General features: G+C 32.3%; 4 protein-coding genes and 1 long non-coding RNA gene across 7 annotated transcripts; 4 read left to right on the top strand and 1 right to left on the bottom strand.

Annotated features, from left to right (window-relative positions):
* The first annotated feature begins 17,416 nt into the window (after positions 1 to 17,416).
* LOC128163584 (zinc finger CCHC domain-containing protein 12-like) lies at positions 17,417 to 19,784 on the top strand. 2 transcript variants are annotated; one of them, XM_052827212.1, is made up of 3 exons: positions 17,417 to 17,820; positions 18,141 to 18,214; positions 18,501 to 19,784. In XM_052827212.1, exon 3 carries the CDS (start codon positions 18,729 to 18,731, stop codon positions 19,728 to 19,730), a length of 1,002 nt encoding a protein of 333 aa, XP_052683172.1. In that variant the 5' UTR covers positions 17,417 to 17,820; positions 18,141 to 18,214; positions 18,501 to 18,728; the 3' UTR covers positions 19,731 to 19,784. The 2 variants fall into 2 exon arrangements, with proteins under 2 accessions (XP_052683172.1, XP_052683171.1); XM_052827211.1 differs by having other exon boundaries at positions 17,417 to 18,214.
* A 3,518-nt stretch (positions 19,785 to 23,302) lies between these two features.
* On the top strand, positions 23,303 to 25,131 carry LOC128162404 (uncharacterized). Its single transcript, XR_008240653.1, has 3 exons — positions 23,303 to 24,386; positions 24,707 to 24,780; positions 25,067 to 25,131. It is a non-coding gene; the product is annotated as an uncharacterized LOC128162404 (long non-coding RNA).
* Positions 25,132 to 45,300: 20,169 nt separating this feature from the next.
* LOC128162090 (uncharacterized) lies at positions 45,301 to 47,640 on the bottom strand. Its single transcript, XM_052825284.1, has 3 exons — positions 47,304 to 47,640; positions 45,694 to 45,876; positions 45,301 to 45,467 (listed from the first exon to the last, which is right to left on the bottom strand). Exons 1-3 carry the CDS (start codon positions 47,629 to 47,631, stop codon positions 45,385 to 45,387), a joined length of 594 nt encoding a protein of 197 aa, XP_052681244.1. The 5' UTR covers positions 47,632 to 47,640; the 3' UTR covers positions 45,301 to 45,384.
* An 18,186-nt stretch (positions 47,641 to 65,826) lies between these two features.
* On the top strand, positions 65,827 to 92,984 carry LOC128164307 (integrin beta-1-B-like). The gene is made up of 23 exons (XM_052828097.1): positions 65,827 to 65,980; positions 66,267 to 66,367; positions 67,593 to 67,702; positions 69,145 to 69,264; positions 70,340 to 70,421; positions 70,808 to 70,939; positions 72,491 to 72,587; positions 75,329 to 75,413; positions 75,731 to 75,817; positions 76,953 to 77,036; positions 77,289 to 77,366; positions 78,277 to 78,462; positions 79,089 to 79,165; positions 79,283 to 79,334; positions 80,262 to 80,414; positions 83,715 to 83,860; positions 84,079 to 84,239; positions 84,857 to 84,963; positions 85,585 to 85,674; positions 85,969 to 86,098; positions 89,849 to 89,956; positions 90,291 to 90,457; positions 91,781 to 92,984. The coding sequence occupies exons 2-23, from the start codon at positions 66,283 to 66,285 to the stop codon at positions 91,859 to 91,861; spliced, it is 2,418 nt and encodes an 805-aa protein (XP_052684057.1). The 5' UTR covers positions 65,827 to 65,980; positions 66,267 to 66,282; the 3' UTR covers positions 91,862 to 92,984.
* A 5,434-nt stretch (positions 92,985 to 98,418) lies between these two features.
* Positions 98,419 to 123,126, top strand: LOC128164306 (integrin beta-1-B-like). Of its 2 annotated transcripts, none has more exons than XM_052828096.1 (23): positions 98,419 to 98,534; positions 98,997 to 99,095; positions 103,283 to 103,392; positions 103,943 to 104,062; positions 104,681 to 104,762; positions 105,360 to 105,491; positions 106,666 to 106,762; positions 110,290 to 110,374; positions 110,691 to 110,777; positions 111,414 to 111,497; positions 111,978 to 112,055; positions 112,202 to 112,387; positions 113,241 to 113,317; positions 114,822 to 114,873; positions 115,145 to 115,297; positions 116,864 to 117,009; positions 117,464 to 117,624; positions 117,956 to 118,062; positions 118,504 to 118,593; positions 119,429 to 119,558; positions 121,030 to 121,137; positions 121,465 to 121,631; positions 122,627 to 123,126. In XM_052828096.1, the coding sequence occupies exons 2-23, from the start codon at positions 99,011 to 99,013 to the stop codon at positions 122,687 to 122,689; spliced, it is 2,400 nt and encodes a 799-aa protein (XP_052684056.1). In that variant the 5' UTR covers positions 98,419 to 98,534; positions 98,997 to 99,010; the 3' UTR covers positions 122,690 to 123,126. The 2 variants fall into 2 exon arrangements, with proteins under 2 accessions (XP_052684056.1, XP_052684054.1); XM_052828094.1 differs by having other exon boundaries at positions 122,435 to 123,126.
* Positions 123,127 to 129,464: the final 6,338 nt, after the last annotated feature.

Genomic DNA, 129,464 nt, shown 5'->3' with positions numbered 1-129,464 from the left:
CAAATCTAATCCAATGGCATCAATACCACACCACTGGAATGCTATATATATCGACAATTGCTAATGTTGTGACAATAAAAGGCATGTTACACGCTACTGACCTAATTCCGTCAAAAACTGCAATGGATGACAATATAGGAAACAACATGCGATATTTTTTTCATTGAGGGACTTACACCGCAAAAGACTCCATGAATATATTACCTGAAGGGAATACACACGTGAAGTTAAGTAGATTTTTCATATTCAGTATTTTTTATTCCTCAACTATTTATTTTCTCATTAATTTCATGTGAAACTGTTTTATGCATAAAAGTGTAATTAGACTAATTATTTATTTCTGTGGTTCATGTGTGATATTTTATGCCAAAAAAAAAAAAAAAAATAATAATCATAAGTGAAAGAATCAAAATTATTTTTTATGTGAGTTTTTTGTACGCGTGGCACATTTTTAATTAGAGTTGAACAATGCCCAGTGAACGATTAGTTTGTATCATCACCGATTCATACGAAATAATAAACTAAATAAATGTAACAAATAGAAGTCTTCTGATAAACACCAGCTTATACATGTATAACATATGTATGTAATACATGTATAAGCTGGTGTTTATACATGTATTACATATGTATGTGGAGTTGAATTAACGATCTGTTTGTCATAATATTCACGTCTCCTATAGTTAACGTTTTGCAAGTTTTATATATATTTTATTTAAATTAGAGTTGTTAGTTTTATGTAGAGTTAGATTGGCCTTAAACTAATGTCAAATCGCTTTGTCTAGTTTTTTGTTTGTTTGATATGTTTCCGGCAAGTTTACTGTACGCAGTAAGGCTATCATGTGATTACTTACCATTACGTTTTTTCTTAGATTACTTTGCCGTACGTTTTTTTTTAGATTAAGTTGCAGTACGTTTTTTTGTAAGACTACGTACGCTCCAGTACTTTTTTTTTGTAAGATTACGTTGCAGTTAGTTTTTCTAAGATTACTTTGCAGTTAGCTTTTTGTAAGATTACGTTGCAGTAATTTTAATGTTGATAAAGCTCAAGGCCAGTTTTTTCTAAAAGTGGTTAACCCTAACACACCGTGTTAACTTTGTATTAAACTCAGTGTTACATTTAACCACATGGTTAAATGTTTTTAAAAAGTGGATGAGAGTTTAACCACTGTGTTAGTTAATCAGTGGTTTTAACACGTCGTTATCCTTAACACGGTGTAAATTGTAACCACCTTTCGAAAAACCAGACCCATAAGTTTATGATTGATGACGCTCAATAAAGTCATTACGTTGCAGTTGCAATGTCTTATTTATGATTACGTTGCAATAAGTGTTATTCATGATTACGTTGCAATAAGTGTTTTTTTATGATTACGTTGCAAGAAGTGTTATTCATGATTACTTTGCAATAAGTGTTATTTATGATTACGTTGCAATAAGTGTTATTTATGATTACGTTGCAGTTGCAATAAGTGTTATTCATGATTACGTTGCAGTAAGTGGTATTCATGATTGTGTTGCAGTTGCAATAAGTGTTATTTATGATAACGTTGCAGAAAGTTTTATTTACAACCAATGTGTCGTAAAACCAATTAGTTTATTCTTAGTGTAGGTACAGGAAGTTTGTAACAAGTTGTCTATGCAATTAGTTCCTCGTAAGCTTAGTGTAAAGTTAGTCAGTAGCAGTTCGTCGCATGTTAATATGAAATAATACTTTGTTTTATGATTAATGTACAAAGAGTTGTGAAAATGAAGGAATTGATTTAATATGTTATTGTAATTTATAACTCTAAGTGCGGTTAAAGTTTTACATGTGATTATATAGTTTATCTTTACATTTCAATCATTTATGATAAGATACTCCCAATAACTCTTTTTCCTTATTTAAGCATTTTTTATTTATGTTAAATCAATCAAACGCAAAAGTATCAAAAAATAAACGAAGCAGCCAGCTGGATGAAGCTCTGCCATTAAGTCAAATAAAAAGAGACTGAAATGTTATTTAAAGGAGACTCAAAATGTAATCTATGCCATTCAGTCAACTGAAATAGGACTGGATGGCATAGTTAATATGTAATTCAGTCACCATTCCCGACTTTTTCAGTCATCAGTCAGTTGACTGATAGCAGAACTTCATCCTGTGTACTATTCCTACTCCTATATACGCTCAACCATTGGGATTTTTTTTCCAGATAAGTCCTATGTTACGGTAGGCGTTGGCACGATAAAGAATGAACCCCTCACTGATCAGTATCCATAGACACGTATATTTCTGATTTTCAATGGATTGTTTTACATAATAAGGAAAAATATATATAAATACAAATGTCCTTATAATGTTTTTAATTCTTTGGAGCAGAATTAAGTTGTTTTTTTTTTTCAAATAAGTCAAGAAAATTAATCTTTATTCATTACTTCAACTGTATGGTTGTTGGATGCAGGGATAACATTACTTGATCCTTGGTGACGGCATTTTCATGATTTACAGAGTTTCACTCTCAAAAAAATTAAATTAGCAATGGTACGTATTTGACACTTGTATTATTTTCGAGTTCATTCGAACAACAGAAAACAAATAATCCAAAATTAAAGCCGGTTCACTCGGCCATCTCGGCAAACAAAACGACAAATAAAGACTAATAGACACGTTGTCACACACTACACGGTCTTTGAGACAGATATAAAGTACAATTGAAATTCAATTTGGAAATCAGAAAAAAATATTAATTGGTTTACAAGGGTGAGTTTTCTATGTTGTTATATTTATGCTTATTAAACCATGTAGTATTTATCTACTACTTATCTATTCATTTATAAAATGTACCTCTGACTTTTGAACTGTATATATTGATTGACCTCATGTACCATTTCATGGTTTGAGCGAGTTAACTGAATTGAATTGTTATCTTACATATCCTCAATTTAATTTTCTTTGTTATTTTATGCAATTAGATGAGAAAGTGACGAAATTGCTTTCTTGTTTCTTTTGTGTGGTAAACTAATTAGCCATTAGATCTACCTTGAATGAAATCTTTAGATATGATTTTTGAAGCAATAAACGACCAGCATTATTAAACAAAGAAGAATTCCATGTGTTTTAGCTTTAAATTTTGAGCGTTTTAGCTTTTTTCTTAAGAAATCTATTTAGTATAAAAACTCCACTTCTTTTAACCATCAACAATACTAGACATGGTTTAAATTATGTTTTATATAAAAAAAAAATAATTTTCCAAAATAATCTATAATTAAGTCATGACTGAGAAAGTAGATTTTTTATGATCATTCACTGCATTGCCCAATTCATATAGCTGAAGCAAAATACAATCGATAAAATACTTAACATTCGATATCCTAATTTTCCTTGTTTGGATATTGATATGAAAATTAAATAATAGAAATATCTGTACAACCTATCACACTGTGGGTATTATTTGATTGTGATAACATTATAATCAATCACAAGATTTTTTTAAAGTACAACAAGAATCTTCTTTTTTTTTCGTCAGGTGACACGCAAATTTTTTTTTTAACTCGGCTCAAGGATCTGTCATTGCAAACATGTGTTTGCTAAATACAGGTAACACAGATTGCCCGATATTTTCTAAGCCTTAAATCAAGTTTTTACTCCAACGGGCATTCATTGAAAGTTTTTCAACACGATCGAGCAATAAATGGCAAGAGTTTGGTCATTCTTTATACAAGTGCTAGCTGTGTGACGTGTGTAAACACAGCCCCATTGTCATGCATTGAAATTCCAATGTTTCCTTTTAAAGGGTCTTTATCAACCACTATATCGGGGTTTTTTTAATTATGTTTTATTTCAGGGCTGTGTTTAACCGCACAAGTAAGATTGTCAGAGTGTGGAAGATTTCTTTTAAATAAAGATAAACTAGATTTTTGAATTCTTTTTAAAACCATGTATTTAATGCAAAAACTTGATGTTTGCTTAAACCTGTGTAACTCTTTCATAAACTAGATAGAAATATGCGCATATTTTATACACTTAGGTAAACACCTTATGCTTGCCATTAAATACAAGAATTTATTGACTCATAAACGGGTTTTAGCAAAAAAAAAAAAAATTTAAAAAAAAAAAAAAATAGAATAAAATATACAGAATATATATATATTCAATTCATAATTCATATGGAGTGAAAGGTGATGTCCAAAAAAAAAAGGGAATTAAGAAAATTCCACATTTTCAAAATTCGCTTATTCACAAGCACTTTCTGGATTTAAACCTTCGTCTTCAAATGAACGTACATAACTTATCTGTGTGTACGGATAAATATAATTACTCGTATTAATTTGGTTTAGTTATAAACATATTAAGAAACCAAACGAAATGGTTTGGCGCTGCATGTATTGTGCTCTACGTGTCAGCAGAAAAGACTCAATTTCATGCCACCTGGTTTTTTTTTATGCATTTGAAGATCGTTGAATGACACCATATTGATTTATCATAATTAGCATTATACGATGAATAATAAATTGATGCTGTTTAAAAATAAATCAACATATTTTTAATGAACTATTCATTGTCTATTGTCCCTAAGGTTTAGGTCATTTATGGTGTATAGCCTTTTTGTACTTAAGCTACGCTATATAATAGAACATTAAAAGCACAATGTTTTTATAGCTAATATCTTAACGTTTATCTTGAAAGCTGTATTACATTTAATTACTTTTTTATGTGATATCTTTTGCTCATCTTTTCATCTTCCCTGTCATTCCCAATGAAATCTCGATACATATCTGCTTGGTAATAAATGGCATATAACTTTGAACAACATGTGCATGTACTCTAAACCGAATAATTTTTAAAATAATTTTTTTGTTTATTTTTTTTTCATTTTAGGGAGGGGAGGGTGACTGAAGTGAAGCCCAGGTCAGGCAAGTAGTATAGGACATGTATACTTTGAATTCGATGATTTGATCGATTTCAGTTATATGGGGGGGGGGGGGTGACGTATACAGTTGATTTGACTCTCACAGTACGTCAAACGGGGAAGTCAGATTTTATTTGTTTTAATGTGTTAAGAAGTCGGTCAACAAATTAGAACCATTTTAACAAGGCCTTGGACTTTCAGTAGGATGTAACTATCTATTTTTGCGTCAAACCAAGTTAAAATGACGCTGATTTCAAAAGAAATATACACCGATTGCTTAGTTTTCGCTCAAAAGCCAGACAAATCTTGTTGATTTCAAAGAGCTGTGACCGAGTGGCCTACAATGAAATAGACAGGCCTACGTCACAACGCCGATTGACATAACTTTCCAAAGTCCAAGCTCTTGTTAAAACGGTTCTACCTTTACAAATTTTAAAGCTATACTAGTAAACTATGATTTAGCAAAGAAAAACCTAAGAATTTTAATAGTTTCTTATGTCTTACTACAGACTGAGATCTTCTGAAGGAGATTGATATATTAGTCTAAAAATGGTCTCGACCATCCAGTCCTCTTAATGACTTAAGTCATACAGAAACTGTGAAAGAGGCTTTCCTCAGTATGAATTCCATATGCAGCTAGTACGATCGAATGACTAAGTTTATCGTCAACTCAGAGCATGGCAATGACCTAAATCGCATCTATGTTTACCATAAGAGGCTATTTCAAAAAAAAGAAAAGAAAGGATGAATGTATTGCGACGTGAATCATTCAGAAAACAAGTCTTATTCATAAAACATGTGACATGTATTCATAATATTCATAATACGTGTGATTATAATACTACAAAACGTCTATGTATCTACTTTGATAAATGTTTTATGCAGAGAAAACAGTGCCAGGGACTATGAAGTATTGTATAAAACTGTCTTGCATGCTGTAGCCTTTATTTTACAATTTTCTTTTGTCTGTCATATGATTTCATTTTGACTGAATGCCAACATGCTGATGTCAATAAACCATTGAATTGAACTGAATACACAGCTACACTTTTAACATACATGTACTAGACTCTCGCCCTGTTAATATTCAATTTATTACAGCTAATATATTATAATTCATATAATAAATTTCTTAGATACACATTTTTGTGTATTCATTATGATAATTGTATATGGGGAATATGATTATGGCACTTTGGCTCGAATTAAGATCAGAAAGTTGAATATAATAATTATGTTATAACTTTTGTTCCATTTTTAATCAGACTGAAAATATATAATTATAAAGAGAATCTAACGGAATCTCGAATAGAACTTTGAACAGTTAAAACTGCAACACATTGCGGAATTTGACATTTAGCGACAAATAATAGCTGTTAACAATACGTGATATTAATAAACGTAAACTTTCAATTAATAAGCTAATGCATTGACGCATAATTATGAATACATATACGCATGAACAGATGAGCAAACAAAATAGGATATGCAATCTCCTCACTCATTCACAATGAAATCTATTTAATAGTTTTGTTTTATTCTGTTTTACTATAAAACACAAAAAGCGGATTGTTTGACGTCATGGCTATAGAGAACTTCTAGTATATTAATTTCCTTAATGTGCCGATAAAAATCGCGCCATACGTCACGGGGATATTGAGGAAGAACGGAAAGTTCAACGATTGACGAAATCATTCGATTTGAATACGTACGGTAAGCTCAGCACAAAAATAGATGAAGAGTTGGAGAATAATACACCACTGATTACTGGAATTATTTTCGAATATAAACTTCTTTATGAAACGGTTCAGCTGATCGTTTTTCGATTATTTGGTTTGATTAAGCGGCATTTAGAAATAACATCGCAAGATATTTCGTTTTGAATAACAAAACAAAAATACATAGGAAAGTAATTTAACATTTAGTTTAGTTTAAACAATATTTATTGGTATTTTTTACAATTGCAGATATATATATATATTTGACATAATGTACAATAAGATTGGGGAAACAAGCAAAAAGGCCTATACAAATCCTTCTCTTAGATATTAAGAGAAAATATGAGAGGTGCTAATTTCATGCATGTAAAGAATCAGAAAGCTTATATAAAGAGGGAAAAAGCCCAATCAATTTTAACATTATTTATGAAATTGTATTTTTGAAAAAAGATAATGGCAGATTTATTATTGAATTCTCTTGAACCGGGGGGAGGGGGGGGGGGGGTCATGACATGCTTATATGGGTGATATAAAAGGAATAAAATTAATTAATCTTTAAAGTATATAATTATATTTTAAAAAAAAAATAATCCTAACAATTCTCTCTCTCTCTCTCTCTCTCTCTCTCTCTCTCTCTCTCTCTCTCTCTCATATATTCGCTTTAAATTATGATATCTCATTTCCCTTAGACCAAGTCACTGCTTGTTTTTGCTCTACGGATTTCCGTTTGTGTACATGTATATTAAAAAGAAAAATAACTCTTTTCATAAAAAAAATGCCTCTCTGTGCACGCATCAAGATTATTGCGTTCAACACTTAGATCAATACTTCCCTATTTATCCTGATAATCACACTGCAAAAATAATACAACATAAAATTTTATCACTCATGGCTAAACAAAAATAGGAAGGAAAAAATACGAGAATATTTATGTTTTCACCTAAAAGCAAATCTTAGTTTTGGGGTTAAACCACTTGCCTTAAATTTCATTTTCTCCATAATATTTCGTTCGGGTCAATTATTTTGACCGCAGTTTTGTAGAAAGCTGTACAATTTACATTTTCTCGACACTTGGTTTCAACGCAAATCTTAATTGACGATTTCATTTTCTATTCTTTCCAATCTTGTTTGATTTTTTCTTAAGGAGAATGGGTGGTCAAAGGATGAACCATCCGATCTACATGTATCTTAGGTTTTCATATATAATTTGTTAAGGTACACAATACTGTAGATTTCTTACTAAACACGAGGAATTGATATCCGCGTAAAATCGCATGAAGCACCCTTCACGGATTTTAAAATATTGCCATTTTCTGAGAGTTATATAGATATTATATAAAGATATTAGGAGAAAAGTTCGCGGTTTTATATTCTCGCGATTTGATACAAAACAGCGGGGTCGCGGAATTAAGTACTCGCGTAATACTGTGGATTTATCAATATTTGCTGAATACCAATTTTCGTGGAATTCGTTGTTAAGTTTATCCATGAAATTGAATGTTCATTGAAGTGCAATTTCTACTATCAATTGGTATTCATGCGGCCATTGGCCACGAATTTACGTATCCTTGAAACTTTGATTTTCACTTTTTTCACGAAAATTGATACCCTTGAATATTAATGTAACCACAGTATAAGGAATTTACAGTATCATTTTGTAAAGAAATATCAAATATATTTCAGCTTCTAAATTTGATTATTTTCCTACATTTTTATACAAAGCTCTTCTTTTCAAGGAGATCAATAAAGTCTAAAAATTACCATAACCATCGAGCCGTCTTAAGCATTCTAATATTTGAAACTATCAGTTTTTCCTTAAACAAGGTACATATGAGGACTCATGTTAACTTCTCTCTACCAGATTATTGTTCAGATGTCTTGACCCCAATCCATAATATAGAATTACTAATAAGGTTATGAGACATGAACGTTTGATTCCATGTCAATATTACTTTTGTAATAAGGTATGTATAATAAGGTTATAAGACATGAACGTTTAATTCCATACCATGTCAATATTACTTTGTCAAACCTTTGCCTTACGCTAAAGTTCAATGAACAATGTACTTTTTTTAATAGTTTTTTTTAATTTCTTTGAATAACAAATAGCAAATAACAATCATTATAATCTTAGTAAGTATATGTTTTAAAGATATTATTTTCAAGGGAAAATATCGTAGTTGGTTTCTATATTAAAAAAGAAAAGAGAGTAGAAGAGAAAATATAAAAAAAATGGCGGCAACTCATTGTATAAATGAATGATAAACAGGCATTGCAATACAACATACGCATACAGTGAGGCTATTGCTGTTGTTTTTTGATATGCAAATATAGATATTGAAAATATTGATAGACAAATGTGATTGTGCAATGTACGTATATGGCATATTTAACATTGCTTGTTTTCATAAATTGCTAGTAGAGTACACCTGTTAAGTTTTATTATTTCAAAATACATAAATTATCTATATATAACTAAGTGTTAACCTTGAAAAGTGGGTTTTTTTTCTGTATATCTGTTCTTTGTAGTTTCCGGCAAATCTCATTCGGGTTTTTTGAACCAATAGTTTAAATGTAAATCAAAATTGAAAAAAAATATTCTTCCTCTTTTTGATTTTAAAATATTTAGTAACTATGTTAAAATCACAACAAATGTCAAGTGTAAATTGCTTCCTTGTTTCAAAACTCTTTAATCATTCCGGTTTCTTTGGTTTTTTTAAATTTTGAATTCAAAGGATATGTCCTTCTGAAATATTTTAACTTTACAGAAACATATTCATAATGCATATTTCTATTTCTTTAAATTCAAATATGTCAGAAAGGGAAATCGATACAAAATAAGATAAGTATAATATACTAGAACAAAATTATAGTTTGTATGCGAACACAGACTTCCTGAAAAAATCCATCAACCCATGGTTGATAATATACGTGCATTTCCTGAACAAGGTATTTAATGATGAGCGCACACTAATGAGAGAACGTATTTGATAATGTACGTAAGCTGGAGGACGAGCGTATTGATAATGTACGTAAGTTGGAGGACGAGTGTATTGATAATGTACGTGTGTTGGGGGAAGAGCGAATTGATAATGTACGTGTGTTGAAGGAAGAGCGTATTGATTATGAACGTGTGTTGAAGGAAGAGCGTATTGATCATGTACGTGTGTCGAAGGAAGAGCGTATTGATCATGTACGTGTGTTGAAGGAAGAGCGTATTTGATAATGTACATGTATTGGAGGAAGAGTGTATTGATAATGTACGTGTGTTGGAGGAAGAGCGTATTGATAATGTACCTGCATCAATGGTCAAGCGTATTTGATTACATACTTTTTTGGAAGTGAAAACACCGTATTTGTGACGTTATTTTCCGGAATGGTATTATTATGTAAACGTGAAAGAATGTATTGTATATTTTACGTGTAGTTAAGGATAGACGTACATGTATATACATGTTTATGTCACATTTATGAAGACACACATATAAAACGATTCAAAATGCAAGCCTAGCGTCATGACGAATCCAGTGCTACTAAATGGCATACATATCTGTTATAGATTTGATCAGCTTTCAAAGCGGAGGTAATGACTTTATCCGACGCTAGGATCAATCAAGTCATTTCAGTTTGTCGCATGGAACAGAAAACGCTCCAAGAATTCAATTACACTCGGGAACCTTTCCAATCTCTCTGCCATAACTATTTTTCCCCTTGAGCGAGCCGTCTCTGTGTGTAACGCTCTTCCGTCAGTTAGGAGCTTCGTGGCCTTCCAAACGCATTTGCTGTAAAAGCTGATCCCATTTTATCGATCCCTTGTATTTTTGTTCCTGAACTGCTGGCAATGCATATTCCAATTGGCAATCCTATTGGAAATGTCAAATTGACAGTTCAAATAGATTGAGTCCCTTGGGTTATGCGATATTTTAATACTTGAGCGATTTCAATTACCATGAAATATTTACACTGTGTTCTTTGCAGCAGACACAGGGCTATCGTCGTTTCAATGAGTAAGATGTTATATAGTCAGAAAATTGAAGTCTTTCCTTTTTAAACTTTGGAATGGTTTACTTTTTCGAGTGAAAGATTTTCGCTGGAAGTGATATCTATCTATCTATCCATCTATCTATCTATCTCATGGCTTTTTTTGTAACCGTAACTATATATTCATATTTTATGACTTATATAAATGATTCAATAAAATATTTTTAAAATTTATATGCAAAAATTATTATTTAGTGACGAAAAACTTGGCAAAACGTGTACAGTACATATCTTATTCAGATGATGACAAATAAAAGAAGCGCGTGTTTTTAATATTCTTTACCCATAATTCAACGTCCCAAAAGCGGAAGTGACATAATTTTGAGATTTGTTCTAAACCGGGGCAGTATATCCTCAAAATAACTTATGAACTAAACTTAAGGGCGCTTTTTTTAAAATGATTTTAATTAGCAAAGAATACGGGTCGGAAGCGTTGAACCGTATTTTTGTCCGCTAACATGTAAGAGGAAATTAAACAGCATCAAAATGTGAAGTAAATTATCAAGAACACGATTAAAAATGGTCTTTACATTTGTATTTCATGTAAAATGTACATGCATTGCTACAATAATCTTAACTGACACCAATAACACCAAAGAAGGCAAAGGGAAATAACCCATGTAAGATACGTACACCATAGCGTTGAAGAGTTATCCTTCCTTATATATGTACAGTGTATACCAGCGCTCATAAGCTATTCTGCATAAGTTAAGAATGCCACAGAAATAACTGTTCAATAATACCTTTACTATATAATATGTAATAGTTTTAAATCTGAAAGTTTATTTTTATTGAAGCGTTAACCATAAAATTCCTAACATGGGCGTTTCTGCTCATATGCCCCTATTAGCATTTTTTCTTTAGAAAAGTTAACACCAAAGGCTTCATTTGAAATACTTCTCTAAATAAAGCTAACAATGTCTCAGTTTCTTACATGTATATATGAATTACCGATTGGAATTAACGCTCAAGTTCTTTTATGAAATAAAAAGATCATATCGCTTTTTAAATGATCCTATACTAAGTCTGTAAACGTATGAAATTTAAATTGAATATCGCATACTTTTGTTTTCAGAAATCTACCAATATAGTGTTCTATAAGTAATGAAAGGAGTAGCATTACAACAGCAATAAGAAACAAAGACAGCAGGATCTAGGCAGCCATGGTGAAAGAAAGGAAAGGTTCATAGAAAGAACATTGTCAAGAATGTTTAAGGTATCGGATCCATAATAGCCTCAGATTCAATGAATCTGGGTGCATAACAGATATGTATGGGTTTAATACTCAGCATACTTGGACATAATTTTCCTATTTAAGTATCAATATGTAAGAGTGGAATGTGTCCTAATTAATTACCTTTTCCTTTTTTTGAAGAGTTGTTCCCCTTTGCTTTTATTCTATAAAAATTAATTCTAAAAAAATCTAAAAAGTCTAAAATTTATTTTCAAAGGTTTTTGTATTCCTGAGGATAAAATACATCTTTCCACCAGAGCATTTTTTGATATTTCTTGTAATTACTTTTTTATTTTAAAAAACGTGCTTGTCTCCATAGACCGTAATGCAATCTTCATTAATTAATTACTGCTTAGTTAATAATATTTATGAAAATTTCTCTCGGTAAATCTTTTTCTAATCTTACATGCTTTAAAAAAATATCAAAGTATTAAATACATGATGAATATTCATGGATGGAAAAATTTGGTCCTAATATGGATCGGATACCTTAAGTCGCTCACAACCTGAACATCCACTAGAAGCTGAAAATGAAAAACAGACTGTAGATGAATTAGATACATGTACTGTTCCTATACGGAAAAAAGAAATGATCAAGGATATGAAGAAATTAAAAAATGGCAAAGCTGGTGGAATTGATGGGATGGTCGAGATATTAAAAATAGACATAGACAAAGCAGCACATTGTTTGGAAAAAAATATTCTGAAGTAATTTGAATCAAGACAATATGCCATCTATATTTGAAACAAAGTTTTTGATGGAAAATCCAAAAGAAAGGTGATATATCTAACTGTAATAATTACAAAGGTATCACATTGCTGTTTGTGCCAAGCGAAGTGTTTCAAAATTCAAAAGGGAGTGGAGAAGCGGCTTCGCAAAGAACAAACTGTGTTGTGGCCTCTAATGATAAAATATCCACAATTGATATGAAGATGCGTTCGTGGTCAGAATCCTGATTAATTTAATATGATTTGATTTCAAAAATAATGAACTATCTAACCGTCAATCAATGATAAAATGTTTAAAGTATATTAATTAATTGGTCAAAATCCACATTCATTATATAATGATTATAAGAGAAAGATGCAAATAAGTACATCGTTGACTTTTAATGATAAAAGTTTTAAATCATTAATGGATGAATTTTAACTTTTATAGATACACCTATGTATAGGACTGTTGTAAATTTTGCCAGTTCCTCTTTATACAAAAAATAATAATACCATTCATGGTGGAAGACCTTTCACCAGGAAAATCCATCTACCAGTCATAATCCAGTAAAAAAATACTAGACTACGTATACTTATTATTATTATTGATCAACTAATAGATGTACATGTTTTGAATTGTCTGCTTTGTTAATAATCCATCAAATGCATTCTTCTTAGCCAACAGAAAAAGAGACAGAGGGTCGTGTAAAAGAGCACGACTTGTCTAAAATTTGATCACAACAGTTATATTTCATAATAAATGTATCATAAATGGATGATGTCTATCTTATAATGCAACAAAATTACATAAATAATATTGAAGAATATCAATATAATTATATTTGTTTTAAATTTCAAATCATTATTAAATGTGATTCTAGACCAATAGTGATAATTTTTTGTACATTGTATCAATAATGGACGAGTATGTCGTACATTAGTGATAAAATTATAACATTTGTAGTCAGGATTCTTCTTACTAATGAAACTGTATGACATTAGAGGATTTTTATCATAATAGGTTGTTAGATGGACATCAACCAATAAGAAAACATTTATGTATGTTAACACTGTTTTGATAGCAAGCCTTTTTGCATGCATATGCCCCTCTGTTTCCTTGCTACATTACTGAGATTTCAAATTTGGTTTTAAAATTCTATTACTTCTATACATTTTAATCGAATAGTCACCTGTTTGTTGGAAACAAGTCTAAATAATAAGATCACATTCTGGATAATTTAAGTTCAGTTGTCAAGAGAAAGAAGTGAACTTAAAAAGAACTGTTTGCGTTTATTTATTTTTTATAATTTTGTCATTACCGTACCTAATGCTTACTTTGAATGCGACAAAACGAGCCAAATCTCGAAAAAAAGATAAATAAACTGCAGCAAAATATTTTGAACAGTCTTTAAAGAGGTTTCTTTCTCTGCTTTCAAACATTTTTTTAACCTTTAATTTGAAAATAAATCTGTACCATATTCTTTTTTATCATATACAAATTATGATGTACAATGCCAAAAAAACATCATTAATTTATAACCCTGTAATAGCTAGGTTTGCAGACAGGCTTGTAAGAAGTCATAGTTATAATAAACGTGTGCCTAAGTACCGATTAAATGATCTATTGATTCTTCTTTTAGCTAACAGAGAAAAAAACAAGGGTACAAGTAGAATTTATAAAGAAAAAAGTACTATTTCATCCATAATTGTATCACTTATGATCAAAGTCCACTCACTATGGCAATGATTTTATATCATAAATGGTCAGCGATGTACTTATCTTGTGGCTTACTCTTATGTTGTTAGTTGAGGTGAATTTTGACAGTGATATATACACTAGTAATTTTCCACTTGCATCATAAATGGAAAGTTAGTTAATTCGTAATTGATAGATATTATATCATTAACGGTCAGGGCTCTGACCACTGATTCAACTTTATATCATTGAGAGAGAGAGAGAGAGAGAGAGAGAGAGAGAGAGAGAGAGAGAGAGAGAGAGAGAGAGAGAGAGAGATTCGGTCAATTAATTCCAATGTATAGTTCTGGGTGATGGTAAACAATCTGGCTGGATCCAGATAACAAATGGGGTGAAACAGGGTTGCACTATGTCTGATATCCTTTTTTGCGTCATATACATGTATACTCCAGTACTTTATAATGACATCATAATGACAACCACCGATGAAGCTTCACAACAAAGTCCGTAGACTCACGGGTTAATCAGTGCGTTGTAACTAAAAATTGAAATGAAATATTAAATAAATAAAATACTTTTTTTTTTTTATCAAATATCATTATATAAAAATTAAATATTAATATGAATAATATTATCATATCATTTAATAAAAAATGTATTAATGTGAAAATGTATAAATCTTTGGTTCTGTACACCCGTATGTGATAAATGCGTGGTAGATATTAACTTTTATATAAATGAATGTATTTCATCAGTGAGACTAACAACAATACAGTTCGTGCATGTATATCACACCTTTTGTGTTAAATTACCACTTGAGCGACATAAAAATATTAAACTCATATTATCAGAATATGAATTACACATGTATGCAAGCCATAAAAATTTTACTCGCATGCGGGGATCAAGTATTTTTTTGGGGGGTGGGGGTGGGGGTGTGGAGGTCCAAGGAATAATTTATTATTTTGTTTTCCAGGAAGGGGAAGGGCAAGGCCTTGGCGTAAATTGGTAAAATTATGATATAAATTTTATACGTTTCAATTTTTTCAGAGGTTGTCAAGATCCATATTCCCTGCGCACCCCTTCTAGATCTGCGAATGAGTCTGAGGTAGTTAATCATAAATTGTTTTTCTTGCTTTGCGTTTTTTGTATTCAACAAATTACTAGTAATCGTCAGATCTATCTTAAAACTTAAGGATTGATTTCTTTAGCCATAAATCATCATTTAAGAAAGAAGCATTCCTAATATTAGAGCTTCAATATATAATATTTTTCCCATATCTTCTTCATAAGAAAATAGATGTAGTCAAAGATGGGCAAGACAAATAAATTTTATCGGTATTTCATCTTAGTATAAAAAATAGTTACAACTGTAGCAATGTAGAAAAAAAGTATATCCTGAGTTAGCTGGCAACACAATATTTTCTGCACTGGTATCTATATGTACCGTCATACCTGCATGGCGCACCAAAGAAAGCCTTTTGTGTTCTGTCGATGCACATTTCTAAGTGAGTAAGACTAGGTAGATTAAACGTAAAGCAAACATCATATAATCCACATATCGATTTCTCTCTCATTCGGTTAAGTTTTTAATAGATTATCTCACATTGGATCAAAGAGTAGAGAAATACATATATAGCCAAATGCATTGTGGGACGAACTTTGATCTTCCAATCCAAAGATAGGTAAAACACTGTCTTTGTTTGTAATGCACATTAAATTAATTGCATTATTGAATTCAATTTTACATAAGGCAAAGCATCCTACTTACATCCACAGCAGGCTTTCCAAGCAGGAAATACGTCAAAATATTGAATCGGTATTTGATATCTTTAATGTCCCAAATAAATGAAATGAATTTGATTTTCGTATTTATACTAGATCCCGAAAAATACAAACGATATACCCCCCAAAAAACTCAAAGATATACAGCAGATTCCAGTAAATGTTCTACTACTCCTTACCAGAATTCTTACAACTGAGTATAGTGAAGGAGAAACTTTAAAAGTACTATACAACAATATACTCTAGGTAGTAGCGATGTTAATCAGATATATTTACTTAAAAACTCGTAAGAATTATCCAAAACTTTGAGATCACAAAATCTTACCTAAATCAATAACATCAAAACGTACAATGTTTCAACGCTTTAGACAACCATTCCCCCATTACTAATTAAATTCTAGGCTTTTTTAAAATCCTCGATAGTTGTTTCTTGAATACAAATGGGACTGGTAAAATTTCTTACCTTGTCATTGGAAATCTACAAAATAATAATTTTAAAAGCCATTCTGACTGTACACACAAGTACTCTAGATCTAATGTTTACATTAAAGAGGTGTGTGAATTTTCTGTTAGACAACATCTGTGTAGAGTTTGAAGACCAAATATTCCAACAATTAGTCGGAATTCCAACGGACACAAATTGTGCTCCTCTTTTGGCTGAATTATTTTTATATTTTTTACTAATTTTAATGTATACATTTTCAAAACTTTACAGTTACCTAAAAATATATATCAGTGTCTAATCCCAACTTAGTAAAAAAAAAGAAGAAAAACAAAGAAGAAGAAAAAAAAGGAAAGAAAATGCGTCCCCAACGGAATCCAAATAATTGCTTAAAAAAATATGTAACAGGACATAATTAGTTTTTACGAAAATAATTATTTATTAAACACGTGCACATTCTTTGAGTGTTAATTAACATTTGCAAATTTTGTCATTTAAGTACCTGAATGTCAAAACAAGTTAGTTATGACACTGGTTTCAAGTGAAACATGCACAGTTTGCGTTGTCTTGGCTCAAAAGCCAGACAAATCTTGTTAATTTCAAAGAGCGATGCCTGATTGGCCAGAGGTGAAATACACAAGCCTACCTCAAATTCTGTCTGACACAACTACCCACAGTCCAAACACCTGTTAATTATAAAATGGTTCGAATGGTGACAGAATTGCATAACTGTATCCTCTTCAGTCACCATTCCAAACCTGTCAGTTAACATTCAGGTAACTTAATGGCAAAGTATCATCTTGTATATTATCTTTTATTTCTGTCGATGGAAATATTGATGCATTTTCCCTGTAACTAATTTAAAATTGATACAATTTAACTTTACATGTGTAACAGATGTGTTTAAAAAATATTTATTTTTTTGTATCATTTTCAATGTAGAAAGTATTAGATTAAGATAAAAAGTTACAGCCGTGACGGGGTGTCGAACCGCGTACCTATCGTGTGTTAATCGGGTGACTTACCCACTAGTCTATGTGTCGCACTGCTTATATAAGTTTTTTAAAGATAGTCCTTTAGTCAATGGATGTTTTCATATAAATATTATTTCGATATTTTTCACGCTAAACAAATTAAGATAGTTGTTTTATTGGATAAACCTCAGATTACTTATATTTTTCTTTAATATATATAAATCATTTTTAGATTTTTTGGTAATATAAGATTTTCTTTGTTCTAAAACTTCCGGTCGCTAACTTACAGCCATTTGAAAATTGCTCTCGACCGGGACACATCATTTGAATGTAAGTAAGAATACAATTGAAATTTTATGTCTGTATGTATGTATAACATGATAAGTTGTTAGAATAGCTTATACCTTTATATATGAATTATTTAGGAATGAATTTAGAAGATAAAGTTATTTTTAAATTGTATCACAGAACGTAAACCGGTTTGATCAATTTGTCAGATTTATAGAATAACATAAAAAGGATTATTTAGGATTATTTATTTATTATTAATATGATACTTAAGAGTATATATGCACGTGGATATTGCATTTTATTTTTGAATTTTAGAAATATTTATGGTATTAGTACAAAACGATATTATTTATTAACAGGTGTGTGTAGCCGACATACATAGTATAACTACCTATAAGGAGTTACTATACGCTCTGTCCCACCCTTACTTAGGGTATGTATATATTATCATTTGTACTAGCATATTATAATTGATAACTACTGTAAACTATGTCCATATTTATTTGATAATTTCAGTAGTATGGTACATAATACTTACATGAATAAGTAGAGAGAAAGAATTATATTTAAATGTTTGCATCTATTTAATTCTTGTTTAATACGAATATATTTTAACAGATAATTTTATACTTACCTAAATTTACGTGCTTATAAATGAAATGTTATATTACGACATGTATAATTACAGTTGAGTAATTATTTATATCATGTATTTGTAGGAACGACACATATATATATAACCTACTGGAATAAAGCGTAATCTCAAAAGTCTGGTTGTTTACAATGGTGTCAGAAGTGGGATCGCCAGATGCCTGATGATTTCCCCAATGGTGTCGTGGACAACAGAGCTTACAGATTTTTCAGTTGAATGATTGTACATATTTATTAACTTTTGAACATTTCTAAATATATTTTGTTTAATAAAGAAATAAACATACGCCATAAAAATGGAAGAAAAGCTGAAAGAAGAAATAGAACAATTGCGGATAAAACTTCTTCATGTTGAAGCGAGGCAAGCGGCTACATCCAAATCAACACCGCCTGTCTACATAAAATCCGAACGAAAACTCCCCAAGTTAGCTGGAAGACCCGTCAAAGACTCTGATCCAGATGTCGAAGATTGGGTAACAGACATGAGAGATCATATTGTAAATATTCCAACAAATGATGAGAAAATTGAGTTTGTATTGGACCACCTCACTGGAAATGCTAAAACGGAAATCCGAATGCGTCCATCCGATATAAAAAAAACAGCGGATGACATATTGAAAATTGTTGAAGAAACATTTAAAATTCAAGACAATTTGGCCCAACTCAGACACAAATTTTATGAGAGAGAGCAAACAGAGAATGAAAGTTTAGAAACATATTCCCTATCCTTAATGAAACTTATGCACAGTATTAACAAGAAAGAAGGGGGTGACAGTTCAAACAATGAGAAAATTCTGACTGAAAAGTTTATTGATGGTGTAAGAGATTATCAACTCAAGAGGGAACTACGAAGGTTTTCCATGGAAAATCCATCAATGCCCTTTATAGAATTTCGCGGACGTGTGCTATTATGGGTTGATGACCGACAGCCAAATTCGTCGAAAAGCGCTGCTTCAATCAATAAAGTTTCAATTGAAGAAACAACGCCAGAAACTCAAAGCAATGATATTCTGGAGGTGATTAAGAAACAACAAGAGCTTCTTGAAAAACAGCAGAAACAAATTGATTTCCTCACACAAATGGTACCCCGGCAACAGTTTCATTACAGAGGACGCGGCATTCATTCCGATAGAGGTAGAAGCAGAGGACGAGGATATAGACGTAGTTTAGGCAGATCCAATACCATCACATGTTATCACTGTCACGAAGAGGGTCACAAGAAACCTGATTGTCCAAAACTTTCAGCAACGGCAAGGAAGATTTCTCTGGACGACCCAAAAGCCCAACCCTCTCAGTGACGAGTCGAACTGGTGAGGGACACCAAGAAGACTCCAAACAATCGCTAAACAATCTTAAAGAAAATGTCCTTCAACAAATGTCAAGATAAATGGAAATAACTTTTTGTGTCAATTAGACACAGGATCTGAAGTGTCTACTATAACATCAAAATTTTACAATACTTACCTTTCCGACTTAAAACTTAGTGACACCCGTCCTTTTCTGAAACTTGTAGCTGCCAATAATTTGCAAATACCTTACCTTGGTTTTGTAGAAGTAGACGTTGATCTGGGTGGGTGTGTTTTACATGATGTTGGTTTTCTTGTTTCTAAAGTCAATGATGAAGAAACAACAGACGGAATCCTTGGTTGTAACATTTTAAAGCAAGTTCATAATCTCATTAAAGATGGTACATTCAAATTTGAAAATGAATCAGAAAAAGACTCTTGGAAAATAACGACCACTGCACTCGACCTATCTACGGGCGATGACAAAATAAGTTTTGTGAAAGTTGCAGGACGATCTGATATCTGTATACCAGCTAAATCTATGAAAGTTGTCATCGGATCGACAAAACAGAATAAGAAGAATAAACCGTATACGGCAGCAGTCCAAGCCATATCAGGAACGTTTGGATCACTTCCAAGAAACATAATGGTTATTGATACCTTAGGAACGATAGACTGTGGCAAAGTACCAGTAAGAGTGCTAAATATTGGAGATGAAGACACGTGGTTGAAACCCAAGAGCAGAATTGGGACGCTTCACAAAGTAGATGTCATTCAATCTACCAACGACGAATATGACATTGATATACATGAAACAGAAGTTGTAATACGTAAGATAAAGACAAGAACATCAGACGATATCCCAATCTCAGACGATTACAACGATCACTTGAAAGTAAAGATGGGAGACGTAATCCTCACTGAAGATCAAAAAGGAAAATTCGATAGTCTTTTACGAAAGCATCGCGAAACCTTTAGCAAAGATGACAATGATCTTGGTTACACCGAAGCAGTGAAACATGCCATCAAACTCAAAGATGATGTACCAATCAGACTTCCACACCGTCGAATACCTCCACATCAAATCGATGAAGTTAAACAACATATCAAGAAACTTTTAGACAGTGGAGTAATACGGAAAAGCAGTAGTCCCTTTGCGTCAGCTGTAGTAATAGTACGAAAGAAAGATAAAAGCCTTCGTCTTTGCGTGGACTACAGAGAACTGAATAAAAAGACCATTAAAGACGCTTATCCTCTCCCAAGGATCGACGAAACGTTGGATGTCTTACACGGAGCAAAATATTTTAGTTCGATTGACCTTGCACAGGGATACCACCAAGTGGCTATGGATGAAGAGTCGATAGAGAAAACAGCTTTTCGTGTCGGTACGGGTGGCCTTTATGAATACTTAAGAATGCCGTTTGGATTGTGCAATAGTCCTGCCACTTTTCAAAGACTCATGGAAGCTTGTTTCTCAGAGGAAAATTTTGAAATCTTACTTCTTTATTTAGATGACATTCTCGTCTTTTCAAACACAGTCGATGAACATTTACGCCGTTTAGATATTGTCTTTACAAAACTCAAATCCCATGGATTGAAAATGAAACCAACCAAATGCAGTTTTTTTAATACATCAGTTAAATACCTTGGACACGTAGTTTCCGAGAAAGGGATTTCCACAGATCCTGAGAAAACAGAAGCAATCAAATCATGGCCAACACCAACCACAGAAAAGGAACTCAGATCATTTCTTGGTCTAGCAGGGTATTATAGACGATTTGTGAAGGACTTCTCGAAAATCGCTAGACCATTACACAGTCTAACCCATAACAACAAAAGTGGACACAAGAAGATAACAAAACCATTCCAAGAGTCATGGACAACTGAATGCGATTCTTCTTTTAATGCACTAAAAGAAAAACTTATCTCGTCACCGATCCTAGGTTATCCAGATTTTAAGAAAAAATTTATATTAGAGACAGATGCTAGTTTTGACGGATTAGGCGCCGTCTTGTCACAAGAACAGCAACACGGTCACGTTGTCATTGCGTATGCATCAAGGACTTTGCGACCCACAGAACGAAACATGGAAAACTATAGTTCGATGAAATTGGAACTACTAGCTTTAAAGTGGGCCGTGACAGAGAAATTTAGAGACTATTTACTTGGTGCAAAATTTGTCGTTTACACGGATAATAATCCGCTCAGTTATCTTCAAACTGCGAAATTAGGAGCCACAGAAACACGATGGGCTAGCCAACTTGCTCAGTTCGATTTTGAGGTCAAGTTCCGTTCTGGAAAAGTTAACCGCAATGCTGATGCATTAAGCCGTAAACCAGTACCCAAAATAAGAACTGTTACATGCAATTCTGAGTCTGTACTTCAGACGATAACGAAAGGCTCTACTTTAATGGATATTCGCAGGAAAGATACTGAAATATCTCATGCACATGTTCGATTCATGCAAACAGAGACTGTAGACGCAACCAATACGTTACCTGAATACGAACACACAGAAATAGCATCGCTACAAACATCTGACCCTTTACTTAGTCGTGTTCGCTACTGGATAAAAAATGATGTAAAACCTACCATAGAAGACCTGAAGAGAGAAAACAAAAATGTTAGGAAGTTATTGAAACATATGGACAAACTACAGATTGAGGAGGATGTGATCTACAGATATACAGATGGAGAAACTGGGCCATGTAGACAAGTACTTCATCCAACATCATTGAAGCAACATGTTTTAGAATCCCTACACAGTCACGCTGGACATCAAGGTGTAGAGAGAACTTTGTCTCTTGTTCAGAAAAGATGCTACTGGGTGACCATGAAAAATGATGTTGAAGAGTTTTGTAAAAAATGTGAAAGATGTCTGATCTCTAAAGCACCACTTCCTTCTGTGAAACCTCCAATTGGAAATCTGCTTGCGTTCAAACCATTAGATATATTAGCCATTGACTTTACCCTACTTGAGCCAGCATCAGATGGTAGAGAGAACGTTCTCGTCATGACTGATATTTTTTCGAAGTTTACACAGGCTGTTCCAACAAGAGATCAAAAGGCAACAACAGTAGCGAAAGTTTTAACCAAAGAATGGTTTTTCCGTTATGGAATTCCCAGAAGAATCCATAGTGATCAGGGCAGAAATTTCGAAAGTGCCATAATTCAAGAACTCTGTAAAATTTATAACATTTCGAAAAGTCGAACAACACCGTACCACCCAGAGGGAAATGGTCAAGTTGAGCGGTACAACAGAACAATGCACAATTTACTCCGAACTTTAACAGCGGAACAGAAACGAAAATGGCCTGAATATTTACCTGAACTTGTTTATGTTTATAATTCTACAATCCATTCATCAACGGGTTACACCCCATATTTCTTAATGTTTTGTAGAGAGCCAACACTCCCAATTGATCATTTCCTTGGCCTTGGTGACGACAACTCTTCTGCAACGGTGGACGAATATATCGTAAAACATAAACAACGTATGAGTCACGTTATGGAACAAGCAAAGAAGAATTTAGAAGACAATGCAAAACGGAGAAATAAACATTACAATCGTTCCACAAAGCAGAGTGAAATTGCCATTGGATCACGTATTCTACTCAGAAAAAGAGTAATCGGTAGAAGCAAAATTCAAGATACGTGGGATTCAACGCCGTATCGAGTTGTTGGTGCTCCAGGTGATAACGTGTACACTATTCAAATTGTGGATGGTTCTGGACCAACAAGAAACGTCACACGAAGAGAAATCCTAGACACGGGTGAAATTGTGTATTCAGAAGATGACAGTGATTCAACTATTTCTGATTCCGATTCTGAAAGTGAAAACCGTGTGTTTATTCTTAAAAATGTGCAAAATTGTGATCCAGCAAGTGATAATGATGTTGAAGAGACCGAATTGTCTTTACCGGATACATCGGTAGCACCCTCAGTACAACCTAGACGTACAACGCGCAGCACTGCTGGAAAACATTCCAATCTTCACCACTTACCAACTTCCGCCATCAGATCTCAAACAGTAACAGAAGATGTACACGATTTTCAACAGTTAAGTCAGGCTGTTGCGAATCTCGGTGCTTCTTTGGCTTCTACACTCACCCAAGCGTGGGCTCAGTATAAATACTAGATTGATTTTATTTATGTAGAGTATGAATGGTAGAGTGACTGTTTATTATTTATTGATATATTTAATTCAGTAATTTATTCATTGCAGTGTAAAGCAATGTTAAACAGGGGGAATATGTAACAGATGTGTTTAAAAAATATTTATTTTTTTGTATCATTTTCAATGTAGAAAGTATTAGATTAAGATAAAAAGTTACAGCCGTGACGGGGTGTCGAACCGCGTACCTATCGTGTGTTAATCGGGTGACTTACCCACTAGTCTATGTGTCGCACTGCTTATATAAGTTTTTTAAAGATAGTCCTTTAGTCAATGGATGTTTTCATATAAATATTATTTCGATATTTTTCACGCTAAACAAATTAAGATAGTTGTTTTATTGGATAAACCTCAGATTACTTATATTTTTCTTTAATATATATAAATCATTTTTAGATTTTTTGGTAATATAAGATTTTCTTTGTTCTAAAACTTCCGGTCGCTAACTTACAGCCATTTGAAAATTGCTCTCGACCGGGACACATCATTTGAATGTAAGTAAGAATACAATTGAAATTTTATGTCTGTATGTATGTATAACATGATAAGTTGTTAGAATAGCTTATACCTTTATATATGAATTATTTAGGAATGAATTTAGAAGATAAAGTTATTTTTAAATTGTATCACAGAACGTAAACCGGTTTGATCAATTTGTCAGATTTATAGAATAACATAAAAAGGATTATTTAGGATTATTTATTTATTATTAATATGATACTTAAGAGTATATATGCACGTGGATATTGCATTTTATTTTTGAATTTTAGAAATATATATGGTATTAGTACAAAACGATATTATTTATTAACAGGTGTGTGTAGCCGACATACATAGTATAACTACCTATAAGGAGTTACTATACGCTCTGTCCCACCCTTACTTAGGGTATGTATATATTATCATTTGTACTAGCATATTATAATTGATAACTACTGTAGACTATGTCCATATTTATTTGATAATTTCAGTAGTATGGTACATAATACTTACATGAATAAGTAGAGAGAAAGAATTATATTTAAATGTTTGCATCTATTTAATTCTTGTTTAATACGAATATATTTTAACAGATAATTTTATACTTACCTAAATTTACGTGCTTATAAATGAAATGTTATATTACGACATGTATAATTACAGTTGAGTAATTATTTATATCATGTATTTGTAGGAACGACACATATATATATAACCTACTGGAATAAAGCGTAATCTCAAAAGTCTGGTTGTTTACACATGCATAATCAAATAAATTTTGTCGGATGTTACTCACGAGTAAGTGTTTGTTTTCTGTTCGGTGGGATGAACGGTCTATAGTTTAATCACACATTACCTAGACTGTTGGCTGCGATGCTTGTTTTTAACTTTAATTAGACTGTCTATCCCATACTTAGTCTAATGATGTCACCGTCTGATTGATACAGACTCTATGATTTTTTCTGTGTCATATAAAGGACTGCATGTAGTATAGTCAAGTATCTGCCCCAAATGTTAACCAATCTAATAGTATCGTATCGAAATTAAATCTTCATAAAACATTATACAGAGGATGTCAACTACATTTATCTTAATATTCATCATCATTGTCCAGTAGCTGTTCATCTATGACGTCACAAAAATGCGCATATTCCCGCCATTTGGCAAACAATTGAAAATATTTTCATTTTTCCTTCATATTTTGCCTTTAAAATCTTTGCATATGTTTTTGTTCTTATAATTATTCAAATCAAAGTAAAAAATTGTACAAAAGAGGAAACATGCGCTCGATGCTCCCCAGTCGAAAACGAAAAGCCGTCGAAAAACACCAATAGTTTGCTTCAAAACATTGATTTTTCAAAATAAGGCAATTTTTATGACGACATTTATACATTAAAACGTCACTTAATTTTTACATACTTATATTTAATTTGATTTTAACTACCCTTTGATGCGAATATCATTGTTTTGGTCATATAAAATAGAATAGAGAGGTTAAGATTTTAAAGGGGCATGGTCACGATTTTGGTCGAATTCTATTTTTCTATTTTAATTATTTACAATACTTTAGAAATGCATTTCTAATGATTCAATGAAATTTTAGAATCTTTCATGAAGTTATAAGCAAGATACAGAGCTCACAATTCTTTGTTATGTAAACTAGGCTCGTGCCCTGTTTTTGTTTACATAGGTTCAATATACCAATAAACAATCTTTTTTTAGCTGATTTGTTTATCTTCTTAATCATTTAAAGTATAAAAACAGTTCCTAATGTTTAATACATTCATTTGAGGTTTAAAATTGAGCTTTTCACGTCAATATTCAAATCGTAAACAAAAGCTTTGTTTACATAGTAAAGAATTGTAAGCTCTGTAATTTGCTTATAACTCAAAGAATGACACTCAAATTTAGGTTGCATATAAAAAATGCCTTACTAAAGCATTGAAAACATTAAAATCGGAAAAATAATTTTTGACCAAAATCATGACCATGCCCCTTTAAACGTGTACGGGTACGCGTACGTGTGTTAAAACTACACGTACACGTTTTTGTAATGTATCAGTTCAGATATCTGAACTTGTAGGATACAAACGTGTACGTAAATCGACGCCGTTTTGTGACATGAATTTATTTAGTTAATTCCAAATAAATGGTAAATTTCTGACCAATTTTCATGCAAACGAAGTTTAGAAACCTCTATAATGTATTACAAGAATACATTCACTCATCAATAAGATTTTATTTGTAGTAAAAAGCTTCAAGTTTGTACTTACGTGTAGACGATACTCTACAAGTTTAGAGAAAGTGTAGAAACCATGTCATCACAAAAACTGATGACGTAATATGCAAAGAATTTAGGTGATTCCACTAGTTCACGTACACGTACCCGTACACGTTTGAAATCTCAACCTCTCTATTGCGAAGCATGCGGGTTAAATAAACCCAATCGTTAGGGGGACGAAGCCAAACGGCTCCCTTTTCTCAACATTCAAATGATGCAGTTTGGTTTGTGTTTTTTTTATAAAGAAATTATTTTGTTTACTTATTCTAACTTTGAAAGGAGACCAATTCTGCTGGTGTTAATAAGCGAAAGTCTATCACTTTCTAAGATAATTGGTTGAAAATTATTTGATACCGTAAGAGCGAAAAAATTCGACCATGCAGTTTAAAGATGGTATGGCACACCCGTCGATAATAATGGACTTAATGTTCATTATATTCATTATACTTTCTCCGGTTATAAATTTTAAAATTTAACTGCATTTGACCAAAAATTACGTTTTAATAATGTTTGGAAATGTAAAATATATATAGACCCCAGACAGATTCGAACTAATTAAATCGAGATTAGTAGCTTATTTGTTTATTTCGAGACATCTTTACGAAGTCCATCACCATACAAAGGTGTCCAATGCCACTTTATAATGCACACACACCTCAGACTGTAAAGAAATTATTTTAGAACAAGAAATACCGTCTTTAAATCAATAAAAGGAGAAGTCAAATTGTTTAGTAATTTCAGTTTTATTTTATTTGAAATTACGATATTTATAAAAAAAAAAAAGGTTTAAGCCAAATACATGTTTGGTTTACCTTCATTAGTAAAAGCAATATCAGGCTGCATATTTCAAAACATTTATACGCTGCAATATAAGCTTTTACAGTAATTTTAAATGCATCCTACACTTGCATATAAGATAGAAATAATAAACAGTTGTTGACTTGGGTCGAGGGCAATAGTTGATCTGTCAGACAGCCTCGCAAGGCCGAAGGCAACAACTGGTTTGTTATATCCCTTCTAATGCAATAACTCGTTTTTGCGGAATGTGACGTCACCGGTAAACAGTTTTTTTAACAGTCGATTTTAACAGTTCCAATCGAACAGTTAAGCTTCTTGCTTAATAATTTAATTAAGAATTAAGGTTAAGGATCAATATTGTATATGTCTTAGCATAACTCACCTATGTCATAATAATGCGATATGTATTGATGCAGTGTGTATTATTACAGATATTAATGAATTCCGTGTTATAAAAAATGTATATTTGAAGAACATTAATTAAATTCATTTCTTAGATTTACATGTAAGGATATAAAGGAACTGAAAAAAATCTGAAGAAAAAAGCCCTGTAATATAGTAAAAGGGTTTCTTAGAACCTTAAAAGTAGAACTCAAACACATTTTCACATCTCCTTCCAATGAAATTAAGAGGGGCCAAAATCTCTCACGTGCAAGCGTGTGATTTAAATATTCAAAAAACTTGGAAACTAGAAGCACACAGTCGCCTGCAAGGAGGTGAAAAATAAATGACCAATGGTTTCAGCGCATTCAAAAAATAGTCTTTAATTTTCACATACATGTGATCCGTGAATATATTCTGTACAAAATGTATTAAGAAGACCTGTTGCAACAGATGATGCATGTTCGTAGTCAATTAATTAAAAAAAACCCGTAGAATACTTCATACAATGTCAATAAATGAAGTTTGATTAAGAACTTCCATCCACCCCCCAGTTTTCACAATAGCGCTAAAAGGGATCCGGTGTTAGTCGAACTGAGTGGTAATTGTATTACTTAATTAAAAGTTTTCACGTGTACAATTGATGTCAACATGTGATTTTAGAGACCGACATATCAAAATTCGGTCGAAAAGATGTCTTACAAAACAACCATGACTCTTCTATAATCCAAAATTAATTGAAATAACTATAACATCGTATATACAATGATTTAGCATTTGTAAACAATTGTCCAGGGTAATTTTGTATGACATTTACATATAGAGGACAATGCAATCTAAAGATAAATACCTCCATAGGAAGATATCGGAAACTTTAAGATATTAACATATCAGACTTTATACGAAATCAATAACAACATTTCTATAATAAAAAATTAATGAAATGATTATTACATCATATACAATGATTTAGTTTCTGAAAACAATTTGCTACGCTAATAATGTATGACATTTTAAAGGACTATGCAATCTACTAATAAGTTTTCCAAAACATCCTTTCATAAGTTTGTTTTATCGAAAACGCATACATGTGCAAGAGCAATATATATATAACACAGTTTTACAAATATAAATCAACATACTGGACACAATACCAAAAAACTATATCAAAAAATTTGAATCAATGAAAACAGCTGGTGAGGTTGAATGTACTCTAAATCATACTAAAAACCGACCTTATGTGGACACTGCTTAAAGTTGGGTATATAAGTTGAGCATGCGCAGTAATTTAGATGATTATATAAAAAATAAAATGCCCTACCTGTTTGACTAATGGACAAAAACAAGTCTACACATTGCTGACACAAAGATGACTGAAAGGTCAAATGAAAGGTCACTGAAAGGTCACACGAAAGGTCACACTAAAAGTCACTGAAAAAATTGAAAGAAAGGTGACAAAATGTGACCTTTCCATGCGGTTTAGCTAAGAATGATAGATAGTATTGACTATTTGCAGCCCTTATTAATCTCCTTGATTTAGAGAGCTCTGTTTAAATGGATTGTAAATATTCGACTTTTTTTTTTTAGGTAAATCCGATGGCTAATTGGTTGACCACCTACTTATTTCAAGAGGTTGGGTTATTCTTAGGTTATTTTGAACTCCATTAATCGGAGAGTTCTGCCGTGAATCTGGTGCATATTTTGTTGACCAACCAGCCATCAGTTCATCTTGTTTTTAATGACAAAACTGTGCATGATTAATGGTATGATATTGAATATCTGGCATTCTCTAAGATTTGTTTTTATGAGACAATGTCAATGAATTCGGCAATGTTTATCAAATAAAACTTATAGATAAGCTTACAATGTAGACAGAAAATCTGAACAATGACACAAAACTTTATTCTAATGGTTTGTTGCTTTTTCTTTGGAAATTATCTATTCGTCTTCCTTTATCCAGCACTGGAATACAGAAATAAACACATAAACACATATTAAACACTAAAATGAAATATATACACATAGTATACACACATATATCATCGGGGCATGGTCAATGTTATTAAAACCATTCTGTCCTCAAATGTTTATTCATACAACTACGCTTACACAGACTGAATATCTTGATAAAAAATAAAACAACCTTCGTTGCGTTTTTGCATTAGTAATGAAAATACAATTTTTTAAAACTAAAACCAAAATATTGTGACCAAAATTGCCAAATAAAATGAGTAAAGTGAAGATAAAGTGATTTAGGAATGGGAGTGATGATATAATAAATTTAATGAAACTAAAAGATTAAACGAGTAAAATTTAAAAAAAAAAATGAAATAAAAAGTGAGAATTTCATAATATATTTTTCCCACGTTTACATTGATTGCCTGATGAAACAATTCGAACACTTACTACTATCGAGGCTGCTTTGTTGCACACAAGATGCATCCGGGTCCTCGGTGTTCCTGACGCAGATCCAGAGAATTAAAATCAGGACTCCTATACCAAGAACAACACCAACTGACATACAGCTAAAAATCAGCGTTGGACTGATTGCCATTTTCTTATGAGAAAAACAACGGTCTTGTAGAGAATTTGTCTTCAACAACGACTCTCTTCAGAATCAGATTTACCATCTACGAAGGTCTTTGGAATAATTTAAAATTAACTTGTCTCGAATGCTTTAAGTGATATAAAGGGTATCTTTCAGAAACAACCCAGAAGGCGGTTGGAAAAAAATCTATTGTTAATTTCATTGGCCTAGTGCTGGAAACAATTCCCAGCAATCAATTTTGATCCCGCCCTTGTTAATTGTATTGTCACGTCTAGTCTGAGTTATTTGTTTTCTGTTCTCCGCTAATTGAATAATAATATACATTTACGAGGGTTGTTCGGAAATTATTGAGACATCTTCTCTTATTCTTTTAGTAAAAAAGATAAACTCTTGAAATTTCACCAAAAAGTAAATCAGGATAGAGATTATCAATGTGAAAAGTTTCTTGTCCATGGCATGAATACATGTAGATCATTCCTGGTAAGCTGGCCAACGTGCCTTCGTCCAGTGACCCGGCGCAACCGCAAACTTTTTGCAACGTCATTTTAACGCTTCTTATTGCTCATGTGTTTTAAACACCTTACAAACGAACGGAAATAAGAACTATTCTTTATTTCTCATCTTTTGTTTTCATTTCAAGATGTCATCATTCACATTTTCTCTCATTCTTGGTTTTTTGAAGGAAAAATCGAGTTATTTTTACCCGAAAGTCTAATTACTGTGAATGTCTCCTGCAGTCATTTTTTATATATTTTAGAACTGTTGACAACAGTTAGCGTGTCGAAAGTACTTGATAATTAATCCCTTTGGCCTAATTCTAGTTAAACAATCAGTGAAAAAAATATGATGAACTGAAGCTCTATACCTTGTCTTGTCATCGCATAGTTTTTAAAGCAATTGCGTGGCCTTAAACGGTCTTCTTCTGAGATTTCCACCAGTTTGACGGTTTTCAATGCGCCGCCTTGACGTCAAAATTCAATGTTAAGTCGTTGTCAGATTTCTATTGTTTGTTCGATGCCAATTTTCACCAAAATTCGTCAATTAGAAAAGAAAATATTCGAGTTGTTTCAATAATTTCCGAACAACCCTCGTATACGTAAAATGAAGTTACAAATGTAACGTAAGCAGTGAGATTTATGGAGATGAAACTTATTTTGGTTTATGAATAGACAATTTTTGTTTTCTTTTGAAATAACTTATGCCCATATATTCTTATAAAGCAACACGTGTATCGTAAAATACCAAATCTGCAAAATGTAATGTAGGAATATAGTTTTTCATGCAAGAAACTTTCTTCTTTCTCCTCTACTTTTTCTGTTAATGCTTCTGTGTCCAGTTTTGAGCATTCTCGCTCATGAACTCATTCCTCACGATATCAAATTTGCTATAAAGTAAGACCTGGAATTTAAATGTAGAGAAAAAACATATCATTGGGGCTAAATGGTCAATAAATATATTAAGCAATCTGATCTACATTTGATATTTATAAATATACAATTTTTATTTATAAACTATTATTTAATTCAAAAAAATGAAAAAAGGCATATTTTTTAGTTTTAAATTTTGAAAGTTTTCTTTACAGCATTATAATTGTAAATGATAGCATTTATGTAATTTGTGATATATTCTTTCTCAAGGATAATTAAGGTATGTTTAATTTTGAATATTTCATCCATATATTATTATTAAACTTGTGGTTTTACACCTGTTTTTGAGTTGAAAGAATGGAAAGAACTGCATGATTGAAGTTTCCGTCTTATAAATCGCATTTATGAATGATTTCAAATGCATACAAGCGTGAATAGGTTTTTGCATTACTTTTTAAAGCGCTAAGCATAGCTGCAGCGCTTTTTTGTCGCCAGATTTCTAATCCTACTTTCACTTTCGTTTCCGCATTTCCGAAATACCGCCACCTACTGGCATATGCTAGAGAAATCGTACCCTGGAGAAGTCGTACCAGGGAGAACTCATAACTATGCAGTAGGGAAAACTTAATATTTTCAAGTTATCCTGCATGCATATACATTTGTTCAATCACTATTATTATTAAATTTGCAATAAATTTCATTTAATGAATATTATTATTATATATCGGATATGGGTGCTTCAAAAGATATCACATTCATGATGATGATTTCTTTCCAATTAGAATTTTGAAAAAAATGGGTTTTATATGCATTGAGTTGTGTATTAGGTGTTAAGTAATAATTGGAATAACTTTGTGATATGAATAGGTTTTGAGTGTTTTTAAACGGTAAAGTCTCAAAGTTGAAACCGCCGGACCAAACGTTTCTTTATATAAACTATATTTATACCCGCACTTTCTAAAGAAAGTTCGGGTATATTGTTGTTACCCTGTTCCGTCCGTCCGTCCGTCCGTCCGTCTGTCCGTCCGTCCGTCCGTCCGTCCGTCTGTCACGTTTTACTTTCTCAAACTGCTCTTACATCTTATAAACCAGCAAACTGAACTCTTGGAGTTTGATTTGGGGTATCATGTTGTTTTGTAAAAAAGTTTCAAAAATTCTCTGTTAGTCCTGGGGGTCAAATAATTGGTAAAAAATGACGTTTTTTCACAAAAAACCTTCTTCCTCGAACTCCTCCTACATTTTCAAAAGTAGACAAATCATCTTTTGGAATATGTTTTAGGGTATCCTATAGATGCGCAATAAGGTTTCGGAATTTTCAATTTTGTCCTGGGGGTCATTTAATGGCTAAAAAATGACGTTTTTTTACAAAAAAAACTGGTTTAAAAAACGTCATTTTTTTTAAGCAGTAGCCAAATGATCTTCTAGAATATGATTGGGGGTGTCATATTGAGGCATGATCAGGTTCCAGAATTTTTTTTTTAATTAAGGGGATCAGTGGGCAACAAAAAATGACGTTTTTTGGCAAAAAAAATATGGTTCCCAGAACTCCTCTTACAACTTTTGGAGTAGCTACATCATCTCTTGGGATATAATTGGGGCTGTCCTATAGATGTGCAATAAGGTTTTAAAAATTTAAATTTCATCCTGGGAGTCAAATAGTAGCAGAAAATTGACGTTTATCACTAAAAAATCAAACATTGATCCAAGAGCTCCTCTTATGATTTAATGGATAGACAATCATATCTTGGGATATGATAGGGACTGTTCTATAGATGTGCAGTAAGGTTTTCAAAATTTAAATTTCATCCAGGGAGTCAAAATGTAGCAGAAAATTGACGTTTATCACTTTAAAAAAAACATAGATCCTAGAACTCCTTTTATGATTTAATGGATAGACACATCATATCTTGGGATATGAAAGGAACTGTTCCATAGATGTGCATTAATACGGTTTTGAAAAATTAAATTTAACCCTGAGGCCCATTACCTACCGGTACATACCTTTTGATGCCCTTTAAGGATCAAGAATATATATGGTTAAGGGGTGGGGATCTCAACCGTTTTCGAGATATTCGTGCACTTCCTGTTCAAGGGGGGTCATGACAACCCCCGGGGCCCATGACCTACATACCGTTTGATGCCCCTTGACACAAGGTACAAGAATATATATGGTTTAAGGGTGGGGATCTCAACTGTTTTGAAGATATTAAGGGACTTGCTGTTTGAGGGCGTCAGGACCACCCACAGGGCCTATGACCTACATAACATTTGATGCCCCTTGACATCAGAAACATGAATATATATGGTTTAGGGGTCATGATTATAACAGTTTCTGAGATATATGGTAATTTCAAATTCCTGGGGGGTGGGGATGACCCCAGGGGTCAGATCTAATAAACCCTATATATTGCCAGTAACAGCCAATATATGATTATGAAAACCCTATATTATTATCTTTGTCCGTTTTCAAGTTACCATTTACAATAGAGTCTATGATTCTTTCTACAAGGTTCAATGTTAGACCCCACACCCTTTTGACACCCCCCCTCCCCCCCCCCCTACCCCGAAAAGTGGTTGTCTAACCCAAAATGAGAAAAATCAAACCAGGGTGCACAACTAGATTTGCAGGCCTATCATATCCTAGAGTTTTGTACAATTATGTTCAGCCATCTCTGAGAAACAAGTTCAGAGCGGGAAAGAAGAAAAAGAAAATGAAGAATATATACATGTATTAAGAACCGTACAAAAACAATAAGTCTCCAAACTTCATTCAGGAGACTTAATAATTAATAAAGATTAAATAGAGATAGGATCATCAAACATCAATAATTTAAAGATAATTGACAATTTCTGATTCTAAGGGGGTCAGGATGACCCCTTAGGTTCATGACTTACATGCCATAATGATCTGATGCGCCTGCATGACCTAAGGAGGAATAATATCTTTGGATTAAGGTGGGGATCTCAATGGTTTTTATGATATTTGATAATTTCAGGAAGAGCACTTGGGATCATGACCTACATACCATCTTAAATGCCTTGAACAAAGAAACAATAATATTATATGTACATGATATATGATTCAATTTAAGAACCCAGATATAGATCAATCATCTGTTTTGTAATACTTCCTATGTATATATACATGTACATGTATTAGTTTGTGTTTTGTTCTATACTATTCATGTTCATGGCTGTAGTATGGCTTAGTCTTATTTTAAATTACATTAAAAAATTGTCAAATATATGACTTGGAACCCCCACTCCCAAACAAACTCAAATATAAACTGTTCTCTCTCCCCCCCCCCCCCCCCTTCCTTGTCGAATAATCTATTAAAATCAAAATATAATTTGGGTGTCTAAAAACTTTTATAAACTGGTAAAAAATGTTATTCTTAAAAAAAATTACATTACACCTTGCATAATTGACAAATGATCTATTGAGATACGATCAGAGGTCATATTTCTACCTTGGGATCAATAAGTAGTATTCATTGACAAGTTAAAATTAATTAATAACAATAAATGATTCAAATTATAAATGTTTATACTCCACATTCATCCCCCCCCAAATCTAACCTGCTTAATATAAAGATTCAGTCTTCTTAATACATTCTTACATGTGTACAGTAGCAAATTTTAAATCATTTCTTGATTGCTTTTTCTCTCGTGATTCACATTAACATTTTGGAAATTGCTTAATTCAATTTTTAAGATTTATAAACAAAATGTTATATGCATCACTGCCATGTGTATTCACCTATTTGGGGCAATTGTAAAGTCTCCTAAACAAAGCAGTGACATCATTAGGCTAGGAATTACCCACATGGATCAAACATGCACTACTGTATAACATATGAATAAGATAAAATACATTATTATTTCTAGTTCTGAAATGTCAGGGTGTCTCCAAGGGGGCATAATCTTACAATACAATTTTACGCGCAATGACACAAAGAGCAAAAATAAATTAAACGGTTTAGGGATGAGGATCTCAGATCTCAGAAGTTAACAAAATATACAGTACGTGTATCATATCATTTCCTATTTCATAAAGGCGGAGGGGGGGGGGGGTTGGGGGGGGGGGGGTTAAAGACAACACCTGGGGGTCATTAATGTACTTTACACCAGTTGATGCATCATAATGACTTTAGAAGATATTTTGTATTTTCCTGTTTCGTGGGGTCAGAACAGTCCCATAAGGTCATGACCTACATTGTATTTGATGCATTATAATACATTAAAGAAAGAAATACTCCTTCCTTCCTATTATTACTCATATAAAAAATATAAGTGTCTACACTTACTTACATATGAAATACACAAATTTAATAAGAAATTGTTTATACAGGGTCAATATGGGGTCAACTCAACAGTGCATGCAGTCTGACAAATGAAAAAAATAACTTTTGCAACTAAAAACTAGAAACTAAAAACTAAACTAGAAACTTTACAAATGCGATAGGATAGGTAACGATGATAAGCTTATTTAAATATTAAAAGATGATGATACAGTATGCTGTCAAAGGGAGATTACATTTAGAAAGTGAAAGTAGAACTTATATACATGTGTATGTATGCTGGCAGGAATCCCATGCTGGCATCTTATTATATTGTGCTGCTGCTACTACATGTATTTATGCTTACCTAAATTGGTCAACATCATAATGATAATCCAATTAAAACACAATAATGAATTCCTTTAGCTGATCTTAACTACCGTAATCCTTTTCTGCATACGGAAAACACAGACATGTATGTATGGGTGTTGCTAAAACGCGGAACGGAAAACGGAACGGAATGGAAAATATCATCACGTTTATCCCTTAAAAAGGGTATAGACTGGCCAGAAACGATTTACTTTGTATCTTTTATTTATATCTAATGAATGATTATCAACATGTTGCTATCTTATTAATATTCATATGAATGTCTATCAATTATAGCATTGTATTCATTCGGCTTTAGTTGAGTACGAAACGGAAAAGTCAAATGTATACGAATTGTGAAACATTAACATGATTAAACGAGCAAATTAGCTATAACTTTTTACTTATTTCTCTTATATGGTATTGCTGGCATATTAGCGTAACGTACGCAGTTAGTGAAAGCGTTTTATGCGTGTTTTGAGTATTTTTATATTATTTTCAAATATGATGTACATGTATATACTTACATCAAAATTGAATTTTGGTGTTCTAGACGATCTTTTATCATACAGACGATACTGTATCATTGAGATGGAAGAAAAAAACTGTAGGACTGACGACATTAAAAAATTAAAATACAGTAAACATTAAAATACCCGGTAATTTGTGAAACTAGTAATTTGTGAAACTAGTATTTTTAGCAATGCAATTTTGTTCACGTTTGCATTACAAAGCATGCAGTTGTTTATTCCAGCAGCTATATACATATGATCCGAATAGAGAGCTCTAGACGTTGCCTGGTTTGATTTTCCGATTATATATTGGGACTATAGTCTGTCGATCCCAAAATATTCATGCAGCACATTTGGACGATTTATAATGGAAAATGTTGACATCTTTTCTCCATTTGGAAGTCACTCAGAGAACCTTGCACAATTTTTCAACACCATCATCCGGGTCTGTTAAAATGCAAAACCCCGTAGACTTCTTTATTTTTAGCCGTGTATTTATACCAGCTGATAAGCTAGAGAGGACGTTTTAAAGAAAGAATAATGAGAATGTTTAATGCTTCTAAAAGAGAATCGCTTGAACCCTGAGGTATATATAAATACATGTATACAGCAAAAAGTGAATCGAGGATATTTTGGGACAGAATAAAGTGGTCAATGCATGTACTGTTAATTTTGAGGAAATAAATATTCTTGAATAAATAATCTAATATTGCTAATCTTTCAAAAAAAATTAAAAAGGTACATAAAGTATATCGTTTTAGCATACTTAACAAATCTATGAGGTAAATAACATTATACATGTGTATAAGATTTTCCGTTTTCCTTCCGTTCCGTTTTCCGTTCCGCGTTTTAGCAACACCCATGTATGTATACACGTGAACCCATCTAATCGAAGAGCTGGGTAAAACTAGTACCCGCTAATGAGACATGCAGACCTGTGTTGTGTACGTAACTTCAGACAAAGATCATTCATTTGTAACATGCATGTATTTTTATGACCTATTCTTCAAATCCACTTGCACTATTTTATTAGATAAATAACAGCTTTAAGGTGGTGCAGGACACCTGCATATTGTGATGTACATGTATACTTCCTATTGAGATAAACAATTAATAAAGTATGTTGACTATTGATTAAATATTTACCCCCCAAATAATGTTACCTAACATTGAAGCGCAATGGGTTAGAGCGTTTACATGTCTGTAAGAGCATTGGGGTCCAAGGTGTAATTTTTGGTAATTTACGAATTTTCATGGGGAGGGGGGTCTGGACCCCTCACTCCCACCCCTTCTCTAAATCTGTGCACACGATGATGTTCATGTAGGCACACAGAAGCAAATCTAAAACCGGCAACCGCCACGGGGAGGGGGCATAATTTAATTTTTAATTTTGTTTGTAATAATTATATAGACCATTATACTTCCTATGACATAAAATGTTAAGATTATTGATTAACTGAAAATTCACTGCAAACAGTTCTACCCCAAATTGCACATAAAGTGCTGCTCATGTCACGATGTGTATTATCATATGGGCAGGGATCTCATCCTTCAGTTATGAAAATTATAATTTTTAAATGTATTACCGGAGTTTGCATGTGGCCTTCATTTTTGAATTAAACTGGTATAAAACAGTGTTATTTAGGGGCAAACACATGGTGCGGGTATTACTGTCTAATGACAGCATCTAGTTTATTATTGCTACATGTACTTCTATCCGGACGGAACAATTTAAGTTTCAGAAGACACTAAATTGCTTTCAATATCTCATTAAAAGTGTTTATAATTGTAAAAACATCTAGCCTTATCCCTTTCAAACAATGCAATCACCTGAGTGTTATTTGCTACCTTCCTTTTTAAAGCGCTAAGCATAGCTGCAGCGCTTTTTTGTCGCCAGATTTCTAATCCTACTTTCACTTTCGTTTCCGCATTTCCGAAATACCGCCACCTACTGGCATATGCTAGAGAAATCGTACCCTGGAGAAGTCGTACCAGGGAGAACTCATAACTATGCAGTAGGGAAAACTTAATATTTTCAAGTTATCCTGCATGCATATACATTTGTTCAATCACTATTATTATTAAATTTGCAATAAATTTCATTTAATGAATATTATTATTATATATCGGATATGGGTGCTTCAAAAGATATCACATTCATGATGATGATTTCTTTCCAATTAGAATTTTGAAAAAAATGGGTTTTATATGCATTGAGTTGTGTATTAGGTGTTAAGTAATAATTGGAATAACTTTGTGATATGAATAGGTTTTGAGTGTTTTTAAACGGTAAAGTCTCAAAGTTGAAACCGCCGGACCAAACGTTTCTTTATATAAACTATATTTTATTATTGCTACATGTACTTCTATCCGGACGGAACAATTTAAGTTTCAGAAGACACTAAATTGCTTTCAATATCTCATTAAAAGTGTTTATAATTGTAAAAACATCTAGCCTTATCCCTTTCAAACAATGCAATCACCTGAGTGTTATTTGCTACCGGTGATTTGATTAAAATTCATTATCAACATGGAGCAATAGACCCTCGTTAACGCATAATATGTCGAGCTACATGTAACATGTTATAGTTATGAACACCATGTTTTATATAAAAATGCAGAAATCTTATACAAAATATTTCACACGATAATTTGTGCTTTTTTTTTTATCAATTTTATTTTAGGCTTCGTTTTCTGTATGCAATATTTCACAAATTGTTTTCTATCAGTTTGCATTGATATGCAATTTGATGATAATCCAACACAAATAATTTGAATAAAATTCATAAAAAGTGTAACTGTTGAGCTACTTGAAATACCACAGTAAATATATGTAATAATCGTTATAAAGTGATACCTCATTTAATTTGCGTATACGACGCTTCATCGTATGCAACTATGATTTTATTAATGAGTTAACAGTTTTCCATCCAATCGGCAGAGCTCGTATGTATTGCAGGTGTCACTACAGTATTTAAAAAGATCATGCGCGGATCCAGAAAAAAAAATCCAGGGCGGGGGGGGGGGGGGGTCAGATGGTTAATTGAGTTTGCCCAGGGGGAGGGGGGGGTTCCGAGGCATAGTTTTGGTAATTTTATAATGTAATTTAAAGAAATTTGAATTTTACAAGGGGGGGGCGGACCCCATAACCCCCCTCTAGATCCGCGCATGAAGTTTACTATTATAATATATCCCTACCATAAATGCGCATATCTAGGTAAAAGTTATAAATTCAAAACAAACTTCTTAGAAAATCCTCTTGATATCTTTGAAACAAAGTCTTTTTTATAATTTAGTAGCAAAAACACATGAGAATCCATCAAGGCGTGAAAGTTTGTTACATCGAAGTTACACGTGTGCTTGAAAAGCACAAGACCACTAGTCAAGAACTTTTTATCCATCTTCCTCTCAAAAACAACACGCATAAAAAATTCAAATGATCTTGCATCATTACAAAACTTGGATAGTCAGACACCTTACATACGTTTTTTCATTACATAAAAGGTCAGCCCTTGTTGCAGGCGGAAGCGACCCAAATTCGAGGGAAAATTCGGAAATTATTTTTCCTCAGCCCTGTTATGACATCTGAATCGGCGTTCATGACAACATCCTTTACAATAAACTTGTTAAAACACGCTACTTTTTACGCATGGTGAGATGTGAGCTAGAGACTTCATTAAATTCAATGATATACCCTAAAAATACCGCAGAAGAGACTGTCTAGTTAATACTTAAATCGAGTAGAAGCGACTCCATTTTGTATAATATAAAATATTCTAACATTTGGTAATCTAAATACATTAATGGTCTTTGCAATGCGATCAGTATTATCTTTAGTTACTTTTGTCAAAACTTTATTGCTCTTTATTTTTGCAATTGGTATCGTAATTTGCCACTGTATTTTTAAGTGTTTGTCATGTTTTTGGTTTGCAAGTTGTCAGATGTAAGAACGGAGATTATGAAAAAAAGCAAATAAACATAAATAAATATTATTCATCGTCTGATTTTTGTTACTTGCGACAATTTTATTTTATTTTATTTTCTTCACAAGAAGCATATGCTGTGTAGCTCTGCTGAACATTAGCAAAATCTGTTTAAAAGTAACTAGCAATATCATTATAGAATAACTACAAATTTGTAAATTGGAAACCTTGATTTACAGTCAATTTGATAAAATTTATGCTTCAAAAATAAAGAAACACTTACATTAATTGCATTACATTGAATGTTGTGGTTATGATTTTTTTTAGGTCATCAGCATTTTGTTTTCACTGTAACACGACAGCATGCATAAATCATTGAAAAAATTAATGCATTCTATAGCTAAAGTATTTCCAAATTCTATATTATTTCAGAATTCTGAGTACGTGAACTTTTACAATAACGAACAAATCCCGATTCAAATATGATTCTTTACATGTATTTACATAACATTCGGTAAATTTTAACACTTTCTTCCCGGCTTAGCGCTTTCCAGTACTTTCAGTACTTTGATTGTTACCTATATTCCTCGCATTATCACTGGTGTGAGATTGTTTTATACAGTGTGACACAGCAGTGTTAGATTTTTCTGTCTTTCACTGTGTATTACTACGCAACCGTAAAATAAAAAACAAACATCGTATTCTGTAAGTTAATGATAAATGATAAAATGAGCTGATCCATTAAGTCCTTATTTTGATTAATTGATTACAATTTATCATGATTTTAGTAAAAAAAAATGTCGTATGCTCTCTTCATGACTGCACCATTTGCAGTACGCGGAGGAATAAACCGGAAGAAAACTATTGATCGTCGTATCAGAAAGTTTTCAGACATTGTTTTTTTTAATGTAAAATAATGGGAGAAAAATAGTCATTATTTTATACTCGTGGGGGATAGTGAAATTCCACCTCTGGGCCAAGACTCACGGTCTTGGAATCGGCAGAGCCTTGTCCTAGACAGTAAATATTGTCCCGTCAGTGAAAGAACTACATGTATATACGATATTAGTCAAATTTGGCCCCCAGAATTCGCTATTTTTAAAATGATTCAGGTACATTAATTTGTTGTGTTATTTTATAAAAGAGTTGACATGAAATATGTTTTTCACTTATTTATTTGATTTATCTGCACTCACTGGCAGTATATGACGTCAGAAGTGACGCTATTTTTATAATTTAATCAAAATCAATCAAAAATTGACATTTTTTCTTGTTTGTTTTTTTGAATAGGAAATATAGAGCGACTCTTTGAACAAGAACGAACTTTTTGTCACTTATAAGTATTAAAGAGATGCATCTTTGGTGAAAATATTTGGTTTGTTCGAGCAGTCGCTTAATGTTTCCTTAAAGAAAAACTACCTCAAAACAAGCCTTTTTATGCTAAAAATGAGAAAATGGCGGGAAAAGGTAAACTAAATGATGTCAGATTTTGAAATTGTGGGCACTAAAATCAAAATGAAAATTATGGAAAAACTTCAAATGTATATTTGTACAAATAAAACAAAGAGTTACAGTAAAATGACAATGTACATTTTAGGGGGCCATTTTCGGTTTAAACCATATATAGTCCTTTCACTATCCCACTATCGTAATAATGAATGATTCTATCAGTATCAACCAAACAGAACGTGTTTAAATGTGTACGTGGTCTGGAAATTGTACAGGTGGTCCATTACCTCCTGCAAAGGACTGTATATAACGCAGAAAATATAGATCATAGACCTTATGTCTTTAGTTGATAATCACTGTCAATGTATTATAATATCGTATAAAAACAGTCCTATTACACCGAGACATATAAACAGAGATAAACATGATCAATGCATAGCCATTACGGATTTCTTTTACAGAGACACAATAATAACAATTATAACATTTTAATTTTTAATCATTAAACGCAGTACACCTTTACTAGCTATGAGTTTCTGATACACTTCGTTTCTCATACACTGACTAGCGATCGAAGATAAACAATTTTTAAAAAAAAAATACGTTAATTTTGTTCCACGTACTACATATGCGTCGATATTTTAAACATTTGTTGTAATATACTGTTTGCTGATCATGTATGGAACTATATTTTTGTCAAAGCAATTGTGTAAAGAGTACCTGACTACAGTGATATATCTTGAATAAAAATAAATAGATAGAAAGCACACGTAATGATGAGATGTAACGCGTTCTGATAAGAACTACTATACGTTGCAAATTGACCCCTGGTCATTATTCTACGGGGATCATCATTCGCTTTACATCGGATATATATCCGTCTGGTGATAACTTATATTTGACAATATGGCGGACGCTTTGCTTACTCATTTCGAAATTACATAATATTTTAAAAAATACGTTTCGTAAGTTCTTAAATATATAGATCAGTTGCTCTTTTAAAACACTTTAAATAAGAGTAGTTGCCCTTTAAATTGACGTCACATTGTTGTGGTTGGAGCTAAATAAAAGCTACAATATGCGCTACGGCGCTCAATGATATTAGCATATGTAATTAGACATTTGAATGATATCAAAAAGGTCCACCTCGGCAGTGAAAAGGGTGAAACGTTTCACATTAAACAGCATCAAAACATTATAAATGAACAAGGGTTCAGCGATGATTTTCAAAGACTTTTTTTAACCGTAAGAATAAGAGAGTTGAAGAGTTAGAAGAGATGTAAGTCTACTTTTACATGGAGTTTTTAAGATCACCGGTCGCTTTTTGTGAAAAAAATGTCTCGCTTGATAGTCCTCAAGAAACAAAAGACTCACTAGGTTCGTTACTGACTGACTTCGCTTCGCCGTCTATGAGACTGTTCAACCCGATATATCTTTGTTGTAAGCCAGTAACAAACCTAATAAGTAATAGTAGAAACGCGTGAGTGTTATTTTTTTCCCCCAGAAAAAAGAGAAGTATGATATAATTTGTACACATTCACAACTATGCTTCCCTCGCCGCTCAGAAAAAAAATAGAACTATGAGACTAATTATTCTCGAACAATTAGAGGTCTTTTCACCCTATTTGTTTAAGTGTAAAACATTTCTTCAGTGTAATTAATGAAATGCTTTCCTTGCATTACTTCATTAAAAAAATGTCAAAAGACTTAGCATGATTTATTACACTTTCTTTTAACCTTGACGTTTGACCTTTATATCATGTTTGATTGGTCAATATCAACTTTTCACTGGGTCTGATATCTCTACAATGTACGGTAAAAGGTTGTTAGTCTATTATAATTTCCTGACATTTTCAAAGCAGTCGTGGCTATGTGGATATATGGCGAGATTTGCTGTACTTGAATTACGTGGGCAATCATTCGACACTCAAACGGCACCATAAACATATTCGACGTAATTTTTTACGTTTGTAGGACACTCAAACATTTTCAAATACTGTAAACCTATTTTTTTCCTCGACGACTTTATTTCACAATTTAATTGAGAAAAAACTGGTTCGCGACGGCTAATTTTCGCGAGGACGCCTTATTCAACACCGTGTTGTTACTACATGTATGAGAGCTGGTTCGCGGCAAAAAATTTTCGCGACGACTTGGCTCTGGCAATATTTTCTCCCCCGCGAATAAACTTTGGTTAACAGTATCTTGAGAGTTCCCTCGAGTGTCTTAACGATTTACTACAAGTGGTCCTCGAATGAATTATTGCCGGTTAATGTCGTGTCCTAGAATGAATAATTGACCGTTGATGTCGTGTGCGATACCAGTGCTTTGTGACTTGAATACGAATTATTACAACAGTGCCAAATTTGGTTTCTTTATATTACAATATACACTGTACATGTGTATTGTAAAGCCGTTTTTTATGTAAGAGTTGAAACACTGTCAACCTATATTACACAGTCATACATGTAGTATATACTTTAATGAGGAATTGTGTTTTCTTTATTTGTAATTCAAAATAGAAAGATTATATAAACATTAATGCTTCTTGTTTTTTTGTTCATAAACGTATTTTCTTGACTACTTGTATGTGGACTATAAAAGTTATAGTAAATGTCTGTCAGTAAAATGTCAAGAACACTTTCAAGTCAAAAACATCAAACATTTTAGGCGAATCCTTCTTCGAGTCATTGGTTTTGCAGTTTTTTCAATCAGAATTGACGAATTTTCATGTTCTCTTATATATTAGCAAAATACCGCCACTTTTTAAAACTAATATTACACATAACAAATATAAGTACTACTTTTTTTCAGATCGTCATCACCTACAAAATTGTAAACATTATTTATCATATTTGTTTTATCAATTGTATCATTTAAAACACTAGCTCAGATTTTTTGAAAGGTAACATTCATATAAATTTGGATATATGTCTACAACAAAATATACATCAAAATGAAGGTAAGGAGTGTAATTGACATTTTTATAAAAAAAAAAAAATGTCAATTATGGACGACACTAAAACAGTTACTAGTTAAGATGATATTCTCCATTTGTCCATAGTTTTGTTCTTTGAATGTTTTAAGTAACCAAACGTTTAATTTCAGATTTCGAAAGCAGGATCCTTTTCACAAATAAATGGCTTGAGAGCATCATCTTCGACAACTTCGAAAGAAAAACCGGAACCTTTATAAAAAATAAACAGACATTCAGATAAACGAATTTGTATTCCAAGTCTTCTATATAAAATTAAAATATCTAAACGTTATTTGTTTCCTATCATAATAGTCATGCAATCTTCATGAAAATATCATACTGAAATCCATAAAAAGTTAGTATACCGAGTATTTGCCAAAAATTGTCAATTTCAAATTACATGACACAATTTTTGTATTTATAACCATATACAAACCAATGAAGTTGACCAACGCCTTCATCCAATTATAATCATGAGATGGGGATTTAACCAATATCCCTCCAAGATTTTCGCAAGTTGACATTGCCTCTGAATGTGGCATGTCAATTCGCTGGTTCATGTGATACAGACATCTTGGTGTTTCCTCGTGATACACGATAGAGAAGCTATCTAAACAACCTATATAAGAATGAATTTTACAGGTAATGCCATGTTACAAACACTGTATATTTCTTATTTTACAGGTAATGCCAAGTTACAAACACTGTATATTTCTTATTTTATTCTTACTTTTTTAACGCAGAAATTAATGAATTTGAATCAGAAATCCCAACTATTATACTGCAGTCTTAAAAATGTATCAACAAGTGATTGACATTAGTTAGTTTAAAGATGTATATGAAAATATCACAAGCAGTAAAGAATACAGTTCACTTCATGTCAATAACAAGCACATAATCCAACTAGTGAATTGTTTGAACTGCAGATAGAAATATCAAAACGTGTTTTTAATTCCAATATATTTTGAATATTTACTAGAAATAGAAAAAAAGAAAGGTATCTAGAAAGATGAGTAATATTTTGAACTATATCATATTATATTATCTTTGAACAATAAATGCTATCTTTTCATCTCCCTCTTTTATATAAAAAAGAACCTTTTACAATGAGAAATTATAAATGTCAATTAAAGTATTAAAAAAACCAAATTATTATGCATTTAAGATTATATCAACAGTTTGAGTTATTCAACAATTAAGATATTATCAAGGTCTTGAGACCATATCTTGGTCATTTATATAACTAGAGCTTTATAACTCTTATATGTTCCATCGAGGTGGTGATTAATGACAGTTCTTCAAACTGCAGAGACAATCATGAAAAAAGGTGCAACGAGGTTGAATTTTGTTGATAAGATCACATACCTACTTCTAATGCTTTGTTTTCTTGAAAGTCATTCAAACTTTGAAAATAATTTAGAGAGTGATATATTTATTTGTTTTTTTTACGTTGGAATTTTCAATAATGAGTAAAAAACATCCTTTTTACATTTCAATACTAGCTTATGAGAGAATATGATAATGAGTATTAAAATGATCTATCTTAATCGATTAAAATAGTACTTATGAAACGACTTCACGTCTGTTTTAGTTAATGTCCGTAACTAAAATCAAATGTTTTCTAAGCAACTAAAAAATTATTTTTTTTTGCAGGGTGTCGTGATTATGATGTTAAATACCGTATGCCATTTGAGGTCGAAAGCAACTGCAGTTCTTAGTTCCATTCTCGAAACTGAAGGTTATATAATTGAACCATTTAGATGTGAGAATTTTTTCGTAAAAAAAATGAAAGCTTGTATAATTATCTGATTTGTGGTACACATTATCACAACCGTACATCATTTTGAAATATTTATGGGTCACAGAGTTGTAGATATTATTAATATTAAGCCGGTTTTTTTTCTGTTGGGGGGGGGGGGAGTTGGGGGTTGGGTGGTTTTGGTATTGTATAAGTATTTGAGAACGTTTAATTTGTTTAAAACAAATTGAAACATAAATACCTTTTACTGATCCTTTCTAGAAAAAATGTTTTTAGAATAAATATACCTGCCAAATATGTTTCCCAGCCTTCGTCGTCAACTTTATTTGCACCGGTCAAAATGGGCTGCCTGCAGCAGCGACACTCCGATGAATTCTTATTCCATCCAAAGCCATACAAATGATTCGACTTAGTCAAACACGCAATAAGACACTCGCTGCTGCCATGAAACAGGTTTTTATCGAGTCCACAGGACGATCCTGGGTTTCCTGCAACTCTAAGAGCACGGTTTTCTTTGACATTATAAGATATCACAGGCGTACTAGCAGTTGCGGGGTTTCTGGCACCAAGTGGTTTTGACAGCAGACAAACCAGAGCTAGCACTTCTAAGAACATCTTATGTTTCTAAAGTGAAAGGACAAAAGTGAGAAGAGATTTCTTCAACAATCATATATAAAGTATATATTGAAAAAAAATCGCAGAACCAAAGTCAAGAACAAAGGCAAATCCATTTTCTAAGTATTTTTACCAGAATCGATCATAATAAAGCTTAATGGGTACTTAAGAAGAATTACTTTTCTTCTCAAAGCAAGGCATAGAAAAAATGTATCTACACATTTTCTGTTTATGGTCAACAATATCCACTTGCATGTAAAAGATGGTTGTCTCTCATTTCGTTAAGTAAACATTTCGATTTCAGTTCCATTAAAAATCTGTTTAAGGCACACAGCAAATATATGCGACAAAAACTATCTTCCTGTTGCAAGCAACAACACATTGTCTATTCACTTTAGGTATGTATGGACATTTTCAATTTTTTACTTGTGCACAAAAAATAGCTTGTTGGGAAATCAAGCATCCGTACCGGTCTTCAATTCATAAACACCAGACATTTAAAATGTTTGAAGAACAGATCGAAATATACATTGAAGTGTTTTTTCTTTGAAAGAACCGAAAATTTTTAAGTACAAGTGGGAACATTTTTATCAATACTCGCCAATCGTTGTCTGTAATAAAAAGATGGTAGTGCATTCAAACTTAATAGACGAAAATAGCTTCGAAATACTGCCTTGTTAAGAACACACGAATTTTTACCAGTGGCCAGAAATCCAAAGGATGCAGTCACTTGATGGTGTGTGCTGTAGGACAAAGCACTTTAATCAATCCATATTGTCGCAGTCTGCCCAGCCAGTTTTTATTTAAATGCTCTTACTAATTTCATTTTGATAAGTTTTAATAAATGATTTTTTTTTTCAACAAGGAATGAAAAAAAAATCAACCCCATATTTCTTTTTAAAACAATAGATTATCATCTAGTTTAAACTATTTTTAGGGGAAAATCAATCAGGTTGTTGATGACATATTTATCAAGTTGACGTGTTATTGTGTTCCAATGTATAATGAGGCCTTTGCTCTCTTAAATTACTGTATGTAATGCCACGGTCCGAATCTAACCCGATATGTAACTTATTAACAAGATACAAACATTTCATGAATAATAAAAACACAATTGAATAAATTTTTATGATATTAACAACCTAAACATTTTTTATGCTCCTGATTAATTATTTTAAATAAATATAATTTTCCTCACCAGACGGACAAAGATGTATTTGATAGTGACGTGTCATGCTGAAACCAATGAAAGCGTGACACGTCACTCCGAGGATAAGCAATGTAATACGGAATGTTCACAAATGTGATGATGCCAATATTTCAAATCGTTTTTATTGTACCTCTTTTGTTTGTTTGTTGTTTTTTTTTCAAAATTTAATTTGATTTTCTAAAAACGACCTTTTTAACTGAGAATGTTTGTACAATAATAAAAGAAATATGAATTCAAAATTCGATATGTTTACATTGCAATGTAGATTTTCAAACGAAACTTCACATACTGTAGAATCATCTAATTTTTTTTTGGGGGGGGGGGGGGGCAATTTCGTGGATTTGGGGTTTTTTGCTTATTTGTTGGGATGTTATTTCTTGGATACGTCGCTTTTCAGATTCAGTAAGAAAAATTACTTCATTTAAAATTTGTTTTCGAAGAGGATGTTAATAATTCGTTGGGTTGGAGAGAGGGCTACCCACGAATACCACGAAAATTGAACAAACACGATTTCTTATGATTTCACAGCACTCAAAAACTGGAAATTGTGAAATCACAAATAATAATTTTTTGTTAAGAGCCAGGATGGTCATCAATTTAGTCATAAAATCTGCTTAAATCTTTTAAAAATGGCATTTAAGGGCAAACAATCTTTTAATAAAACAAAAAAAAACCCGAATAGTTTAGTTTTGATTTTTGAGCATTTTCCGAACTTTTCTACATAGCTCTTTATACGCAGAAGAAAAAATCCTTTTGTAAAGCCTTAAAAGGTTATGGCCGTACATAGCTACTCCTCTTATATTTAGTCTAAAAACAAAGAATTACAATATATATATTTTTTAAAATAATTTTTTAAGTAAACATAGATAAATAGATAATAAACACAATAAAAGTAGTAGGGAATGTCAGTAAATAATCAAGAAAAAGAAAACAAAAAGCTGACAGAATTCTTTAATGGTAAAATGGGACATCGGTGCTTAAAATGAGAGAGCCCAAGGGCTATAATACTGCGTGGTATTGTATACTAAAACACGCAAATCAACAGATGCTCACGATTTTCCCATTGTTAAATTCACCATACATGTATAACATTACAATCAAATCAATTACGGCTACTGGTAAACCGCATCCATACTTTGAGGCGTCTTGGAATATGATGAAAGAGCATATAAACGGCGTAAAAAATTAGACAATGTGAAAGCCAGTTTGAAGCCTTTTACTTCAGCGAAATGACTTGCGACTCACAACCTGAAAAGACAAGAAATCTTGCAGCAGAAAAGGTGTCATAAATTCACAACTTGTATGAAACATTCGTTTAACTTATTATATACTAACTAATAATTGGTGTTTCTAGTACAAGAAAGTATGGGAGGGTCGATGAAATCTTCTGCTTAAACTTATGATTCATCTCTTTTACGCAAGCAAATTTGCATATTTTTTTCCACCAATTTGACCTGTATACTTCTTTGCATCATTCTGTCTATTATAATCAAGAAATATTTTGCTGAATTAAGAAGCGTTTTCAAGGTGTTTTGATCCACCTTCACCTTTTTAAGACAAAACCTCACAAGATGGTGATTTAACTGCTTTGCTAAATTGCTCATATCGATCGATTTTCTAAAATATTGTCATAGCTGAGTGGTTTAAGAACTGGTTTTGTGAACTGCAGATTATGAGTTCGAATCCGCCAGATGCTTTTGTTCGCATTTACTTAATTGAATTTTTAGAAATATTAAATGTTTATTCAAAACTACATGCTTATTTTGCTTTTTTGACTTGCTAGTATGTATTTCTTATCTGGCATGTAATCTATCAATTCATAATTAAGCCAAATGTTATGTGTTGATTTGAAAAACTCTTATAAAGTAAATTGAGCCACTTTAAGTCCGGTCCAAGAGAAATCAAATCTAATGACAGAGGGACTAATCGAGCTTTTATTTCAAATGTTTTTTTTATGGTTTAAACAAGAAATTTGTTTTTGTTCATCTGATAAACAAGTACTTGTTTATCAAATGAACAAAAACAAATTTCGAAATACATTTGAATCATTTGCTAAATTCGCTGTATGTTGGTTAAAAAAGATTTCATTGATGTAAGCAAGATGTTTTGTTTTATAGTATATGTGCATGCTATTTGAAGTTTGAATGAGCCTGCCTGCACTTTATCTGAAATACATTTTAAAACGGAGTAAATACAGTATTGAATCGTATTGTTCAGCCAACAACAAAGGACGACGCTTTCATCACAAAGGGTCCGAGGTTCGATAAACTTTACAAACATCAAATGCTAATATAAGGCGTCGGATACTTTCGATATGAATAGCATGAAGGATCCTCTAAGTGAGTTAAATGTAATGTCGAGTTGAGAACTTTAATTCAGTTCTGTCAAAAATCAAGGTTTAAGCATGATATATAAATATATATGAAGAGGGATGTGTATATATATATATATATATATAGAGAGAGAGAGAGAGAGAGAGAGAGAGAGAGAGAGAGAGAAAGAGAGAGAGAGAGATAAAAAGTAAAATAAGAAAACACGAAAAACGTTCAATATAGCTTAAGCGCTTTCATTTTAAAATCTTCAGAAGCTATATTATGGTATATATAAAGCTAACTCGCCGACCACTGTGAATTTTATTGTGTTTCAATATATATATATATATATATATATATATATATATATATATATATATATATATATATATATATATATATATATATAAAAGAGGAAAGTTCTTTCCCTTGGCAAATAATTACTCTACTTCCCAATACATTAAGTATGTTGAAATTCCATATATTTCGTTTAAATTGCACCCTAATGTGTTTATCCGGAAATCATTCTTCGAATCTCTAGTGCTCTCTTATTCTCAAAACACACATAGGTTACACGGAGTATTCTTTTATTCAAAAGCAGTGGTTGTTTGAAAAACCGATCGAAGCATATTTTTAATATCTATAGAATTATTTCTTTGTAAGAGTCAAATTTAAGAACTTTTGATACAGCACCCGTAAAACAATTTTAAACTCTTGATAATTATGACATGGCAGTTTCCTGTTAAGTGGCAAGGGACAGTTTCGAATAAAGTATACGTCAATATTTTTGTAAAATTGAGAGTTGCTGTACTTGAAGACGTATGAGTGTTGCTTAAATTCATGAAATGATTTTTAATGATTATTATTGTGAATTCTCGTGTTGAAATTGATTTACAATGTGTAAAGTACTTGTGAATCAGAGGTAAAGTGGCACACTTGCGGCTATAGACGTACATGTATATAAGTCACAGACGGGAGGTTTTTAAATAACACGAAAAACCAATAATTATGTAGGAAATGAAACACGTTCAGAATTGTAATTTACTTTAGAAATTGGCGATTGGCCTTAATAGAAGTAAGTTAAAGGTATGTGTGCTGAATGGGAACAGAGGAAATTTTAGTTACAGAGTTACGAAGATACACATCCCGTGGCTGCAGTGAATTGTATCAGAAAACTATCCACTGCCACTAAAATTATCTGTATAACCCGCTGTGATTGAAGATGGGATAAATTCCATGCAATCAAATCATTATTGAAACCGTCTGCCTAAAGTTAGTATTGCAAATGCTTGCACAATTGTAAATGTACGTCGTGATTAGTAATTCATCTGAGATAATGTAGTTTCTTTATCTACATTCCCTTTCTCAGGAAGGATTAAATAATCGCGTAAAATTACGTGCCGTTACCCTAGCGAAATGTTGTTTTGCTAACAGTTGTGAAGTATATGAAATTATGATATAAAGTTGATGTATCTGCTTAATATATTAGTATTTTAATACAAAACGGCGGAATTGCAGAATTAAATTAAACGGACTTAATTGCGTAAAAACAAGAAATCTACAATAAACCTAAACTTTAAAAATTTAAAGGATTTATACAAAGAAGTTTTGGATAAGCAGTATCAAGAAAGACGAGTTTTCTTTTCTTTTCATCATCTTTTGAGTATCCCATTTATGCAATTAAGGTTGTACGACTACCCCAATCGCAACTTCCCGGGTCTTTCCGGCAGGCTCGGAAAAACACCTCGAATGTATTAACATTACCGGATGTTAGAATTTAATACAAAATGGAGTCGCTTCCCATTAAAATAAGTATCGGCTAGACAGCCTTATAAATCGCTTATGTGTTATATTTTTGGGTATGTTATTTGCTTTAATGAAGTCTAGCTTACATCTCAACAGATCGTAAAATGTGTTGTATTTATATCAATTTTCATAAAAAGGGGTTGTCATGGACGCCTAGGTAATACATTCGAGGTGTTTTTCCGAGCCTGCCGGAAAGGCCCGAGAAGTTGCGATTGCGACCACCCCTGAAATTAATTATTTGAAATATTTTCTTAAATGCACTTGTCTAATTACTGCTTAATATAATGTAAATGTTAATTAAAATCAATTGCCCGAGCTACTGATCTGGAGCTTTTTATATTCAGTCATGTAACCGTAACAACACACTCATAGCCTGCTATATAGCGTTCAAAATTATCTAGTAATTTATATCTCATGTGATGTATTTTTGATAATTTTGTTATGTAAATTCTATATCTTGTGTTATGTATTCAATAATTTTGTAGGTTCAGTATCTTGTGATTTATAATCCAAATGTTTTGTATATTACCTAATCTTTTAATGTATGTTCTGAAATTTTGTGATTTATATTTGAAATCTAGTAGTGTTCTGTAATCTTGATATATGTCCAATATTTGCAATTCGGATAATACGGTATAGTACTCTTATGGACGAGTTCGACCATTAACTAGATTTGAACCTCTGTAGTAAGGAAAACACAAGATACTGAACATACATCACTAGATTATTAAATACATATAACAAAATATATAATATACATTACAAGATATTGATCATATCACGAGACATTTTAATGTACATCGCATAATTTTGAAAACTACATCACAAGATACTGAATACACATCACAAAATACTAAATATACATTACAAGCTTTTGAACATACATCACAAGATTTTCAACATACATTACACGATTTTGAACATACATCACAAGATTTTTCTCATACATAACAAGATTTAGAACATACATTACAAGATTTAAAACATACATTACAAGATTTTGAACATACATCACAAGATTTTACTCATACATAACAAGTTTTTGAACATACATCACAAGAATTTCGGAAAAAGCAATGTTTTACACACAATAGCCTGCCAATATATAATATACAATACGCTAGATGTACAAGTGTAAGTAATAACATGTACATAAACTTTTAACATGAAATAGAGTAAAATATGATATGAAAAATGCGCAATATTAACGTTACACATACATTGTATAACTTAACATTATTCAGAAAATGTCACTAACTTCAAAATACAATTAAACTTATTAATTAATGTCTACCTCAAAAGTCAGACTATTTGGTTTTTTGAAGTGTCAGACTATGGCTGGCGTCTTTCCTGAAAAACGTGGGCTGTTGGAAGTTATGAGACATCTACTCTAAATCAGAAACAAAAAAAAATGATTATCATAGACATAGAATTGCTATCCTAAATAAATGCGACAGATTTTACAAATGCATTTTTTTCTATTGGTCATTCCTGCTGGTAAGCTGAAACATTTCTTGTTTTTTATTTTAGATAACCCACATATTGAACGACATTTTGTTGAGATTTTTCTTCCTTTTTGATAGTTGATAGTTATTACTATATATGATTTTTTTTTACTGTTTCTCGTCTTTGTTATCATTTCAGTAAGCAAACAGAGTTACGAGAGCTGGAAAGTCGTGGCCATTTTTAGGTTATTCTGCATTAAAATAAAGACAATTGTTTATCAGATATCATAGCTAAAATTTGCAATTTTTTCTTTAATTAATAGTAGTTAATGGCCAAAAATGTCATCTTAAAAAGGTAAAGGCAGATAAAATGGGTTATTTATTGACCATCAGGCCTCCGTAAAACCATTTTAACAAGACCTTGGAGTTTTAGGAGGACGGATCTATTTATTTCGTGTGTCAAGACAGGATAAATCAAAGTACTGAAGTACTGAAAGCCGGGCTTTTTTGGTGTGTCTTTATGTATATTGTGTAGTAAAGACTGAAAATCTCTCTCTCTCTCTCTCTCTCTCTCTCTCTCTCTCTCTCTCTCTCTCTCTCTCTCTCTCATGCTTTTAATGTCGGCAAAGCGTCAGAGAGCGACCAAATTTTGTAAGCGGCTTTAAACAAAAAATATGTCTGTCTAGTAGAAGTTAAAAAGTTCACCAGTTGCTGCCTTGAATTTTGCAACAAGCATTATATATTCAATCCCCATTTCTTCATCGCGCTGCAAAGTAGTTCATGGAAATCCATGCGCATTGTATGTGTACAAAATGCATAGTAATGTTTTAAAAACACGTTATTAATAAGAAAACTAAAAAAGATAGACAATTCATTCGAAATTTAAAGAAAAAAGAAGCAAACGCCAACACTTTTGACAAAACGTGGCTGTTTGTGTAACTATTTGGTATAGCGGAAGCTTTACCTTGACGCTGTTTGGTTTTTTGTTTACTTGTGCTATTTATAGTAACATTGGCGATTTGCCTGCCTATAGCCAGGACTCTGCTTTCAGCAGAGCCCGGCTAAAAATGACGCTATTTTAAGCAAAATATGCACTGATTGCGAAGACTTAGCTCAAAGGCCAGATAAATCATTTTAATTTCAAAGAGCCAAGACATTAATTGGCCAGCAATGAAATAGACTGGCCTACGTCACATTGCTGTTTGACATAACTGTCCAGTTCTTGTTAAAATGGTTTTTGGTAATTTAACTTCTAGCCATAAACGTAATTTGCTTTTAAAGTAACTAGTTAATCTCTACTATCAAAGAAGACTTGAGGACCAAATGATAAATTGATCCCGAAGTTGAAAAAAAAACCAACCTGCTTTTTGAGTGTAATATCGAAATATAAAAGTATTATGAATATTAGATAGTCAATGTCGATTATGTATTAATTTTATAATTTCAATCGAAATATGCGCTATAAGATATTAGGTTTACATTAGCATACTAGTAAAAAAAAATACATATATCGTTTTATGGGCATTTTTTGAAGTTTGTGCTATCCATACAATATCCTTTGATTGATAGACTAGACGCAAAAGCAAATCATCAGAAAACTGAACAATATGCACAACAAATCCATCTAATATGAAAATAGAAAACAGTTTAAGCATCGAGATAGAGTTCATATAGTGATTTTATTATATGTTTTATATGAAATAAACAAATTAAATCATTTGCGGATATCTTTTTTTTTTAAATGCAAATTTGCTTTCAGTTTCTACTAAAGTCTGTCCCATGGTTTTTCTGCAGTACTTTTTTTTCTAAACAATTATACATAACTGTGAATAAGTTGAATTGAAATCGAAGATGTCTTCATTTCAAAAATGTTTTCATTGGCATTGAGATCATTTTTCACTCGTGAAAAATTAACAGAAACGAAAACAGATTTCTAACGGAGATTTATAAGGTTAATGTTGACATCTTTTCTGTATTTTGAAGTTCTGAATACTTTGCACAATTTTTCAACGTAATCATCCAAATACTATTTCTTGTTAATGCAAAAACCCTCGTAGACTTCTTATTTTTAGCCGTCTATTGAAACCTGACAAGCTAGAGACGCCGTTTCAAAGGAGAATGTTTTCGATTCTTTAATAATATTGACTGACCATTGTTTGAACACTGGGGTATTTATAAGTATCAAATGATTTAAGAAAATGCACTGTATAAATATCTATGGAAAGAGTAAAATCATGATATTGCTATATATTGAAAACGAAAATAACACAGAAGGTAATGGAAAAAAGTGTTTTAATAATGTTTGCAATTGAAAATTACTTCATCATTATAAACAGTCATTTAATCAATATAATGTTGAGTGGTTAAAGACTCTGTGTCATAGCAACGTTTGTTAGTTAACATATTCTTTAGTCGCCTATGATTGCATCAATATCATTAAGAATAATGATCCTGGTGATGTAATACAAGTCAAGAATAGCCAGTAAAGAAGAAATAAGCAGAGGGACCGACTTTGTGTATTTCAATATGCTACAGGTTTAGCTTAAATAGAGCTTTCTACTTTGTCTAACGACAACTTATTTGTTTTTTTTAAATTATTTTCAAGTAGTCTAAAGGGTGAATAATTGAAAACAAAAATAAAACACACTAAGTGAAAACTTTTATTCTTTGCTGTATGTGGATCAAAAAAGAAAGAAAGGAATTTTCATTATTGTTAATTTAACCCAGAGGCAAAATGCTCAAAATCAATCCATAATGATGGTAACATACATGTACATGCACGTAAAAATATACATGCTTTAGAGATTCACTGTAATCTAAAACTCGTCTTGAAACACATTCAGCTTAAACATTTTCAATTCCGGGTATACATAATAATTAACATAAATCACTACTGTAACAATACAATGCGTTCTTTAGTATTAATGCAGGATATGAATGTGGTTATGTATTTTTCTCCGATGATTGCTACTTTTATAAATCCTGTCAGTTTCTATCAAGCTATTATCAGCAATCAATCTCCGTAAGATATAGAGGGATTCGTACTTGGTAGATGTAGATATATCTCTTTATAAAAATACATCATTAACTATGGTGTCCGATGCGGCCACTTCGACCTTCGCCTTTAGGTCGAAGATGCGAGAGTGCGAAGTTGCGAAGGCGAAAGTGCAACGGTGAAGGAGCGAAAGTGCGAAGATGCGACGGCGAAGCGCGAAGATGCGATGGCGAAAGTGCAAAGGTGCGATGGCAAAGGAGCGATACTACTATCGCTTCTTTATGGTGTTCAGATTGGGCCACTTCGACTTTCGCACTTTTGTAGTATCGCTTCTTCGCCTTCGCAACTTATAACTTTCGCCTTCGCATCTTTGCGCTTCGCCGTCGCATCTTCGCACTTTCGCTCCTTCGCCGTCGCACTCTCGCACTTTCGCCTTCGCAACTTCGCACTCTCGCACCTCGACCTAAAGGCGAAAGTGCGAAGGTCGAAGTGACGCCATCGGAACACCATCATTAACATATTTAAACAGAATTCGTTTCTGACCATTTTATATTATACATTCAAAAGCTACAACTAAAAACGAATAAGCATCGTCAGATCTTGTATTCCTTATTACTGCTGAAAAAAAAATTCATAAAAATGACATCTGTAAATTTATTGACATGCCTTTTAGAATTTCATTAGTTTATCAATTACTAACAATTTTGAGAGACTGTAGGTCCAGAACTTTATAACATGTTTAATGATTATAATGTTTTATGGTGTTGACAACAATAAAGTAAGGTGTATTCATAATACCCATTTAGACTTATTTGGCTTTTTCATTGGAATTTCTTCTCCATTTATCCAACACGATTGCTTTAGTTTGTATTAATTAAATAACCACAGAACAAACACTAATACTTATCTGTGTTGAATTGGAAATGGAGGAACACGCAGTCGTTAAAATTTTGGATAGGAGCAGATCTAGAATTTGCCTCTGTTTAAGTATTTACAGTTCTTAAAAAGTGTTTTGAATTGCATTCATGAAATATTTTCCTACATATTCCGAAAAGAAACCTATGCGCTAAACCCCAGTGTTGACTAGTTAATTATTCATTTTTGTAGGAATTTGAACAGATTAAAAAAAATAGAAGAGATTGTTCTAGAGGTTTTCTTTGTGTAACTACAGTACCGATCAGACCCAACCTAACACCAGAGTAAACCCCAACTAAACCCCGGGTTTACACTCTTGGTTTACTTTGGGTTTACTTTTTGAAAATTTGGGTCCACTCAGGGTTTACTTTGGGTTTACTCGAGAATTGCTTTTAGAGTCAACTATGTGCACTGAAGTGTGAAGCAGACTTGTGTTTTATCTTATCATCCTACTGCCTGTGATTCCTGCCTCTTGTATATTCCGAATACACATATAGCGTCTGCTTTCAGGGTATACTTCTGATCGGGGTTTACTCTCTGTGTCCACTCTGGGTTTACTTGGGGTTTACTCTGGGTTTACTCTGGGTCCACTCTAGTAAACCCAGAGTAAACCCAGCAAGTAAACCCAGGGTTTAGTTGGGGTTTACTTTCTGTTAGGTTGGGTCTGATCGGTACTGTATGAAAGTGGTCACATGACCTAGATTCAAACCTGATATCTGACAGACCATTGAAAAGTTTACCGGTATTCTGCAGTTTGCTATAAGGATGGCGCCATTGTCCTTGCCCTCAAACTTTCTGTAAGCCTTCTTTTTAAAAACTAGTGCAGAATATGAACGTCTTTTATAAATATCTTTCTGACTTCACCACCAAAATTAAAAAAAATAATAACTATTTATTTATTTGTGATCTATTATAACGAATCGATGGCCGTAGTCATTTTCATACTGTACTGATGTTCTTTAAAAGAAAAAACATGATAGAAATTAGAAAAATACCAATATTAAAAAATAAAATATGTGGATATTTACCAAAAAATAGGGACTGTTAATACCAGTGTTTTTCTCTAGTTTAAGCACCAATAGATTTGACCTGTTCGCACCACCTGTGTGACTAAGAAGAATACTGCAGAAAACATAAATATTCTAAACAGGTACTGTTAATTAACTGTTCTTATTCAATTATTGTGATGTCATGCAAAAATGCAAAAAACCCATATGAATACTTAGCTTACGTTTCTTCTGAGAAATTTACCAAATTTGGTATTCTTTTCTACAGAGACTCTATTTAATTAGATTAAAAGAACGGTATGTTGCCTTATTAAGAATGATTTTATTCGCCAGAGAGTGCTAATAGAAAAGGACATTATCTCCGTAAACAAGCAATAAACTGCTACAAAGTAAATAACTTTTATAATAATCAAGTGGGTGTGCGCAATGTCAGCAGTAACATGAAAAGTCCTTCGAATTTCAATACAATATGAGGCTTAATATAGCCATTTTTAGACCATATTTATCTCTGTTTGGTGAAGAGCTGCTGTATATAAACATATAAAAAGCACTCGATATGTAAATCTAAAATATTGGGATTTTTTTTTCAAAATCAATTGACTTCTATTGTATATTGCTTTTTTACATGACATGTGGTGATAACGAACAGTGCCCAAAATCAAAAGTCCAAAGGAAAAATACGAAACAAGAGCAGAGCAAACATGAACCCCTAAAAAATTAGAGGTAGGATCAGGTGCACTGGAGAAAAGAACATCCTGTGCTGGCCGGTGACCCCAGCCGTGTGCTGTTTGTCGTAATCGCGAAAAACGGAAAATGTACAAATGCCCAGGTAGTTGGGTGATTAATTATGATCTAACAATAAGTATAGAAAAGGTCAGTCTGCATGCACATGGAAGATTGTATTTTGCTGACAAGGTCGTTGTATCGACCATAGAACGAAAATGGGCGAATAAGGCGTGTAAACTGCCTATATGGGGATAGATAAGATACTATAAAAATAAAATATGAACGGATCTCATAATTTCTTTCTAAATTATTGAAAACAATGTATATTTACCATAACATCGATTTATAACCTTTAATATGTTAAATATTTAGAATAGGTTGATTTAAACTGGCGTATGCGTGTCAAAACCCCCAAATAGTGTAATTTTTAGAACTTCAATGCCTTTTCTTTTATAGAGTGTGTCTGGAATCCATATTTTTGTCATAGTCTATATAAGATTTAAAGGAAATCAAACCGATTTCAATCAACAAAAACGTGGAGAGATTACCTACTATACTTTAAAAATGTTATTTTGTATCCGAACGATTGAACGTTTTATAGAAATACTACAAGTCCGTCAATTCGTAGTTGAAGTTGCATTTAGCAATTAACAATCAAGTATGTTGTAATTGAAATGGCTCAGTGGTTAGAGCACCTGACATTAGGCAAAGTTATAGAGCTAGGGTTTTTAGGTTGTGGGTTCGATACAACCAAAACTTTAGAATTTATTTTTTTCTTATCGTTTGTTAAATTATCAATAGTAGTATTCAAAACTGAATGTAGTTTGAAATTGTGCTTTTGTTAACTTGTAATATAACATCATCTAGTATATTTGGTTGAAACAAAAATTTGATATTTGAAATTGGTTTTTACGACAAAATTAAACCAAATGGGCATTTGCACTATCTTGTTCCCCAATCTTCTTTAAAATATGGATATCATTTTATGTGTTGAATATGAAGCTACTACACATATGTTGTATCAGTTGCATTTATATGAGTTTTCTGTTTTAAAAAGGAGTATACGAATTTAACTTCACAAACACAGTATGTCAATCTTAAAATCAAATATCACAAACAGTGTAGAATACTTCATTGTTATGCATACTTCTCTTCTCTTTGCCTGAAATCAAACGCCACAATCAGTTTAGACTACTTCATTGTTATGCATACTTCTTTTCTCTTTACTTGAAATCAAACATCACAAACAGCTTGGAATACTTTATTGTTATGAATACTTCTTTTCTCTCTGCTTGAAATCAAACATCACAAACAGCTTGGAATACTTTATTGTTATGAATACTTCTTTTCTCTTTGCTTGAAATCAAAAATCACAAACATACGGAAGCCCTGGGAGGACATTGACTTACTTCTTAATTGTAATGAGCCCTGGAAGGACATATTGACTTATTTCTTAATTGTTATGACTTATTTTTTTATGACAAACATGTAACTATTATTTGATAAAAAAAATTTGAATTTCGAGCAATGAATAACACGTGGCGTTGGTGTACCGCTCAACATGGACACTGATACCAACACTAGTTCCAGCAAAGAAGATTACTTTTTATTGATATAAAGAATTTTTTTTTATAAATGCACCCGAGATCGAAGTAATTTTATAGGGGGACATATATGGTTTTGATATTTCAATCCGTAATTCTGTCACTGTCATGTGCCAACAAACTTTACCTTTATTTTAGAATAAATACAGTAAAATTTTGTATGAGAACTGAAATATTTTTTATACTACACCGGTCCGGTCTTCATTTTTGCTCATTTTGAGGGCAGAAAAATATTCTCTACGCGTACATAGATTTAAATGGGTAAAATTCAAATTTTTTTTATTAAACTTTAACCTCGGGATTGGTATTGCCGTACATATGTGAATACAGTCTAGTATTGTCTTTGGTATTGACTTGTTTATATATATATAGATGGCTTCTTTCTGGGACACTTTGTTAAATTCAAATTCATCTTAATATTATTCTTTCAAATTGTTAAAAATCTGAATTTGCTGACTTTCTGAGGGTAAAAAAGCAGTAACTGCTCTACATTCAGGATCTTATCTAGCTTATAAATCAGCTGATATGTAAAAAAAAAAAACTGCTCATGATGTATTAGGATAATTCTTTTTACTTGTATATGCATTTATTTTACAAAATCTTGAATAATAATTTACACTGACTAACAGTTATTCATTTGAATATTTTGAAAAGTTCTTAAACAAGGATAAAAAATATTAGAAAGTCAAAAGATAAAAAAAAACCCAGAACATTTTATACCCAAGAAAAGGGGTTATCATACATGAATATTTTTTAAGCGTTATTTTTAAACTTTGCATGCATGTATCTAGAAGGTTGAAGATCCAGAAAACCGTTTAAGATTATAAGTTACCCTCACTTTTGAAAATTTTAAAAATATCAAATTTGCATAGTAAATTAACTAAAAAATATATTTGACTCCAGGCCAACCTCCAGTAAAAAATTGTTCCAGGCATAATTTTGGGTAAAACTGTAATGGGCTGTACTTTCAAAAAATATATACTTTTACTATGCTTACATTTACTAGTTGGCTCGTACAGGAAAGATGCTTTTTTTTTTATCCAAATGAGATGTATTTGAAAATTGATTCTAAACATAAAAAACCAAAATAATACATGCATTATTACTTAAACATTTTTATTCTAAGATACAAAATACATATGCCAATATCTATAACTTTTCAGACAGCCATTCAATTAAATTGAAATACTTATTAACTTGGACTGTCATCACACGTTTAGGTATAAAGACCTTCTATACCAGGAGTATCTAGGTTCAAGTTGAAACACATGCTTATATCAGTTAATAGTAAAATGGCAAAGCAAGTCTTAGTTAAATATTTGGATTTCTAATCATGATATTGGAGCTGATTGTCGTAGAGATGAAAAATTAAAATGAAATTAGAAATAACTAGAAAATAACAAGTAAAACAAATAAGTATTAAGAATTAATAAATAACCAATAAATAATAAGTAATAACAATTAAGAAATAAAATTTAACAATTAACAAGCAAGTATTAAGTAATAGATAGTAAGTATTAAGAATTAATAAATAACTAGTAAGTATTAAAAAACAACAAGTAAGTAATAAGTACAAGCAAGAAACAAGAAGTATAGCTTGAGTCCTGATTGACTTTAAATAAATTTGATATAACATCCATTTAATTTATTTTGACAATTACTGTATTAGTTCTTTATTATTTTCAGGAAGAGGAATCTGATTACAATTTTTTCATAAATATCACAGAACAATGAATAAATCAAGATATATCGCTTGGTTAATTCAAATTTGCGCCATTATGAGAGCTATGACAAGATGTATAATTTTTGGCATGAAACACAGGGGCATCGTATCCGCTCTACACTCTATGCCATATATATATTATATATATGGCATAGAGTGTAGAGCGGATACGATGCCCCTGTGCATGAAACAGCTCAATTTCATTTGATTTGTTTGCTCCGAATTGAATACAGCTTTTGCTATTCGTCATCAAAGTGTAGTACAATTATTTTTATTTTTAATATAATTTCCTGATATTTTAATTACTTCATTTCATTTTTTATTTTTTAGATTATTATCTTTTTTTATCATCTGAGATGTACTCTTGAGGTTAAACTTTAGAATGTGTAGATGATGTCTTGACCATGATAATTCCTGTGATTCGCTATTCTCTCCAAATCAGTTTGCAAGACGTCCATGACGTAAATTGCAGGCACTCTTTCACAACTGGATTGTCTAAGTCGAACATCTCAGTATCCACGATATCTTCAAATAAATTAATCCACCATTGAATCCCAAGCTTCTTAAGAACTCCACACCACGCCTCTATTCTTTGGTCGAACGTACTTTTTCCATGCATAAAACGTTTAACACCATGCAGCAATAGAATAATTTGAATGGAATTAAAAAAGAGGTTGCAAGCAACTAACACTTTTATTTTTTGTTCCCCTATCAACCTGTAAAACTCTTGGAACAAATTTTACATGATGTATACAATAAAGATAAAATTTGACAATAACAGCCGGACTGTTATTGGTAAATGCAGCTTAATTCTAACTTCATAATTCGTCTACTGTATTACTGTATTATAATGTATATCCTCATATGTTATTATAGCTCTGTAATTCACAAATAATATACGTAATATGTTATTATTTAAATACATGATTACAGTTATATAAGTATAGTGTCCTATATAATTCTAAAAATTTATGTAACATGACCTATTATACAAGAAGAGGGTATACATAGGCTATGCCTGTTGTCCAGTCCTATTGAATTTATTAAATAAAATATGTTTAAATTTAAAATTTCGTCTACTGTACCTAAAAAGTAACAAATAAATAAAAATTAATACTGATTAGGAAGTAAGTCAAAATGTCCTTCCTGGGCTCATTACAATTAAGAAGTAAGTCGATGTCCTCCCAGGGCTTCCGTACAAACAGTTTGGAATACTTTATTGTTATGAATACTTCTTTTCTCTTTACTTGAAATCAAACATCACAAACAGAGTTTTCAAATGAATATTATTTTCGTTCGTATATAATAAAAAATAACAAATAAAACTAATCGTTTTGATACCATTCAATTTTGTTTTACATCTTCTATTCGAAACGCAATATGTAAACAAAAACATGACCTTAGGTTTATTCACATAGCAAAGAATTGTAAATTCTGCCTCTTTGATATAACCGTGAATGGTTTTGTATAAAACCTGGTATAGACCATTGGAAACTCAATATATAAACAAATTCATGACCTAAGGTTTGTTCACGTTTTGTATAAACCATTGGAAACTCAATATATAAACAAAATCATGACCTACGGTTTGTTCACATCGTAAGGAATCGTAAATTCTGCCTCTTTGATATAACTGTGGAACTGAGCCTTAAATGTAAATGAAGAAATGTGAGCATATTAAATTTAAATATAAAATTTGACATTCTCAGCCAATTTGTGAGCATTCCTGTTGAAGATATAACATATAAGTTCTCATTAAGTTAATCATTCAATAGATTTCGCCTGTAGGATGAGCCGAGTGTCGATCTTATTTTTTATTTCCTTAATTAAATATTGTTTGTTTTCCCATAAGTTTTTTAACATAATAAGGAAACCATACTTAGATGTACTTATGTATAGAAGTGCACTTCACGGCTTTCTGTTAGTGAAATGTTGACTTGACAATATCGTATGAACAAATGAAAGATTAACAAAGTTATGTCATTCGGTCACAGAGTGTCCAAGTTCTTTAAAACAAATCAACAACCTTTAACCCAGCCACTTATAAAATTATGTCAGTCTGCACAATAAATTGATACGTTTTCTTTTTTACCCAATAAAACATTTAAAAAAATTTTATGAAAATAATTTTTTAAAAGTATAATATTTCTATATCATCATTATCTATTCACTTAAATTCATTGATGATGATGTTAATTACCAACTTTTACATAACATAAACAAAACTTCAGGGCGAAACCACCCGGTGTTGATATATACCCGGGGCGATACCTGTAATCAGAGCGAATTCACCTGTGTTCTATATCCAGGTAAATATGACGCCACATACAAATACCGAAAAGGTCGAGCCATATAGAATATATTCTTAATATATTATCTATAGAAAAATGTTTTTATCCTTTTTTATGCCGTCATATGTAAGTTGTGTCTACATTTATGAGTGAGACATATCAATGTTATGCAGAAAAGTACTTAATAATAGTAATCTACTTTCGGTTTCAATAAATACACGTAGGATTCCCCTTCCTTTCGCAATTGATTTTTGAGCCACTTTCATCAAGTGCGTTTTCCTTTTATCAGCTGGTATTTTCGGTATATATAGAAAGGTTAGTTATATATGATATATCTTTAAGTTTAAACGTGTATGCATTATAATCAAAATGGTAAATAGAGAAGCCTTTTAACTGTTCAACACAAGGAAAAAACACGTGTAAATGTGTGTCACCCACGCGGGTCTTCTTTCCTGCATTTATTTTCCATTTTTTTTTAAATCTCTATGTGTTTATAAACAGATTCATATGGCGACCTTAATCTCAATAGCAAGAATATTAATAGGATTAAATTTCAGGGATGGCAGTGATTGTGGTTTTTTTTTTTTTTTTTACATTTTAGCTGCTGAAGACAAAAAATGGCATCAGATATTTTGTTCTTAATTGTGACAACATTACTCTGCTCTTCAAATCTAATAATGGAGTCAACAGCACAGGAATTACGTAAGTACAGAACATTTTTTATGAACAAACACACATTGCCTACAGATGTCTTGTTTTTTTTTTTAAACTGCAAATATTCACGTAGTCATTCGGTTAAAGGTACAGTTATTGAACTCATTATCTATTCTTAAATGAAGTATTCCAATCCTCCAAGCTTTCTCTGAAAAAAAAAACCAAAACTTTTTTTTTCAATATAATATGCGAAAGATAGAAATAACAACTTCAAGTTTCATATGACCAATCAAAAATACTTGGTTTCTTTTGGCAGCAAGCCACAATTGATTGCATTTTCGCTTCGCCGATTATATAATTACATGTATTAAGAGCGTAAACTGTCCGAACCCAAGTTATACTCGTATAACAGACAAGAAATAGAGTGTGAATTTGAATCAACTAATATACATGTACTAAACATGTCTAGACGTTACTTACACTGAATCAGGATGTACATTGTATTATCTGTAAGTATTTTACAAAACTGTAGTCAACTAAAAGAGATAGATGTTTGACATGAAAACACAGCGACGACTAAATTTTACAATTTTAGATGATATCAATAACTGTGTATTAATTCATGGTGATTTTTTTCCCTGCGTTTAATTTTTTTTTAATTATTTCACTGAGTATGGATTTTTTTTTCTAGAGTTTATATTATCACATTGAAACCAATTCTTTAAATTTCAAAAATTGTTATCAATATATCAGTAACTGAAATTGTCTTATAAATATTTTTAAGACTAACCGATGATTTTCAAAGAAATACCCAATTGATGATTTTTATTCTACATGTAATGTGTGAATGAACAGTGTATGTACATGTATATATTACAATGTACGTTAAAAAAACACAGATTTAAATCAAAACATTTTACAAATGTGTCATATACATGTATATTCAGTGCGTTACTTACAATGTTATTGGTTATTAATTGTTTACAAAATTTCTTGGACTAACAAAGAATAAGACGTCAGTTTTCTCCTGTTTTTTGATGATTCACTTAATGAAATGAACATCAAAAAAATAAGTACTGTTTAACATAAGTTTAAAATATGTATGACTAAGTCTACTTAACAATTACTCAATGCATGATAAAGATTATTAAACAAGATTACTTTTTTCAACTGCGATATGCTTATGAATATGCATGTTTTCATGTATTTTTTTTATAAGTTTGTGAGCCTTGCTGTGACTATGAATTAATGTTTGCATGTTTATCTCTCGCAGGGACAGATTCTTTGACACTGACCCAGGAAAACCCGTGCCTGAAGGACCGAACTACGACGTGTGGGGAGTGTATAACAATATCTACACTGTGTGCTTTCTGTACTGATTCCGTAAGTTACAGGAGAGAGAGAGAGAGAGAGAGAGAGAGAGAGAGAGAGAGAGAGAGAGAGAGAGAGAGAGAGAGAGAGAGACTGTATGTGGTAGAAAGTCATTGATAACAAAACCCTTGTTGGTCAAACAATGAATACTATGAAGAAGAAAAATGCCATGAACAGGGAAAGTTCATCAGTATTTATCTTTATCTCAAAAGTAATATAATTTTTTTCCTTTCTTAGAAAAGGATTCTTCCTTGTATCTATCGATCGAACTGGAAGCTTTACTGTAATGGCCTTCAATTATTCACATCCCTTTGTAGAAGTATGATGTCTTCTCCTTACCATTTATACATGTAGACTAAACCACAGTACATAGCCTTTCTAACATTGCCTATTCAGCTACATGTACCTAAAAGTATATGTGATACTATTGAAGGTTCGCCGGCCCTCAGCCTCAAAGTATTTTTCATCATATAAATGTTACTTGTCCTTCAAACTTCATAAATTAATGAAATAAAAAGAAATTTAATGATGGAATTCATACATTTTTTCAAGTTATTGTAAATATGCCCACGATGGAGATAATGGAATAAACGATCAATTGAGATCAATTTTAACCAAAAAAAAAGACAAGAATGAAAAAAATGAAAAAGATTGTACCAAATTAATGCATCGGTTGCATTCAATTATCTTCAATTATCTATAAATGTATGAAGTGAAACCGTACGAAGTCGACCCACTTGGCCAATCATTTCGTTTAATAACTAGTCGTAATATTAACGAGTTTTAATGTATCTATATAAAATGCAGAATTATGGTACATGTACTAATAAAAAACAATCCGAATAATGAAGAGTTATTGAACATGACAGAGTATCTGATATCGTTAAATCAAAACTTAACTTTTTAAATTTTGTGTGCGATTTTGATTTGTGTGAAGGGAAATTAATAATTTACTATTTTTATATAATTATCAAAATTATCATGTTTCCTGGTATGAAAATCCAATATTACATAACTACAATGTAGCTTATGAAACTATGAAACGGAAATTATTTTTAGGATGCTACTTTCCGTACTACGTTCGGTTGGATTTGTTGAACAAATCAGTTTGAGCCAAATATCGTTCACGCTATTAAAAAATTAAATTCTAAAACCCGATGAAGCAAGCAAGCAAGCTATAATATACACATTACTGATATCCATAGATTATTATCCTTTAAGGAGGCTAGGTGATCAACAAACTAACCATCAGATCTACCTTAAACTTTGACATATGATATTTTTGGCCATACAGGTACAATTAATAAAGGAAAAAATCAACAAATATTTTAGCTTTAAATTTGATCATTCTCCTATATATCTATATAGAACTCTTCTTTTTAAGGAAATTCAAAAAGTCTAAAAATGGCCACGACCATCTAGCTCTTTTAACAATGTTTTTTTTTCGTCATCAGGAATATGATACCAACAACTATCCCAGGTGTGACCTGCTGACCACTCATCAGAAACTCATCAACAACAAACCAAGGTGTAAAGACATCGTCAATCCGTCATCCAGCCTCGTCAAAACCAAGGTAGGATATTATTATATAAATAGTGCCAGTTTGGGAGGGTAATAGTTCAAATTGACATTCTTGAGAAAACCTTTGTAAACCGGAGGTTGTCAATGGTTTTCGAGAGGTGTCAATTTCCACTGTTGCCCTCTCAAATAGGCACTATTTTTTATTATACTGATTGTCTTAATTTCAAAGAAAACTTTACTGAGTTCTTTAGAAATAACGTAGATTCTATGGCAAACCTTACGCGCATATACTTTAGGCGCATGTAACAATTCGTTGTGTTACCCCTTGCCAAGTGTGTTGCTAATGCTTAGGGTAATAGAACGGATTATAAACTGCGTGTAAACCAATCAGATTTCAGTATTTACCATGAAAGTATAATAACACGAAATCATTAATTAGTTATGAGGGTAACATATGATTTGTTTGGACTTATAAGACGACTTAAAGGTAAGGCTACGCAATCGGTGTATATTTCGCTTGAAACCAGCGTCATTTTACCCTTGAAAATATAGTCTTACTGTGCATATTAGGACCATTTTAACAAGTCCTTGGACTTTCAGTAGGATGTAACTATCTATTTCTTGCGTCTATAGTGTTAAAATGGCGCTGGTTTTAAGCGAAATAAACACCGATTGCGTACCCTTAGCTCAAAAGTCAGACAAATCTTGTTGATTTCGAAGAGCCATGACTGAGTGGCCTAAAATAAAATAGACAGGCCTACGTCACAATTCTGTTTGACACAACTACCCAAAGTCCAAGCTTCTGTTAAAATGGCATCATCTTATCGTGACGTTAACTATGCCTTTTTAATGTCAGGGGTAGAAGCGAGTTCGGACTAGGTAACTCTAATCTACTTCACAACAATTGTGAGACATTTGCTTTAAATATACATTGTAGTAAGTTTGTCACTTACTAGGAATTCCGATCCAATGTGGATAGATCTATTTCTTTCCGCGCAAAAATGTAATTGAATCATACATGATTTAAACTATCTTTTATTAGTTTTGATGCTCTACTTACATTTTATTATCACCAAACTCCAACTAGTAAAATGTGTCTTTGTAATTGGTACTTTTTTTTTGGATAGGATGACGAACTGATTGATGGAGGTACAGGAAGGGACGCTGTTCAGCTTAAACCCCAAGAAATAGATCTTGAGTTACGACCAAGTATGAGCTCTTTTGCTACAATTACGCCAATACAAAAAAACTTTATAAACGAGGCTTGATTGTCTTTTAAACATGATTGGTTTAGCTACATGTGTACAGACCATTATTTAGTTAAGAAAAAGTCCATATACTCTATCTTCAAAATTTTGGTATTTTCCTATATTTTGTACAGAAATCTTTTTTAAAGGAGATAAACTCAGTCCAAATATGGCTGCGACCATCAAGCTCTCGTGTTTAACGAGTTAACGTCAGTAAAAAATACAAACTATTAACGAACAGGCAAATAAAATCTTATTTCTACGAAAATTCTTTAAACCAATAAATGTGAATAATAGTTAATTGTATTTGATTTCCTTCAAAGCATTGCACACTTGACTTGATTTCAGATGACCCACAGACTTTCGATCTGACTTACCGATTGGCTAGAAACGTTCCAGTTGACCTTTACTACCTGATGGACCTCTCATCCACCATGGCCGATGACAAAGTCACGCTGGCCAGTCTGGGAAATAGGATAGGTTTGTTTTCCTGTTTGTTCTTTTTTTTTGGGGGGGGGGGTGCCTATTTGCTTGTTTGATTTTTGTTCTTGTTTTTGGGGAGTTGATTTTAATCAACTCACCTATGCAGTTACTCTTGCAAACCGGAAGTAAAACGATGTTTGGACCTAAGCAGAAATAATCACCGCTGACAAAACTTAGTACTTGAAAATCATCGATAAATTCGATGCAATATATTCAGAAGCATTAATTTTCAAGGTTGTTTGATTTTTGTTTTGCTCTGTTTGTTTGGTTTTTGTTTTTTGTTTTTTGTTTGTTTTTTTTTAATACTTTTTTGGTGCTGAGGAATGTATATCCAAATCACCTGTAATATTGTTTACGTTATTTGTCGGTTTTATGGGAAGACTGCATCAACAAAAGTATGCACAACAATCTTGAAATATGTTGTTTGTTTTTACTTTTAAAGAAAACTTTAAGTTAATATTAATTCACTTAAATTACAATCCTCGGGTATCTTTCCTTCTTGAAGTGTAGTGTAGAGTTTTCTGTGTCATAGATGTGCACATACTTGGAATTTACTTTTTGAAAATTTATGAAAAAATACCAGACTTTGAACCTAGTCATTTTTTCGCATAGTATTGCATAAAGGGTACCCTTATTGTACAGATAACTCCTCCAATAGTTTTCAAAATAGAAGTTGGTTCTTTTGCAGATCAAGTGTACATATATTATAAATTTGCATATTGCTTGGATTTTGATTTCTTATACAGTAGATTATAAGAAAATTACAACCTGTTGAACTTTTTAATTTTTCCGCATAATATTGCATATATGGTACCCCTAATGTACGGATAGCTTCATCCAGAGATGGGCATATTACTTTGAATTTGAGTTTTGATAACTGATAAGAAATACCACTTTAACATTTTGGAAAACAGTACATATAGAGTACCCCTTTTCTCTAGATAGGTAGTGTTTATCAAGTCAGGGTTGACAAATAGGTTATGGATACTGTTCACACAAAAGAATACCCGGTTCGCTTTTACTTTGACAGCTTTTCTCTTGGTGTTTTTTTTTTATCTTTGTGGCAAATAACTCTTTGATAAATTAGTTTATTTTACTTTAAGCATTCAATGTATTAACCGTAATTCTAAAAGAAGATTGATTCTTGCGAATGCACTTGAATAATAAAAATATAACATGCGCTTGTTGTATACTTTTCTTATCAAACATGACGAATCATTCATTATTCACATGAAATCGCCAGAAGGCCAGTGGATTTTCTCCTTGTTTTTTCTGACAGCTGTGAATTATATGAAATGATATTATAACAAAAGTTCAGCGCTTCCGATTTTATATTCTCCTGACAGGTTTCAGAAAGGCAGAACCACGGACTTTTGAACACTTGTAAAATAAGAAATCCACATTATTTTTTGTGAAATTGTCAAATAAAAAAATAAAAAATAAAAAAATAAACATGCCAAAATTGCCATTATTTCTTAAGTTGAGAAAAAAACTTTAACAAGATATCATTCCCGATTTAAAACGATGGTCTTGTCTTCTTGTTTGCAGCTGATGAAATGAGCACCATCTCCAAACAATTTAAGATGGGTTTTGGTTCCTTTGTGGACAAGGCTGTCATGCCTTTCGTCAGTACGGCTAAAAACAAGTAAGCTCATCTACATGTATTAAATGTTCACTGCTTATTTGTAGTTAAAAATGTGTTTTCAATAAGGCAGGAAATGCGTATTTAACGACAAAAACAAAGTGGCATATAAAGTAAAAGTTTGTTTTTAAACAAGCAAATCAACCCATTATAATTATACTAATACATCGCAGTAAGCTCACCTACATGTATTAAATGTTCACAGCTAATTTGTGGATAAAGATGTGCTTTTAATAAAGCAGGAAATGCCTATTTAATGACGAAAACAAAATGATGTATATGGTGACAGTTTGTTTTTTAAAATATCAACCCATTATATACATCAAAGTTAGCTCACATTTATGTGTTAAATTTTCACTGCTTATTTGTGGATACAAATATGTTTTTAATTAGGCAGGATATGCGTATTTGATGACAAAAACAAAATGGTGTATATGGTAACAGTTTGTTTTTAAACAAATCAACCTATTAAATACATTACTGTGAGCTCACATTTATGTATTAAATGTTCACTGCTTATCTGTGGATAAAAATGTTTTTTTAGTAAGGCAGGAAATGGGTATTTGACGCCGAGCAGAAAATAGTGTATATGCTAAAAGTTTGTTTTTAAACAAATCAACCCATAATAAACATCGCTGAAGAAAATTGGGTTGTTTGTTTTTTTGCCCTAGCTTTTACGTTAAAGAAAAAATGATTGGAACTTGATTGCAAATATAATTGATATAGTTGTATCGGTGACAGAAGATTTGGTTTATTTTTACTCAAAAGAAACATTATGATATCTCTTCAGAACTTGTTACATTTGCTTTTTGTTTTAATGTAAATACATGTACAATATAAATGCTTTTGGGAGAGATCCATCATTGGAGTTAAACATTGTTTTCTTTAAGTGCTGTTATGTTGGTTTCTTCTGTACTTACTTAAACTCTTTGCTTACCTTCCTTTTTTATAATTGGACCTACTTGTTAAGAAAACGGGTGTTATGTACTTGTATTTGTTTGTTGTTCTTAACAACAAGAGTTTACTCTTTAAAAAAATAAAAATTAAGGTGTGTTAGATGTAAGCATGTATATTAAATTGTATAGGCCTTCTTAAGCCATTATGTTTTAATGTTTCTATAATTCTTGCAAATTGCACTGTGGTTAAAAATATTAATTCTTGCTCACCCTACCACTCCTAAATATCAAAGAAAACATCTATGTTTGTGATCCTTTGAAAGTATTAAAGAGAGCACTAAAACTATTGAGCATAGAGACTTGGCCAAGTCTACAACTTTGTATTTCAAAGTACATAAGTGTTTTTGTTAACGATTGATGTATCTTAGTGGTAAATTGAATTAAGAAAAAGACACAAGATATTAGAATACTCGAAAAATCACTGAAATATTCTTTGTATTTAATAACCAATGTATTATCATTGATTACATGATGGGTTTTAAAAAACAAAATAGAATTTAGTTGTTTATAGAAAAACATGTAGTGGACTTGGACTTGATGAATTTGCTCATCAATATCTATTACACTAGACTAATTCAATTTGATATTTCGTGCTAAAAACCCAATAATAGAGGGAATGGCTTAGAAAAGATATTAGAATTAACCTACTTGTTTTATAACTAATTAAATATCGTATTAACAAGTGTGGCACCTGAATCAGAAAATAAAAAAAAAATAAATGTAAAATCTGACGCAAACACTTTTTTCTTTCTTTCTTTTAAAGAAAGGAATGACATTTAAACTTTGAAAATTTTAAAATTATTTCATAGAGTAATTAAGTATGCACATTACCAATAGCCTGTGTTTAACTGTAGTTGTAGTTACTAACTAAATAGCTTTCAAATTGGTTTAAAAACTACATAAGGTAGAATAACACACCTGGAAAAAAATCACTCATTGAGAAATAAACAGTAGATTATCAGATTATGAAAGATATAATGATAAATCATAAGAAAGTGTCCATATGTCAAAAAGGCGATAAATTTGCAGGTTGCGGAAAAAATGAGTATCTTAAAAAATAATTCATTAAGTAACAACAAAAACCCCTGCGGGATTAGAACTTCGGATGTACGGATCACAAGTCCGACATTTTATCTACTCGGCTATGAAGTAAGTTAAATGTTGCCGTCTATTAAATCCTTTTAATAACACGAAATGTTATTTTGATCAGAGGTTAGGCATTTTGTTATAATGTGTTATTCAACCATAAGCAGATAAAACCAGTAAAGTTGATGGTGCTTTGCTCTTTTTTGAGGAAACCTACAAATTTAAGAATTATTATAAACTGAATAGCTTACTTCATTTCTAGTTTTTTTTATTTCTGCGAAAATCCTAATGTCAATGCAGACCCTTGATCTTTCATCCTTTAATCAGATTTTGCTGTCTGTTTCATGTAATAAAGTACATGAAACATATTGAAATGAATGTCGTATAAATTTGCAAAGAAAAAAATGGTACACTACAAAAAATTACCATATTCTTTGATCTTTATTAAAAAGTTCATGATGCTTCCTTTTAGAAAAATATAGATTTTTCAATTTTATCAGATCTGAAGTGTTAAACAGATTTGTACAAAATGTCACTATTTTTACTTAGAATTACTGTATACTACATTTACGATGCTACCTATTTGTGTGATGCTTTAAAAGCTTTACATCAGAAAAAAAGAAGTAATCATGGAGAAAAGGTTTGAATTGTGAAACCTGATTACTCTTGTAAAACGGACACACAATGATATTATTTTTGCAGAATTAACAGTCCTTGTCCAGGATGCGAGAAAGCTTACGGATTCAGAAATGTATTGCCATTAAACCTAAATACAACACTATTTAGGGTAGGTCCATTTCTATAGAATAGTCTGAAACATACATAAAATGTAAGAAAACCCTGAGGTTAATCGCCACTTTCTTACATAAAAATAAAATCAAAGTTCTTTACCAAGAATTGTGTAACTTTTTGATGTTTTTTTTTTCTTCTTGCAAAAAGTCGATTGATAACCCATAACGAAATGCATAAGATAAAAGAACAGTTAGCGTAAGGAATCTACAGAAGAACACGAACTAAAAACTCCACAATCTAGCAGATATTTACAGTATATTCATAGTATACGATGTAATAAAAGACTTTGTGATAAGCTTTTTTGTTTTTCAGGAAAAAGTTAATTTAGCTACAGTATCTGATAGCCTGGACGCTCCTGAGGGTGGGTTTGATGCCATCATGCAGGCCATAGCTTGTAAGGTATGTCAAATCTACATCCAAAACAATGCTAAAGGTGTTCATCGAAAATTTACACAATGCTGGATAAAGCTATGCCGATCTCTCAACTGAAAGATGACTGATTAATAACTGAAAGGTGACTGTTTAGCATAGCTATGCCATTCTACCATATATTTGTTGTTGACCTTTCAATTAACAATAATTATTTAGTGAATTGAATGGAAGAACTTCATCTTATGAAGGCTATTGTTAGAATTATTGTAGGACATTGATTGTGAAATTTGTCAAATTTTAAAAAAGCAATAGGCTTCGTCAGATATATACATCTCTGTATAGTACAATGGATATTTTGTTTCACTGTACCTACTCGCATGTCATGGGTTCAATTGCAAGAAGGATTTTTGATTTTATGAATTGTAATAATGTTCTACGAATTGATATTTCCTCAAAATCGATCCGTATTTGACATTTTAAAGTCAATCGCATGCTAAAATTCATGATCTCAAAGGAATACATAAGTTTTGGCTTGTATGCAAATCTTTATCCAAAGGTGTGAAGGAACTTTAAAAAAAATACAATAATAAAATAGAATCATTAATTTTTTTTTGTAATTGGGTTTGTTTGAAAGATGGATTGGGATTTAGTTGAACAGAATTGTTTTTTATTCCCAAAGAGTTTTCTGGAATCTAGTTGAGAGGTAAATAGAATTATACTAAAATCAGGAAAATTCACGTTGAAGACGCCATCGACAAAACGCTAGATATAGAAAGGAAACGGCTTTGATTAGAAAAGGCTCACTCGAATATCTAATTTGGATAAGGAAAAATTGAGAAAACTTATTCAAAACATAATGGTAACGACATTTTTTATTGCAACTAAATAAACTTGACTCAATGCATTATCATACATTTTTTTGAGGAGAGGCAGTGTTGTTGTTGGTCTTTTCTTTAATAAAACATTTTGTGTTGCTGTCAATTTGATGTGTTAAAATAAATGTTTATTATAGTATTTAATGCACCGGTTATGGGTCATGGATATGTAAATTTTTTGGCAAGAATAAGGGTCAACTTATTTTCAATCTGGACGAATCAGGACGTTCCATGCTGTACAACCGTGGTATTTTTTTTTCTTCAAAATTTCGTTTTTCAACATACAGGGGCAAATTGGATGGAGAACTGGATCTAGAAGACTTCTGTTGTTTTCAACAGATTCTGGATTTCACTACGCCGGGGATGGAAAAGTAATGCGTTTTAATAAACAAGAATATCAGACATATCCCATGCTATAACGAAATTACAGATCAATAGTTGTTTTGTTTTTTTTTTGTCCTTTTCAAAGAGACATTTGCAAAGCTGTCCGTCTTTTATTCATTTTCAAGAAATGAAAACATAAATGCTTCGTATTTGAACAATGCCTGATTTTTTTTCTTTTTTGCTTTTAAAAATCAAATTTACATGTGTGATGTTAACAAATGTTTTGTGTTTGTTCGTAGTTGGGTGGCATCCTTCAAGCAAATGACGGAAATTGTCACCTTGATTCAAACGGAATGTACACAGATAGTTCTAACAAGGTACGATTATTGCATGAATAACTTAACTCTCAATTGTGCTTTAAATTTAAAGATAACTTTTCTTATTTTGGCGAGTATAGGGAACTTAAGAATGAAGTACAATTTAATTGATAAATTCCATATAGATTTTTATACTATATAAGATAACCAATTCTTATTAACAAAACTATGTGATATCATTTCCCTGTTTCCCTGTCAGAAACTCGTAATCGAATAAATGTATTTATTTTTGGATTTGTATACAATGACGATAACTCTTTCCAGTTGGTTAAAAAGTATTCCCAGTGTCAAAAAGAATTCAAGAGGAAATGTTAAGTAAAGCAAAGAATCTTACCTCTTGTAAAAAACAATATTCATCTTATATTCTGCAGTCATAATTTTAATTCGTTTGGATTTAGTTATTGTGGATTTTTAGGTATCCCATACCCGGGCATTTACAACCCTGATAAAAAAAACCGCAGTCCCCATTCCTTGTATATAGGATAGAGCCAACCTAAAAACTTTCATCCAAATTAAGTTTTTTTTAAAATGATAATTCATGCAAATTGGCCACATAAATTAAAAATATTCCAAAGTAACATACTGTGGAATCATTATATTTCGTGGTGGCTAAAATTTCGTGGAATTCGTGGGCACCTTTCATCCTCGAAAAAATGAATTAGGGTTATAAAGTCACTTTTTTGTAGGTGTAGGGTAATTCTGAAAATAACCTCCTCACGAACTGTTCAAATTTAAACAACCACTAAAATTGACCCCACAAATTTTAGTGATTCCACTGTAAACCTTTATCATGTTCAATATTTTTCTATTATACTTTATATTGATGTTGGATCTGACAACACAGAGATATTTTGATTTTTTTTTTATATAAAATGATATATTTTGGTTTTTTTTTTTCATTTCAAATTAGGACTACCCTTCCTTAAGTCAGATTGCTGTTAAAGCCAAGGAAAACAATGTGAACCTTGTTTTTGCTGTCACGGACGAACAGAAGGATATATACCACAAGCTGATTCCATTGATTGCAGGATCAGAAATCGGAGTGTTAGATTCAGATTCACAGAATATTGTCAAACTAGTCCGAGACAATTATTTGGTAAATGAATTCAAATCAGGTTCTTTCGGTTTCAAAAGTATCATTATTGTAAAAAGGATATGCGCAAAAAATTAATATTTGTTTTGTTTGATATTTCTCTTTGTAAGCGCACATAAGGGATAGAAAATGTATGCCAATTTGCGCATAGCTATTTAAAAATAAAACCTAGAAATCAAATAAAGTTAAGCAAAATGTAATTATGGCAAAACATGACTCGTAAAAGGGGATTGACCGCCATAGTTTATTGAGCTACAACCTTTAGAAAAGCTGAGAGGTTTCACGGTGTGGACTTGAATCTTACATCACAGTATTATTAAATGGCAATTACTACTCAAATTTTTTGCACTCTATCCAAGCCAGGAGAAAACTAACAGAAAATAATAGGTTATTTAATTGTTCATAAACAGAAAATGCACCAAAATTAAAAGAAAACAATAAATAAACGCAAAATATCTTAAACAACGTAGGGTATTTTACACGTAGGCAACGAGTTTCAGGGGTGCAATAGGATGAAACAAAATCAAAGGGTTTATACATGCACATGTATACCTGTGTGACGGTGCCTATTTATGAGTTGTGTTCAGCTAAAATAAAGAATGACCATGTTTATATCTTATTTTTCAAAGGCCATCATATCAAAAGTAGAATTGATTGTTGAAAATTCGGACAATATGGAAGTGAAAATTAGGACTAAATGTAAAGGGTAAGTATTTGCCTTTGAAAATTAGAATTTTAATAAATATTTACTTGGATATTATAAAATCCCTGATTTTTATGACAGCTCTTTAACAACTGATTCAAATTTCATCTTCTTTTTTAGAACCATTGAAAAGGAAACAAACAGATGTGAAAATTTGAGTCTTACAGACCAAGTAAGAAATGAAGCATTGTTTATTGGTAGTTATGCCACTATAAACTGCGAATACTCTTTTGTGATTCCTTGTCTGTACAACGATAGCAAAAATTATTGCATTTTTTTTTGGGGGGGGGGGGGTGTGAATGGTGCATATGTCCCTTTAAGATAAACTATTTTAAGGAGAGTAGAGGTTATCAACTAACCAGAACTACTGTGACATTTTTGATATGACTACTTAAGCCATGATTATAAATTCCCATTTATTAGAGAAATATTTACCTATATCTTTATTGGAAATAGCTTTTCAAATGACATGAAATGTCTAAATATGGTCGTGACTATCAAGACATCGTGTTTTAACTTACAATTAGTCAATTCATTAACAAACATTAGCGATAAGGCCTGGAGTTAAAATAGGATGTGTTGATAATACCGGTATGAGATTTTTTAAAGAGATAGCTTGATTGAACTTGGAGAATGATTACCATAAACATTCTTACTTAGACTTGACTCAAAGACTATACTCACTTTCTGTTGGCGACATTGTTAAATCCTAGTCCTGTCCTTTAAAATCGACTGTTATAGTTTCTGAAAAACACAGCTGATACACACAAAGACAGCACATATTTATTCGTTAGCGATCCACTCTGCTCCTTACAAAAATAACTGTTTAAAGAAATAGAAAAAGAAAAAAATTTTAAAGCTTAAATGTATGACAATTTTCTTTAAAGAAAAAAAAATTAGATTGTTATTTGAATAAACATTTCTTAAAATTAACGATCGCTTTGCAGGCTATTTTGTTGACCACCTTCCATATCTCAACTTTAAAAACAGGTCTTGGCTTAAATGCATCTGTTTAAAAATTGCTATTTTAAATTATATAAAGCTGAAAATTAATGTAAGTTTTCATACCTCTGGTTTTTTTTTCATGGGATACCCACAGGTGGTTTTCAGTGTGACGTTGGGAGTTAGGAGTTGTCCCCCAAAAGGTCAAGAGATGAAGACCATAAAGATCAAACCCGTCGGCCTTCATGACACCCTGACGGTCAATGTCCGCATCAAGTGTCAGTGCGACTGTGACTCGGACCAAAAAATGGTAAGTTTTGGCTATCGATGGCTCATCATTAAAAAGTGGTTCGTATTTTCATATTGACTCTAACTCTAAATTGACTAAGAAGTTTAAGAATATATGTGTGTTGATTTAATGAAATCACCAGTCTTAGTTTTCGCAACAAATGAGGAAGTATTTTTTTAGCTCACCTGAGCTGAAAGCTCAAGTGAGCTATTCTGATCACATTTTGTCCGTCGTCCGTCTGTCCGTCTGTCCGTCTGTCTGTCCGTCTGTCTGTCCGTCTGTCTGTCCGTCTGTAAACTTTTTACATTTTGAACTTCTTCTCTAAAACCGCTTATCCAATTTCAACCAAATTTGGCACAAAGCATCCTTATGTGAGGGCGAATATAAATTGCAAAAATAAAAGTCCGATCTGTATTCAAAGCGGAGAAAACCTTGAAACTGTAGAAAAAGGGGGGTGCATTTTTAAAAATCTTCTTCTCAAGAACTACTGATTCCAATTCAACGTAGTTTAGCATAAATTATCCTTATGGGAAGGAAAATATAAATTGCAAAAATTAAGTGCTAATTCTGTGTCAAATTTGAGTTATTACGAAAATAATAATAAAGGAAATGGGTGTTTCAATCAGTTTAATAGCTTCGGGCTCGGCATCCGGTAATCCGGCATCCGGTAAAATGGGTAGGCAAGACTTGGTCTGGGCAAAACAAAGATTGGCAGATATTAATCTGCCAATCTCATTAAAATATCAGGATAATTGATGGACTAGTATATTTGTATTCGCTGTAAATATTGCTGCAAAATAATGCGTATTTGGAATTGACGATTGTCGATCTGCCTTGGCTTTTATTTTGCCATTTTACCTAGACTCGTATTCCATACATCTAAAACGAGGTTCTTTGTTTAAAGCAGCCATGACATTATAAGAAAAAGGGTCGATCTGACTATGATGAATTTGCTTGTTGTGCAACAGTTCGCGTATGAAGGGAAATTTTTGAAACATGCAAAATATATCGTTGCCGATTTTGTGAAGTAAATTGAGGCTAAATATTTCAATGCGTTGACAGTTTTCACACATGACGTTGGTGTTAGCTTGTTCCGATTTTCGTTTCGTTTTCATTATTTCTGCTTGTAACCTGGGAACAATCGTCTGTATTATTTCGTGATTTTTACGTATCAAATCAAACAGAGACTTTGGTAAATCAAACAGTTAACTGTTTACCTGCGCAAATTAAGCAAAATCTGATGTATTAAAAAATAATGAAATACAATTCATTCTACCGGTAATTCGATCGGCATTATCTTTTGCGTAATGGTAGATTAATGCAATAAGTTTTGTTGCGATGCTCGGCATTTTCTCGAGTTTATTCAATTTAAATAAAGTTTGACATTGCTGACGGAAATATGTAGGTATATACATGTATCTATATGATTCATTTCGAAAAAATAAATTGTGTTCTTTATTTGTTATAGTGAATGTTTCTTGTGTTTAATTGTTTTCAATTTCTAATAACTAACCATATTTGAGTGTTAAGCTTCAAATTATAAGCAAGATACAGAGATTTGCTCACAATTCTATGTTTGTACACAGATCTTAAAAATTAAAGATTAAAAAAGTAAAAAATTTGTCAATATTTATTGAGAAAATTTTCAAAGGCTGTTCGTTCAGAAACCAACTTTAACATCTTATTGTATTGTAAACTTAACATTTTTTCGTCATTATTACTCCTACTGTACATGTGATCCTTCACTGTGTTTGTGTACATTTGTATAAACTGATTTTGAACCTCAAATACCAGTGAACTGGTATTGAGTGAATAAAAGAATATAAAATCTTAGGCCATTCTTTTTTTCCATTTTAAATGCTGAATAGGAAATACCAAGTTAAAAATCATAAGCTGAATGTAATAAACTCATGTGAACAAAATATGAATCAAACCTAGGCGAACTGTGAGCTCTGTATCTTGCTTATAATTCTACAATTGACGCTGAAATTTTGGTTGAACATTAGAAAATCTCTATGAATTAGAGTATGTTAAATACTTGTACAAACAAAATAAAATAATGATACTGTGAAATCATTAGATTTCGTGGTGGCTCATTTTTCGTGGAATTCTTGGGTACCTCTCATCCACGAAATAACATCCTTCACGAATTGATGAATTAGGGTAATAAAGTCATATTCCCTTTTGTAGATATATATGAAAACACGAAATTACGTCCCCACGAATCTGTAAAATTTAAGTCATCCACGAAAATTGGCCCCCACGAAATTTAATGATTCCACAGTATTCTGTATATATCTACTCTCCCTCTCTTTATACAATAAATAATGTGAAATCTACATCAATTTTGATAGTTTTTCAGACACGAGTAAATAAAAACGACATCTTTAAAACAGTTTCCATATTTCTGACACATTTCTGTTGCGGGGATAAAGTAATTATCGCTATTCCTAAGAATATCACAGCGGAAAATTATCCTGGTTTGTACGCGAAGTAAATAACAGTCATTTAATTGTAATGGAGAAGACAAATAAAATTTTTGAATGTTTTTAATTTGAGAAATTGAGCACATTGAGGTACAATTTTCTTCTTCACATCTATACATGTAGGGTTTTTAAAATAAAAAACAATAACTATTATTTTTTTTTAAAACAATAACTAGTAAGTACTGAGTAGTTGATGAAAAAAATGTAACTATATGCACTCATATATTTTGATCGCTTTACAAAGTGGGGGGGGGGGGGGGGGGGCAGAACGAAAATATAGGGATTTGGAAGTTAACAACTTAACACTTAACAGTATACCTCTACCAAATGTTTAGTTTAATATCTTGCGTAGAATTTTCTTATTCTGGTAAAAAATAGTATTTCATGAAGGTACAATGTCAAAGATTACATGTATACAAAAAAAGTGTAAAATTCGAATACTTTACAATATTTATTTTTTGTTTTTCTACCGAGGGACCATATGGCACAATATCTTTTGAACGCCCATTGTTGCTCAGGTGAGCGATGTGGCCCCATGGGCCTCTTGTTATTTTTTACACTCGTGCGTAATGTTACTGATACTCTGGAAGCATTTCTGTTTTATTTTTACGAGATTAGAATTAATCGGGTTATTTGTTGCTATTTGAATTTGTTCCTTGTAAAAAAAGATAACAGTTGTGTATTATATGTACATGTACAGCAAAAATTAAGTTCCGTCTCCCGATGCTATCAGTTTGATTTTTAGCCTACTGTGAACTCAATTTAGGTGATAGAAAAAATATATCTTGGTATTATGCTTTACGAAAAGTAAACTGAATAAATTTTATCATTTTAGATGGAAAACAAAAATCACGCGAATTGTAATGGAAATGGGACCTTTGTGTGCGGAATGTGCGTTTGTAATGAACCGTACTTTGGCGTCAAATGCGATTGTGTAAAAGGGGAAGTAACTCCACCAGAAAAAGATAGAGAATGTATTCAGTAAGTACTAAGCAGGAGAGAGAGAGAGAGAGAGAGAGAGAGAGAGAGAGAGAGAGAGAGAGAGAGAGAGAGAGAGAGAGAGGGGGGAGAGAGAGAGCGACAGAGAGACAGACAGAGACAGACAGAAAAAGAGAGACAGAAAACACTAATATACATAAAGTGTGGATAAATAGTACGTTTTTAGTATTCATATAATGAATACCTTTCATTTTGCTTAGGGATAAAAGCACGACTACCCTCTGTAACGGTCGGGGAGAATGTAGTTGTGGAAGATGTTTGTGCCGAGAGACGCAGAAGGGCACTAATAACTACTACACCGGCAAATACTGCGAGTGTGACGATACCAAGTGTCCCTACTATGGTGGACTCATCTGTGGAGGTCTGTATCACGTTTTAACATTTAAGAAGGTTCCATGGACCTACCCATTTTTAGACTGTTTTGATCTCTTTCAAAAGAAGAGCTCTATGTAAGAAAATCCGAACATTAAATTTATGGATTTATGGATTTGAAATAATAATGGTTTATAGTTAACCAAATCATGCTGTATAGAGGGAAATATTCGCCCCCGTTTAATTTTCGCCCGATATCAGCGGGTGATTTTAGTACTTAACAAGTTACAATCTCTCGTATTGTCTCTTTTCAAATAAAACTATATCAGGGTAAATTGACGGCGAAAGAAAAGTTTTTGCAAGTGTAGGTGGCAACAAAAATACACGGATAAAAATAACACTGTATACAATATGAAAACATTAAAAGTATAGATCTTATTGTTGACCATTCATCTTACTTAATAATTCTAAATAAATATCTTTTTTCATCAAAATAAACATTAGCAAGAGTTAGTTCAAACAAAGATTATTCGGATATCAATGAAATAGAGTGAAAGTAAATGAACTTCTGGATTGAATATCTTCTTTTTCTTTATGATATTATATTTATATACATACAAGAGTTAGTTGAGACAATTAAAATTTTGGATATTTGTATTTTTTCAGGTCTGAGTCGTGGACAGTGTATCTGCGGAGTCTGTAATTGTAACAGCGGATTCACGGGGGACAGCTGTGGGTGTAGCACCGACAAAAGCCCCTGCATGTACAATGATGTAAGTTTTTAAAAGTTTTTTTTACTACTCTGTACCAATTCGTAATAATCGAAATTTTATGAGACAGCGATTACCAGAATCTAGAGGGACTCAAAATAGCTTGATACCTTTGAAAATAAAATCTTGATAACATGTAGAGGACGTTATAGGCCTATGTATTGTAAATGCCATAGTATGTATTTAATGAACATCAAGCAAACCTTTCCAATCACATTCAAAGCTAGACAAAAAAGTTTTGGGTTTTTTCAAGTTAGAATTATTTAATATGAGCTTTGACTTTGGTTAGTAGTGTCAAAAATCAATGTGACGTAGGCATGTGTATTTCATTGTTTGCCACTCAGCAATGGCTGTCTTAAATCAGCAAGATTTGTTTGGCTTTTCAGCTAAGACTACGCGACCGGTGCATCTTTCGCTTGAAACCGCGTCATTTTTAACTTGTTTTGACGCAAGAAATAGAAAGCTACGCCCTACTGAAAGTCCAAGGTCTTGTTAAAATGGTTCTAATACAAATCGTAACATGAATAAGCATATTTTAGTGCTATAAACTATTCTCAAGAAAATGGAGAGGTGAGGGGCTTTTTTTTTAATCATATGAGTAGTGGTTATCGTCATTCTTTCCAGCTGGAGTGTAATGGAGCTGGAGTTTGTGAGTGTGGAAAGTGCAAATGTACAAATCCTAAATATTTTGGAAGCCATTGTCAGGAGTGTGAGGTAAGTACACAGACATAGAATAATTACTGAGTAATTCTTAGTGTTCTGTCTATTAAGCACGACAGCATGTTAATTAGAATATTTATTTTTAAAGACTTCTTTGTGGCACTTCGTTATTGCTTTTTTGCAGAGCTCAATGACATAGTTTGGTGAAATACGACGTAAAAATTGTTAAATGGCGTCATTCCAACCAAAACTTTGCCAAAACTTATCAATATTTGGCTTGCAAGAGTGCAGTGCATCAGTTATCTAAAAAGGGACTATTTGACAGAGATTTTATCATTTTTATTGTAGGGTTGTGACCAGGAGAAATGTCGGGCACACCAAGGCTGTGCGCTGTGTAATAGGGTCACACCTGGTGTACTGACCCAGGAACAGTGTAAGACAGAATGTCCGCGCACTACTGCTGTCAACACAATCAGAAGTGGGTATACTTAATATAAAATTGAAAAATTAAATCAAAGGGTGGTTAATCAATGTACTTTAAAACAAATTTTCAAAAAGGTTACGAAACTAGCGTAGTTGGTTGGTTGTACATTGTACATAGTTGCCTTTTTTCCATGTTACTAAATAATAAAAAATTTAATCATTAATGACAATACAAATATATATCATTTTCAAAAGAGTTTGCTTCACCGGCATTGTGGTCAACAATAGTAAGAAAGATTCTAGATGAACTTAAACAGATGTCTACATGAACGTTTGGTTGCAAAAGTCCATTATATTGAAGAAGGCGATATTATATAAATAGTGCATGTTTGTCAACCGACGCGAAGCTGAGGTTGACAATGGTTTTCGAGGGATGTCAATTTCAACTGTTATCCTCCCAAACAGGCACTATTTATTTTATTATACCGAATGTCTTAATTTTAAGAGATTTTTTAATGCTTCTTTATAGAAATGACGTGAATTCCACGGCGAACCGTACGCGCATAATTTACGCGCATGTAACAATTCGTTGTGTTACCCGTTGCTAACACTGAGGGTAATAGAACGGATTATCAACTGCGTCTAAACCAATCAGATTTCAGTATTTAACATGAAAGTATAATAATATATTAAAAGTGCCTGTTTGGGAGGGTAAGTGTTGAATTTGACACCCCGAGAAAACCATTGTCAACCGACGCAAATCGGAGGTTGACAATGGTTTTTGAGGGGTGTCAATTTCAACTGTTATCCGCCCAAACAGGCTCTTTTTAATTCATTATACTGAATGTCTTAATTTAGAGAATTTTTTACTGCTTTTATATAGAAATGGCGTGAAAGTTGAGGCGAACCGTACGCGCATAATTCAGCGCATGTAACAATTTGTTGTGTTTCCCGTTGCCAAGTGTGTTGCTAACGCTCAGGGTAATGGAACGGATAATCAGCTGCGTCTAAACCAATCAGGTTTCAGTATTTAACATGAAAGTATATTAAAGAAATTTACCATTTTTACGTCGAGGACCAACAGCCTATAAAACGTGTATTTTAATGAAGGATAGTGAATAAAAAGCCTCGGTCAGCATGTTCATGTCTAAAATTTATGCAATTTCTTTGGTCTTTCTGACAAAAAGAAAATATCCGAGCGCTATAGAGTACCAGAAGGTGTCGTGTGGCATCAATAATGTAGCGCATTATACTGTAACAGTTATAGACAGATGAAAATAGTGCGAAATTCTTTTCTAATGCATATTCACACATTTTCTTAAGTAAATGATTTCCACATCATATGGCAGGAATGGGATAGAGCTGAATTAAGAATACAGTTGAATATGACAAACATACGAATTAGTTTACGCATGGGTGCAAATACAGTATTCTTCAGAATTTCTACGAATGATTCTAAACGTGTGTTATTCCACGGTAGAAAAATTTTTGATCTATGTACATGTCATTGAGCTAATGGAAAAACGTTTTCATCGAAGCCTTGCTTATCTAGATAACTAAAATTCTCAAGGGTCTCTGTTTTTGCGTCCCATCGAGCTTTACTTGATTAGCTGTATGTCTTATTTGCAAATATCTAGAATTTCACTCGAAACCTGTTCAAATTTTTTAATATCAATTTCAATGCATTTTGAAAAAAAAAAGTCCTCAAAATACATTGACTTAGTTCAAAATTTAATGCACATTGAAAAAAATTTCAGTGTGTATTTTTCAAAGTTTAAGTAAACAGAGCACGAAATTTATGATAATCAAATTACGTTTATGCATAATCGGATGATCAAGTGTTAAATTTATAATACTCTCTTTGCTTAAAATAAATTTCAATGGAACCAAATCTAAGCAATATGTATATTAAACAAGAGGCCGAGGGGCCACATCGCTCACCTAGCAACAATTGCCTTTAATTCTGATCAAATTAGCATTATAGTATCAAAATATCTTGACAACTAAGTACAGTAGATCTTGCTAAAAAAAATTGAAAATCTGCAAATTTTTATCCACCTCTTTTTTTGGGGTAAATTGGTTGTTTTTTCTGTAAGATGATTTTTCTCTATTCCTATATACCCCCCCCCCCATTTCGTGGTCCCATTTTTCTCTAGGGAATCATGGTTTAATCAAACTTAAATCTGCATAACCTGTGCTTTCACACTAAGTACTGAGTTTTGGACAGAAAACTTTTCCAGAATATTTTTAAAGATATTCCTATGTAAATATTCAAACAGCCATCACGGCCCCGCCCAACCACTAGGGACTATGATTTTGCAAACTTGAATTTACACTACCCGAGGATGCCTCGACACAAGTTTAAGCTTTTCTGGCCAAATAGTCTTTAAAAAGAAGATTTTTAAAGATTTTCTCTATACAAGTATATTCCTATGTAAAAATTCATCTCCCATTGTGGCCTCAACCTACCCCTGGACTATTATTTAAACAAACTTGAATCTATACGATCTGGGGATGCTTCCACTCAAATTTGAGCTTTCCTGGCCTAATAATTTTTTAGAAAAAGATTTTTAAAGATTTTCTCTATATATTCCTATGTAAAAATCCATTCCCCCAATCGTGGCCCCACCCTACCCCCGGGGACCATGATTTGAACAAACTTGAATCTACTCTACCTGAGGATGCTTCCATTTTAATTTGAGGTTTTCTGGCCTTATAATTTTTGAGAAGAAGATTTTTAAAGATGTTCTCTATATATTCCTATGCAAAACTTGATCCCCTATTGTGGCCCCACCCTACCCACAGGGACCATGATTTGAACAAACTTGAATCTACACTACCTGAGGATGCTCCACTTTAATTTGAGCTTTCCTGGCCTTATAGTTTTTGAGAAGAAGATTTTTAAAGATTTTCTCTATATATTCCTATGTAAAACTTGATCCCCCATTGTGGCCCCACCATACCACCAGGGACTATGATTTGAACAAACTTGAATCTACACTACCTGAGGATGCTTCCACTTTAATTTGAGCTTTTCTGGCCTAATACTTTTTGAGAAGAAGATTTTTAAAGATGTTCTCTGTATATTCCTATGTAAAACTTGATCCCCCAATTGTGGCCTCACCATACTCCCGGGGACCATGATTGGAACAAACTTAAATTTACACTACCTGAGGATGCCTCCACACAAGTTTAAGCTTTTCAGGCTGAATAGTTTTTGAGAAGAAGATTTTTGAAAAATACCAACAAATTTTCAATAATTCTCAATTATCTCCCCTTTAAAGAGGGCGTGGCCCTTCATTTGAAAAACTTGAATCCCCTTCACCTAGTGGTGCTTTGGGAAAGATACAAAAGATACAAGTTGTTTGCTAGTCATTGGGCTACTTGGGAAAAACAAGACATACTAATAGAACCATTTTAACAAGAGCTTGGACTTTGTAACTGGGTAGTTGTGTCAAACGGCAATGTGACGTAGGCCTGTCTATTTCATTGTTGGCAACTCAGACATTGCTTTTTAAAATCAACAAGATTTGTCTGGCTTTTGAGTTATGACTACGCAATCGTTGTATATATCGCTGGAAACCAGCGTCATCCTAACTTGTTTTGACGCAAGAAAAAGATGGTCACAACTGGCCGAAAGTCCAAGGTCTTGTTTAAAAGGTTCTAAAAGTTGGTTTTTATATAAAATCAAAAACGCATTAAAGCTAGAATTAAATTTTTCAGTATCATACTACTGGTTCATTCATTAGTAACAAAAAACCTTTGGTTATAGATATCATTAATAATTTTAATTGATTTATGTCAGAGGACACAACTCGTTGCGAGACGTTGGACAAGGAAGGCTGTTTTGTTTACTTTACCTATTTCTACGACGCTGATAACAATATAAGGGTAGAAGTCCAAAGAGAACCAGGTGGGTTTTATGATCTTTCAGCATTATGAGGTTATTTTTCATTATAAAACTATTTTTTGCAGCAAATTGATCTTAATATACTTACACGTCATTCGATTTACGTACAAAATAAGAATTTTAGAAATGAAATAAAAACACCGAATGTCTGGCAATAATACCGGTAACTTCTACTATTAAACAGATTATTAAGTTTTGTTTTTTGTTAGAATGCTGTCTCTAAAATAATTCACACTGAATTATTATTCGACAAATACTCAATCTTATTTTGCCTCCTAAAAAAGAAATACGCTGTCCTTAAAGATTATAAGTTGATTCGTTTCTGTCTTTCTTTTAGTGTGTCCCACTAAGCCCAACGTAGGTGCTATAGTTGGGGGAGTATTAGCGGCCATTTTGCTCATTGGGATCGGAATCCTTATTGGCTGGAAAGTTCTCATCACCCTTAAAGACAGAAGAGAATATTTTGCGTTTTTGAAGTCGCTCGAAAACGCCAAATGGGAAACGGTAAGACAGTTTATTGTACGAATAATTTGGTATTGAGATGGTAATTGGGTACAATTGCATGTCAAATAACAGTCCTTAAAATAGATAACCTGTTGTTAACTTGAATTGGCATATTTAAAAACAAAGACAAAATATACTGCGTATTAATATTTAAGTTTAATATTAGTTAATGTGAATGTGCATTCAATATTGCTTCCATGCGCACGTTTTCTTTGAATTTTACAGAATTTTATTTTAAGATTGTAAATATTTTATGTATGTATAACATTGCATGTTTTATCAGTGCATGTTTCTTTCTATTCTACATGATACAGTCTGGAAATCCTATTTACAAAAACCCGAAAGTAAAGTACCAGAACCCAATGTATGAAAATCAGTAGTGTCACCATTTTACTGAAGCCACAGCATGCTCCATCTAAATCGTATTATGAGTTTGTCATGTTTACATGTACAATAGATGTTATTATTGTTAAATATTGAACTTTAAAAAAACCCACAACCCAATGTATGAAAATCAGCAGTGACGCCATTCCATTGAAGCCACAGCATGTTTCATCTAGTTTGTATCATGAGTTTGTCATGTTTACGTGTAGATGTACGGATGTTATTATGGTTAAATAATGAACTTTATAAAAAAACCACAACCCAATGTATGAAAATCAGCAGTGACGCCATTCCATTGAAGCCACAGCATGTTTCATCTAGTTTGTATCATGAGTTTGTCATGTTTACGTGTAGATGAACGGATGTTATTAGAGTTAAATAATGAACTTTATATAATAAACACAACCCAATATATGAAAATCAGCGGTGACACCATTCCATTGAAGCCACGACATGTTTCATCGATCCTATCATAAGTTTGTAATGTTTGCATGTACATTTATACAACAGATGTTATTATGGTTAAATAATTTAATTCTGGTTGTAACGTGCTTTCTGATTGGCTAAAAAATTATTTTATATCATATAAAGAAGGTTGCCTACGTCATAGTAAGACTAACGTCAAAAACGTATCAATACGCGTGACGTTACGTTTGAATTTTGTACAATTTTACGTCATTTTAAAGGTGAAATGACCGTTTTTATCGACAATGAAGAGTAAAAAAATTAAATTATAAGCAATGAATTCAATATTTATTAGTTTTATACGATATAAAAATGGTTTGAAACAGTTTACGCTCTTTTAAAAACCGCTTCGCGGTTTATAAAGCGTAAACTGCCCCAAACCATTTTATATCGTATAAAACAAATGAATATTGAATACATTCCTTAAATAATGAATTTTTTTTTAAAAGAATCTCGATATATTTTGTATTGCAGGCATACAATCCTCTCTACAAGCCAGCTACTTCGACCTTTAACAACCCTACATTTGGGCAAAAGAGTCACCCTGTTACATAGAGGTGAATTCAAGACCTCAGAACAGCGGAGGAGGTTATAATTACAGCGTGCAGCAAGAAAAATAATCAAAGAAACAGAACAAATTGTTTCCCCTGCGAACAGTTCATTTGCAGTATAGTCTTAAAAAAAATCTAATAGGTACTGAAGGATGATTTTTTTCCCCCATGTTTTTTCGGGGGAAACTCCAAATTATTACTGTTACATATGTAACTCTTGAGCTACCTCCTCTGCAAAAAATCTACCATCTTGTATAGTTAAATATGCATGTTTACTTGTAACTTTTGATTCTGCATGAAAATCTGTGTCAGGGAGGACATGGCTGTTAGAACGTTGGAGGAGTGACGGCGATTATTGGACAAGCATGATTGTTTTCATTTTATTGCATGCTATCTTCTAGCTGAGCGAGGTCTTGATTTTCCACTCAGTGGCATGACTCCCAAGCCCAGTGTACAACAGGGTTGTCTTAGAAGGTCTGTAGTGCTGGCTTGATGCATGGATTAACTCCCTTGTCTTAATTGATACATTCCTACGATTTTAGAATGACTGATCTGTTTCAGAGATCGATCAATGAAACGATATCTGATTTTCTTTTTGCTAATATGCTGGTGGGCATGTTGATTCAAAGCAATACTAGTGGTCTGATTCTGTTTTATAATAGAAATTTTCTTCTTACGTGTACATTTGGTTCGTAAAAAGATTATATGTAATTAACATGCTTTAATTGTAAATGTATAATAATGTCAGATAATGTCAGATAGCTATTTTTGGTTTTTTTTTTTTAAATTTAATGTGCATTTGGTTGTTTTGTTCTTTGATTTGTTTTATGAACAATATAAAATTAAAATATTCAGAAAACCGGTGCTTCAAAGATTGATGAAATACGTTGTATTTTGAAATGCATGTAGTATCCATTTTCATGTTTTTCGTACTTTCATATTTGTATTAACTTTTAATGAGCATATCTACATGTAAATATTTGCTATTTGTAGTTTTTGTAGTTGTGTAGTTTTAAATCTAAGAAGAAAAAATCGAAATCTCTGATTTTAGGTTTTTTTTCCCTTTATACTGTAATTCAATAGTTATGTCTGTAATAAAGAATTATATTAAACATTTATCAGAAATCTTTATGAGTAACGTGTACAAACAATGCCATCAACGGAAAAAGGATGAGCAAGTGAGGCATCGGATACAATGACTAGTGCTTTAATTCATGATTTGCAAGAACATTTCAATGTCAATGTTTCAAAGGCTATTGGGTTATTGCATTCAATTGAGTTGTTTATTTGACTATTATATGCACAGGATGTATATATTGTACATTCTACAGCATCAACATATATCACGCCCCCCTTTTGTGTGATTCTTCACGGTGATTTAGCGGATTAAATATTGATAGAAATTCCGAGGCATATCTTGAGTCTAAAACTCCGCATTTAAGTTCAAGAATAGAGGATTGTGTAGATATAAAAAAAAATACTATCGTTAAAGGGGCATGGTCACGATTTTGGTCAAATTTTATATTTCTGTGTTGACGGGGTCACGTGACCCCGTCTATTAGTTTACTGATAGCCAAATTCTCAAACCGGAAGGCACGCGTAGAACACATGAATCGAGTCTACGCGTAAGAAAATAATGCAGAAACTTTTCATGCATTTCAGTAAATATATATATCATAAAAACATACATTAAATCGTTTTAAGTCCTCTATGTATAAACCAAATTCTATAAAGAAAATAATCAAATAGCTTTATTGATCAAATTATTCTTGCTCCGGTTCAATAGTTGTAATTGTGGAATGAGTTACGTAACTGAATGCACAACGGCGTTGACGATCCAGTTTGGGGACGAGCTCATTAATCAATAGAAGAGGTTGAATGTTGAATCGAAAGTAAGTTCCCAAACGCTATGTGCCATTTTTGAAAAATTGTGAATTTTATTTTTACTATCTATCACCTGAAAAATACCGAACTTAATGCGCGAGCCGAGGTTAACCTCTGGACGGGTAATACACAGATGTCTTACATGTTAAATAAGTGTTTCATTGGCTTCCAGTCTACTTGCGGTATGACTGCTGTTTAACTCTAAAGGAATTTTGTTCATAGAAAACAAAAACAAGTCTGACTTTGTCTTTTCGTTCATTGACTCTTAAGAACTAAGTTAAACTGAATTTAATTGTAAGCAAAATCTATATAGATGATACATTTGGGGTGACCAATAGATCAAATAATATTTACAATCTTATCGATTAAGGAACCAAGATAAATGTTAATGTTCATGTTGTCCGGGAATATATAAAATGTAATTTTTTTAATGTTATGAGACATATTAAGTTTGCACTTTTTTCTGTTCTTTATAACGGACAAAACCAGCCATATTCATGATTTTAAAGAATTCTTCATCAATATCTTAATGTCATTCACATTAAAAATTTGATTCCGAATTTCCTCTGTTTTGCTAAAAGTCCAACTTTGTTTGAGCCTAATTCCATAATATAGTAAAAATATCGAATGGTTCGTAAATAATATTTTATTTCATGAATACTTTTAGTGTTTAGAACAAATTTTACTCATGACATTGTACTTTATAACAATCCAAATTTGACAACTTAAACCCTGAATAAACGGCAAACGTCCTTGACTGACTTATCTCTGTACATTTATCAATGAATATCTTTATTATTCTGTTGCTTTATTTTTAACGACGTATATAACAGCCAATCAGGAAAGGTCTACCCCAAGATATGACATGATTCATTCACTTTTGGTCTCTATTTTCTAGTTATATCGATTTGAAAAGCAGTTGACTGTATTCGGAGTATGATTTTTCATGAAAGTAATGGTTGTATCGTAATTCGTGTAGATGATGCACGAGTTTACACAAAAAGTAGTGAGTGGCGAACGAATTTATTTTTACCAATAAATTTTATATGAATCGGTGCAAGATAATCGTGACAGATAAGTCGGTCTAAAAAATCAAAATGGTTACCGTGACGAACTTTTTTATTGTTATAGTACTTGGAATAATCTTATTGTAAAAAGAAATATTTCTAACGTCAGGTGCCTGTGTTTGTTATCGATATACAAATGTTAACTTCGTTCAGAAATTCAGCAGTTTGAGAGTTTTCGGAGTTTTCATTTATCTTGTATAACAGATCCGCCCGACTTGTGGATTTTCCCTTGGATCACAAAATAAAACATAGGTAATCATAGATTACTAAGCTCACCGAGACGGAGCATCACCCTTATGAGACATCACCTTCATAAGACCACCTTTATCATTTTATATGAAAATCATACTTTATGATCTTGGATATTCATGGATTCTGTTTTGACAAAATATCGTATATCATCTGATAAATTTTTTTTATGATAATCATATGTTCATATGTTAATCAATACAATGATATAAAATTAAATATTGCATCATGTCATATTTATAATATATATCATATAATACAATTAAATACCGTAATAAACAATAATAAGATATGATATTGTAACGTATGATATGACATTGTATTGTGTTATACCTTATTGCATTTGATCACATAATACAATATCATAAAATATAATACAATATATTATCATATTACAATATCATATTACATAATACATCATAACATTGAAACATGATATTATATTGTAAAATATAGTATGATATTGTATTGAAAGACACTGAAACTTATTTGATACATAATATGATATTATATCATATAATACAATACAATTTGATTCCAACATTGTATCTTATCAAATGATACAATATTATGTGATAAAGTAAAATATTATAAAATCTATTATTATATTATACATATTGTATCATATGACACAATAATATACATTACAATGTCATACAATACAATTTCATGTGATATGATAATATATCATATAAACCAATATCATATCATACAATATCGTATGATACAATATTATATAATATTACAATATCATATAATACAATTCCATATGATATAATTCTAAATTCAAAAACCAATATCATATTATACAATATTGTCTGATACAATATTATAGAATATACAATATTGAATCATAGGATACAATATAATATTTTGCAATATCTAATGTACTTGTATCATGTGATAAAATAATAAATTAAAAATACAATATAATATTAAACAATATTGTATCATAATATACAATACTATACATCACAATATACATGTAATATCATAAAATATAAAAAAAATTGAAACAATATCATATCGTATCGTATAACTTTTTATAATATAACATATGATATCATATTGTATCATATCAAACAATATTGTTTCATCCCATACAATACTATATCATAGGAATCATGTTATATCATTTATCAACAAACACATCTATCTATCGATTTGGTTTGAGTGAGGTAGGAGATTTCTTTAGCATCCTTGATAATAGAGATCGGGCTCTGCATCTGAAGCAACCTCTGCGTTTAATTTATAATAAAGTTAAATCAACTATGCAAGCTATCATCTATAAAACATGTGACCTGTTCCAAAAAACTAAACCTCATCCAGCATCCGAAACCTATGGCTCAGATTCAGCATTCAAGCCCATCAGGTGCATTGGTATCATAAGACGCATCATCCATGCAAGTTTGGTGAAGTTTGGACCAGTAATAACTAAGATATCATCATCAGAGGGCACTAGCAATTAAAACCTTAACTTCCTCCAGCATCCGCAACCTATGGCTCAGATTCAGCATCCATGCCTGTCAGGTGCATCTGTATCATAAGACACACCATCCATTCAAGTTTGGTGAAGAAAGGACCTGTAATAACTAAGATTTATTTTTTAGCATCCTTGATAATGGAGATCAAGCTCTGCATCTGAAGCTACCTCTGCGATTCATTCATATTACAGTTAAATCAACTATGCAAGTTTGAAATAGTACTATCATCTATTAAACATGTGACCTGTTCCAAAAAAAATTAACTTTATCCAGCATCCGAAACCTATGGCTCAGACTCAGCATTCAAGCCTGTCAGGTGCATCAGTATCATAAGACACCCATCCATGGAAGTCTGGTGCAGTAAGGACAAGTAATAAATAAGATATTATCATCAGAGGGCACCTGCAACAAAAACTTTAACCAGCTCTAAAAACCTTAACCTCTTCCAGCATCCGAAACCTATGGCTCAGATTCAGCATTCAAGCTTGTCAGGTGCATCAGTATCATAAGACGCATCATCCATACAAGTTTGGTGAAGTTAGGACCAGTAGTAACTAAGATATAATCATCAGAGGGCAGCTGCAACAAAAACTTAAATCAGCTCTAAAAACCTTAACCTCTTCCAGCATCCGAAACCTATGGCTCAGATTCAGCATTCAAGCTTGTCAGGTGCATCAGTATCATAAGACGCATCATCCATACAAGTTTGGTGAAGTTAGGACCAGTAGTAACTTAGATATTGCTATCAATGGGCACCTGCAACAAAAACTTTAACCTGCTCCAACAACCTTAACCTCCTCCAGCATCTGAAATTTAGGACCCAGATTCAGCATCCAAGTCTTTCAAGTCCATAAGTAGGTCCAGATGCATCATCCATGCAAGTTTGGTGAAGATAGGACAAGTAATAGCTTAGATACAGGACCTGCAACAAAAACTTTAACCAGGTCCGGACGCCGACGCCGACGCCACCGCCGACGCCGAGGGTATAGCATAAGCTTCCCTTGACTTCGTCTCGGTGAGCTAAAAATCTAATAATTTAACTATCTACCTAAATATAGTTGTTTTGATTTTCCCGGTTAATTGTAATTTTTAGAATTTTTCCTTGGGTCTTATTTTACATAAATTACCGTTGTGTCAATTTTCTACATTTATGAAGAACAGTCCCGGCCGGGATTAAGTAAATTTAAAACAAAATATCGGGCAATATTGCAAAAAGCCGAATTTTAATTAACATACTAGATTGAAACAACTAATTAAAATTTGCTCATAATTTTTGGAATATATTCGAGGAAAACATGGACAATAATATTATAAATTCAAACTTTTAATTAAGACTCCGTCTTTCAGTACTCTCAGTACTTTGATTTGAAGAAAAAGATCATTCTGCAATAATATGAATGTGGGACCAATTCAACGCACTTTGTTAAAAAGGAAAAAAGATTGACTGGACATATGCAAGTGCGTTTTTTTTAAGTGTCGATCAATTACACACATAAATAAACTTATTTAATAAAGCCCCCCCCCCCTCTCCCCCCCCCCCCCCCATACACAAAAAAGTAAATCACTGTCATAATTTCGTTTGTCGAATTTTATTTTACTAAATTGAATTTTATTATGTTCGTGAAACAATTAAGAATTTTAAAATTATACTACATTTGTACAACTGATTTGTATGCATGTTGCCAAACTAATGATTTTATGAAAAAAATCATAAAAAAGTAAAAACTAAATAATTAAAGTTTTTCTAATTCCGAAATTAGAGGTGCCAAATCACCCCAGAGCGAAACTCGGGGCGAAACGTCCGCATTCTACGGGAACGATAACTCGTACATGTATATCGAGATTTCAAGTACGATCTATCTAAGAAAATATGACGTCACATACCGGAAATGCCTTATTAGGTTGGGTTACATGAATAATATTCTTACAAACTTCACCAACAAAGTGTTCATATATCTTTGATTCGCCGTTAAATGTAATTTTGATTGTAAAGGTAAGTTAGAGTTTATTCTTGTTTTGCAAGAAAAATCTTTTACTAAAGCAACATTGTTTTTATTTTTACGTGGGGCTGCTGGGGCAATCCCTCTGTGACTGTTCACACCAACGGTACGAAAGAGGTGACTCCTTTCTTTCGCTTTTGTTATATGAATCACCCGTTCAGTAAATTATATTTCCATCAACACGTTAAACAGGTATTCTCAAGGGATAATCGGACAAGGTTAGCAATCAAAATTTAATCTCATTTACGAGTAGTCAGTTATGAACTGAACCCTCCAAATGAAAACAGATGTGATCTTTTTTTTTCAAATTAATTTTTCTCTTCATCTCTGTTTCATTCTTGAGATTATCTTTTAATATATTCCTCTAAATATCGAAATTACTTTATATTGCCAAAAAAATCTATTAGAAATAAAGTTTTATGTCAAAGGCTTGTAAGTTGTATTTATATTTTTAGTTGCTGGAGAAAGAATGGTATCGACGGTTTGGTTTTTATGTTTTACAACAATTTTCTGTTCTCTAAATCCTATCGGGAAATTGAGTGCACAAGATTTACGTAAGTATTTTATGTGTCATAAACAAGTTCTCTATGTTGATTTGGTTTAATGCATTGAATCATATTCTGTTAAAAAAAAGTTCACTATGATGAATCAATTTTATACAAATTGAAGTGCAACAATTTAAGAATCTGGCATTATATATTATCTTGGGGAGACAATATCCCCCTATCCAACTTTAGGTGATGACTATTGATTAAGTCAGCTATACTTTTTTTTGTCAATTGTTTAATGAGATGACAGCTTTCATTTTCATGTGGGCTACACATGTAACTTCTTGCAACATTTTCGGTTCCATTTGGTAGTGAACATATGATCTTCCAAAACCTTAGCTCATGGTAAGGTCTGTAGAGCTCTCATTTTGATAGACACCTGGGACAGGGTCGTGGTTAACAATTGAAACTTTAGGGGCCATTTGCAGGGCTCACACTGGCTCAAAATTTTGTGTCGCAACATTTCGCGTAATATAAGAAATCATTTTTTTCTATCATAGTGTTTATCACCAATATACTAGAATACTAGTTTTAAATCCTATACAATCATGTACATACAATATGCATACCCAAAACTACCATTTTATTATTAAATTATTAAAAATATTCTAGAAATGTAATTAATTATGGATCTATATGGTTGTGAATATTGACATCTTGTGACCAGTGTAGAACTTTTTAGATCTTTTTAGAAAATTAATATTAATAATATACAGATTTCATCTTTCAATTTGTTTTCCCATGATTAAAATTATTTTAAAAAATAGAGCAAAAGAAGAGGTAAAAATTGATATATTGTAATAATATTCAATCCAAAAACATTATTGCTATCGCATCTTCTTGTCTTGTTGATTGGCGTTTGAACATCATCCCTAAGTAGTTATAGTTTGTGTTAATGTCGGGAACAGAGGAAATTCTGACTGAAGATGGCTAAAGGTTAAGATTGTGATTTACAGTCAAAATTATCATTCCAAATTATATTTCTTTTGTTTCAAATAATTGAACTGTGACATTCTAGCTAAATTTACATGTAAAATTTTCAAGTTTGCTACATAATTCTATTTATAGACTACCCTTACGATGTCAGAATTTTAAGTCCAAACACCTTGTCAAAAAAAGTTACATAACAATTTAAATTGAGCAATTTTGATCAACCATATATCATATCTTAAACTAGTTACACTTTTTCAAAATATTTATTTTGTTTAATGCATGTACCAAAACAAAAGGCTAGGTGATTTTCAATGAAATCTGGGTGTCGCATTTGACTAAAAACTGTCACATTTATTTCTGAAAAATCGCAAAAAGCGACAAATGCGATGGGCAGCGTGAGCCCTGATTTGGGCCCCTTACTTTTTAAAGTCTATGGGCCCAAGGCTAAACTTACGGGCCCACATACTACATCAATAAACTCTATTTTTAGAAAATTAACGTTGTGAAGAAACATCTATGTCATATATCGTCAAATTATCAAGTCGTACAACTAACTTATGACTGGAAATCTTTAATTTGTTCAATGTCCGTACAACCTTATTTCGACAGATTCACGACATGAAGTCGTATTTCTAAAGCTCTTGAACATTTTTATTGATCATTGGATGACCAGATTTTGAATTTCTTACTGCCCACATAAAATTCTACTTGCATTGGCGAGTGGGCAAGTGGATATCCACAACCCGGTGAGAGCTACGTACAGTTCCTTATGTGTTAAAAGTTGTTAAGTATTTATTGTGCACCAAAACTTGGGCTGCATATGTAGTTTTGGACATATATATGTGGTATTTTCAAACACGTTCGGTACAAGTATTCAATTAAAAAAAATCCACTGACATTTAGCTACAGATGCCGTCCCTGAAACGTTCTACTATTCCACTTAAAAATGTGAGTGAGCGCCGAGTGAAAGGTGATTGCAAACTGAACAGAATTTGGTGAACGCTTATGAACAGTGAGTGAACGCAGAACTCAAACAGATCGCAAAGTGAAAAGTGAATGTACTTTGAACACTATGTTAATGCAAGATGAACAATTTATTCAGAGTACCTAGGGAGTTATCCTTATAATGTGTTTCGTCAGTAATCGGGAAAAGTTAACAAATAAACTACATGTATGTATTTCTATCAGCCTAAATACAATATTATCTGACTGAACGATAAGTAAACGCTGAGCAAACGGTGAGCATCTGAGCCCATTGTGAACAAACGGTGAGTGCATTGTGAACAAACGGTGAGCGTATTGTGAAGGCAAAGGTGAACGCGAACAAAGCGGACCTGAGAGCGCAAGTGAACACATGGTGAACGACTGAATGCACTGTGAACATAGGAAAAATGGGAAAGTAGAATGTTTCAGGGACCGTATCTCAATTACTAGTAACTTGCCTAATGATCTTTCAAACACCATCACCAGCCCCATAACATGAAGTAGCGTAGTTTGTTTATAATATACATGTAAAAAAAAAAATTAATAAAAATTTGGTGAATAGAGATCTGCACCTGAATTTACTAACATTTTCAATATTATTGAGAAGACACTGCTATTCATGTAGATAATTAAAGTAAATAATAAGATTTGTTTAGAAAAGAATTTTGAAAAGTATGGTATTTACAAAAAAAATTACAGGATCCAAAACACATGAACCATTGAATAAACAACTGTATACTGTATATATTTTCACACAAGTTACATGAGAGATCCTTTGTGTGTCATCAGCTCCCGTGTATTCCGCTGCACTTATACCGTCCATCAATGAGATTGATTATGATGAAAATCCTGTTTTGTTGATTTTCAATCAATTAAGACTCATCTCTCTCTCTCTCTCTCTCTCTCTCTCTCTCTCTCTCTCTCTCTCTCTCTCTCTCTCTCTCTAAAATGTTTAAACAAACTGATGTCTGACTTGAACTTAGTTCAGATTTGTACTTATGATCATGAACAAATACTTTAAACATGAAAAAAAAAACCCAACTTGTTCATCATCTAATAGAAGTAATTCTCAAATTACCTAAGAATAAGAAGCTGATTGTGTACCATGAATCAATTTAAAGCTTAAACTACAATATGTGTGTTAGCTATGCAATTACGTCAACTTTTTGTATCATGGTCATGAAATATATGGTTAAATGTTTGAATACTCTGTCTATACAGAAGGAAAGTTGAATGTATATATACTGTACACACATTGTTAGAATCAATAAACAGGACATTTTGTTTGTTCTCTTATTTACCTATCAGTACATGTTTGAGTTCAAGTGTAGTGCATTATTATATACGTGTATATTTTTAGAGCAAGAGCAACCTTAGGATAACCATAGATTATAATGAAACCACATAATAAGAAATCAAATTTTGAAATCCAAAAAAAAATCTGGAAAGTATTTTAGGATTTTAAAAAAATCCCAGCCTTTCAACTTAAAAGGTATAATGTACTTCATCTGTACTTCTGAATTTTTTAGCTCTGTATCTCTACATAGTATATACCGGTAGTTACCCCCTTTTGACACGGCATTAAGAATGATTAAGTGTTTTAAAAGTACTTAAAATATCTTAAGTGTGATATGTACATGAATTGTATATATGTTACATGTACATTGTACATCACACAAGCATATACATGTAAGCACACTCAGCAGTTTTACAAAAAAAATCTTAAGAATTTGTCATGTCAGTCTAAATGATCTCTCAAATATCCTCATAAGTATCCTCTGGAAAAATGTTTGTTTTGTAAATCATCAGTTTTATGTATATGATAACTCAGATATAACAATCCCATCATGTTAAGAAACTCAATGAAAGATGAAAGGGTGTCGATTCCACCAAAAAATTGAGACAAAAAAGCCATAAAACATTTTCAAATAATACAGCTGGTACATATTTATATTTGGTTTGAAAAGTGGGAATTCAAAGTGAAACATTCTATACATATGAACTAAAAAATGAAAATGTCCGGTACTGTAAGCATCTCATACTATTAATTAACTAGTCCTCCATTAATCCCAGACGCATGTTCAACAGAGCGAGCGCTCCCAAGCTCTCGTCAAAATTCCCTATGCCTGCAACACAAATTTTTGCAAATACTCTGTTGAACATGCCTCAGCTAGCATATTCTATATTCATATATTAATTATGTAATATTATTTATGTATTTGGTCATTATGGTACATGTATATGTTTTTGAATAAATTCTTGTCTATATTTGACAGGAACTGATACTTTGACGCCTACTCAGGAAAACCCGTGCCTAAAGGAAAAGACCACAACATGTGGGGAGTGTATAGCAATATCTACCCTGTGTGCATTCTGTACCGACGCTGTAAGTCCATCATTGTAATGGAAAGAAAAAAAGGGGAAGACAGTGAGAGTTTTTAAAAAATTAAAAATACATGCCATTCTTGCTTTGCCCACTTAATGAAAATATTGGTGTTTACAGTTTATTATTTTGAGCGTACATGTTCATTTTGCTTTCTTCTAAATATATGTGACTGTGAATTTTCTGATTAATATTTTACTTTGGTAGTTGTACTGATTTTAAGCAGTGATGATTATTGTCAAACTTTTTATTGCATGTCGAATGGATTTAACTGTAAAAGCAGGAATAAGAAATTCGTTGAAGGGATTAAATTCCTTTATTATAATCAACGAAAATAAATTCCTCACAAAGTTTAACCTTAATTTAAAAAAAAATAAATAAATGAGTTCTGTATTCTTAACTTTAAGATTAAATCACAACAAAACCATTTAGGATTTCCAAAACTGATTTGCACTTTATCTTTTATCTTTAACTTTATCACACATCGCCACCCAACGTCCATTGAGACGAATATCTTTATTTAACTTTATTTATTTCTTTCGCTCATCATCAGGAGTATGATGCCAATAATTATCCCAGGTGTGACCTGCTGACCACTCATCAGAAACTCATCAACAACAAGCCCAGGTGTAAAGACATCGTCAATCCGTCATCAACACTCGTAAAAAGCAAGGTAGGCGTAATTACTGTTTTGTTGTCGTAATTACTGTATTATTCTCGTAATTACTGTTTTATTGTCGTCCATCGTGTACTATGTAATGAGCTTGTAAAGTGTTATGTTAGCAATGGAAAGTAGTTGGGAAAAGGGATGGATTGGTTGGGTGGGGGGGGGGGGGGGGGAAGAGGTGGCTAAAATAATGAATTATTAATTAAATAAATTTTAGGAGGCTTGGTGCTCAACCAACTATGTATACCTATCTGACCTACATCTACCTCAAAGTTTTAAGGGATGATTTCTTTAGCTGGAAACGATTAGATAGTAAAGAAAATATATGCAAATGTTTTATTTGCTTTCAAATTTAGACAGTTTCTCCATGATCTTAATATAGAAGAGCTCTTCCTGTGAGTCTCAAGAGGATTACATTAGTCTAAAGTGATGGCATATTTATCCAGTCCTCTTGAGCACATATGGGTTTTTTCCTATGTCTTTTTAAGAAAACTCTTCTTTTGAAGGAGGTCAATACAGTCTAAAAATGACCACGACTATCGAGCCCTCTTAAAATTGACCGGTGAAGAAGCTTTATGTGTTTCATTTGTGTACCGTAGTTTAATGTTTGTTTTATTTTAACAGGATGACAGATTGATTGATGGCGATAGGGACAGATATGCCGTACAGATCAGACCCCAGCAAATCGACCTGGAGTTACGTCCAAGTATGTGCACTTTGACTACAATATATGTATAGACAAGAGAAAACCTGTTTGTGCACTTTTACTATACAATATATGTATTGGACAAGGGAAACCTTTTGTGTTCAGAAAAAGTGCAAAACTATTAATAAGAAACTGGCATATATAGACCCCAGGGAATTGACATATTGTTATGAGTCAGACCAAGTTTGTCACCATACGTGTTAATTGAAAAAAGGAAAAACCATTTCTTCACATTGTTGTTCACATTTTCACAGACACCCAATAAAAATGTGCCACACATTTTTAATAAAAATTGTCATCAACACCTGCTTGGAAAAATACATGTAGGCCTATTTTTGATGAAGAAATCTTGAAAATATTTAACATACTAAACATACATGTACCTGTACATGGATATTTTCTTGAAAAAAAAATTATGGAGCTTTATTGTTAATAAATGTGCATTATATTTGAAATTAATGAAGAAATATTGAAAATTTCTAGCATACATAGACATATGGATGTTATTTTTTTATGGAACTGTATTGTTAATAAATGTGCATCATGATTGAAATTCTTTTATGGCTTATTAAATTTACAAGATCATGTTCGTTTTAGATGACCCTCAGACGTTTAATCTGACGTTCCGATTGGCTGAGAACTATCCAGTCGACCTCTACTACCTTATGGACCTCTCAAACTCCATGGCAGACGACAAAGAAAAACTGGCCAGTCTTGGAGTCAAGATAGGTTTGTCATCAAAGTTCATGGTCATTCTGCTGATCAGATTGTTGATTTTCTCAAAGTATGCAAGCATTTTTCCCCCATAAAAACCATCTCCTGCAAATTTTGAAATTTGTACATTGTATTTCTTTAAGGTCAAGATCTAGTAAATGATTCCAGAGTGTCTTTTTGGTGCTAGAACCATTATGACGTCATAATTGATTTGAAAAATCTTTTTCCCGTACTTTACGGCTTTATAGGAATTATGTAGAAAATTAAACAATTTCTTGACATTCTATGTTAAATCACGGGAAAAGTAATCCCGATACCTATATTCAATTTGACATCATTCTAGAGAGGAGGTCAAGAGCTTGTTTATTTCTGTTTTGGGGGAGACTGTAGGCATTCTAGATATATTTTATTAGTCAGAAATGGACAAAACTATGAAATTTGTTCATCAATTCCTTCATATTTCATTGAAAATGACAGTTTAAAACATGATTTTTTCATTGTATTTACCAAAAATTTTAGCCCCGGTACACGCTATCAAACAAAGCTATTGTTATGAAGCATCATTTAAAGAATTTACATCTTAAATTTTACGAACCTGTAAGCACCTTTCATTTACTAGATCTTGACCTTAAGAAATATATAATATCCAGATTTTTATGAAAATATCACCTAGGTGTATTTTGTCTTGAAATTGTGTAATTAAGCATAATCAAAAACATGTTAATTCAGAAATATTCATGCTTAACAGTACATGTCGTTTATGTAGATCAATTGAGTTAAGGAGGCTGGATGTTTGAATTCAACAAATTACTGAAATTGAAAACTTTTAAAAGTTATGCTTCTTACTGAAATTGAAAACCGATGCATCCATGAAACTACGTCCCTACGAATAAGGGAAAAAACCCCACAATCATCAAAAATTGACCCCCATGAATTTAAATGATTCCACAGTATATCATTTTGTATATTCCACAGTAGGTCATTTTGTGAAGAAAAAAATTCAAAAACTTAAAACTTTTTAAAAACTTTATTATTTTCCCATAACTTTTATGTACAGTGCTCTTCTTTTCGAGTAGATCAAAATTACCTGGTAGTCTAAAAATAGCCAAGACCATCTGGCCCTCTTAATTAAACAGGATATATTAGGATATTGTTTAATAAACAATTTGCATGCTTTTGTTGCTTGCAGCTGAAGACATGAGCACCATCACTAAGAACTTCAAGCTGGGTTTTGGTTCCTTTGTGGACAAGGTTGTCATGCCCTACGTCAGTACAGCCCCAAATAAGTGAGTAAACAGTCTTACAAAACATCCTCTCCCGCTTGAACAAAACAAAAGCGCGGTTTTCAACAACGAAGTCAGCAATTTGCATGCCGTTAATTATTAAGAGGAAATTTCAACAGGAATATGTGTCAATGTTGTGATAATTGGTTAACATATGCAGTCAGAAATTAATTAACTTATTATAATTAGTATTGTACTGTAAATTGTAAATAGATTGTATATATCTATAAAGGTGTCTGCATGGGTGGGGATTTGTCTGTTATTTGTGAAAAGGGATATAAGCTGAGCTTGCTAATTAATCAACATATTGATACATACTTTAAGTGGTTTTTCTGGGTTGTGGGGGGGGGGGGGGTCCAAAATGATTTGTTTTTGGAAATTGATATTTTAAATCTGTCTTAATTATCATGACCATTTGTATTTTCTGTCCAAGTATGACATGATGAATTTCTTCCTTAATTATAACCCATGTTTTTATTTTTGTTTATTCTTTATGCATTTCTAACTTTTTTTTTTCGCTTTCTTTGTTATGATAAAACTAACTGATAACATTTTTTGATAACTCAAGACATTTTAGTTTTAAGGATGTGATATAACAATGTATCATGTTATATTGTGTTGTGGTGGAAAATATGTTTTTGTGGGAAGCTGTTCAAGTCCTATGCATGATCCACATGCTGAGCTTGCAGCTGCCTTTTTATAAATTCACGAACTTCGGAGTCAATTCATATTACGAAAATGCTTAATATTCATAAATTAGCTCTCAAGTGCTAATGTACATTTAACAATTTAGCCATAATTTTGGCTGATGTTCATTTTTCCATAAAATGCAACTCAGGATTTTGAGATAATGAGTCGGCCATTGTTGTGGTTACACTCAAAACCACAGCTTTTCTGACATAATTTTCAACAACCACAGCATGTTGCATGTAAAAAAAAAAACTTATGTCAGCATGTATTTTTGCATGTTGTCATGGTGAAATGGTGTTAGTGCTTGCATTTCAGAGTTACAGCTGTATTTTTGACAAAGGGGGTTGAAACAAATAAGACGTACAAGAATATTAAGGGTGCATCTTCATTAGCTAAGAGTAGCGTGGATCATAAATCGTTGGCTAGCAAAGATGATTAGCATGATTAAGGGAGAAGATATTAATTAATCATGTGTTCAACAACATTCAGTTACAAGAGGATTGAGAGAGAGAGAGAGAGAGAGAGAGAGAGAGAGAGAGAGAGAAGAGAGAAGAGAGAGAGAAAGCATTGAATGAAAATAAAATTTAAATCAAATATTAAGTCTAGTAAGTTTTTAATTATTTTTAATCTGTTATGCTGATAAGTATAGTCGTTGATTATTATACTGCATGTAACAGTTGTACACCATGTTCTTAAGGTAAGAATGATATTAATTTTCAGGATTTTGAATCTCTTTTGAAATATCCTGAGAGCTCCAGATTAGTTTTGATAAAAAGGGTAATAAGTAATTTATTTGTAATACCCAAGTTCATATGTATTGGTGTATGAAGAAAAAATAAGTCACTCTTAATTTTTACTTGAAATTTTTTGGCTTAACTCTGTATAGCAATGTACATGTTGAATGCCATAATTATATTTGTTGGTTCTGTGAATGCATGATGTTTGTTGTTTGTTATTGTTGTTGTGACATCACATTTTGTTGTTTATACACATGACAGGACAGCAAATGACGGATCGTAAGTGGATCACCCACCTCAATTAACCATTCTCCACCTCACCCTTGCTTTTTGTGAAAAAAAAATAACATAGGGGATGTCTCAAAACTTATAGAGTTGAAAATATTTCTTTTGATGACAAGATAATACAAATAGTAGAAAAAAACATCAAATTAACAATATACTATGCCAATTAATTGAATATGATGTGAAGTTTTCCAGATATTTAATTTGGAATAAAATAAATATCACCATGCCACTGAATTGAATTTTTAACATGCTTAATACACCTGTACAATTACTAATCAGTTGATTTTGTGTGATGATCATAGCTCTATAAAGTCACTTAAGGTTTAATAAAATCTTAGTTAAATACTGGTAGATATAACCTCTTAAGTAGATTGATGTTAATTCACCCAGGTGTCATCTGTTCAGATAAGCTGTTTTGAGACGACCCCCTACATACTACTTCTATGCAAAACTGAATTTGGTTGCAGTTAAAACCTCCTGATTTGAATTTCTTAGAAAGATCTAAGTGTACAATGTTCTTGTTTCAGAGCAAATTAAAAAAAAAAAAAAACAATCAGAATTTCCTCAATTTTTGTTTTGAAAAAACTGGTTTGTGAGAATGACAGAATGTGAAGTGTGTCTGTTTATGTGTGTATGTGTTCATTAGACAGCTTTTTAAATGTCATAATTTGTTTCTTTAATGTGAAAATATTATTTGCATATTGCTTTTATCCCATACCCTTTTAATTTATAAAATCAGATTGCTTTCAGTTTTCCATTCTTTTGTAGTTTATACTTTTGTAAGGAATACCAGATCTGTATCAATCAGAAAAAAAATCCCACCTAGAAATGACCTTGACCCTTGATCTTGTCCTGACAGGACAAGGTCATTTTTGTTTTTTAGTTTAATATAAACATGTACCTCACGTAAATATGAATTAATAGAAAAAGAGTGCCCACATTATTTTCCCTGCTTAGGATTTTTTTTTATCCCTTCAAACCATGGACTGTTTTGTCCCTGTATGAATTTTTCCCTCTACTTTTACTGATCTTCATTTTTTGCTTTGAGTGGGTACTAACATGTAGATTTTCACTTGACATGTGGATTAACACACACGTGTGATGATTTCACATCCACAAAATGATTGCATTTGATTACTTCATTCAACAGAGACACATCTCGGGAATGGGTAAAAAAGAGGGGGGGGGGGTCATCTCATTACAAGATACACATGTATTAATGTGTAGCTATGAGCACAGGTATTTAAAATACATGTTTTGAATACACATAGAGAAAAATATTTGAAATTGTAAAACTGGCCGAAGACGGATTCTCTCCAAGTACCATGAGAATCGATGTATTGTTACATCACTTTATTACATAAAGTTTATGAATTGTTATTGTGACTGAAACAATATTAATGCTCTAGCGAGAAACGATGCTTCGTGATGGAGAATTGGACTTCGGCCATTTGAAGTTATCTTGACAGTAGAACGAAAAGTAAATTTTCACACTGCAGGCACTGGCTCTAAAATAAGGTCTAAGACTTTTTTAATCTGAATCTCTTGGTGGCACAAACAAACTCAAAACACAACTGGTGTCTAGATTTCTCAATCTGCACAGAAACGCACTAGTACTGTAATAAGATGCGACAAACCAAACCAGATTCACCCCGATTATCAAAATAATTTTGATTTTTAGATTTTTATAAATACATAAAACAAATGCCTTATGTACATATGCATGACTGTTGTAGGCTGATTTGTTAAAGGGAAGTCACTGTGCACCGCTTATTGAAGTACAATGTTAATTGAATGATATTCTTTTTTCCGCAGAATTAACAGTCCTTGTCCAGGTTGTGAGAAGGCCTATGGATTTAGAAACGTTCACCCACTGGACCCAAATGCAACACTGTTCAGGGTAAGTTTATGATGATGTTACAAAATCAATTTTGCAGTAACCAGAATTGAAGATAGAAGTGGCAGATGAAAGCAGCAAGTTAATTAACCACAGGCTTTAATACACGTTTTTATTCTGACTATAAGAATTGTGTGTTGGGGTTGTAATTTAGATTGAAAATTTGTGGACTTTTGATATGAAAACATTCAAGGAAAAATGAAATGCAACGAATGCAAGAATTCAGTTTACTATTTCAAGTTATGAACCCCTAATGAAAAATAAACATATTGATACACAGTATACAGAATATTTGACATTTATTGTTTTTTCTTTTCAGGACAAAGTCAATGCAGCCAAGGTATCTGGTAACCTTGATGCTCCCGAGGGTGGGTTCGACGCCATCATGCAGGCCATAGCTTGTGAGGTATGTGACATACTGTATGACAAATATACAGACAACTGTTGCACGGTCATGGAACTATTTTTTGTAACTGTAAACCAACTTTTGTTCGGAATGACTTTATTTCATGATTTACTGGTTGAAAACTTGTTTACAGTGACTAATTTAATATGCTGAAAAGATGAAGATTACCAGGAAAATGAAATTTTAGAAACATTTTTGAGGACTGGTTTGAGGTGTCTTCAAGGCTCTCATGAACCTCGCAAAAAAAAATCATGCACATTAATAAAAGATGGTTTACAGGAACTTAATAGCCAAACTTTCCCCTGACAAATTGTAAAATTAGAGTAGGCGATAAAATAACTGTTATTTTATGCCTGGTAGAGATAACAGGTCAAATTATTGTCCCTCGTAAGATTAGAAGTTGAATATATACAGCATCTTCAAATTTTTACTAAGCTTTGATTAGGGTATTGAAAATCGATAGGAAAATGGATCTGGTATGTACTCACGGAAACTGTTGTCCTTGGCCTACATCGTGGGACAACAGTTTCCAGGGTCCTAAGTATATTTTGGCTCTTCTCTATCTCAAGGTGTGAAAAAATTGTTATTCAATGTTATTCATAGTTGATAAGTATGTTACTTGTGTTTTGCATACAGACAGAGATTGGGTGGAGGAACCGATCCAGAAGAATGTTGCTGTTCTCCACAGACGCTGGATTTCATTACGCTGGGGACGGAAAAGTAAGTTCATTAGTACACACCTACAAATTAACATCCTCCTCAAATTTCATCTCTTGGGGGATGAAAAAGTAAGTTCACTAGCACTCGTTTTGGCTCAGTTTTGTCTTTGAACTGGTGAGTACCACACACCCACAAATTCACATCCTCAAACACTACGTCCATGGGGGATGGAAAAGTACATTCACTAGAATTCAGCTACGTTGCTCAATTTTTGTGGATATCATGGGAAATCCACTGCACCAACAAAATGTACATCCTCAACAAATTACGAAACACAGTCATTATTTTATTCCTTGGTTCTAAAAGCCATAACACTAAGATCCCATATTCACAAAAAAAATAAATAAAAATTGGCTATCCAAATACTGGTAAACTGACCCTCAAGAATTTTGATAATTCCTCTGTTGCCATGAATGAGAGTTGGTTTATAGAACAGCATTAATAGACTTAAAGTTTCCACTGTTTTGTTTCTGATTGCAGCTTGGAGGCATCATTCAACCCAATGATGGAAACTGTCATCTTAGTCCTGACGGAATGTACACAGAAAGTTCTAATCAGGTTGGGTAAAATCTATCAAAACAAAACCAATTTGTAATGTACTAAAAAAAATTCTGTGTATATGATAAGGTTTACTGAGATCAATTTTGGACCAGTTTAGAATAATACAATTAAAGAAAGTCAGTATTTCTCTTTTTAAAATTCAGGACTACCCCTCTATTAGTCAAGTCGCGGTGAAAGCCAAGGAAAAGAATGTCAACATCATTTTCGCCGTCACCAACGATCAAAAGAACATTTATGATCAGCTCAAGCCAATCATTGCGGGATCGGAAACGGGAGTTTTGGCGTCAGACTCACAGAACGTTGTCAAGCTAGTCCGAGACAACTATTTGGTAAGAGGAAATATTCAAAATTCTTGTCTGAATTGAAAAGTTTCTTTTTTTTTTCGTGTAGGGCAGGTGTGAAATGCAAATATCATCAGTACACCATACCCTAAAACGCAGTCACTCAAAATTGAAAATTTTATACTTCACCAAAATAACACTTATCATTATTGCAATCTGAATGTACCAAGATTTATTATAATTTTTTTAAAATAAAATTTCTCTTCATAGTTCTTAGTATTATGAAGGCATTGCATTTCCAATAATGAAAACAAATATCTTAAGATTGTTTGGCTTCATTTTATTGATTATTAATATAATTAAACTGAGGATCATTACTTTGATTTAGCAGCATCCTACTGATTAAGGAACTCAGATCCTTAGCAATGTTCCATAACTCTAAATTATCTATATTTTTTTTATTTGTACCATAAATCTGACTTTCATACAAACAATTCGAATTAGTACTTTAGTGTTAGCATTACAATCAGTCACACAACTACATGCCTAGTGTAGTGGACCCACGAAGGACTACTAGTCAGTTACTTGTTGGTAATGAGTTAGAGCCGCTGATGCATACAGCGTCGGTACCTTTTTTTTCAAACTCAGCTTCTTTTATATTGTTTATTCTATTTTATCCATTTTAGGCAAATTTGCAATAACTTATAATATAATAATGTAAAATGCATGGATACCATCTAAAAATTTCATTTGATTTCATTTGATTTTTAAAGTTTGAAAGCAAAATAACATTTTTATGATTAAAAAAAATACTTTGAAGCTGAGGATTGTAGAACCTTATTAAAGAATGATAACTCCTATATCACATATTCATGTATAAAAATTTTTGTTTTCTTTTCAGGCCATCACATCAAAAGTAGAAATGATTGTTGAAAACTCAGACAATTTGGAGGTGAAATTCAGGACAAAATGTAAAGGGTAAATATTTTGAATTTGGAATACACATGTACAGTAGATTCCTTATTTACACAAGTACTTAAATTACAGTATTAATTCATCGATTTTGTCATTTTGCATCAAACACAAGAAAACAAAATTGAGAAGACTGAAACATGAAAAATATGAATGTGAGAATCTAATATTCACATTGAGGTGAGAGAAGAAGGTACAATTTCTTTATATATTTGCCCTAACATTCAAAATGTTTTTAATTCTCATGAAAATACACATATATAATCTTGAACATGTGTGTATGAAATGTCACGTAATACACTTGTATCTTGTTTTAAAAAATAATTATGAATTTATCTTAAAAAATAATTATGAATTTAACATTTTGGCATATTTCTAATATTTAGTTCAAAATGGTGAAAATGGCACATTTTCTCATATTTTTTTGAAGAGGAAAATGTGTCCGCAGCCGTCGCCCACAACAAAATTAATATATTTTAAGTGTTTTAACATGATAAAGTTATGATGTAAGTTTCATCGTGGGCAGTGGCTGTGGACATAGTTTTCTATTCAAAAAACCACTGAGAAATTGGTGCCTTTTGCTCAGTTTAATAAAAATTACGGGAAAATGCACTGTTTGTGACGTCACAATAACCCTTGTGAATGTCTTATCAGGTAACTATTTATAGATTCATAGTTTATGAGTATTTTTGTGTAAAGAAATGTTACATTTCCATTTTTGGTGATATTTTTTAAAATCACTCTAAAACAGGGCAAGTTATGACTGAAACTGTACCTTGTTCTTTAGGTCAAAATGTTAAGGGAAAATATTTTGAATTTTGGAATAAACATATAGGCCTACGGTAGATTCTATATTTTATGCAAGTACTTAAATTACAGACTGAAATACTAATTGTATTATATTTGGCGTGTACGATATTTGACAAAAAAAATTTTTTCAACAAATTAGTGTGGATTTTATTTAGGGCATTTCTGAATTTACCTTTTTATCTACCTATATATTTTACATTTGCCGATGTACTTGATTTAGCTGACACCATTTTCTGCCAAAAACGCTAAATAGAATACACAGCCAAATGTAATACGTTTACAGTAATTCATCGATTCTGTCATTTAGCATCAAACACGAGGATTTAATATTCACATAAAAATTGTTAGGAGCACATCTCCCACGTATCGGAATCTTGCATTGTTTTAAGAACAGATGTAAACTTAATGAAACTATGATTAAAATTTGTTATTCTGGATTTTATGTTCTTCCGATTTGATGCAAAACTGTTGAATAGCGGAATTACTGGTAAGCACTTGTGTAAAATAAGGAAACTAGAGGATATAAGTTCACATTTGTTAAAATGATGTGGTACTTCTCATGATTTAACATTGATATTAATTCTTTTCTTTTTTAAATTGGGAATCTACAGTATATGGATATGATTATTTCTCTGATTTTGAGGTTCAGCTCGTTAGAATTAATTATTACAAGTAAATGATTTAATCCAAATGATTACAGAACTGAAGAGAAAGAGACAAACAAGTGTGAGAACTTGGCCATTGGAGAATCTGTGAGTATTTTTAAAAAGCAATTAACAGTGTTCATTAATAGATTCTCCATTATGAATTGCAGTTTATTTTCAGTTGTTTTACTGAATCTTTTTATTCGTTTAATCTATTAAATATAAGGACAGGTTCAATAAATATTTAACAAAAATACTCCTTTAATGAATAGTTTGTATTCCTATGGAACAGAGTTTTTGCTTTGAAAGTAATTAAAAACCTAGGCGATATTAATTCAAGTATTTCTTGTGGTTAAAACTTAAAGGGGCATATTTGTAGGTGGATTTCAGTGTGACAGTGGAAGTGAAGAGTTGTCCCCCCAAAGGTGAAGAGGAGAGGACCCTCAGGATCAAACCAGTCGGACTGTATGATGATTTGACTGTCAAACTGAAGCTCATGTGTCAGTGTGACTGCGAGTCCCCAAAGCAAATGGTCAGTTGGAATTCGTTTCTATTAAAGGCGCATGGTCACAATTTTGGTCAAATTCTTTTTTTCTGCTGTTATTATTTACAATGCCTTAGGAATGCATTTCTAATGATCTAATGAAATTTAAAAGGCAGTGGTAGAGTTATAAGCGAGATACGGGGCTCACAATTCTTTGTCATGTAAACAAGGCTCGTGCCCTGTTTTTGTTTACATATGTTCAATATACCTGTAAAAAATCTTTTTCAAGCTGATTTGTCTATCTTCTTATTCATTTTAATCATAAATATATAGTTCCCAACATTCCACTTATTCATTTTAGGTCTTAAGCTTGAATTTTCACATCAAGATTCAAAATGTAAACAAAAGCTTTGTTTACATAGCAAAGAGTTGTGAGCTCTGTAACTCGCTTATAAATCAACGAATGACACTCAAATTTTGGTTGCCTACTAAAGATGCCTTACTGAAGCATTGTCATCATTAAAATCAGAAAAATAAATTTTGACCAAAATTGTGACCAAAAACCTCACCATAGAGAATATGATGACCTAATGACTACATATATTTTGTCCATTGTTACATGTATGCATTGTTTGTTTAAAGGGATGGGTTTACAACAGGGTTGGTTATATTGTAGGCTTATCCAAACACCTTAAAGAATCTAATACTTTAATTGATACAACTCTATTTCGCAATTTACCAGAGATTAAAACTGTTTTGCTGCTACTAATTTTCACACTCAAGATATGATAATCTTCAAAACCCCTGAGGAGTTGTTCATGGCAAGAATTCAGGGCAAGAAATATTCACAACAACAATGCTCTTGCAAACCGTGTGGAAAGGACTATGTGCGGTATGGTCAAATATATGCCCCCGATTTCAACCAATTTTTAAATAGTATCGTATAAAAATAAAATCTTCACAAATCATTGTATAGAGGATGCCTATAACTAAAATACTGATTTTAGTCATCATTGCTCATTCGCTGTTTATCTATGACGTCACCTAAATGACCTAATTCCCGCAAATTTGCAAACAAATGAAAATATTCTCATTTTTGCACTATATTTTGCATTCGAAAGTATAGAGCGCAGGTCTGCTCAAGTGCGATTTTAACAAATGTTTTTCTTCAGATAGTTATACACGTTATACTAAAAAATGGTACTTGAGCAAGCCTGTGCTCGATGTTTCCCAGTCGAAAAACCATCGGAAAACACCCATATTTTGCTACAAAACACCAATTTGTCATAATAATGCAATCTTCATGATGTCATTCCTACATTATCACGTCACTGTGGTGATAACCTTTTACACCTTTACTTCCAATATGATTTTAACTATCTTTCACTTTAATTTTAAAGCTCTTTCTAAAACTTTGATTTTGGGGGCAAAAAATGCATAAAACCGCACATAGTCCTTTCTTGCACACAAATAAAAATTAGTTTACAGTAATGAGAGCTGTGAGGCCCAAATTTCAGATGATAAATTATGATTATGTTCAGGTGACTATTTAAGCGCATGGGCCTCTTTTTCTGTCAAAAGTAAATTGGACATTTGTTTTCATTCTGCATAAAGGAGGACAACAAGAACCACGAGAAATGTAATGGAAACGGGACGTACGTGTGTGGAATGTGCGTGTGTAACGAGCCGTACTTTGGAGACTATTGTGACTGTGACAAGGGCACCGGGACCATCGCTGACAAGGAGTCTGAGTGTATCCAGTAAGTATCCAATAAAGAGATTGAATGTATCCATAAAGTATCTTATTAAGAGAGAGGGTGAATTTAGTAAGAATCTAATGAAGAGAGTTTATGTATCCAGTAAGTATCTAATGAAGAGAGTCACTATATCCTGCAGTAAGTATCTAGTGAAGAGTCACTGTATCCATTAAGTATCCAACAAGGAGAGTGAGAGTATCCAGTAAGTATCCAACAAGGACAGTGGGTGTATTTAGTAAGTATTCGACAAAATTTGCGAAAATGGGGAAAATATGAAGGATTTTTAATTTGCGTCAGTCATTTTTTTTCAATTTTAAAAGTGTCTTATAGAAAATAATGAAGGATATAATTTCTGCGTATTCAATATTTTGCGATTTTAAAGAGATCGCGAAAAATGCGAAAATTAGTTCATCGCGAAAATTACAGGATATATGGTTATACCTTTGCTTTTAATCAGGGACAAGAACACGACCATCATCTGTAACGGTCGGGGAGAGTGTAACTGCGGAACGTGCACGTGTCGGGAGCGACAGAAGGGCACCAACCACTTCTACACAGGCAGATACTGCGAGTGTGATGATTACAGCTGTCCCTACTATGCTGGGCTGATCTGTGGAGGTCTGTATAGCAGCGCAGAGTTAATGTTCCATTTCACCCTTTTTAGTTTAGTATAGAAGAGTTGTAAGGTTGAAGGGTTGGTTTCCATCATTTAATAATTAAATGTAGCACAAAGCATCTGCTAATGTTTGCTTTCCAAAGGATAGTTAAAAGAATAGTGACTGAAGCCATGTTGATAGTTCAGTAATAATCTACAGGCACTACATTTAAAATATTTAAAATAAAAACGTACAAAATCATTCATTAATTGTCTACCACAATTTTTTTTTCTAAGAAATATACATAATTGTAAAGGACACATAATGATGATGTTTATATTAAATTCTGTCAGGTCTGGGTCGCGGACAGTGCGACTGTGGAAACTGTAAGTGTAACGCCGGTTTCAATGGCACGAACTGCGGATGTAACACCGACAACTCTACCTGTATGTACAATGGAGTAAGTGATTTTTGAACTACCCTGTATATGACGTGTTATATTCCATAAATACAGTATGTCTACTTCCAACTCTGTTACATAAGAATCTGATCCTATTGTATAATGTGTTCATGGTTTAAAAGATTTTTGTGCTTAGCATTATTATTATGCCCCATCTCTCCTCCCTGAAATGAATACATACTGTAAATTCTTTATATTATGCGAGTACTTAATTTCCCGATCCTGCTGTTTTGTATCAAATCGTGAGAATGTAAAATGGCGAACGCGAAACTCTTTACCTTATTTCTTATTGTTTAAAACTCTGAAAAAAATGGTGAGATTCGAAAAATCAGCGTAGGGTGTTTTTGCGATTTTACGCAGATATTAATTCCTTGCGTTAATTTAGGAATTTACAGTAATTATAATATGCTAATTGTAAATGTGATTTATTGTTTTTTTTAGTTGCTGTGTAATGATAAAGGAACTTGTGAGTGTGGCAAGTGCACATGTACTGATCCTAAGTACTTTGGACCCCAGTGTCAGGAATGTGATGTAAGTACCAGAGTTGTCTTTAAGACCCGGGAGGCAGGGAATTCCCCCACCTATAATGCCTTAATTACCCGGCTATTATTGCATTTCAACACAATGTATCTATAAGCAAGACCCCCTGACCCCCCCCCCCCCCCTTCTACTTTTTTATTTCTTCCTTCTACTTCAATTTTTAGAGACAACCCTGAAGTACACACAACAAAGGGGGGTGGGGAAGGGAGGGGGGGGGTCTCATTAGACCAAAAAAATAAAGTTCAGTTTCTAAGCCCCCAAATCGGTGTCAATTTGAAACAAAGGCAACCCTATATTTTTTTTTAAAGTTGAAAAAAAAAGGAAATTGAGTTACTCCCATTTGTCATTGAAAAATGCCAATACTAAATGTTCCGTAAATATAATTATGATTGTCAGGTTGATTTACTGAAGATTTTTTTTATTAAAAAAAATTATTTTGGAGGGGAGGGGGGGTATTACCATGAAAACTAATTTGAATCTGCAAATCATATCTGATAAATGATAACAGAATTACATGTATATCTGTAAAATATACTCTCCAGGGTTGTGTTTTACAAAAGAACTTACAACAAAGTTGTGAATTTTTTCAGTCTCATAACATGCAAAATGTATACCGATACATAACAATTTGTATTAAAAAAATGCTTATTCTTGAAAGTATGTTTTACTTGGATCAAGTTTGAAAACAGTTGGTAGCTTATTAAAAATGAGCTTTTATAAATTTGGTTCTTTTGGATATTCAATGCAAGTTCTTTTGGAAAATGCAGCCCAGATTCTAAGGTGATTTCTGTGTTTAAACAGAGATATTTTTGTTCCTTAATTGTAGAACTGTGGCCAGGAGCAATGTCGTACCCACCAGGACTGTGCGCTGTGTAACAGAACCAACGCCGGGGTACTGACCAAGGAACAGTGTGAAAAAGAGTGCTCCCATACCACTGCCGTCGACAAAATCAGAAGTGAGTATTAAAATTCAAGCAGAGTTTTTTTCCTTCGTGCATCTATAGATATTATATCAGTGTACTGTATTAAAGAAAAAATCTGAGGATGTGCGGAGAAAGCAGTAGCTATGCAATTAAGAAAAAAAATCGGAATACTGTAAATTCCTTATTTTACGAGAGAACTTAATTCCGTGATTTCGGATCAAATTGCGAGAATATAAAATTGCGAACACGGAATTTCCATCCTTATTTCTTATACTTTACAACTCTTAGAAAATAATAGCGAGATTTAAAAATCTGCGAAGGTCCTTCTCGCGATTTTACGCAAATACAGTCATTTCATGCATATCTTTTACAATTTAATGCTATGCTATGGTATGCGATTTTAATGATATGCTATGAGATTTGTATGCTATGTTATGAGATTTGTATGCTATGCTATGAGAAATTGAAGTGAAGGGCTTAATGATAGTGTATGCTATGCTATGCTATGGTATGCTATGAGATTTGAACAAAAACGCCTCCATACACAAAAGAGTTCCACACATTTCGAAGTAAAATAATAAGAAGCCAAAGTTTACCACAAATCTATTATGTAAACATTTATTTTTTCAAATAAAAACATTTAAAACCGAGTTAAAATACTGTTGTATGCTATGCTATGGTATGATATGGCATGATATGACGAATGCAATTCTATGAGATTGTATGCTATGGTATAAGATTCCAATGCTATGCTATGAGATTTCAATGCTATGCTATGAGATTTCAATGCTATGCTATGCTATGGTGTATGTTGTAAAAGATATGCTTGAACTGACTGTATTAATTCCTTGGGTTTATCTAGGAACCTACAGTAACTTCTAAAGACTTCATTATATTTTAAAGAGATTCATGAAAAGTTTTTCATTGCTCTTATTCTGTTGATATTAGGATGGATTTCTTAGCTACTGAGTTCATTCCTACTTGTAATACTGTATTCTAATAATAATTTTTCATGCTTAAAAATCTGTTGTTTTTTTTCTCATACATGTCAAAATTTGTTCTATATATAGCAGATGTATAGTGCAGTACAAATAGAGATTAGCTAATAAGTGAATTGATTGCAAATGGAGTTCAGTATTATTCAATAATATATAATGTGACTAATTGAAAAATGGGTAATGAAATTAATGTAGGTTTGAATGAAACATGACTGTATAAAATTTGACTACTGTAAATTCCTTATATTTCTTAATTACTTAAATCCGCGAACCCTCTGTTTTGTATCAAATCACGAGAATATAAAATCACGAACGCGGAATTTTTATCCTTTTTTCCTACAGTTCTCAACTCTAAGAAAACTAATGCCGAGATTTTTAAATTCGCGAAGGGTACCTCTTGCGATTTTTTCGCGGAGATTAATTCCTCGCATTTAATTAGGAATCTACAGTAATGAAATTTGATCATAAATGTAATTAAAATATCCCTGATTTAATTAATTTTACAGATGGCATCACTAATTGCGAGTACGTAGACCAGAACGGCTGCTTTATTTACTTTACCTATTTCTATGACGATGATGGCACACTGAGGGTAGAAGTCCAAAAAGAGCCAGGTGGGTTTCATATCCCCCCCCCCCCCCCTTCATTATTGTTAGGTTATTTCAGTTGATAAATGCTTATTTGTGTAGACTTGTTATAAAGACACATACCTGTACTTTTTGTGATTCAATTTCATTTCAAAAATGAGTATGTAAAAAAAAAACAATTTGAAAACAAAATGATAATGCTAAATAAATATTTTTTTTTTTCTTTAATTGGTACAAATTTTTAGTGAAAAATTTTACCCAATGATTTATTTTATATGTGTCAAACTGTATCTCAAAGATAAACTGTTAAACTATATGAGATTTGATTTTGCATATTTATTGCGCAATCTTCAGAGTGTCCCCCCGAGGTCAATGTCCTTGCCATAGTCCTGGGGGTGATAGCTGGCATCGTGTTCTTTGGGATTATACTCCTCCTGATTTGGAAACTATTCACCACCATCAGTGATAAAAGAGAGCTGGCCAGGTTCGAAAAGGAGGCCATGAACGCCCGATGGGATACGGTAGGAAAACTATTTTATTTATGTTTTGTAGGGTATCTAGTTTGTATGTGAAATCTGAATTATGCAGTATGCAGGGATGATTTTGCCTCAATGTTTTGTATACATAACTACCCTCATTGTCAGCCAGCAAATTAGCAGATTAAAAATCAAATTGTTATTTTGATAAATAAAATGTTTTTGATATATTAAGTTATTTAAATTTAAGCACCATTCTGAAAGGGCAAATTTTAAACATGGTCAAATTTAATTGTGCAAATATAACTCTACCTATTAAAACTAAGAAGGCTATAACTTTGTATATACCAATACAGTAGTACATGTATTTCAATAGCCTTTATTTTTGTAAATTATCAATACCCACCTGTTAGACCTACATATTTCTAGTTATCAGTTGGCTTTATACAAACGATGCAAAAATATACACATTAGTTTAACACATACATATTTTTTGCATGAGCATGTATGTTGTTTTTAATATTGTTTCTATGGAAGAATTGTCATAGAATTGTAAGTGGAAATTTTGACGAATGTAAATTTTTTAATATTGTTGTTGTTAATTTTGAAAAAAGCGTCATTTTTTATGAATGTAGGTGCTGCAGGTAGAATGTGTTAATTTTGAAGATAGAACATATTTGATATTGCAGGTGTTAATTTTGAAAATTGGAATTTTTAAGATAGTTGGTATTTATCATGCAAGTTGTAAGTGTTAATTTTGAAAATTTTAGGTCTTAATTTTGAAAAATAAATTTCTTGACTTTGTAAACAAAATCAATGCATGTTTCTTTTCTCTTTACTTGATTCAGGGAGAGAACCCAATCTATAAAAAAGCTACTTCCACATACCAAAACCCGGTGTACGGAAAGAAGTGAAGGCCGGCTCTCGTGCCATTCGTATCATAATATGTTCGTCATGTTAGCATGTACCAAAGATGATAGATAGATAGATAGACAGATAATGTACTCATTAAACAAATCTCAAACGATTCTGCATTACAGGGAGAAAATCCTATCTACAAGCAGGCTACATCCACCTTTGTCAACCCCACCTACAGGCAGTGAGAACCCTCTTTTACAGCAGAGGGGGGAAATCAAGAACCCAGAACAGACATGGAGATTATAACATGCAGCTAGGCAGGAATAAAAAGAAAGCGAAAAAAAATGTTTCCCCGAAAACTTTAAGTGTTACAAACATTTTTATTTATTTATTTTGGTAGCAGCCGGGTTAGTATAGTAGATGTTTATTGAGGGATGGTGTTTGTTTGTTTTTGTTTATTTTGTTTTGTTTTTTAGGAGGGAGGAAATGGGAAAAACTCTTAACAATTACTATGCTTACTCTTACTCGAAGCATAAATTGAGCATCATGAAGTGGGTAGCATGATACTAATCATTAATACTGCATGACAAGTAGACTTCTTTCTTATTGACTTAATTAACTTAACATGTAACTTTCTCTAAAGTTTACTCACTTTACTTTAATGGGTGTAATTAATAAAGACTTTTAAAATAAAAGGTTTAGGGGGGGTGGGGGGATGGGTAAAAAAAAAAGTCAAGGGAGGGGGGAGGGGGGGTTGATTGGAGGGGCAGGGAGGAAGCATTGGACAAGCATGATTTTTTTTCCTTCTTACTGCATGTTATCTTCTAGCTGGAGAAGGTCTTGGTTTTCCGATGTCATGACTTTCAAGCCTGACCTACTACTGGGTTGTCTTAGAAGGTGTGTAGTGCTGGCTTGATGCATGGATTAACTCCCTTGTCTTTGATGTAGTCATACAAAATGGCTGACCTGTATCAGAGATCATTCTATGTTGCGTTTTTCTGATTCGTTGGGTATTTCCCCCCCCCACCTTGTTGTGTGCCATTGAAGAAAGAGAGGGAAAAAAAACCTTACGCTGGATGATATTATCTAGAACACCAAAATTTCAACGCCATTTTGCTGTTGGAACAACTTTATTCGCAGCATTTTAACAGTTTAATCTTTTTGGTTACTACTTCTTGTACTCTTCATTTGGATTGTGTTTAAAAATAGAAAGTTTCTTGTTGGATGTGCAAATTTCACATTTGAATTAGGAAAAAAAAATTTAAAAAATTAATAGTTCACAAACCTCTGGAAAATTTAATTAATTTCACAATTTTTCTATTTTGATTAAATTTTTTACGCAATCTGTAAATCTTGTGAACACAGATATAGTTTTAATCCTCAGAAAATGCCAGACAAATCAACTGGAAACCTAACATCTATTTTAAAAAAAAGTTGATTAAACAATCTGAAATGTGTTGTACATGTACATATTTGATTTTCATAATGTTCTTCTCTGTGTAAAATGGAATCTTATGTAATGCATGTACATGTATAATATTATTATTTAAAGGTACATATAATTTCTATGATTGTATTCCTATTACATGTACATACCTGTTCAGTCATGTATTTATTTTTTATGTTTACGGACATGTAATGTCCTCATATAAAGTTTAAACATTGTTTATTAGCAGTCAAAACAAAACCCAATAACAAATGTGCCTTTCTTGATCTGACAGAGATTGTAACAGATTGTAATACATTGTCAAACAGCACAATTGGTTGATAAATTATTGTAGTGAAGTGAGAATGCTGTCGTGATAATTGAGATTTGAAATGCAAATTTCATTGCTGTGTAAAGATTTTTAGATGTTTTTTTAAAGATGTGAATTGTACATGTTTTTTTCCGTGAAAATCAATGTTACATTTTGGATTTTAATTTTTTTTATAACAGTGTTGTTTGAATTAAAGTGAGTGTTTTGGGTTTTTTTGGTTTTTGAGTAAGCATAGAAGGTGTCCTTTATCTGATGTTTTTTTAGTAAAAAAAAAATGATGAGTAATGATTTGTAGCCAATTTCAAAATAATTGTGAAATCCATTGTTTAGTTGTCAACGCCTTGCTGCCTAATAGAGAAGTGTTAATCTGGTGTTCAAATCAATGTGAAGGCAAAGAAATTTTGGTATTTTATCGAATGGAATTAAATAGAAAAAATGACTGCCAGTGGAAAACTTAAATAGAGAATAATATTTTTTTTTTCAAAACATTTTCTAGGATGCATGAATGAGAAATTACCTACTTGAAAGGTTTAGAGATGAAAAGTTAATATTAATTTAAAATTAGATTCAAATGATAAATACTCATTTCATTTTAAACTTATGTTTAACACATCAGAACATTGCAGTAAATGAGGTTCATTTAATTGTAGGCTTTTGCTTACATGTGTTATCGCAAACTAAGATATTCAGCTCAAAATGGTATAGGCCTACTTTGTGCATGATGGCTAGAAAGGATAGATGAAGTCCATTACTCACCAAAAAGTTGTTTATTTTTAGGATATATTTGTTTGATTCGACTTTTCTTATCCACTTATTTGTATGATATTATGATGTTTTTTAAAGGTTCAGATATAACATTTCAGTTAATTTTAGTATTGTTGTAAAACAATCATACCTATAAAATGTTGTAACGAAATTTTCAATCGTGTATTGTTGTATATGTATTTAGAAAACAAATCTATAAGTAAAGCCAAATTTAGATTATAAGAAATTGACAATTCAAAAAATCTCTATCCTAAAGTCACTATTGTACAATTTTATAATGAAATCGTTGATTATATACATGTATGTTTTGAAGAATATAGAACCTTATTATTTTATGCTACACAATCATTTCTATGCCATTTTTTAGGATGCTGCTTCAATGTTATATTGATAGTCATTTGAGTGATTTAATGTATTCGTTTATTAAGCATTTGAAATGGGTGCAAATGTTGATGGTTTTTCATACATGTATATATATATTATATGTTGTTATTTTGCGCTTTTATTTCGTGTTTTCAGTACCAAGGTTGTGTATATTTTAGAAGGAATTTTTTTTTCTATGCGAGAGTGAACGATGAGAGCAAGATTCTGTAAAAATAAGAGATTGAGGTTATTAACACACTGTATTATGCAGACAATAACTACATTATGTACATAATTATGTTTTGGCCAGTAGACATATGATATGAACTTTTTTTTTTAAGTAAGTTTTCAAATTTCAATGGAAAGTATATAGAATAAACTCTTTTCAAGAAATTCAAAATTTTCAATTCAAAAGTTAATATACAAGTTATTTGATGTGCATTTATACAGATGAAGGGTTTGGATCTGAGTCATTCATCTTTTAGTAATTTTATTGTTTATGTGCTTCCACTCTTGATGTATACTGCATACAATTTTATACGAAATAAATATCTTGTAATACAAAACACAACAAGATGTCATTTATGTAATCCACAGGAAAGAATGGATCAGAATTCTTTTTTTCATAAAGAATTAGGTTTTGCCGTTAAGGGGGCTGGGGGGTGGCTGCCATTTTAGACAATATTTATCTCCTTCAAAAGAAGAGCTCCATATAAAAAATATAGAAAATGATAAAATTTCATATTAAAATATATGAAATTTTTCTGTACCAAAAAGTCGTTGATAGCTTCAGAAATCGCATATAAAATTTTCAAATAAATCTGATGGTTTTATATTATATTATATTTTGACCCCCCAGCCTCCTTAAGGAAGCTGGGTGGTCAACAGATTAATCATCAAATCTACTTTGAAAATTTAAATAAAATTTCTTTGATCATTAAATTTTATTTAGGAATGAAAAATTTCTGATATTTTGGTTTGAAAATTTTTAAATATTTTCCTGTATCTTGTACAAAACTCTCCCTCTGTAGGAGGGCAATATACTAGTCTATAAATGTCACGACCATCCCATCAGACCCCATGCCTTAAACTGGCACTCCCTCCAATTCCAAATCCTGGATCCGCTCCTGATATTAAAGATGAAAGCTCAAGAGAGCTCTGTTTGTTGTCCGTTTGTCTGTAACCTCACATTTTCAACATCTTCTTCAGAACCACTTGGCCAATTTCAACGAAACGTGACACAAAGTACCCTTAGGCAAAGGGGATTCAATGTTGTGAAAATTAAGGATCCTGCTCTTTTTCAAGGGGAGATAATTAGGAATTATTGATTTTTTTGAAATTCTTTAAAAATCTTCTTAAGAACTATTTGCCCATGCAGGAAAGCTGAAACTTGTGTGGAAGCATCTGCTGATAGTGTAAACTCAAAGTTGTGAAAATCGTGACCCCCGAAGGTATGGGGCACAATGGGGGTCGAATATGTAAATAGCCGGGTGTGGTGGTCAAATTTTTACATAGGAATATGAAGAGAAAAATCTTTTTTCTAAAAAAACCATTTGCCTAGAAAAGATGAAACTTAACTGAAAGCAACTGCAGATAATGTAGATTCAAATCAAAACCTCGAGGAGAAGGGTGGTGCCAAATTGAGGATCTAATTTTATAAAAGAAAACATTTTAGAAACATCACATATTTTTGAACAAGAATAATAATTTCTCTATATTTAATTTAATATTTCTCTTTTGAATAAAGCAGGCATTTACTTAGATTAGATCTAGATTTGGATAATAAAATAATGAAGAACACTCGCAAGAATGTCTTTGGAGTTAATCAGGCAAAAGAAAATAGCCAATATATGCATTCCTAAAAATGTAGTTGTCATTCGCCCTTCTGATAAACCATTCATGACCATCGCCATAAGACGTAAAATGCGCCAACGTAATAGGATCCATTATAAAGCCAAAAAAATTAACAGTGACTACCAATGGAACAAATATCGTTGCTTAAGAAATCAGATTATTGACATGGTTCGTATTGAAAAAAAATAACTATCAGCAAAAACTTACATCACAAATACTAGATAAATCAATTCCTCCTGGTAAATGGTGGCAATTAGTTAAATCATTATCAAAGAGTAACAATAAAAAAAAAGTACCACCTCCAATAAAATCAAATGGTAAAATACATATACACCCAGTAGATAAAGCATCAGAACTTAACATTTTGCAAGCATATCACATATAAAAAAACAATTAATGAACCCAGGCTTCCACCTAAGGGCCCAGGGCCCCCTCACAGCGTAGAAAGAATTAACATCACAGCCCAAGATGTTGTTGATCAACTATCAAATCTAAATATCACCAAACCTCCAGGCCCAGACGGTATCTCACCTAAGATTCTTAAAAATATCATACATTCAATCAAGCATCCAATCGCTAAATTATTTAACCTTACACTTCAAAATCAAGAATTACCTTTTAAATGGAAATTGTCACATATTACACCAAGGGCAACCCAGAGGACCCCTCAAACTATAGACCAATTGCACTCACATGCACCTTATGCAAAATACTGGAAAAAAATTCTTTTCAAAAACCTGCACAATGATATGAAGGATCACAATCTTTTATTTAAAAACCAATCAGGATTTCAGCCCTCTGATTCCACTATTAATCAGCTTACTGAAATTTATAATACATTGTATAATAATATATAACCTTGATAAAGGTAAAGATATTATGTTCATATTTTGTGACATATCAAAAGCATTTGATAAGGTCTGGCATAAAGGTCTCACCTATAAGTTACAAAAATATGGAATCAGAGGAGAAATCCTTGGATGGATAGAAAACTATATTACTGATAGAACACAAAAGGTTGTCATTGAGGGCTATTCTTCAGGAATCGAAACCACTAATGCAGGAGTACCCCAGGGGGTCAGTACTAGGACCCTTCCTCTTTCTTATTTACATTAATGATATTGTTGAAAATATATGCAACCAAATAAGACTCTTTGCAGATGACACATCACTTTTTGTAGTAGTTGATTATAATGATAATAATTCAGCTAAAACATTAACAGCTGATCTTGAAAAAAATCAAACAGTGGTCAAATCAATGGCTGGTGGATTTTAATCCAAACAAAACAATAAATGTTAACTTTTCCAGAAAGAAAAAAACCATCCCCAGGTCTCTTTTGGTAACACTATAAACAATATTATCCAAAAAAATAATCATTGTCATTTAGGACTTACTTTGCAATCAAATGGTGGATGGTCACATCATATATCAAGTATCTACGAAAAAGCATGCCAAACATTGAACATGCTACGCATTCTTAAATACAAAATAAATAGGGAATCATTGATTAAAATATACTTTGCATTTATTCGCCCTGTGTTAGAGTATGTTGATGTAGTCTGGGACAATTGTATAGATGAACAAAGTTATGTATTGGAAAGTATACAGACTGAATCTGCAATAATAATTTCTGTTCCACTGGCGTCGGAAGCAAATTGAAAGTGGGGGGGGGGGGGGGCTAACCTAATCCTCAGAAATATTGAGAAAAAAGTAATTCCCAAAATCATGGAAATCCTAATCCGGGGGGGGGGGGGGGGGGGGGGGGGGGGGGGGGGGCTAGTATGCTTCTGAATCCAACTTCTCAATCTTTCAAGGTAAATTAAGGAACAATAATCTTTCCTGCGAGAAAAAATGGGGGGGGGGGGCTGAACTCTCTATCATGCTATGTTTCTAATGGTTAGGTATAACTATGCAAAAAAAGTGTGGGGGGGGGGGGGGGGGGGCTAAGCCCCCCTACACCCCCGGTTCCGACGCCTATGTGTTCTTAGACGAAACTCATCTAAACAATACCTATTATATCAGGAATTAGGCAGGGAAACGCTTAAGAAACGTAGAAATAACCATAAATTAATATTATTGTTCAAATATATATATTTATTACATATCTAATAATAAATACATGTTTTTAGCATATGTGATACAGATGACATCACAAAACTCATATCAGCCTCTGGGGCTGATACAGGTTATCAGCCCTAGGGCTGATACGGATCCGTATCACACCCCGTGCGGAACTCATCTGCCTTTTTCCGTTTCTGCATTTGTGCATGTTAACAGACG

This window comes from Crassostrea angulata, chromosome 9 (assembly GCF_025612915.1).
Source record: "Crassostrea angulata isolate pt1a10 chromosome 9, ASM2561291v2, whole genome shotgun sequence".
In the NCBI taxonomy this organism is placed as follows: Eukaryota; Metazoa; Mollusca; class Bivalvia; order Ostreida; family Ostreidae; genus Magallana; species Magallana angulata.
The sequence above is the reverse complement of the archived record's forward strand: the minus strand, read 5'-3'. Positions and strand labels throughout refer to the sequence as shown.

Bases quoted from the DNA above. Each gene is read 5' to 3' on its own strand.
- LOC128162090 (XM_052825284.1), bottom strand. From the start codon at position 47,631: ATGTTCTTAGAAGTGCTAGCTCTGGTTTGTCTGCTGTCAAAACCACTT. The intron at 45,877-47,303 runs GTATATTTATTC...ATTCTTATATAG, and splicing joins CTGGGAAACATATTTGGCAG to GTTGTTTAGATAGCTTCTCT. The intron at 45,468-45,693 runs GTTTGTATATGG...TTTTTTATAAAG, and splicing joins GGCGTTGGTCAACTTCATTG to GTTCCGGTTTTTCTTTCGAA.
- LOC128164307 (XM_052828097.1), top strand. From the start codon at position 66,283: ATGGCATCAGATATTTTGTTCTTAATTGTGACAACATTACTCTGCTCT. The intron at 79,335-80,261 runs GTAAGAAATGAA...GGATACCCACAG, and splicing joins ATTTGAGTCTTACAGACCAA to GTGGTTTTCAGTGTGACGTT. The intron at 85,675-85,968 runs GTAAGTACACAG...TTTTTATTGTAG, and splicing joins GCCATTGTCAGGAGTGTGAG to GGTTGTGACCAGGAGAAATG.
- LOC128163584 (XM_052827212.1), top strand. From the start codon at position 18,729: ATGGAAGAAAAGCTGAAAGAAGAAATAGAACAATTGCGGATAAAACTT.
- LOC128164306 (XM_052828094.1), top strand. From the start codon at position 99,011: ATGGTATCGACGGTTTGGTTTTTATGTTTTACAACAATTTTCTGTTCT. The intron at 113,318-114,821 runs GTAAATATTTTG...AAATGATTACAG, and splicing joins TTCAGGACAAAATGTAAAGG to AACTGAAGAGAAAGAGACAA. The intron at 117,010-117,463 runs GTAAGTATCCAA...GCTTTTAATCAG, and splicing joins AAGGAGTCTGAGTGTATCCA to GGACAAGAACACGACCATCA.